General features: G+C 42.1%; 5 protein-coding genes and 1 long non-coding RNA gene across 6 annotated transcripts; 4 read left to right on the forward strand and 2 right to left on the reverse strand.

Moving 5' to 3' along the window:
* Positions 1-9,468: 9,468 nt before the first annotated feature.
* On the reverse strand, positions 9,469-15,386 carry LOC135251183 (non-histone chromosomal protein HMG-14A-like). The gene is made up of 6 exons (XM_064328345.1): positions 15,212-15,386; positions 13,680-13,709; positions 13,456-13,485; positions 12,835-12,882; positions 12,474-12,593; positions 9,469-10,353 (listed from the first exon to the last, which is right to left on the reverse strand). Exons 1-6 carry the CDS (start codon positions 15,224-15,226, stop codon positions 10,303-10,305), a joined length of 294 nt encoding a protein of 97 aa, XP_064184415.1. The 5' UTR covers positions 15,227-15,386; the 3' UTR covers positions 9,469-10,302.
* Positions 15,387-17,282: 1,896 nt separating this feature from the next.
* On the forward strand, positions 17,283-31,140 carry sh3bgrl (SH3 domain binding glutamate-rich protein like). Its single transcript, XM_064328343.1, has 4 exons — positions 17,283-17,535; positions 26,331-26,516; positions 28,212-28,292; positions 29,889-31,140. The coding sequence occupies exons 1-4, from the start codon at positions 17,491-17,493 to the stop codon at positions 29,922-29,924; spliced, it is 348 nt and encodes a 115-aa protein (XP_064184413.1). The 5' UTR covers positions 17,283-17,490; the 3' UTR covers positions 29,925-31,140.
* A 3,886-nt stretch (positions 31,141-35,026) lies between these two features.
* On the forward strand, positions 35,027-37,402 carry si:dkey-237j10.2 (uncharacterized protein LOC568721 homolog). The gene is made up of 3 exons (XM_064328342.1): positions 35,027-35,182; positions 35,635-35,796; positions 35,931-37,402. The coding sequence occupies exons 2-3, from the start codon at positions 35,649-35,651 to the stop codon at positions 36,623-36,625; spliced, it is 843 nt and encodes a 280-aa protein (XP_064184412.1). The 5' UTR covers positions 35,027-35,182; positions 35,635-35,648; the 3' UTR covers positions 36,626-37,402.
* A 1,879-nt stretch (positions 37,403-39,281) lies between these two features.
* Positions 39,282-47,816, forward strand: LOC135251180 (sodium/hydrogen exchanger 2-like). The gene is made up of 12 exons (XM_064328341.1): positions 39,282-39,579; positions 40,539-41,002; positions 41,207-41,457; positions 42,922-43,139; positions 43,559-43,755; positions 44,151-44,240; positions 44,421-44,491; positions 44,754-44,906; positions 46,160-46,256; positions 46,507-46,629; positions 46,987-47,047; positions 47,328-47,816. The coding sequence occupies exons 1-12, from the start codon at positions 39,297-39,299 to the stop codon at positions 47,528-47,530; spliced, it is 2,211 nt and encodes a 736-aa protein (XP_064184411.1). The 5' UTR covers positions 39,282-39,296; the 3' UTR covers positions 47,531-47,816.
* LOC135251184 (uncharacterized) lies at positions 43,163-121,569 on the reverse strand. Its single transcript, XR_010329096.1, has 4 exons — positions 121,296-121,569; positions 114,154-114,338; positions 44,779-44,844; positions 43,163-44,211 (listed from the first exon to the last, which is right to left on the reverse strand). It is a non-coding gene; the product is annotated as an uncharacterized LOC135251184 (long non-coding RNA).
* On the forward strand, positions 50,191-56,708 carry LOC135251178 (transmembrane protein 182-like). The gene is made up of 5 exons (XM_064328340.1): positions 50,191-50,430; positions 52,871-52,991; positions 53,339-53,437; positions 53,641-53,778; positions 55,364-56,708. Exons 1-5 carry the CDS (start codon positions 50,254-50,256, stop codon positions 55,585-55,587), a joined length of 759 nt encoding a protein of 252 aa, XP_064184410.1. The 5' UTR covers positions 50,191-50,253; the 3' UTR covers positions 55,588-56,708.
* Positions 121,570-124,765: the final 3,196 nt, after the last annotated feature.

Raw genomic sequence — 124,765 nt, forward strand, 5'->3', positions numbered from 1 at the left:
AGGGGGCAAGAGGGATAGGGCTACGATACATTCTTAAAGTTGATTTAATTAGTGAAGGAATGTTGATGTAGGAGGTGGTGGACTTCAAAAGTTAAGAGGAATGCCAGGTTAAAACTGAGCTGATACTTTCTGCAGCCCAGATTTCTTTTGTTGATTGGCTTCCATGTTGATCTCACATCATTTTGTTCTTAAATTCAAACTATCTGGTGTTGACATGGCAAGACAATGAGTTCATATCCATAAAAGAGTACTTGTTGGCAGCTAAAGAAGAGAGGCAAAGCTATAATGCTTGCCTATACTAGGAGGGCATTCACTCCCTCTTTCAGTCATACAGAATGGAGTTCTGAGATAGGAACTGATATTTGAAATGTGTCAAAGTGCTGAGAACGCAGCCCTGAAAGGCTAGAGCTTAGCCCAGATTAATTCCAAGGCAGGTTAGGACCTTCTGCATATCCATTCCAGCACTCTGATGAAACCACGGCAACAGTGGAACCTGGTTAGCTCCAAACAGAGGAGACTGAACTCTAACCTTTAAACGCAAAACAGGCCATTTTTGTGATCAACAAGCTTGCTTATAGGTTTCAATAAGTATTACCTATATCACAAGGCACTTATTTTCAATTAAATGTGCCCAATTTTCATCTTCTCGCATGCTTCATGTTACATTGCTCTATTAAGTAGCTTTGAATATTTTTTTATGAAAAAAAAAAACAAAACCTGGAGATACTAATTTTGGTTGTGACTATGATATTTTAATATAAACAGCAATTAGGCAATAAAATGGCTTTTGAGGCTATTGAGTAAAATGTACATTGATCGATAATGGGAAACGCTTATGGAAATTGGTGTACTTGTTGTTTGCAGAAATATATTTTGAAAACAGATTCAAGATAGTTATCAACAACTCAGCTGGCATACAAAAGAACAAAGGAAGTTTTTTCTCAATGTTGCCGGTACTTTGTCATTTTTTCAGGGCACCAAATGTTCTTTTACTGCATTAGATAATCTAAGGTGTAACACCACAACTTCTGAGGTTCTACAATTTCTAAACAATTTATGGCTAGTGCAGACCAAACATTTTCAAGCTGACAGGACAATTTTTAGGAGGAAGTTGGATTGGAGTAAATGACCATATCCTAGAATGTCTGCAATCTGTCTCACAACCTGTAGTCCATAGTCAAAGGGCAGACTGAGTCACACAAACAATCAAAAAGCAGAAAGATACAGCAGTGCAAACTCCCCCCCCCCCCCCCCCCCCACACCCACACATAATGAAAAGCTAAACGGAGTCATTTGCCTGTTTCCCCATTAGGCAATACCTAGCTACTTGGTGAGACACAGTTCGAGAAGCAAATAATTTGACTATTAAAGAATAATTACAATAAATCAAGAAATAATAAACATGAAAATGTTTTAAGGAAATAATTTAGCCACAAAATGAGTTCTATAATGAGTAATACATTATATAACTCGCTAAAACTTTATACTTTCCATACAAAAACCATTACAAATGCTGTTGCATGAGAGTATCACTTCATATAATTATACCAACCTCTGGCAAAACATGCTTGTGCAACAATTTTTATCCAAAGTCAAGATTATTTTAAAACTCAGAAAGCTCAGTATAGTATAAATAGCAGAAGTAATAACTCAGGAGCTTGCTGTGTATTGAAATACTTTTCTTAAATTTGCTGAGAACCACATAGTCTTCTAAACAACATACATGCTGGAGGCTTTTCTGAAATCTTGGCTTGGGTGGGTCCATGGCTAGGGGTCTCATTGTGAACTGACTTCTGGTCGGACAATTGCTCTCTGTTCCCCTCTTCCTGGACCTAATTCCCATCCTCTTCCTCCATTACACAAGAATGAAGAGAAAGTTCAGAATCTATTTTGAATTAATTTAACCCTGAGGCCTATTTTTACCAAGGTCTTACTGAGAAGCATTTATTTATTCAACTGCGTTTGTTAAACCTGTGGAAATGCGTGAGCTACAGCAATTAGTGTGGGTAGTGTACCAGCATTGCAAGAGGCAGGCGCACACAGGAACAGTGTGGTGGCTGCAGGGATGGTGATAGTGTGTTGACGGTAGGTGAGGACTAGGTGGGTCAGAATTACGTTTGAAATGAAAACTTGGATTTGATAAAGTTCAATGTTATTGTATGTAATATACCAGGTTAGCAACGTTGGTAATACCTGCCAACGAAAACGTGTTCTTCATATATAATAGCCTGTATTATAAGTATTTTGTAATGAACTGCCCGGAATCCTTACAGGCAAGAGGAATAGGGGCACTGAAGGCAGTTTCTGTTGCCTTCTAAAGTGAAGGATAAACCTCATTGGCTCGTTTGAACTCAGCGAGTATGTGTAGATGTAGAAGTCTGAGAGGTTTAGATTCCTGCCTATAGGGCTTGTTGCCAGGGAGGGAGCTAATGCGGGTACAAAGCTGTTAATAGTAACTGATCCTCTGCTGACTGCCACACCACTTCTGCCCTGCAGCTGAGTATCTGTAAACCTATAAACCTGTGTCTTTGAGAATGATCAGAGTCTCAGACTTAATGCTGAAGTTCTCGGCTCTCATAGAGACTAACTGTACAACAGCAGTCTTTTTTTGAGCCTGTGCAGGACCATGGCCCTCCAATCATGAATCCACATGTTTACAATGTTAATTAAGTGTAATATGTCTCCACATCACAGCCTCCCTTCAAGCTTAGGAAGAATTAGTTCACGGAGAGAGCAGTCAATGTGTGGAATGGCCTGCCATGTCATGGAGTAGAGGCAGAAACTACAGGGATTTTCAAGAGTAGGCTTGATATGTAGGTAATCAGAGCACTAATTTATCAGGAAAATGGCAAGCATTGTTGGGCTGAATGACCTGTTCTCGTCATTATGTTATGTTATGTCATATTATGTTATGTTAACTATTGTTTGCACTCAGTGGGCGACAAAATCAAACCCTAAAAGACAGTCAAATATAGGTTCTTAGATTTACAGTGAACCAGGACTACAAAAGTTCCACCATAATTGTTAAGGTACACATCCAGTTCAGTTCACCTTCAATTACTGAGATGGCCGACAGGGCTGAATTATTACCCCCTGCTCACTGAGTTTCAGTGAAGAGGCCCTGATAATCCACTTTGGCCTGATTAGGGGCGGGAGTCTGAGTCACAGAGATAGAGTTCTGCGTAAATTAGAGCAGAGACTGAGAGACTGAAGATACATGAGTATACATGAAAGTATGCTCTGGTTAATACCTCACCCATATTGCCCCTCTCTCTTTTATTAAACTTGGTGTAGAAATAAATATATTTTCATTTCAAGCATTTAACAGATGCTCTTACCCAGAGAAACATATAAAGCTTACATTTTACAGACAATTCAATTATACAGCTGAATGCTGAATCAGTTTTGGTTAAGTACCTTGTTGAAGGGTAACAAGTGGCAGTACCCTACTCAGGGATTAAACCAGTAGCCTCTAAATTACAACTCAAGTTCCCTAAACATACTGTGCAATACTGCCGTCTCTTTTACAAACTCTTAAAGGAGTCACCCATAGGGCCAAAAATATCCAGAAGTAGGCCTCTTCCACTAAAAGTTTTTTCAAAACATTTGTGACCCAAGCCTCAAATATGTGTCACATATCTTTCCCTCAGTCTCTAAATAATCTCAGGAAAATCTGAAAATTTGAGACTTACTGGACAGCGAAAGTTTTGCACAATCTTTCTTTGACTCTCCTTCTTATGTTCTGGAAACAGGCAGCTGGAGCTGTGTGTTCGATATGAGAACATTAAAATGAATAAGATACTGTAATGTTTGCTTATAAATGCTTTCATAATTAAAACAGTGTACTGGTTGTAAATGCAAAAGCACTCTCATGTGTATTCCATAAAAACAGAATAGAAAAAATCTATTCTAAATGGGCACTTTATCACCCTTGACAAGCATATGACACAACAAAACAGAACACAAGAAATTCATAACTAAAACAAAGTTAAAAAAAAAATAAAAAAATAAAAAAGGGGTTGCATAAGAGTACTCTTTATTGCTGACTAAAAGAGTTATTTTCTTAAGCATCAGAGCACACCAGAGCCTGTGTTCAAGTCAGTCTCTCCCAACAGGCCTCTGGAACAGTGTGTGTTTTCATGAACAGGTTGTGCCTTTATAACAGACCTGGAGGAGGTAATGAATAACACCTGGACTGATTGACCAGCAAACTCATCTGTGCAATTTCAATAGATAGGACTGTTTCTGCCATAGCTTGTGAAGTTCTCCCAGGATAACTAGAAGATCTACGAGACCTCTGTTCTCCTGACTCAAAACTCCTGATGTTCAATGCTTCATAGACTGCACCACTATTTCAATGATGCTGCCCATTGATAATAAAAATGTCTGTGGGACGAAGCACGAAATGTCTCGTGGCTGACCGGAAATGAGGCCGGAGAACTTCCACACACTCCTCGAACCATGTGATAAATATCATTTTAATTTGATTTGTGAAAAGTAACTGTTATTTAAATATTAAATATTTAATTTGTTTGCAATTTGTTTGAAAATATTTGCATAACGATCCCAGAAAGTAATATCACCAATGGAGATATTTAAACAATATATACAATATACTTTGAACTATAAACGGAATTTGTGCACTTATAATGTGGTGGCTCTGGCTTCCTGCAATGGACAAGAAGTGTAACGTACAACAAAAAATGACAAGAACAAGCCAAATAAAAGTAAATCACCAAAATTTATAAGGTGTCTTTGTCAGAATAGAAATAGAAATAAAAAAATGTCTCTACGCGGCAGCTGGGACCCTCCCCCAACAAAAAAGGTAATCAATAAAATGCAGAATGTGAAGTGAACAGTTGAGCCGCTCAAAGAAAATATTGTTCCATAAAAAGTTTACCTTGACATTAACTGATAACGTTAATCCTTCCACCCAACGGATTATTTTACATTTGTATCCGGAAATAGTTTATATTGTCCAGCCTTCGTTTTTCTTTCTGTCGAGCTATGTTTAGTTAGCGCCACCCTTCGACCATTAGGGTGAATTGCGATCGTCTTACCGGTTGCTGCAACAGCGAGGCTATTTAACAGTTGAATCTACCATTTCACGTTCAGGAAAATAAATAAAAAATCAGGATTTAATACAGCTTCAAATATCTAAATCGAATTTTATAACTATCAAAATGTACCTGCATCGAAAGATTACAGTCCATACTATGGTAATTTGAATGCTAATCAACAAAGTTTGTCAACTAGTAATTTAAATTGGAAATATGATATATCGATGTAATATTTATTTCAAACATAAACAGCATTTACTTCGTCCACATTACGTTTATTGTCCTTTTGGAATTTTTTCTAGGTTTGAACAATAATTTTATGCCGACTTGTTATTTTCATTGCCTTTGTTTTCCTACCCAACAACTCTCCATTGGTTTATTTTTTATCTAAGCATTAGTTCCCTTTATATCTAAGGTTTATGCATGGAAGTCACAGTGAAAAACCAATAACTTTAAAATGAGCCTATATGACATTTATGAATCTTGTAAAATAAATCTGTCTCAAAACTAACTTTAAAAGGACTGTTTGTGTACAAGAAGAGGCTATATAACCTAATTTAGGCCATTTTGTTTACTTCTTTTGTGATTAAGAGTAAAACAAGACTTTGGCTGCCACATCTGTCAAACACTTGCCTCTGTAATGCACACATACAGCAAACACACTATATATATTTTTCTCAGGCATGATCTCCCTTGCTAGGGCAGACCATGCAAAGGTTAAATGCTATGCCATCCTTCCAAGGATGAGTTGCTAAGGAAACACAAACCAACTAAGAGAGAGCGAAAGTGAGAAAAAGATTTGGGGTTGGAGTGATTATTTCATTGTTTTCAAAGTAAAGGCATGAGTCTGACTGCGATAGATTGGCGACAGGTCCAGGGTGTGTTCCTGCCTCTCGCCCAATGCACACTGGGATAGGCTCTAGCATCCCTCAAGACCCTGACCAGGAATAAGCGGGTCTAGATTATGGGTGGATGGATATGAGTCTGAGCCTTTGGTTTGATGATGCAATGCCATTCAGACTCACAAAAAGACAGGACACCTTACAGGTTCTGGCTTTGACACCAACATCCTTTGACAGCTACAGCCACTTTTACTGGTTTTCTTGGCTTGCTTGTCTGCATGGCCATTTAATGAGCCATTATAGTATAGAACAGTGGCAGTGAAGACTTGAGTCAGTAATGTCTTGCCCCCATTGGTCTCACTAACCAGACGAGAGGGAAGATTGAGTGGATGTGGGTCATTTGTTAAATAAATAAATAAAGGCATGATTCAAAGGGCTGTAGGGTGGCTCGTCCTGCTAATATACTGAGTGTGCATACAATTAAAAATTGCATGACCTGTTAGCTAATTCTAACTATGACAATGCTGCCTGTGGGTGGTAGTCGAGCAGGGCAGTGCATAATTAGCCATTACTTTTTTATGTGAACAGGAACTCCCTGAGGTTTTTCAAAAGACGCTATCAATATTTCTTTAAAAGTGCTTTGTGAGAGCAAAATTCTTTGACCTCAACTACATCACTGCCCTCTCCTCCATGTGAATATAAATAGGTAGATTCAAATAGGACTATTTTGGACTAGTGTGGACACAGTATATTTCAATGCATACAAAGCTATGATTAAGGACTCCCACAGACATCAGGACATTGGGGGGATCTAGAGGTACGCTTGCTTTCCCTTAAGTACTTTAAATGGTGCCAATGAATCTCTGCTTCTCTGCATTCTAGGTTGTATTTATATGTACCTTTTGGAACATAACTCACAACACCTACTAGGCTGAGTTATATTATAAATATTACAGAACTGCTCCAAGATTTTGTACATGAATACATCAGCCTTGAATGGAGACTTGAACCAAGTCCTCTACATGCCAGGGAAGATTAGATTAGATTAGACAGTAACTGGTTATTGAGACATCCATTCATTCAGTAAACAATATTGGATCGATTCGCAGATAAGCATTGATTTCACAAGAAGCACAAAGCAGCTGATAGAAATAAGGCAAACAAGGACATTCCCCTGAAAGAGACAGTGGAATTGTAGTTGAAGAACAAGGACGTGAAGGATCTATTCCAAAGGATAGGTGCTACTGTTGAATCCGGGAGACACTATAACCTCTAACAAATTTTCAGCCGTGTAATATGGAAAAAGTGAGCCATATCAGCCACCCAGACTCAGACTGGAAGTTAAAATAATGGCGTTAAAGTGAAAAGGGGGGACGAGCGTTGGCCAGGGTTTGTGCATTAGCGGTTGTGATGCCTCTGCCGGAGCAGTTTGGCAGGGGCCGGCTCGGCACAGCGCTGCATCTGTGAGGGTCGGGAGCGCGTCTGCCTGGCACCCTGGCCCCAGACCCTGCCACACAGTGCAGAAGTGGGTCACGTCCCTTCTGCTTCACTTCTCTAATGGAGCTTTGTGCTGCCAGGAGGCGACTCGAGCCAGCCCGGATCCTTAAGAGGCCTGGGCTAGTCTCGCATGGGCTCTGGCAGTGCTGTCCCTTCCGCAAGGCCAAGTCTGGTTGCCATTTGCACCCCCAGCCAGCACATAGACCCCCTCCCCCCATCCCTCCCACCACCTCCGCCTTGCCTTTATCTCCCTGCCGAACCCTTTCCTCAGCCCACAGGACCCACAGCCGCTGAAAGCGGGACACTGCAAGATGGCGGCGCAGCACTTTGTTGTCAGATGCGCAGCGCGGCTTTCTTTGGGTCTGCCACGTCAGCTGTTCACCCCTGCCGGTTTCCAGGGGGAGCGAAGAACGCATCCCGAGCACAAATTCTGAATCAAATGGAAATGGATCAATTCAAGTCTCTATTTCTTTCCCTCTGTGATAATTGATCCATCTTGGACAAAATAAATACATGAATAGTTTGAAATTGTATGTAAATTAACACAAGTGCCACCGGTATTACAAGAGCGATCACAGTGAAGTGAATGAGTGAATCCCATTCTCCACCATGGTAGCCACTACCTCTGACAGGATCCAGACTGCTTTCCTGCTGTGTAACAGTGGGGTCCCATGGCTGTGGCTTCACGCACTCGCAATCAATCGGCTCTCTGTCCACTCAGCTCAGACGGGATTACGTAATGCACATCACTATCTCACTACTGCACAGGGGCTGAGTACACTGGGCAGAGTTCCCGCCCCAACAGCCCTCATGCCAAAATCCTAGAGAGCATTCCAGATAGCATCCTTATTCGTGACTAGTTTTGAAAAAACACGCACATACACACATTGCATATGACAATCTATTGGCTGCATAAGTTGCCCATCAAGATCAATCTCTTGAACGACACCTGAACAGGCCAAACATTGTTCCTGCAAAAGTGGAGAGACCTCATATTCCATCATAATTTTTTTATGGTTTTAACTAACAACTTAAAGGGGAAAACAGATTTTAATTTAACACAGCAAGTTCTGAGTATAACATATCACAGTGGAATAGATAGGTCTTACATAAAGCATAAATGAGGGCAAATAAATCCTCATCAAACCCGAGTCCCTCGTTGATTGGTGCTTTAAAGCTCGTGCAGGGTGCAGCAGCAGTGAAACAGGACATTAGTGAGACAGACAGGGGTGAGGTCATGCCTTTTCACAGACAGGGCCAGTCTTTGGAGACAGAGACAGGCACGGCAAGCGGTGGGATTACTTTTCGCAGAACAAGAGGAGGGATTCAAGTCAAGAGTTTGGAGTGGGAAAATAAAACAGTCACAAACAGCTGCCAGGCTGCCAAATCTGAACCTCTCATTTAAAGGGCTTTATTTGAATGTAGTGACAAAGCAGATACAACGATTAGTCAAGGACTGGGCTCCACCCCCTCGCCTCCTCGTTACACAATTACTTTCTGTCTAGTACTCAGTGCTCCAACACAATCGTTGATCTCTCAAATGTGAAGAACACAACAGACCAGGATGAATCAGCTGCAATTTCTAATTTGATGTTTTCTCTTCTTTGACTAATCTTTCCCTTTAAAAGTTTAGGTTACATTCTGCTAATGCCTACTTTCACCAGACACGATATTATTAGCAAATTTTCCCTCCTCATGCTCGGTATCATCCATTGCAAAGTGGTCTCATCCACTCGCCTTTACAGGTCATCTGGCTCTTATCAGTGATCCTTCTTATTAAAGCATTTAAAATCTATATTTTGAAGTATTTCAACCCTTTCACACAATAAAGCACATGCACAGTGGTGATGCAATGGATAATAAACTGTGTAACACAAGACTGCAGGTTCAAATCCAGAGTGGGTTTTGGGCACAACATTTAACCTTTAGTTACTTCAGAAAATACCTATATAAAATTGAAGGGCATCTGACAAATAACCCAAAATGGACATGTCTAAGGATCAGACAGCATTTTATACAATTCCATGACATTTTTTAAAGAACAATAACCTGCACTACAACAGGATGAGGAAAGTTCCATGGATTACTTTTATTAAGAGACATCCAGAACGTAAGAGTGGGTACACATACACCTGCATATTTTTTGATAGATGTTTGAATTTTCATTGTTTAAAAACTAATTTACCTAATTACCTTGAAGGAAAAAAAAAATCCTGTATAACAGTGTGACCATTTTTTTTCCATATTTTGTTTTATCAAAATAATTTTCAACATGTGGTTGTTCAAAAATAAAATAAAATAAAATAAAATAAAAAAATTAGCCCACGTAGTAACCCTGCCTGGAATGTTTTCAAGATGCTCCTATTCCTTTCATATGGACAACACATTTTTTTAAAGTTAAAAATAAAAACCCCCAAAATAAGAATTCAAAAATTCAAAAAAAGAAAAAAAAGAAAAAAAAAATCACTGCACATATAGAAGGTAAAAAATTAGCCACCCACAGAAGTGACATGGTTTGGGAAAGAACGTCAGGACAAAATACGACAAAGACTCACAATTCAACTCTACCAGGCTGGAACGCTCTTTCTACACCGGACAAGCTATCAACAATCACAAAATGCCATTTAAAAAAAGAATATTTTTTATTGTGTTCATCTTGCTTGCAGACACTTGATATGACCGCTGCAGAACTGCAAGGCCCTCCATTGTTTAGCTTTATTTGTGCTAAAAACCTGTACCGATATTTATAAAATCGTTGATAAAAATATTCCTCTGTTTAACAATTATGCCATGGAGGTTTAGACCACATGAGACTTGGGGGTATTTTGGGGGGAGGAAGGGGCAGGGGAGAGGGTAAAGGGGGGTGGGGGGGGGGGGGGGGGGGGTGGAAGGTGGCAGTGCTGCTACTCAGACTTCGGCTCCTCCTTCTCTGGCTCCTCAGGAGCTTCCTCGACCTGGAGAAAGAAGGGATAATGTGTTTCAGTACGTTAAATTTCCTTTACTGACTAATGAAAAAATGTTTTGAATTTGAAATAGAGAATTAAATTTTTCTACAATACTACTTTTGGCAAGTTGTAGTTTTGTAGTTTCTACTTAAATTGTACTATTCACACTTATGTCAATAAAGCACATTGAATTCAATCACATGTATAAACAGTCAGCATAACACTTGCTGAAATGATCCTGACCAATTAAATCAAAGTGCCCACAGCTTTAAACATGAGGGTGGCAATATATTCATGAAAAATGTTGATACTTAATAAAGCTGCCTCTTGTCAACAGTGCCAGCATCGTTTTCAGGTTAGATTAAAACCATATCAAATCTAAACAAAACTATTTAGTTCATGATCTCCCAACTGTAAATTAAAAAATATCAAAGTACACTCAGCCTGTAGTGTCTGGGGGTATAAGTGATAAACCTTAAGACAACTCCCCATCCTCGAAGGTGTTATGATGCAGTTGGCTATTAGTGTCATGTCCTTTCATCATCCTCAGTGCTGAACTACCTCATTAGAAAATGTTTATTTTATCATTAAAAACTGTACGCTTCACCAACTGTGGCCTTTATCAATAAATGGTAATGACTGTTAATAGGTACGACTTGTTTCACTTTTTTGTGTTGCAAGTTACATGCGGTTGAACGACTGTGAGATGGCACCTTGAGCTTGCCTATGTCTTGAAGGACTTTTCACTTATTGGCAATACATAGCACTGTCATGATGCATCCCATATTACTTAGCAGCAGTATTATTGGCTGCGTATGAAAGTTAAAAAAAAATGTTGGTGTTTCTTTGTAACAGTTCCACAACATAGTATAGCCCTTTTCTTAGTGAGCCAACCACTTAGCCATCTACTTAGTCATGCTTAGGCAAGTACAGTTTGAAAGTTTGTTCCCCCCCCTCCTCAGACAAGCATGGATATAAATACTAATCAAGAGGTCTTAAGGAAAAATATGTATATATAGTAGGCTAAAGGATGAATATGTCGCATCAAATTGAACCAACTGAAATTGATGACAAATGATGCAAATAAACTCAAATGAAGCTAATCAGAGTAGTGTTAAATCCATTACTACAATTCTGGTGTTTCCAGAAAACACAGGTAGGATGAAATAAGGAATTTGGTTTACGTTACAGGATTAACTCCGATACCTAGAAGAGGAGACACAGGTCCCGGGGAAACAATCTGAGGTGTGTGCACAAAAGGCAGAAGCATTATATCACCAATTTCACTTTGCAAGCCCTTTTAAGGTCGATGATGGGTTTTGCAGACTTCTCTGCTGAACAAAATTTCACGTACTTAGGGCTAGTACTAAAGTGTAACCTAGTTTATGCTGGCTCAATCCACAACCCATACTCTGAGCCCAAGTGTTTTGGACACTACACAGAGGAGGAACGAGGAACTTTTAACCCAAGTTAAAAATCGTCCCCTCTTCAGTGTGTTCTCAATGTTTCAGACAGCCTTCTTGTCATGATCAGACCAACTTTTTTTCTAGCTAGCTATTCTGGATTTTCCTCTCTCTCTCATATAATACACACAGAGGAAACCCCAATGCTCTATTTCACTTGATTTCAGATCAGTGAAGGCCTTGTGGTGTACTCGAAGTGCTGGGATCACTGATTTGTGCTCAGGGTAGCCTGTAAAAATGGCAGTGTGCGGTGTGGAGTGGTGCTCATAGTAATTGTTTTATGAGAGTGATTTCTTTTAAAAGCATGTTAATATTTCTTTGCTCTACAAGTGGGCAAAGAAAATGCTCCATTTAGATTTCTAAAATTCGGTTTCTTGTTGGGTTTTCTATTTTAATAAAGGCTGTCTAATGATTCATTCCATAACTTCCACAGGCACCATGGACTTGTACAAATGTTAAGACAAAATTAGTGTATTTCTTTAGGCTCAGTTATAATCATAATTGGATTCTGTTTAACAGGTGTTTGTGGAATAAATGCAACAGCATTTTGAAATGTAATCACAGGGTGGGGTGGGTGCGGGGATTTTCTCCAGATAAACAGATTTAACTGCAGATAATGCCCTCCACTCTCTGGTCGAGGGTGGAGTCTGTTTCACGCTGGCACACCTCGTTTGTCTTGGCCTCTCCGTTTTCAGAGTGGTTCTCTTCATTGGCCTCTGCCTCCTCCTTCCCCTTTTTCACCTTGGGCTTCTTCTCCTCTTTCTTGTCATTCACTGCTTTCTCTTTCTGCGAAGACAGCAGGAAGGACGCAAGAGTCAGGCATGCACATGTGGCCACGCATGGCGCCTCTCCAGTTGGGGAGGACGTTCACCTCCGGTCGACAAAAAGACTGATCCTTACAACAGTAAGAGTCAAAGTAAACACCTGAAAACAATACCAATTAATATTATGACACTGGTACAGGCCTTTTCCTGTTGTGGAAAGGCAAGGTTTCCAAGGGCATAAGGGTCTTTAGGTAATGGCTTACCTTTGCTGGTTTTTTAGGTTTTGGTTCAGGCTTGGGAGGCGCGGGTTTCTGTATGAGGGGAATAAAATCACATCTTTATAAAAAACAGTCAGTGGTATTTTTTGACAACTGAGATCTGTGTTAAATTACAAGGGGTAAAAAAGTTTGTACAAGCTTTTGTGCGTTATCCAGTTGTATAAATGAATGCAATGTAAATGCTATGTAAAAGTTGTGCAAGTCGCTCTGGATAAGAGTGTCTGCTAAATGCCTGTAATGTAAAGAGTTTGTAAATGCTGCACACCAGCATGTACCTAATGTGATTATGTCACCTCAGGAGGTTACCAACCGCAAGCTACTTGAGCAAATGGCACTAATCAGGATAATAGGACATTAATATACAGTTTATCCCAGTGCAGCGTGACCACTTCCAAGCTCAGTGCTAACACTGTCCTAAAATGAGTACTGGTGGCTCATATGAAGCTATGCTCCATTATGCAATGCAGGTATTGTTCAAGAAACTGGATATCTTCACAATGTGTGTGCAGAGGTGTATATTATACTTTAAGCCTAGTGAAATTGGCATTTCACAAAGGGACTCCTATTAACATGGGAAGTGAACCTGGGAAAAAGTCTTAGACTCACCGCCGATAACCGAGCAGATCTCCTCTGAGGCTAAAAGGGAAAGAGAACAAAAAACATGTTTACAAACAATGAGCAATGGAATAACTCAATATGCATCCAAAGGAGTTGCATTTAAAACGCTCATTTTTTGGGGGAAAATATTTTATGTGTTTCAAAGGTCTGCACAGACTTTCTAGTTTATACTGTCTTTATTACAAGTGCTAAGGCATAAAGAGATACTTTACCTCCTCCTTGACATCTCCTTCAGCGCCTTGCTGTTTAAAAAAAGACACAACATCATTAGATTGCAGTTTATTCAAACATAGACCATCATTCATGCTTTGACACACGTTTTAAATAGCGCCGAATATAAATAACTCTTTAATAGCGGCTTTTCACGCAACCCGTTACGTTATTCATGTGATCGATGCACTCATTCATTCTGATTTGATATGAATGAGACCACGTGAACAAAAGCGCGTGGATTAAGAAGAAAATGGCTACTCGTTGCCTTGCCCAAAGTCATTTTACGCGCGGACAGGTGTTCGCGGGTTCTAAACAGAGGACGTCCGTTTGTTGGATACTTTGTATTGATACGGATTTATACCTTAAAAACCCTTACAAAACATACGTGATCAAAACGGGTGTGTAGTTAACACACACTTCATATAGATTGTAAATCATTATATAAAAGCCCGCGAAGAAACCATATCCCTTAAAATATAAACTGGTGATAGGATTTAACGTTTGCCAAAATATACATGCTAAGATTGTTAGCTAGCTATTCGCTAAAAAAATGTTCTTGGCAAACTTGTTCTTAAACAGATAACGTTAAATAAATAAACTGCATAGCCATCTAGTATGCAGCCTACGATACTTCCACCGTATAAAATTACCACAGCCACCTAGCTAGCTACCGTTAGTTGACCCTAACGTTACAGTAGGAGGCGACTGGGCAATGGAGTTAGACTAGCTTGCTCGTTTGCAAACAACTGGGGACATTTAAAATTATGTCAAAAATAAACATTTGCTGGCTACCAAGCATTATATTTTCGCTAGATAGCGAATACAGCCAAGAACAAAGGGACAGCTAGCTAGAATACTTCATGTTAATCCCGACGGAGTATTCGCCATTCTAAATCTCCCTTCCCCTTCTCCGACTTTCTGTCACAGCGCCGGGGAAGGGGGCAGATGAGAAGGGGGAGGGGTTGAAATTAACTTCTAGCTGCGCCACCTGGCGATAAAAAGGCGTCATCGCAACCATCTGGTACCACGAACAAAGAAAAAATATTATTTTTGTCTTCTTTAGACGGCAAAACTCATTTACAATACATGCGAATAAAACTAGTGTGTCATATGCATTTTTACGATGTATTTCTGGACCAAAATAAGGGCTCACAGCCATATAGGCGAGCATTTGTTCTTTGACATTTTCACGGTGGACAGAGTCGGAGCTGCAAAGCATGGCTGCTGTGTTTTAACAGCATGGAGACCAAGCTAGACTTCAGACTCCCCACAAGATATGAGTGCGCTGCTCAAGAAAGCAGCGTTTTAACATTTTCTTCCCAAACAAAAAATGTTTTTCTCATCAAAAAAATTACCCAATAATTCTTAAATATATATCTGCGGTTTTCATTATGTGTTTTTTCCTAAAACTGATTTCCTAATTAAAATGACCGTTGTCTCGGAGGCTTGACAATAAATAGCTAACGTGAGCCAGCAAGCTATGGCTCTCTGATTTCAGAAGTGTATCCGCATATTCTAGTTAGCTACGTACCTTTCTCTTGGGCATGTTGGAGTCCTGAAATGCGTCTTTATGATAAAAACTAAAAAAACCTCTGTTTTGTAACTGAGAGTTCACAGCATGTAAAAGGCAAACAGCCCCTTATACTAAATACTGTAGTAAACACACAGCAACATTAAACCCAGTGGTTGAATGGGGGGAGGGGTGCGGCTAAGCCGTGATTGATGTTGCTCTCGGCCAATGAGTGGGTGACAATGACAGCCGCAGAAAAACGGGAATTTCAGCGCCGGTAGTTTTTTAGGCGCCAAATGCTAAATGCAAGGGGAGGAGGGAACGTTATCTTTTTTTATTAAGGGGAAAATCATATCTCTGAAATAAGGCGGGGTTACAACAATACACAGAACGTCTCAGAATCGCAGAAATAATAAATTGGTTGCTATCAAAAGCATCCTCACGGGTAAGTGGTCCATATTCAAACAGTGCTTAGTATTACATCGAATGTCACTGGGAAAACAGAGACGTACAAACTACCAAAGGAAGATTGCTGTGTCTACTTCCAACATGGCGCCCAGCCTGCTTGACACATTCTTGTTTGGCAGCTTAACCAAATTCCTCCGTGGAAGAAAACCCTTGGAAGGGGTTTTGAGACGCAAATTCCTATTGGCGGCCGCAATCACTTACCTTCTGGAAGTGTATATAACCTTCACCACGACTGGACACTTCGAAAAACGGCTCCCCCCACGGCCATATTGAGACACTACAGTATTCTGATAAGTGCCTGATCCCCTTTGGTGTCTTTTGAGACACTTTTGTTTTGTAAGTAGTGTAACGTCTTTAATCTTTAATATTAAAAACGTGTGAATTTATTAGCACATTCCTAGAATAATTGTCATTATATGTATGCCATAATTTCCTAAAACGGTTTCCGTGCGTGTTTTCTTAATTTTTATATAGGCCACGAGTTTGGTCAACGCAATTTATTACTTGAATAAAATGTTTTATCTCATAGTTACTGTGGCTAAATTTGCCATTATAATTCGAAGAGTCTCGGCCAATGAATATGACATATATTCCGACCTTTCCAAAATTAGTTAAAAAATGTATAAGAGAATGCTACAGATTCAGCGAACCTATGTGGCTAGACTGCACTTCCAGAGGAAATATTCAACAACAGTAGCCTACAAATATTTATTTATTAATTGATTTATTTTCGTTTTGTTGTGAAACGTATAAATAAACCCAAATCACCTGACATACAAACGGATAATTAATTAACCCCAGGTTACTGCATTTTACTTGTTTTTATTAATTTATTTTTATAATGTGTTCAGAATGTGTACAAAGCTGTGCATAGTATATGATAGTGCCTACTGGTATCTATACTCGAATAGTAGCCTACATTTTGGACTATTGCGTGTTAAATTTTGTCGCTAGAGGGCGCCTCAATACAGCACCTGGTGATATAATATGCCGTAATATTTAGTCTTCCAGATTGGATCATGAACTAGACAACCTAAAGATTGACTATTCATTTAGAATTAACCACGATATAATATTACAGCAGTTGTTTTTTTAGTGGAGGCCGCTAAATTGTAAAAGTTCTATTAACTACCTGTACGAACTACCATTGCAAATACTACCTTAAATTAGGCAAACGTTAGGCTACTTTTCTTGCGTTTGCATAGTATTTGCCTTTAGGCGCATGCATGTCCCATCCGGAGCTAAAAGGTGGATAGCCTAGGCTACTTGTCATGCTTACGCACAAAATGCACGCCTATTAAGCCATAATCAAACGTTAAAATGTGTCCATAAAGTATGGGGAAATAATCTACAGGCTAAACCTCGCTTAGCCTACCCTATCCATATTTGAATCATAATTTGGAGTCTTACTTTCTTGAGTAGAGAAACTATTAAGTTATTTTGGGGCACTTTATACAATGTAAATGAGAGAACCGTTCTTAAATTTGACGGTAGGCTACCCGTACCGACAGACACAAATAAAAAACTATAGACACCTGCAAGAGGAAAACGTTTTCCGGGTTTCAGTGTGTATTGTAGCCCCCCTCCACCCCACCCGAAAAGGACAGAAAGGAGAGGGGAGAGAAAGGGGAGGAGAGACATAGAATTGAAACGCAACCAGTTAGCAAGTTTGCGAGCTAAACTGCTCTTCAACGGAAAAACAGCGCTGCGAGAAATAATTTTTGGCAGGGGGAAGTAGTTTTCATTTTAGTTTTAATTGCCATTATTGCAACTATAGCTACAGAGCTCAACTGAGAAAATAATTATTGCACAAGTATCTACGAGGGATAAAAATGGTTATTAAAGTTTACATAGCATCCTCCTCAGGATCTACGTCGGTAAGAAAACTTTGCTACATTTTTGAGTAGCCTAGCTGGAGTCGCCTTACTGTAGTGTGACTATTATGTTTGCTTTGAACTATTTTGCAAACAGACTTTAGTAATTGGATCGGCTATGATCTCTTAAAACGAAGGGCTCTGTGCTTGAATTGTGGGCTAGGTGATGCTGACAGATTCAACAGCAATATACTAATGTGTATTGTTAGCTATTATAATTAATCGTATAACGTTATTCACCGCCTGGATTGCCATCAAATGGCAAATATCTGAGGTAACAATACATTTTACACATTTCTCAAAATTTTGATTGTTGCGGTTGTTAGATACTTTGGCACATTTTATTTATCTTATTGGTGAAAAACTATATATTATATATATATATATATATATATATATATATTTTTTTTTTTTAATTTATTTTATTATTATTATTTTTTTTAAAGTAATATGGCTCGTTCTATTACAGTGAGTCATATTCTTACTCGTTCAACGAGCGTACACTTTGCACCTTGACTAGGCCTGTTCATAGTAGTCTTGCATTAAAAGGAACGCCTACGTACTGGAACTCAAGGGGCAACGTTCAATAAATAACACTAAATAAGGTGCTATTGCTGCAAGCCACCAGTCTCTCCGCTCAGCCTCGAGGTCAGAGAGCCTGCCTGTCGCTTGTCCACAAGCTTGTGCAGCCTAATGGGAACTGTCAAGTGCGAAATGACAAGTGCCGACGTAGCGCATCGAAACTTCTGTAATATGTTTCTGCGTTGTGGTGCGCCTTTTTTAGTGAGATAACAATTCAAGGAAAATTATGCACTTGTCAATGTGTTTTGTGTTCATGTGAGTCGTTTCTTGGATCTTGTGAATAAGAACAGGTCCATTTGTGATAATCCTCTTTAAAGTAACATGCTATTCTTTACTGTGTGTAATATGTGTACATTTAAGTTAAACATTTGCCAAAGAAGCCCAATTTTGACATGTCTGCAGCAGGTTAGCTTCAAACATCCAGCACTTCGGAGTAGGGCATCAATAGGTTTTCAGATGTAAAACATTGGTGGCAGTTGAATTTGTTGAATTGTCTTCTGTACCAGAATCCAGTGGTTACCACGGTGTGAGTGATGTCTTTGGTCTTAAGCTTCCAGACCTGCCATCTCGGTATCTTCAGAGAGCTGGTCTAACTGCCAGACTTTGAGCTGAGTCCCCGTTAGAGTTGTGGACCTGCATTTTAATCACAATGCAAACTCTACGATTGCCTGAGGTGTGTGATATCACCTGTAGATCAGCCCAAGAGCTGGATCAAGGATAATTTGTAACTCTTCTCTGTCTCTCACTCACTCACTCACTCACACACACTCTCTCTCTCTCTGTATCTCTCTCTTTCTCCATTACACACACACATGCACACACACACATAAACCTGAGTCTTTGAGCTGTTTTCACTCTGCATTCTACATGGTTATTATAGTTGTTCTTTTATGTGTTCACGCTGGAGGACAAAGGTAATTCAATCTGATGTCCTGACCAAGAAATCAGAACAGCGTTAGCACAGTTTAGGCATCGGATATCAAGAAATGCACCAAGAGTCTTGAGTGTTGTAGCATTTACTGTAGCTAGCCTACACACAGTGAGACATTTGAAATGTGCTCACTCATCCGTTACCTCGATAAATGCAGATTTAATGATTCATTCATCACATTTTTAGAATTCCATCACAAATATACTCCTTTCATAAGGAAATAAAGTCCTGGGAAAGCCAAGTTTTGTAGAAGTGGACATTTAGACAACGAGTCTGTGTTCGTCTGTCATTCTATCCGGATTCTTAAGATTGCTGCCTTTTGATACGGTTCGTGCGAGTGCACCTAATCAGCACTGACCGTATGCAGAGGGGTGGTTGCTGTGTGCTGCTGTTTCCCAGGCGTATGGGAGTGCAAACAGCATATTCCTCTGTGGCAGTTCCCTGTGTCTCTCCTGTATGTGCGCAGGTGAACAGGGTGAATGTGCCTATGCGTTCATCCCAGCCTCCAGTAAGGTCATGCTGGTGACCCCACCCGATAAGGGCGGCAGTCAAAACGGTTTGCCTCGACACCGATACCTAACAGTCCCAAAAGGGCTTAGCTATGTTGCCGTGGTAACAAGAAGTGTGTAAATTCCTGCCAGGTGACAGTTTAACCCTTTAAGGTACAAGATCACAAATGTAAAAGGGATGTTCTTAACTTAACAGTCCAATGCTGATGTTGCATCACTACCGGTAATTTCAAACAATGGAGTTCTAGAACACTGATTTAGAATTTTGAAGAAAAAATAACATTCTAAAAAACCTACACTTCAAAGGATTCGGGTCTGTGTCTTCCCATCTTTGGAGTTTTCTGAAACTCAATCTTGTCTCCAGCATACCTGCAGGGCAGCGAACTCATTGGTGCTCTTAGCAAAGGCTTTTACAGCACGCATGCAAACACCCGTACATGTGCACACAAGTAAACACACCATGCACAGTGCATGTACAATATGTGCACACATGCAGATGCACAACCATCTCAGGAGATTCTGTGTGCTCTGCCAATGAAGAATTTGATTACAGCACTGCCAGCTCAGGAGCGCTGTGGGTCTGAGCTGCAGAAAGTTAAGAGGATGCAGTGGTTTTGCAAACACTGACTGGGTAACACCTACTGTTCCTCCTCACTGCACCCCTCTTCTGCCACTGCAGATACCTCCTAATGCAAGCAGAGCAGAAGGGAATAGAATCAGATCTCTGACCCGTGTGGACCTGGCCCACAACCACTCAGTCCTCCACTTCCCAGTGCTCAGTGCTCACAATTAGGTCAGCTCTCAAATGGGGCAGCAGTGTGGAGATCCACTGCAGACAAGGCCTTGGGTCTCATTAGAGCCCCGTCTGCATAACTTGAACTGAGTTTGCGCTGAGTCACAGTCACAAAGACATAGGGCCCCCATTAACCAGAGTCCCCGCCAAGGGTGAGGCTGTGGCCATAGCAGTCTCCTGTGAGGTCCACTGATGAAACGATTGCTCCCCTATAGGGCGTAGAACAGTAGAGAGTCCTTGAAACAAACGGAAATGCACTATAAGCTCATACATCTATCCCCCACCCACCCACAACCCACAATATGCCTGATTCCGCTATTATAATGTGTACACGCTACAGTGCTGGGAATAATTGAGATCAATACAGGGTGCACCAGTCAGATTTGATTGGCTGTCTAACTCCACAAACACCAATAACCCCCCAGGGCTGCAGCCCAAAGGGGCTGGCTGTGGTGGGACTAGACCGGTAGCTTGTAGAGCCCTCTGCACCCGTGGTAGTTTGCATAGATTACTGTCATTTGGAGCTGGTTCATTTGCAGAGCACTGGGTCCACACCATTTGTTTTAAAGACTACTGTGTGCTGTCCTGCAATTGCATATTTGTGTTTGCTGTGTTGCACTGGGAATTTGTGCTGAATCCGTCCAATGAATATTAAAGAAAATAGCTCTAAAATAGGCATTCCTTATGTGGGCGTGACAGCACAGTAGACATATGGCTTCTCTTGCCTGGCACAGTCCAGCCAGGCTGGACACTAGGAAGGCAAGTGTTGGCCTTGCCCAGCTAACATTCTGCTCTGCTCCATGCTCAGCTGTGCTTGCAGTGTGTGGGAACTCTGCAGTGGGTCGTACATACCAAGGCACAGCTGGGCTCGTTCCATATGGAAGTGAGGTCAGCTTTTATGGACTCCGAGCAGAACTAGGCTCGAGGGCCAGAAACGTAGGCTGTGACTAGGCACATCTGGAGCCAGAGCGGATTTTTGGAAGCAGGCTCACACGTACAAGCCTGACAGCGGGAGGAGGGATCAGGGTGGATATAATGGCGATCACGTCACTGTGTAACTGTTTTCGTGGTCAATGTCCTTAGCCTGATAGCAAGAAATCAGGTGATTGAACTAAAACATCAAAAACAGATCAGGAGGCTAATCAGGAAGCATCACAGGTCAGCCAGTGAGAGCCATTAGTGAAAATGTCTGTGCTTTTTAAAGGCCTTGCTTTGCTCCACACAAGTTGTGCAAGTTGATGTTGTCTCATCAATAACAAATGCAGTAGCTTGGTGCATTCGTGGTCAAGCTTGTTCAGATGCAGAAGGTATTACAAACAGTTCTGAGGCTTGATTTTCCTGCATGGCACAGGTTGTAAATTAAGAAGTATACAAACTCTGTGTGCTCCCTATGGGAGTTATTAGAAAGGCTGTGCATGTGGAATAGTTAGCGTTAGCTTAATCACAATACAGTAAGCAGCACAAAATTTACCCTGTGTCCATATTTAATTTGTGTCCACACCCTGGTGTACCTCTGTGTATTTCAAAATGAATGGTGGTGTAACTGAGCATGTGTCTGTGTCTATGAATTTGTTTGTGTGAAAGTGTGTCCATGAGAAAAAGTGTACGTGTCTGGGTCTGTGTGTGTGTGTGTGTGTGTGTGTGTGCGCGCACACATTCGTGTGCCTGCCTATGCTGTCTTCAGCTGTGCTCTATCCCATACATCCTTCTGAATTAAATGTTCCTTCAGCTCGTCCCCACCTTCAGAGAGTCGGACAGATAAAGGAAGGCTAGTTCCCAGCTTCAGAGTGCCAGAGAGATAAAGTAGAGAGTACATCTGAAATGTCTTATTGTCACCACACCCATAAACATGTCCCGAAGAAAGAGTAATGGTGGAAAGGAAGAGCCTCGTTGCAGCTGCGTAGCAGACCTCTTCCCTGAACTCCATGCCACGGAATGCAAGGCTGAATCAGGATTGTTCTACTCAGAGGGCAGGGCAGAAGGTACAGTAAAGCTTGGACAGTGGAATGATGGGGTACTGGAGGACCTACTACACAGGCACGGGGAACTTCCCATGGCATAAAATCTCTGTTTTTACAGTAAGGGGTGAGACGGAGAACCCGGGCTTGGCTCCGCTCCTCTACAAATTAATTTAGCTTGGCTCTGGGACAATGAGGGCTCTGTGACTGGCGGCTCCAGAGAGAGGCAAGCTGCTCTCCCCTCACAGTCTCCGAGGGCAGGCTTGGCCTCTGTCCACAGATGCAGCGCTTTCCCAGCATGCTTTGGACACAGCGAGCAAGCCTTGGGCGCGGTGGCTTTTCAGTTTGGGTCTTAAAAAAAACCAAAAAGTTTCCTCAGCATCCAGTGAAACCAGCAGGTTTTTTTTCTTATTGGTTTAAGGGCCCTTGTTGGCTGAAGGTCCTCTGGCGGCGTCCTTGAATCAACAATTTTACAAAGACCCCGAGCCAGCCCTGCAGCTCAATGCCTGTTTCACTCCCGCATGGAAGACCCATTACATTTAAATACACACTAGAACTGCCATCTGTTAGAGCCATTCACCAGCTAGTTTTGAGCATGGCTCCAATTTGCATGCACCCACTGTTAAGTTTGTGGTTTTCTCTACTGAGCATGACACTGCATTAGTGCCAGCACACCTTCTGCTGCAATTATAATGCTCAGACTATTACACACACGCTTGCGGTTTGGATTGGATGCATTTGTAAATGTGTAAATATATTTGTGAATTGTTGTACTACATAGGGCGTGTAGTACTCTCATGCAGAGATGCATTTAGGCTGTATCTCAACACCTTCATTTGAAGTGATACAATCGGCTGTGTAATGTCATTGATGGTGCTTTTTGATTTTTTGAACTTCCACATCAGGTGTAAACTGTAATATTACTTTTATTTGTGACCACTTTGTCTCCTTGAGAGCATATCATGGTCATTTTTAGAGTTATGATACAGGCAATATGGTCCAATGATTCACTAGTTTTACAAATGGCAAATGACATAGCTGGAACTAAGGGATTATAATGGGGCATTATTTCCAAAGCCTAAAATACATGCTAAAATCAAGTCTCTGCAAATTAATCGTGATTTTCACTCACAAACACAGTCTTCAGGACTAAAGATAATATTTAATCTTAAGTCTCATCTTAAACGGCTGCAGAGGCAGGCTGTTGCTAACAGCGAGTGCAGCGTCCTGGCCTTCTGAACCTAAGTGTGGTTTGCACAGAGCCATGGGCTGAGGTGAGGGTGAGGGCCGTGCTTCTCGCTGTGCGGATGCGCGTGGTCATGTGGTCGAGGAGGCGTGAGGATTTGGAGCGGCAGGCGCAGACAGGCCTCCGCTTAGCTAGCCATATTTGGCGTGCATTTTACTGTCCTGCCTCCTTCCTCGACCGAGTCCCAGTTTCCGTGCTTCCTTCTAGGGCAGCTCTCCCTCCCCAGCCCCCCCCACCCCTCCTGGGAACAGCCTCTGCACAATCCTAAAGCAGTTTCAGCTGTTCCAAACCTCCCACTTCCCCCTTCTTTAAAACTGCACAGACATTTATCTATTCGCACAGTGCGTGTACGTGCGTCTTTGTTGCGGTATTGTGAACATCATGTGTGTTTCTATGCATGTGTATTTTCTTACATGCTTATAGTGTGTGTGTGTGTGTGTGTGTGTGTGAATTTGTGTGTTTGCATGTGTCCTTTCGGTGGCTTTCCTGGCCTGGTAATCGTGCCTTCCTCACGTCTCCCCGCCCCCCGTCTTTGGCCGAGCGGTCTGGAGGATCGGGAGCTTTCTGCATGGCTCTCCTGAGTGGGAACGGGGACTGAAGGCTTCAGTGTCTCGCCCCCCTCGCTTCCTCCCTCTGGGCCCTCCATGTCAGAAATAAAGAATGCCAAGTATTCGCTGACTGCGGATTCCTGTTTATTCCATTCCCTCTCAGTTTATGTGTCCCTCTACTCCAGTGTTATCTTTGGGGTCTGCTCCCTCTTATCTCTTCTGTGTCTGGAAGAAATGACTCTGTTGCAAGAGAGGAATGGATTAAGACCAAGTGTGCTGTACTGAGGACTGTTCTGTGTACTGAAGCTGCTGCCATGTGTTTCAGATGTGACATTGTGGTACTGATTGGCTAACTGTGCTGTTTTAATGAGTAATTAAGATTTTGAAATAAATAATTCCCACTTTTGCTATGAAGGAAAGTATTCAGTTCTGGTTCAGAAGTGTAGTATTCTTGTGGGGTTGTAAGTAGCTGCATTTACATTCCATTCCATTACAAATTCCATTCTTAAAGGTTTTCTTGAATTTGAACTAAAGCTCATCACTATCTATCTATTCAACACTGTATTTAGTGAATGGACTACAGGAAATTGCAGACATTTTTAAAATGCACCACAGTAACTGTGAGTATGACACTCACAGGAAGTTTAAGTTCTGCCGGAAACTGCGGTAACTGCCAAAACGGCATACAAAAGGAACTGTAGAGAACCGTTTTCAGACTTATCCATGGACATGTGTGTTGTCACCTTCATTGAATAAGCTGGCATTTTTGTAAAGCTCTTCTTTTGTCTGTCTTAAAAGAGGAAGCTTGATGCAGGTTGAGGAACTTGTGGCTGTTCACTATTAGCATGCACCAGTCTTGTACTTTGTCTGTATTTATATAAATTAGATGTTTTTCATTGCCTCTCCAAATTGTGAAAGTAATGTGTAATTTAACTTGCATTTAATAATTTTTTTCTTATTAGTCCTAGACTAAATTCAATTTTGAATGGAGATCATCCATACAAAACTAATCTTGTTTAGTATAGGACGAGATTAATCTGTGTCTGTCAAACTGGCCCTTATATAAATTATATAAATACAGATTCTCAATGTGTAGTTATTGTAATTAAGCAGCACTTTTCTTAAGATAAGTGGTGAAATATGTAAGCCTACTGTATTAGAAGGTCCTTTTGTTTGAAGGCTGAATGATGTTTAATGTTTTGTCTGATGGTGGCTCTGATCTGCAGTGCTCCAAGGGGATCTATTTGCCATCCTATGGCTTTAATGAGGATATAAAGAGGCGGCCCAGTGCTCTGGAGCACACAGCTGTGACTGCCTGGGGTCTCTGAGAGAGGATCGTTGGTCGGGCTGGCCGCTCCTGCCCTTGCTCCAGTTCAGATCTGGGCCTGTTTTCTCGCTGTAAAATCCGCTCCCCCCGCTGTTTTCCTCTCGGCTAACGAGGACCCGGGGCTTAATTGAACCTTGTTTGGTCCCGTTTACACTGCGTTTCCCGGCGGGCGAATTATGCGGGCGCCTGCCGACTTTCCGGGAGGTCACCGAGGAGTCAGTCGACAGCCGCCAGAACCCCCAAAGCCCCCATTTTCCACCCCATTACTGACCATCTCTTGGCACTCTCATTCCGGGGTGACATGCCTGCTCAGAACGCTCTATGTCAAGAGGAAGGGTGAAAACCAGCTCCAAGAAACTGGAAGCCGTGTGCACTTGGTAAAAGCAGAAATCAAATGATCTGTTTCAGCTGTTCCCCTCTAGGGAAGGAGTCACCCTGGGCGATGTTTGTTCTCCCATTTGCTCATCCATGGGGAGTTCAGAGGCATGAGTGAGCTTGAAAATGTCCACTGTGAAATGTGATGTCACTGCCGCGGAGCGTGAGTAAGCGGTCAGTTGGCTCCATTACGCTTGGGCCCCTATCCTTTCGTCAGAGTCTGAACCGTATCTCTCAGGCCATGCAAACAGTGAGAGCTGCAGCAGCCCCACCCCCTCTACACGGGCTGATGACGGTTATGATTCCACACTGAAGCCAGCCCTTAGTGTAGCCGTTTTAATCTTTGAAATTATTGATTTTTTTCTTTTCTTTTGTTAAGATTACCACATTTCAAGGCATGTGTTTTGAAATTTTAGAAGTGTGTGTCAAAGCTGTGAAAATCGCTGACTCACTGGGGTCTTATATTTGGTCGATAAGGGCAATTTTGCTGTTCTCTGACCCTCTTTGACCCTGTCACCCCCCTCTCCAGATTAAAAAGCAGCAGCAGGATGTCATGGGCTTCCTTGCGGCCAACAAGATTGAGTTTGAGGAGTGCGACATCGCGGCAAATGAGGAGAACAGGAAGTGGATGCGGGAGAACGTTCCGGAAAATTCCAGGCCTGCCACGGGGAACCCTCTCCCCCCACAGATCTTCAATGAGGCACGGTACTGCGGGGTGAGTGTGTGGTCGCCATGGGAGGGGGTGTGAGGTACAGGGTCCTCACCTCCAAAAATCTTGAAAAGCGCTTGTAGGTGGAGAATGGAAGGCTGTGAATGTGGCTGGTACTCTGCAGGAAAAGCTTCTAGGAGCTTGATTTTCAGTCGATTTTTGCATTTTTAGCAAACCGTTGTTAAAACGGTGACATTACTGATTTGGTTTGCAAGCCATGCAAATCTTCTTGCTAAACTGTGTGGTTTGAGGTGGGTATTTTCAGTTAAAAACCCAATAGGCCTAAAGTTTTACAAAAAATGTAAAATTTTATTCATTTACATTTAAGATCCTTTAAAATTTGCTAAATGTCCTTAAGGGGTGTACAGGAACCACAGGGTTCATGGGAGTAGGATTGGCTTCTCTCCTTTATTTACTGGACATCTATAATTCATTCTTCTGTGTCTGTACAGTGCCATAGGCCCTCACCCACAGTTCATATCCCCATTGCCATCTCTTACCACTGCCATCCAATATCACATCTGACTAATAAAGAATTGTTGGCTATGCGGGCCCTTCATGAGGTTTACAAGGTCAGTAAGAACAAAACAGGCTTGTCAGCCCTTTATATATCCTTCTGTTCTGACATGTCTTCAAGTAGTGTACATTATAGCAGTAGTCTGTATATCATTGCCTAAATGTTGTCATGCATGGTGGAAGCAGAACCCAAACTCAAGTGTGCCTGCATGCAAATGAGTGTGGAAAAACAAAGCAAACAGTGTTTTACAAAGTGCACGTCATGCTAGGTGATGATTGCACACCTCTGGGAAGACCTGTGTTTGTGCTTTTGCTGTGACCCTGTGCAATCTGTGGCTTTATAGTTGCAGCCCCCTTTGGGTGGGTTGCATGGCTTCATAGACGAGAGAGGTGTGTCTGGAGCTCTGAGTGGGCGGGGGGAAAGGAGAGGCGTGTCTTCAGAACTTCGAGTAGGCGGGACTCTCAGGCTAACGAACAAAGGAACTACAGTAGAACCTGCGTTGTGAAGCTCAGTGTTGCAGGCTGAGGGGATGCGTTCTGAATTTGCATAACCAGTGACGCATTTTCAAGTTCCTTATTAGACAATACATTGATTGTTTTTGTTATTATCACTGATGCAAAAAAGCAAGCATTAAACAGCAACACATTGATAAGAACTGGAAATACACTTCTCCCTCAGTAACTACCTGTTGTGTCCTGTTGTAACCTTATCATGTAAAATAGCATGCTTTAAATTAATTTCACAAGTTGATGAATGCATTTATGAATTTACCATGTGACAAGAAGCTGGTGTTAAGCAGGGTAGGCAGAAGCTGTCTGAAGATGACTGTTCCATTTTGAATGTTCCCTCTGCTGTGTCTTCTATGGCTTGACTCGCCCTTATCTAGCTTTGCACTCACACTCTGGTCTGTGTATCCTTCTACCCTGCAGTTTTCTCAGTCAGTAGTTTTCATTTTCTGGAATCAACACACATTGTGTGATTATAACTTAAATCTAGTATTATACTATAATAATTATAATTGTTTTATTTATTTTATGTGTATGTATTTATTTATTTATTTTTTGAGGCATGCATTTCTTTTTTTGGCAAACAGTTGTCATCTGCAGACAGATTATTTTTAATTGTTTTTCCTCAGAAAGTTGAAAACTTTAGAGGTAAATGATTTCTGTCTTTAATTCCCACAGAATTATGAGGCTTTCTTTGATGCCAGAGAAGACAATGCCGTGTATGCATTCTTAGGCCTGACTGCTCCTCCAGGATCAAAGGTAAGTGGTATGCATATGCCTTGCATGTGTCTCAGTCTCTTATTCAAAACTGAAGGACAACTAGTTGTGTTCACTTGGTTTCTTCTTATGTTAATACTAGTACCATTCAGCTTCCAAAGATGGAGGTAAGCTTCTGTTTGATTTTGATTTTGGTCAGATTCACATTTAAATCTGGGTAAAACCTTCACATATTGTTTTTTACAAAAAGTGTTAAACTTCAATTTAATTCTTGTCCATTACATGGCTTACACCTTCTTACTTATGAATTTAATTTCCTGTCCTTGATATACAATATACATGACATCTATACCTTGCCAAGAAAAATAACACCTTTTATTTTTTATTTATTGTTTTGTTGCTTCATAGTTACAGATGCAGACAGTGTAGTCCTTTCTACACACTGCAAAAACTGCAAAGCAGATTTCTAGTGATCGATTGAGAGCTATCGCACAAGATGACACATATAATAACAAGTAGATGCACCTGATATCTGAACAGCAATGGTAGATGGATGAAAGTGGTTGATTCTAGATCCTGCTCCAAAGAGATACCTTTTAGAAAAACCTTTTACTCTGATTCAGATGAAAAACGGACAAAAGCGAAATCAGACCCGTTTATACTCATACAAGGGCCAAGCGAAGACATGCATGCTAAGATGAATTGAATACCTTCAATAGAAGATGCATTGAATGCACTGTCATGTGGTTCTCATCTGAAATGATCTGTCTCTAAAATCCAGACATTTGTTGGCGTGACAATATTCATGTGTAGGTTTCAGGGTAGAGAATTGAAAATGATGTATCAAAACTGGTATATCAGTAAAATTATACTCACTTACACACAAACACACGCACACACAGACACACACACTCACACAGACCAACAATTGGGCATTGGGCCAGAGCTATGTCCTTCATCTAACTTCCAATGGCAGCAGTTCACACACATGTACACACACACACACACACACACACGCACAGCCTGGCACGATGTGTGTACAGGAAAGGGGACAGAAGAATGTGTGGCAGCGTTAATAAATATTGACAGGCCTATCTGAACCAGGCTGACAGCCCCCAACGCTGTGTGAGTCAATGCTGTGCTGGAGAGTTATGGCAGAGCCCATCCCGGAGACACAGGGTGTTAATTAAGCTGAAGGCCCTGTCGCTTTAGCCATGCCTCGCCGACTCCAGCATCCCCAACCGCTCCATTCAGTGTGTGCTCTGGTGCCCCCTAGTAGGCACATGGTGTACTACAGCATGGAAGCCCTGGGGAGCCAGTATTTGGCTTTGTGTCAGATCCCACTGCTTTTTGGGTCACGGTCACATATAGACATATAAGAATTCCCTTTGTAGACTCACGGTTAACACTTAATGTTTGCTCTCTCACTCCATTTTGCCAGCTGGAATTATGTGTTTAAGAGGAAATGCATGCTTGTCTGTAGCTCTTGTGTAGAAATGGCAACTTTCAGGACGGTTTATGAAAAGTTCAGCGTTGTTTAACCTCGCTCTCACGATTGTATGTTCACAAGTGATATGGAACCACAGGAGAAGCTAACAGTCTTGCTTAATTCTGAACACATTTTCTGTTTCTCAACAGGAAGCAGAGGCCCTAGCCAGAGCGGAGCAGCAGTAGCCAGGAAATGCCTTTCTCAGTCCTTAGCACCCTCTCCTGTCAGCCTTTAGTACTGCAGCTTGACGAACAAGGAGCTGTGCTGGCCGGAGCAGCATTCAGAATAAGGATCCAGGCACAGACGGAAACATCCGCACCCTTTATTTTAATCCGCAGCTTTCTCCGATAACTCCAATCCGCTTTTGTCAGATATTATTAAATCACTAATCCCAGTGCTTGATGAACCGTGTCAGAATTTGAAGACAACAGTAGCTCCTCGTTACAAAGAGGTGGCAACACTTTTGTTTAAAACGATTTGCTTGTTCTTCTGAGTCTTGCTTTTGTGCCACAAATTTAAGTTTAAGTATGAACAGGCTTCTCTGTCAATATAGAGAAAACCATGTGCTGTAAAAAGTTTAGAGGAATGTCATTAACCATTCCTGAACGTATTACAAATAATACTACTTCTGCCATATAGTTTTCACAGAGAGTATACTGTTCTGCACCGAAGCAATGAGTGAGCAGCATATGAAGGGTACCGATGCTAGAAGTCTGTATACAGTCTTAATATGTCTTAACATGCATTTTTCGAGAAAGGAATTACTGGTGCCTGAAGCAGCTACCAGTGGTCTAGCCACAAAGGGGAGTGGCCCATTTTGGATGCAGAGGGCAGAGTTTAGTGCAACCCTAAACCCTAATCTCTAACCCTAATCCTCAATTTTTGAAGCGAGGCCACGCCCTGTTGGAACTAGGCCCCTCCCATTTGGAGCAGCTTCAGGTGCCAGAAATACATAATTGCATTTTCCTGTTCTTTTTTTGTATTTGCACCTTTTTCTATTAACAGGCAGATTAAAGGAGATAACCTTGCCAAAAAATACTGTTATTAAAGGAAGCATGGTCATGAAATCATGTTATTTTGTTGCTGTACACATTCTTGGTTTTGTATCTTTTAGAAAAAAATTACTTTGGTACGACGCCTAACGGATTTGTAGTAATAAACGAGTAATGATTGGATCTACTTTAATATTCACATCAAAGAGAAATAATAAGTTGAATATTAGGCAATAAACCACATGTCCTTATCAAGCCAGTACCCCGTGTAATGTTTTTGGTTATTTTGGGGGTAAGTACATAAATGCTTGTGGCTATAAACTCATTTGACGCTTCCACTCCTCTGCTTGTTGTCGAAATATTTTATGAATGTTTATAAATAAATAAATATGAAAAACATTTCTAAAAAGTTCTCTTAATCATTTGTGTGTGCATTTAGTCCATATTATTTTCAGAAATGTGCTTTTCGATGACTTGAATGATTTGGTTTCATCTGACTACCAAGAGCTTTGTGATGCTTTCACTTGAATTGGTGGCGTAGATGATCTCGACCTAAGTTTATTGAAATTTGTCCCACAAATAATAGCTGCCCTTCTTACCCATATTTTTGATTTAACACTTACTAATACTATCCACAAAATATGGAAGTCAACTTATGTGCTTCCACTATTTGAAGGGGAAGACTAAATAGTTTTGGTAATTATTGCCCCCATTTTCTAATTGTACACTAGCTAAGGTATAGAAGAGCATTCCCACTAAAGCTGAGGTAGTGTCCATGTGTACTCATAAATTGGCTTCCCAGTGTCACGAGGGTTCCCAAGACCTGAGCCAGGGCTTCCCTGATTTCCTGCATTTGCTGGACATCGCTTGAGTCCACCACATAAACCACACCATGGGACTCATGAGAAATAATTATTATATCCTCTAAATAGGCCAAGTAAGAGTGACGTGGCTTTTATTAAATATTAAATGAGATCCAAAGGCTGAACGCACAAGCATGATGATGACTGAAATATAAATGCTCTTGATTAAATAGAAAGCTCACAAGCTGTTGCAAGGTCTTAGAAATGTCACTATGATGTCACAACATGAAATTCAGTCACACGTAAACTTGACCTACTGGTCAACAAAATTTGAAAGAACCTAGGCTTGCTAGCATTTCGTATTTGAACAGCCAAAATTTAATTAGAAATGTATTTAAGAAATACACATTACAAACCCTAGTCTGCAGGATTCCGGCATCGTTTCAGAAAGTTCAAGCAGCTCGCCATTGTGATAAAATCAAATACAATCCAAAGGTAAAATACCACTAGAAAATGTCACAAATTGTATCCAGTTAAAATAGTGGTGTATGCATTGATAGTGCTACACTTAAATAGAAAGATTTATGTGGTGTCACAAAAGCTATGATTGTCATTATGATGTCACAACATGAAGATTCCATGTGAATTAATGGCCAAAAGTTCATAAACAACCCAAAAGTCAGTTTTAAAGCAAAACAATAGATCACGTATTGTTGTTGTCCTTATTGTTTTTGTTATAATTTATTATTGATGTTGCTGTTGTCAGTAACATCAGCACAACAACAGCAACAATAATTATTATTGATTCCTGTTCAGTGTTATTCTGACCTCTGCACCTGTTTTCTGTTTCCGTTGTGATATGTTGGTCTGTGAGAAAATTTAGCCCAGCCTATTAGTCTTGTGAGTTGCTTTGAACATCTGATAGATACAGTAGATAGATTGACTGATTGATTGATTTATTGATGATAGCCTTGGATTTTAATAATGTAGGCTCTACGTTTTGCAGTCACTTTTCAAGCAAGCCTGTATCCATGTTTTTGGTGTAATAATGGTATTAATGACTGACATAAAATAAAACAGGAAATAACCAATTGTTTTGAAAAATGTTGCATATCCCCTTTCATTGTGACCAGACTCGGTGAGCCATTCAACATTTTGCTCACCTTAGGCATTGTGGAACAGCAGCATCCTGGTGAAAAGTGGCAGATAGTAATGACATCTAAGGACAAAATCAAAGACAGAACGATACTCTCCATATCCAGCGTTCATTTTCATTGACTCTTAAGTAATATTAGAACTATTTATACATTTGTCAGACTGTTATTAACAGCAACTGAAGCCATCTTGGCATGGTGTATCCTGTATAGTACATATCTAGTGGAACTCTGTCTGGCCAGGAATGTGTGTGTCCTTCAAAACATTATGGACCGCCAAAAAAAAAAAAAAAAAAAAAAAAACTAATTCCAACTATTCAATAATCAGAATTGAGTCTCTATTTTTGTCACAAGTTCCGTAGTTACAGTGTCATGTGAAAGTATTTGCCCCCTTCCTTATTTCTTCTGTTCATACATCTTTCTCACACTGAATGCTTTCAGCTCTTTAGACAAAATGTAATCTGAAAAAAAAAAAAAAAATCAAAGCACAAAAATGGCAAGTTACTCATACATACAAAGCACTGTCTGAAAGTCATTAATTCAAACTTGCAAAAATCTAGGCCTGCCATGAAAAGTATTGATATCAAAATTGGGCCAGGTTACCAAAAACAATGTCTTGGCTCACATACATTAAACAACCTGTGTTCCAAAGCAATGCTAACTAATGTTTCCTAAATTGTTTCAAGTAACTTTAAAACCATAACAAATGTTTATACTATTTTGTTTATAAAAGCCCCAATTCTGAATTTGAGCAAGCAAGTAGGACCGAGGAATGAGTGCATATGTTATCTGACCCCCATATTTTCACCCAAGCATCAAGCATGTCACGAAGGGTCAATGCACGCAGTGCATCTGAACATTCACACAACTGAAATAAAAACTACCCACCATCTTTGGAGAACATTGAAGTGACACAGCAATTTGGAAAACAATAGCTGAAAAGTTTTTGCTAAAAGTTTTCACGACTTCCTTAAGTATCACATGCAATATTCCACATCATATGCTGTGCAGGTTTTGCGGTTCCTCTTCAGTAAAAGTTGAAGGTAATTTCAAGAAGGTTTTGAATGTTTTGGCAGTCTGAATGCATTCATTTTAAAAGTTGAAAAGGTGCAGTTGAAAACGGAAGATGTGTTGTACTGCTGCTTTTATAAGATTAATGTTCCGCCATGTATTAGTTTAATGACAGCATAATGTACAACCCATATGAGAAACCTTTTGATTAATTATAAGCTTAAGTAGAGAATCTCAGATGTAGAACACCTTAATGTCAAAAACTCATGGTGTGCAACGTAACATTTTAAAAGCACAACAATATGCCCTAGATATGATAAACATTAGGTTTGAAAAACTTCACATTATATCCTTACATCCTTAATTTAGCTACTCACAAAAGGTCACCCATCCCTGATTCTCAAAGAATAATTGTGTTTCGGTAGTTTTGATAGATTTTGAGGTAGTTTTGAGACATTTCAGAATCTAAAAAAGCCTTATTTGAGGCAGTCTGTTCATGTTTACTTAATTGTTTCTAACACTACACAGAGACTGTAACAGTACGAAAGGTCTTATAGAATTCTATAAAGTTGCTGATGATGTAGGCAGATGCTCCTTAGAGGGGAAAAAAGACTGAGACAGGTTTGAAATTTTGAATCATATTCAGGTGGATATTACTGTTCTGGATTTTGGTATGGTGTTGTTTTATGCAGGGACATGAACTTGGTTGAAAGATTGTCTTTCAGATGGTACATCAAATTGAGTTCTTTGTTTGATGTGACCTAGTCCGCTTAACAGAGGAATAAGGGAGTTAACCTTGGTTTTATGATCCCATTTCCAAGCTGGCTTTCTCAGTCTGTCAATCCAAACATTCATAGCAGACAACAGAACCTGGTAAGATCCTGTACTTTTCTCTCAAATTTAGTCTATAGTGCATCACTGCACTCTGCATCTTCTGCACACTGCTCAGTTGTGTAAAACTCCATCTGCTTGATTCCTGTGTCTCTATGTACTATATATTCAATGCTTTGTGGATGCGTCAATTCAAATGAGAAAAAAAAACAGATTTTGTTAAGGAAGGTATTGTGAAAAGTACTGGAACAGCCCTTTCACAAGTGGGCAAAGATCATTGGCATCCTCACACTGACGATGGTCACCGCCACCATGGAAAAAACAGTGTTGCAACCAATATTTTCCTTTGCTTATTTCATTTCTTTCTTTTCAAATCGCAAAGTAATGGCAAAAAAGCGGGGAAGGTGGGTGGGGGGGGGATTTTAGAAATGTTGTAAAGAGTTGTTCTCTTGCCATCACTTCCTTTTTCTAAAAAAGAAAAAGGCATGAGAGGCTTGATATAGTACACAGTTCCTGTTCTCTGCGCAAAAGCACACAACGCTTCCGCTGTCCTCAGTCCACACGCAGGCGTCAGGTTATAAAAAGTAACAAGTGTTATACAGCATCTCCTCATTCTGTCATAGTGCTCGCCATTGGCCTGGTCTTGGCTCCGGTAAGACTTTTAATCAAATGGTTTCTTGATTTAAATGTATTTCAACTCCAACAGTCAATTGTGTTTTGGATAAATGTTCTTTCTTTTATCTCTCAATCCACTTGTTTTGAGGTACTCTTGTGAATTAACTTTCTATTCTGTTCAATGATTGCTTTAAAGTTGTGAGAACTGGATTTTGCAGACATGGGAAAATAGTATAAAGCAGAAAATAGTTTGGTATTTTCATTTATTTTTAACTGGTGTAGATTTGTGTTGTTTAGATCTTTCCAGATCCATCCAGTACAGATGAGTGGTTGATTTAGTTCAGTCTGATTCCAGTATATGATGCCCTTCAGACTCTTGAGTTTCCTTTAGTACAGTACATAGCACAGACGGATTATATTGTTTTATATTCTGCATGCTTTGTTGATTCAGTTCAAACTGACTTGTGTTTGATCTTTCTCTCCTTTAAGTTGCTGGTGCAGGCATGCTGGGTGAAGGCTTCATAACCATGCTCCCATACAGGGAGCAAAGCAAAGACTCAGCTCCTGCCAGTCCCCAAAGCAGGAGCCCACTGTGTAGGAATCCCAATCAGAAAACCAAGTTGGGCTCAATCAGCCTTAAAGTGATAAAAGGTAAAAGTGTGTGTGTGTGTGTGGGGGGGGGGGGGGGCGCAAACTGCAATAACATCTAATGCACTACACCTGTCTCATTCATGAGAATTAATTAGAATTAGTAACTAATTATATAAATAATCTCTGGCCAACAGAAATGGAGGAGGTGCCAGGCTTAGAGCAGGGCCTGGAACAGATCAGGCCACCTCAACCCAGTCCGTCCGTGCTGATGCCCAGTGACCCGGCTGACCGGCTCATGAGCTTGGAGCTGTACCAGTCCTGGCACTGCCACTGCACCAGCTTCTGCAAAGACTACCCTGACCTGCAGCTGAGGGGGGACCACATGGTGGACAGGGACTCGGAGAGACTCTCGCCGCAGTACGTGCTGTGTGGGGGCCCACTGCACTCCCAGGACCTGGGGGACCCGCAGCCCCCGCAGCCCCCGCAGCCCCCGCAGCCCCCGCAGCCCGGGCCTGCCCCTCTGGGGCTGCAGGCTGTCTCAGACGACGGCTACCTGGAGATGGACAGCAGCATCACCCTGGACAAGAGAGAGCCCCTGTCAAACTCCATGCTCAACTGCTACCTGGAGAGCAAACTTCTGGAGGTGTACCGCCAGCACCTGCAGGACAGCCTGGCTCGCTCTGGCTTCCCCGTCAACCCCGCCCTGCTGCCGAGCGTGGTGCTGCCCTCCGTGGACCAGCTCAGCCGGCAGCTGTCCATGGAGCAAGGACTGGAAGTCAGCGTCGCCCGCAACGTCGTAACCAACTACCTGAGCTCCATATGCACCTGCACGGGTGCCACCAGCTCACACTTCAGCTCCCCTGTCCTGCGCATCTCCAAGCCCCTGTAGGGCCTCTGTCTGGGTGCAGCGGGCGGCCATCACAACCTTCATCAACAGTGTCCATTTTGAACCTCTCTCTGACCATCCCATCATGAATTGTCTTCTGAACTGTAGGTTGGAAAACCACCCCCACAGAAGGATTCTGTTCCAGTCAGCCATGAAGGTTAATGTTGTGGCGGGTTATGCTCTGCTCTGAGGTGAAGACCCAAACCCTTGCAGGCACCAGCCAAAAGGGATTGCGCACTAGCCACAGCAGTGGTCATTCCAACAGGAGAGCACTGCCGCGTATGCAGTCAGTAAGAAAAGCCGGTTTCAGTTCCTTGTTGTTGCAACACACATGCGTGGGAAGGTTGATGTAAATCGAAAAGCTTAAAAGTGTGACTGTGTGACCTGCTTTGGTCTCAGCACCATCAGACATACTATATATAAATTCTGTATAAACATCGGGTGCCATCTCTTATTGTGCAGCTAAAAATCATAATACACACAGACACGCGCGCGTGAACACACACGCACACACACATGCACACCATCACACACGCATGCACACGCACACACACACACACACACATACAGACACACACACCCAGACACACACACACACACACAGTGAGAAGCGTGAAGGCAGAGGAAACTGAAACAAAATAAGCCAGAAGTGAAACAACACAAGTTCCTCTGTCTTTGTTTTTACTTGATTGCATTTCACAAACTTGAGTTACTTTGAATTCTTTCAAGACTTCTGATGACTACCTTGTTTGTTCTGTAAAATAAATATTCATGCTTTTACATATGCTTCCAGTTATGTTCCATTATGTTCCACACATTTATTCCACATATCACTGACATTTGCGATGTAGGTGAATGAAGAAGTTCTCAACTGCCATCCAGACCATGAAATTAAGAAAATGCACAAAAATGTCCTTGTTAAGCACATTACTGAGATGGCCTGCAATCCCTGCCAAGGGAACAGAGAATTGTATTTTACCAAATGTCTCCCACCTGTTGTTGTATTTTGTCTTAGTACCAGACCAAGGGCAAACGAGTATTTGCAAATTATCTTCTTAGACACCAGTAAAATTCTTGCAGGTTACTATTTTAAAAGAAAGACATATTTTTAACAAATTTATTTAAAATATAAATTCTTATTTTATATTAGCCCCCCAACACACACACACACACACACACACAAACTTTTCAGTGAATACTAAAATATGCATAAAGGAATAATCACCTGCATGATGCTGCAATCTGTCAGGGCACAGCTATTAAGCTTGTAACACTTTATTACAGCAACTCTATAAAGGAAATGAATGTACAACCCACAAGAGGTCTAGTAGTATGTAGTAGTATGTAGCTAGCTAACTCTGGAGTCTCTCTAGAAAGCGAGCAAGTGAGCTAATCCTGCAGCCTCTGAGAAGATACAAATCAATACATAACCTTTCATCTGGTCCTCTTCACAGATATTTTGGAATAACCTCTGAGTTTAAATATCAGTACACCACATATCGACCAGCTATTTTAAAACAACCAGTGAGTTTACATGCCAAGTGTCACCCTGTCTCTAATTCTGAAAATGATGGCTAGAAAGCTTGCTGTCTATGTCTACCTGCATTTAGTCAAATACCCAAAATGTTAAATGCAAATGCACCTGTGTGTTTCAAAGTCAATACTCTCATTTGGTATCAGTGATTGTTCATCTCAAAATCAGATGTATTCTGTGTCAGTGTTTAGCTAGTATAACTTAAGCTCAAAGCACAATCCTTTTAATTTAATTTGCAATGCAAAAGGAGCAAGTTTTGAGCTGAAGTAATAATGTTCACAGTATATTAAAACAGAATGCATTAAGCAGTAGGCTCATTCCTGTTGTCACAGACCAAAGGTTTGAATATAGTCAGGTCCCTTCTAATAGTCAATGTGACATGTTTTCAGTTGTGAATGAAAATCCCCAGAACCTCAACTGGAATTTAAGACACAGAAGCATTTTAGCAGTTCAACCTAAAACCCTTACTTTGTTTTCTGTACTGGATGCAAATGGTTTTTGCAAATGGTTAACATGGCACAATGGTGCTACATTTACAGTATGGTAGAATCAGGAAGCACAACAGCATCTACCACCTTCCAAAACTGCTTCCTGCTCTGCTAATTATAAGTAGGGTTCAGAGGTCAGGTATCCTCACTTGTGATTGGTTCAATCTAATCAGCATTTCAGGCTCTCCACTTTATCTCATATAGTGATGAACGGGCCATTCGCCCAATCGCTCCAGGATGTGTAAACTAGCACTATGACTCGCGCTATGCACTATGTTAGCATACTTACATTGTTGATTTATAGGAAACATATTGAGATCCGTAATCTTGATTGCAAGCTTTCACAGGGGCAGCAAAAAAAAACATGCGCATGTCTACCAGCAAGATTCCAAAAGTCATCATAACCAGCATGCTAACGGTTTAACAAAATATAATAGGTCTGACCGCAGGGTCGAGTCCAGGGTCATTGTGTTTGCGTCCTGCTTTTGTGAATGGAGCCGCTGGTCTATAAGAGCCCATTAGTGCTGGTCGGCTCCCCTGCTTGCTCAGCGATTCCTGTGCGCATTAGTGCATCAGTGCCCCATCAGCTCCAGGCCGTGTGGTCGGGCGTGACCGGCAGGGTGCGAGAAGCCCAGCAGAGCGAGGAGGACACATGCCAACCCCCTTATCTCCCCTCTTCTCCTGGCACTGGACAACCATGCGTCCGCTCCGGACTCCCCTCGCCCTGGTCTGCCTCTGCCTGGGGGTCCCCTCTGCCCTCTCCCTCTCACAGGACCCCTCCCTGCTGCCTGGAAACTGCAGTAACAGCCAGCTAACACCCCCTGAAGCCCACCCAGCTCCCACCAGCCTGAGGATCTTCAGTGTGGACTACCACCATGTGCAGGCCCCATTTGAGATTGGACTGTGGATCATGTTGGCTTCACTGGCTAAACTGGGTGAGACACTCTTTATTCATATGCCAAAAAAAAAAAATTTTTTAAATGTACAATTACATCATCAGTGACCCTGTCTCTCAGTTACAGCTGATATTGATTGCCATGGTATAAAGAAACATGTTTATATATATATGGATGACTTTTTAGTCATTGTGCTGACGCAGTACTGTAAGGGTTGATTATTGAGAGTGTTGAATAATGTGTTCAGCTTCTAAGACACTTGCAATACAGTAATGGTCATATAATTATATAAACCATTGCTTTTTTGTGGTCATAGTGTGTGTAGTATAGAATTTTATGCTGAGAGAAACAGGGGTTGTGTTCTGGTCAAAGTGGGTTGTCTGCTCGAATTCTTCTTGTGGTAGAGCTTCCTGGCCTCTGTAATTGGGACACCTCACTACAGTTAAAACCCAGCTGGTACCTGGTGCTGTTTTAAAAGAATGTCAAGCTGTGTACTGCATTAAATATGAAAACGGCTGAAAATAATTATCAACTGATTTTCTAATTAAGCAGCATTAAACTGGTTTCTGAGATACACACTGCTGAAGTAGTACATACCTTGCCTATTCTTAATTCTCGTATTTAACAATTCACTCAACCAGTGAAAAGTAATAAAAGGGCATGCAGGCACATAGTCTAGAATATAGAGATGAATGCCTTTGACCTCTAATACTAATAACTGATGATGAGGCTTAAGGTGCAACAAGCGGTAACAAGCTGTGAATAATTTTTTCAACCTAGGGTCAACCTATCCAAAGAGTCTGCCCTCCACAGCAGAAACGTATCACCATTCACCAAAACTAGGGCCCATGAAATGAGGCCTCCCTCACTGTTAAGTAAACGTATTATTGTTAATAATGTGTGTGGTTGTGGTTCTCCTGGAGATCCTGCTCTAAATATCTCACTGATGAGTCCCCTGTCTCTCCCCCCTGTCCGTACCTCTATCCTACATCTCCCAGGATTCCACTGGTCTGGGCGTATCCCTGCTGTGGTCCCGGAGAGCTGCCTGCTCATCATGGTGGGCCTGCTGGTGGGCGGGGTCATCTACGGCGTCCGCCACGCTGCGCCGCCGGTCCTGAGCGCGGACGCCTTCTTCCTGTACCTCCTGCCCCCCATTGTGCTGGACGCGGGCTACTTCCTGCCCGGGCGGCTCTTCTTCGAGAACCTGGGCACCATCCTGTGGTACGCGGTGCTGGGCACGCTGTGGAACGTGCTGGGCATCGGCGCGTCCCTGTACGGGGTGTGCCGGCTGGGGCCCTGGGGGCTGGGGGAGGTGTCCCTGCTGCACTGCCTGCTTTTCGGCAGCCTCATCGCGGCCGTGGACCCCGTCGCCGTCCTCTCCGTCTTCGAGAAGATCCACGTCAACGAGCAGCTGCACATCCTGGTGTTTGGGGAGTCGCTGCTCAACGATGCTGTTACCGTGGTGAGCGCAGATGGTAGAGAGGGTATGACAGTGTGGTGTTGTGCTGCACTGGTGTAGTCCTTTCATAGTGTTTTCCTTACTGTGAAGGTCTTTATTTCCCATTTGTCAGGTTCACCTTACTCAGCTCATTAAATCTTGCATATCTTGCATGGCTTTTGGCCATGTTAGGTACCTTTCTCAAAAAGGCTTCTCTTTCGCCTGTAGGTCCTGTACAAGCTGTTTGAGTCCTTCCTGCAGATGCCCTCAGTGTCAGGGCTGGATGTGCTGGCGGGGGGTTGCCAGTTTGTGGTGGTGGGGCTGGGGGGCCTCTGCGTGGGGCTGTTCTTCGGCATGGTGGCTGCCCTCACCACCCGTTTCACAGCCCGGGCCCAAGTGATCGCGCCCCTCTTTGTCTTCCTGTACAGCTACCTCTCATACCTCACCTCCGAGATGCTGCACCTGTCTGGGATCATGGCGTGAGTTTTTGCTGGGGTCGGGGCAGGGGAGGAAGTTTTCAGTTTTGGACACTACTCAAAGATATGGCCACTCACCACGCTGTGGTCAAATTCTTCGAAGACTAGGGTTAATAGACCTACGCTCATGATCCAATGGCAGCTTAGAATGGTGACTCAGACAGTACTGACGCACTTGCTTAGAGCTGAGGTTTGCTACGTCTGCATGTTTTATTGTATGTGTATACTACAGCAGGGGATTTCCTGCTCATTTAACCTGCTTTGTGTAACCTCAAGTCCCACTACAAAAAGTGCACACAAGCCTGTAGGACTACTTATATTTGGATGAACTACTACCATAACCACCACTTGTCAACTACTTGTAGCTTAAGAGTACATCATTATCCAAACATTTTTTTTTTTAATAAAAAAATAACACATCACAGAAGAAATGAAACAAAACATGTAGCAGAAATAACAATGGCAAATTCACAGCTTTCTCGCCAAGGACCGAAAACATCTTGTCTTCAGCAGCGTGTAAAACAAGACTCTAGCCAAAGGTATGGGCAGGGACCACTGGTGTGATTCTCAGTTATGAATTGTGAGCTGCTTCCAGGGCTCTGCTGTTGGCTCCACTAAATGTCATAATCGTTCAGTCTTTTCTCAGTCTAACAAGTTTTCTGAAGAGATGAAGGGGTTTTCCACTAAAATGGCACTTTTCCACTTTAAGAGTGATAGCATGTTGCTGTGATTGGATAGATACTTGTTAGCCCATTGAAAAATTGTGGCAGATAGAGAATATTGGCAGCTAATTGACTGTTGATTGTCGCAGATCATTTGATAATTTCCTTTTTTTTGTTGATAAATTTGGCACCCAACGTTGGGCGGGGGATGTGCAATTCCCAGCCAAATTTGGATTGGCCAACTATCTGGAACCACAGCTCTGATCATGCGCAAACACCACTGCCCATTTGGAAGAGTGTAGACATCCGCGGTTCTCCTCCATGATACTCTGTGTCGCCAGTATGCTTCTTTTCACATCGCGGACTACCTCCTCCGACTCCATTGTACTCTCATAGGATGGAGTCAAAGAGCTTTCACATACGGCTTTGACGTGCAGCCTTGAGCGCCTGATTAACCAGTGGGGGTCACTAGAGAGTGATGAAACTCAGACCCCTAACCGACTGAACCCTCCCATACCCTGGCCAACACAATCGCCAATTCTGCGTCACTGAAAATAAATAAATAAGTAAATAAATAAATAAATAAATGCCCAGCACTAAACCACACCTGCAATGCTTTGGTGGTCGAAGGTAACATGGCCAAAGCTTAAATACATAATTAATAATAGTACCTGCTATTTTATTTACATTTCTATAATAGAACAAGTACTGAATTTTTTTATTTATTTTAAAACAACTAAGAAAGTCTCAGATGAAAAGTTATCAGTAAAAATACAAACGCCTGAATGTCCTCCCCTGGTCTTAGGATTGTGACCTGTGCCGTTAGTATGAAGCAGTATGTGGAGGCCAACGTATCCCAGGAGTCCAACACCACCATAAAATACTTCCTGAAGATGTGGAGCAGTGTCAGCGAGACTCTGATCTTCATCTTCCTGGGCGTGTCCACCATCCAGGATGTACACATGTGGAGCTGGCCCTTTGTCTCTGCCACACTCTTCCTGTGCCTCTTCTGGAGGGCCCTGGGTGGGTAAACTGTATTACCACAGAGGCCATGGATGGGGGGTGGGGGGAGAATTCTGTTTATAGGAAATATAACATCTGTAAATATAGGAACACAGAAAATCACACAGGCACATGAGCACCCACACACAAACCCACTAATTTGTGTACATAACATGAATGGGTGGCAGTGTAGCATAGTGTTTAAGGAACTGGGCTTAACGGAAAGGTCATGGGATCGATTCCTGGGTAGGACACCGTCGTTGTACCCTTGAGCAAGGTAGTTAACCTGCATTGCTTCAGTATATATCAAGCTGTATAAAATGAGTGCAATGTACACACAATGTAAAAAGTGTGAGGTAATGTAATGTAACATAATGAGCACCTTGAAGAATTCACACTGGCATATATTCACAACAGCACCCTCTGCTGTCTGGTCTCAGGTGTGCTGCTCCTGACGGCCGTGATGAACAAACTGCGGCGAAACCCTGTCACCTTTCGGGACCAGTTCATCATTGCCTACGGTGGCCTGAGAGGGGCAATATGTTTTTCTCTGGTCTTCTTGATCGATGACTTCCCTAAGAAGAGACTCTTCATCACCACTACTATTGTGGTCATCCTCTTCACAGTCTTTGTGCAGGTAAAGCAGACAATAGTTCACTCACAGCCAAGTTCCTGGTACACCATTGTGCGCACACGCCCTAGACACCTGTCTCCTGTTCTTCTGCACAGCTGTTCTTACACATTGTAGTCTGAACACTTGTGAGACTGTAATGGGTTCAAAAGACCATCTACAGTTGCAAGATATTGAACTCTTAATATTTTCAACTTCACAAAATTGTACTTTGAACAATTGGTACCTTACAAAATGGTCGCAGAAATGTCTACCATCACTGAACCTAAAGCAAAGGTTCCTAGCCTGTGGTTCTGGGCTGCCTAGAACACCTTAGGCTAAACCAGGAGCAAGGTGTAGTACATAGTCTGACTTCTGATTAACAGTCTATGTGCACACTGTGCTATGTTTCTGGGATTTAGGGCATGACCATTAAACCACTGGTGGAGTTGCTGGAAGTGAAGCGCAGGAAGAGGGCGCCCCCTACAGTCAGTGAAGAGATACACAGTCGGGTGAGTTAAACAGGCAGGTGGCAGGGTATTACTGGAGCCTCCAGTTCACTGAGCTCTGGAGCTCTGAGTCACAGAACTCAGTGCTGTATACTGTAATTTGGGAATAAGAACTTGTCTTTTTGCCATGCCCATTGTAGAGGAAAAAAAAAAAAACTCTGTGGTTTGTGTGCTGTTTCATAGCTTTTGGATCATCTGCTGTCTGGTATTGAGGATATTGTTGGGTACTGGGGCCAGCACTACTGGAAAGACAAGTAAGACTCATGTTTAAAGCAAAGGTGTTGTTGTAAAACATATGATTTTTAACCCCACCATTGTATAGGACAGTATATAGATTTATAAGTCCTGTAAGACACATGTACAGTACAGTATATAGTATAATAACAGAGAAAATATAGAAAATATAGTATGCATGCAGTTATATGCTATGCAGTACATATACAGAAATTATTTTAAGATATGAAGTATACATGTGATGGTGTGTGCCATTTAACCATTTCCTGTTTGTGTGCGGAGGTTTGAACAGTTTAACAGAAAGTACCTGAGGAGGTTTCTGATCAGAGAGGACACTCAGCCCAAGTCCAGTATTGTGCTGCTGCACCAGGAGCTGGAACGCAGGGAGCAGACAAGAGAGGAGGATCATGGGAGGATAGAGAGGACTCAGACTGCGTGAGCTACTTATGATGGTGCAAGTGCACACACATTTACACACATAGATTGCTTTTACACATGCTAGTGTTTCAACATGCACGGTGCCTTCAGAGTTACACAAGGTAATCTGGGCTTTATGCTTTTGCAATTTGCAACAGTATTAAGAAAGCGTACAGCACATTTTGACATACCTTAACGTCCATTTCATAAAGTATAACAGGCATGCAAATATATATCACGTGAGTATGCTACTATTGGTTTCACTTGGTTTACACACACACACACCCATGCACGCACGCACGCACGCACGCACACACACATGCATGCACACACAGGCACACACAAACTGTCAAAACAAAATGTCATATCACTTTGTGTCAGAATGTAATTTTGTAAACCTCCACTAGGGGTAGCAATTCCACCATTTCACAGTAACATCAAAAGCAAAGCATTATATCAGTACAATCGGTTGTACTTAAGTGTGGGACCCAAGGATGCATTGGCCATTTCCAATTGGTTAAAAGTAGCTTAAAATGTAGGTGTGCAGTGCCTCAGCTCTTATTTCCTCTATCCTTACTGCAGCCTATAACAATTACATGAACATCACAGATAAATGTCATATTAGGAAGACATATAATGCATCAAAGGTTACATTAATATTAAATCATTACAGCTTGTTATGGGTGGAAAACAGACTTCAAAAAAATCTTTAAAGCTAAAATTTAATTCGAAATTCTGCACTTTAATATTACTGGCATGAACTTCAAAACCAGCTCTATTACAAATTGTGTGCATCGTTTGCAATAGCAACACTTCTTGTATCCACTGTGAGTGTTAAGCAAAAGGCAGTAATACAGGCCAAGGGGTATATTTATAGCTGTTGATCACTGGCAGTATGAGGGGACTTGGTTCTTTGCTGGGAGAAGCTAATTCAGCCAATGATATTTTGTTCCTGCACACACACACATAATTCCCCATACAACAGACAACACATAGAAAGTTTCTATAAAAGTCTAATCACTCTATTCAGTACTAATTACATTTAATTAGATGCTCTTCCAGAGAAACCTACGCAAATGGCATTTTACATACAATCCATTTATACAGCCAGATATTTGCTGAAGCAATTCAGTTTAAGTGCCGTGTTCAAAGGTACCGCATCCCTGATGGGAATCAGACCTAAATAGACTGGCTCTCTCAAAAATTATGTTCAGCTAAACATCCATTTCCCTAACCCATCTCACAGTCTATTTCTTTCCCCTTCTTCATAGTGAAGACAATAATGTCCAAAGCAGACCCTTACTTCCTGAGGAAATGGACAACATCAGACAAATACTTTCCAGAAATCTGCACAACTTCAATAGGAAGGTAAGCAGCGTAGATTTTCACTGTCTGTTTTTAATACTTGTCATCTCTCTCTGTTTCTCTCTCACTGTATGTGTGTGTGTGTGTTTGTGTTCTGTGCAAGTCATACACAGAGGACACACCATGGTGTTGACTGATGGAACGTAATTTTCACTGTCTGTGTTTATGTATGTTTGTCATATTTATGTGGGTGTGTGTGTGTGTGTCTGTGTCTGTGTCTGTGTCGGTGTGTGTGTGTGTGTGTGTGTGGCAGTTTCCTGCTTACAGCAGGCACACTCTGCATCAGGACTTTTCTGTGGAGCGGAGCAGAAATCCCCATTTACACCGACACCAGAGTCTGCGGGAGAGGAGCTCTGCATTAAGCAACCGCGGACAGGTACAATTCAACACACACATACATACACACACGTGCACACATGCACCCACGCACACACACACACACACACACACACACACTCATACATGTAAGACACACACATCCACCCATACACACAAAACCACACACATCAAGCATAAAATATACTTTCTTTAGACATGCACTGACAGATAAACTGGTGGACTGTGGGTAGGTATTCATACACATACACAGGACCATCAAACTGATACTAATTCACAGATTCATCATCAGGCACTCTTATGATGTAAAGGTACTGATTAACAGACAGACAGGCAGACACGCTCAGTTCCAGTAATTCAGTACTGTGTGTGTGTGTGTGCTTATTCCTGCTAACAGTGGGCTTGGGAGGAGCCCAGGGACAGTGAGAGGGAGTGTAGGCTCACCAGGTCTTTAACAGGTACCGTATCTCTCTCCTGACAAAGGAAATACAGCACATTTTACTGTTGTATGAGTTTACAGCATTCTTACACATACTAATGTAAGAGATATGTGTTTATCATAAAAAGCCTTTGCATTATGGTTATGGTTATATTTTATTTAATCATACATACAGTACTCTCCACAATTATACATTGTTAAAAAAAGAATGTTCTCTTTTGGCAATGTTGTCTACAGCACTGTGACACACAGATGTCTCAGAAACCCATTCCTTGACTGCCTGTGCTTTCTTTTTCCAGTGGGCCAAAATGCCAGACCCATTTGTCCAGACCAACCAAGCCCGGTGGACCTAAGTCCAAATGAGCCGTTGAGCATCCACCGAGATAGGGAGGGAATCACAGGACCAGGGGAGGAACCGGCCCCACACCCTCCTTCTGGAGCCACACGAGACAGGGCCCCAAAAAAACTGAGCTTTGTTTTGGAGGATGAGAGGGAGAAGTAGACACAGTGCCCTCTTCCCCTCCACCTTTCTCTGAAGCCATTTGGCGTGTCTGTCTTCCCACTTTAATTGCATTCCAGCTGTCTGGAGTGAAGCAGTAAGAAAATAATTTTTACCTTCAAAGATTTGCTTTGACTTTGGGGTCAAGAGCACTGATTAGCTGCTGTTTATTTTGAGGCACACATTTTTTTATAAGACATATTAAACAGTTTGATACCTCAATGCTTGGAAAGGAAATGGTTCAGTCCTGAAATTTTATGTAGATGGAGAAAATAAAAATAAAAAAGTATGCTTTCTACTTTTTACCCTTTTTCTTCCCAAATTGTAATCATCAATTGTACCTGCGGAGGCACTGCCATACTGCCCCCACCTGTACACCAGTAACCGTGTAGCTGAAGAGTGTGTATTCCTCTGATTCACCTTCCTGGGACCAAGGGGCTATATTGTGCCCCAACATTTCACTAACTTTTCAAAAGCCTAGAAATCTGTGCTGGCTCAAAAAGTCCCTAAAAGCCATTGAATGATGTCACATGTGAATTTGCATATTTATGATGTCATCATGTCATCATCCATTTCAAAACGTTTGTTACATGAAGAAGGGGGATTTTCCGAAAAGATGCCTAGAGTAGAATATTTTATTTAATATATTATGGGTGTATTATCTTAGACGCATCGCTAGATTTGTCGCTAGGTTCATTTTAAAAATAAAGTTGCTACATGAGTTGTGGGAATTGATCACCAATTCCGACGACTTCATTGTACTTCAAAGTTATTTTAGGTTTCATTTTCCACTGGAGTTGAGCACAAACTAACATTTTATTCAAATGAAAACCTAATAAATTGTTCGGTGTAGATATGAATTTCAAGTCCCATTTTTGCTGTTCTTGTTTCAGGCGATTTCATTTTTAAGAAATAATTATCCATTACAGTAGCCAAACTGCTCTGTGAACATTACAGAAAAAAAGGTCTCTGAACTACCTTTTGAGTTTTTAAAACACAAATATATTGTTTATCAATGGCTGCTTTCAACAATTTAAGACTGAAGTGTTGCTGTGCTGAAGAATACCCCTGACTGTCCCATACACTCGGTCACTAGAGGGCAGTATTGGGCAACCACAACACTCAGAAATTAGAACGTGATCTTTGAAAATTGTTCCGAGAACTGTTTGTCAGGACTAATCAGTTCATTGTTTCTGATTATGTTATGTATTTTTTGTTTTTAAATATGTAATAGTACAATGCAGTGGACTCGTACACAGTCCTCTGGCTTTACTGCTCTTTAAATCTGAAAATGTGAGGCAGGATACAGAAAATGGGAAATATAATTTTCATTTCAACTTCCTCGTTAATGCCATTTTACCATTTTTCATATCATCATTGTAGTTACATAACATTGCAAATCCATGTCATATTATTGTATGGTTATTTCATAAGCATGAACGTTATGGAAATCTTTCCAAAAGTATCTATTGTAGGTAAGAATGTGATAATTATATAACAATAATATTCAATATTTTTGTATTATTCAGATGTCTACATTAGACATTGCATCATCCACAACAGATCAATGGATCAAATAAACTTTCATTATTCAAAGATTTGTTTATTAATTTATTTATGTTTATTTGGTCATTTATTTATTTATTTATTTAAGGTTAACATGGCAAGACAAATCATGTGCATACCTCTGGAGTAAAATTAACTATCAGAGCTACCAGTAACATTGTTGTCAAAATGTGCAATTAAGCTGAATAAAGTTCTTTAGAAAAGCACAATAGTGTAATTATTTGTCATTATGGTCACAGCAATTGAATTATATTAAAGTGTACTCATAATTGCATAGAAGGCAAGACTATTTTAAATCATCGTACTTATAAGGTGTTTTACAATACAATCAATCTATTCAAAAGACGTTTCACAAAAACAGATTTCACTTCAGGGTAGTTCTGATCATGATGTTTTGAGTGATCAGATGTTTTTATTTTTTCTTTCCAACTAAAAGAACACTTTGGGCCAAATAAGGTCCATTTATGTACTGCAATAAAGAAGTGCAGGCTATCAATACTTGCAATTATGTCCACAAATCTCTTGTCCCACTACCACACCCCGCGGGTAACTATGCAGGGTAAGTACGCAGTTGGCATTCTCTGACTAATTTATTTTCTGCTCCCTTTGCAAGTGTAACACAGAGGGGCTAAATAGCTTCCACCAATAAACAGAGTCCTGAAACATAGCAGCTCCAGGGATTCCACGATAGACTGCATTCCTTCACCAGGCCAGCTGCAAACACGATAACACAGAGGCGGACATACACACAGACACAGACACAGACACAGACACACACACACACAAACACAGACATGGACACAGACACACACACACGCACTCTCAGATACACATGCACTCTTTCTCTCTTTCTCTTTCATACACACACACACACACACACACACACACACAGCCCTTGTTGTGGTAAAATTTCACAGTCCTGTCACACTCCTGACTGCACACTCACTTTTTCCCCCCTCTTCCTGACTCCCTCTCCCAATAGAATCCCTCCTACTGACCGCCTTGGGAAGCTTGCACCAAGCCCTGCTCATTTTGTGTCCCAAAATAGCCAATGCCCCCATGTGCCCCTGCCTTCTTCTTCCTCTCTGTGTCCCTCCCTCTGTCACAGGAGTACCCCTGCCCCCTGCCCCGCTGCAGTAGCTTTCTCAGACACGCTCAGGATGAAGGCAGGGGTGGTCGCCCTGGTGGCGGGCATTGTAGGGGGCATTGGGGTGCTGTGCTTCTTTGTGGCTTTCGCGACAGACTACTGGTTGCTAGCCAGTGATGACTGTGAGGGCTACGGACAGCTGCCGTCAGCAGTCAACTCCAGCATGGAGGGTCAGGCAAACAGCACAGAGGTAGGCTTGGCATGTGTACTTTGCTGTAGATAATGTACTGATTAATATGTCAATATAGCGTTCCTCCCGCTTAAGATGGTCTAAAGGGTGCCCCCCATGAACCCACCTGACGCCAAAAGATTGTCTTCACATGGTGCCTGTTCATTTTATAATGATTTGCCGTGTTCTGAAATGGCCTTGTGCTTAGAATGATTTTTAAGCCAGGAAAGGACAAAGTTAAGCTCTTAAAATGAGCACTCAAATCAAATTTGATGGAGGGGTCAAAGACAGCAGAAGTGTTTTTTTAAAGCAGAAAGTATCTCCTGTAGGGATTATCCTTAGGGGACTGTTGCCAATTGGTTTGTGTCCTCACAAAATAGCCCTGTTTGTTCATTTGGAACAACATAATGCTCTGAGATTTGGCTGCGAAGACTTTGGTGCACTTAAATTCCTCCTTGCTTAGTTATTTTTAAGTCCTGCCAATGACAGATATGTGGAGGGTATGAGCTTCATTCCGTCACGTCCCCCTGAGATGTTTCAACAATGCAGTGAAAATGGATGGTGTCTCAGCCATCTTAAACACAGGGTGTGGACACCCTTTGGGTCCCCAACCTCACCCCATCCAAAGTATGCATGGATGCATGCATAAATATATATAGCATTTATATATAGACAAGATGGAATTTCATTTTATGATGTAGGTACTCTGAATGAGCTGAGTTATAACATGTGCACAAATGCTTGAGTTGATCAATAAGGGCAAACAATTTCTATTTGCATTGAAAAACATATTCCAGGAAGTGGGAGAGAGGCGTTTGATATGCGTGCAGCTATTTGTCAGATACAAGGAGAATTAATTGGTGAAAAGATGCACACAAATACTTCAGTATTATCAAGAAGAGAGTTCCTGTTGCTTTCAGAGCTCAGGACACATGAGGAAAGGGGTGCAACTGTACGTTTTGAAAAATGGACTCAGGACAGACATCACGTGTGCTCGGCACGCCTCGATTACTCAGACTCCCCATGAAGGAATGAACAACACCCCACAAGGGGGGGCACACCCAGTTTAGCTCAGAAACCCCAACGTCAACACCCCAGAGTCCCACAGCAGAACGCATTGGGCGTTTCTAACACATACACATTTCAGAATAAGGAAGGATTTGAACGTTGCCCCCGAACCCTGTTACCATGACAGCTTGGTAAAAGGCCCGAGTTTACTCTGAAATGACAGTCTGTCAGGAAGCTGTTGGGGTGGGTGAGGTCATCAGCAACAGTTACAGCAGTTGTCAGGGTGCAACATGTGTTTTCAAAGTGTTTTGGCATCAGTGAAGGAACTATAGATTACGGCCTAATCACTACTTGTCCACTGCTACCCGTTATCATGTTACAATGTGACCTAATATGTGTATAATGTTAAGTGACAAGAAAAGTATCTTCTATAACTTCTGATGTGAGACAAGAACATGTCAGCATTACTATGAGCATTACTACTAAATAGTTTTGATTGATTGAGATACTTTATCTTTATTATAGATAGTCACATGTGTGATAACACATCATACTAACATGAAAAACAAGAAAATATCAATTCTGGATAAAATATTTGCTCTAAACATAGCACTAAACACAGTGAAATGCTCTAAGAGATGCATGCTTTAAGAGAAAATGACACTATTTCAATCCCTCCAGATATATAATAATAATTCATTTATACAGCGCTTTCCAGAACATGGTGCTCAAAAGGCTTTCCCTGCCAATAGAAAATACGGAGGGCAAAATAAACCAAGATAAAATTAGACCAACAAAACATAGACACCATTGAAAGGGATAAGAGTATATTGAAAAACACAATACAATAAAAATAAGAATAACATGAAATGGAAACATAATTCACCCGAAGGCCAATCTAAAAAATGCTCTTTCAAAAGTGACTTAAAACTGTCAACTCTCTCTCTGTCGTTCTAATGTTAACAGAGAGTGAATTCCAGAGCCAGGGTGCCCTCACATGGAAGAATCTGTCACCTTTAGTTTTTTGTCTGGAGCACGGGACAGTAAGGAGATCACTCTGTGAGGATCTGAGCGATCTCCCAGAACTATATGGCACTAAAAGCTCAGAAATATGGGTGGGTGCTAGGCCATGCAGAGCTTTAAAAGTAATTAATACATTTTTTAAATCAATTATAGAAAGTCAGTGGAATTTGGCAAGGATTGGGGTGATATTCAACTTCAGAATCTTTATTTGTCAAATCCAATATTGTTTCTTCTTTGTAGGACTTTCATGCATGTGGCTTATGTCTGGTTTAGGTTCATGTATTTTTGTTGAAAGCATTAGTCAATCTCAACTCATAAACAAGTTCTCTCTCTCTCCGTCTGTCTGTCTGTCTGTCTCTCTCACTCTTTCCCTTTCTCTATCTTTTCTCCCCTATCTTCCTCAATTCCACTCATATCTCTGTGTTTGCAGGCAGTGGGTGTGACAACAGGCCCTGTCCTCCTTTCTGTGATGTTGCATCATGAAGGCTTCTTCTGGAGGTGTTGGTTTAAAGGGGACCCCTCACTCCATGCTGTCTTGGCCGTTCTATTCAGTGAGTGCCTGGAAACGCAGGCAATCATTTACTGAGTTGATTCTGGTCATCAGTGTGCCATGTTCAAATATATACCTAGAGTGTTTCACTAAAGGACTGAAATCTATATCCCTTTGCATTTCCAAGCTACACTGCTGACACTGAGACAGGACAGAAACCAAAAATAAATGAATGTGCAGGGAATGGTAAAATGCATATTTATAACATAAAGGAAAATGGCCAAATGTGGGGGAAGAAAACACCAAGAATTGATCTCATAGGCATTTACGATAATATAGTTTGCACTAATGAAACCCATACAATCAAAGTAAGGCCAGTTCCTGATCTAGCTCTTGATGTATTTGCAGCGAATCAACCAGCACCCAAGTTTTGCATCCACGGATACCTCTTCCCTCTGCCTGTTGCCATGGGACCAGTCCCTCACCCCGCTTACGATGCTACAGCAGGTAAGAGCTCTGTCCCATTCTTCAGCCTAACTCTAAAACCTCACAAACACGCAGCATTCATATACAGTGATGCAGCATTACGGCATGTTAGCTTGGAAGCTTTACATCAATCTTTTTCACAGTGCGGTTTCTCAAGTTCTAACTTTGTGATGCCATAACAATTGGTGAAATGGTGATGATGTCATGCTACTCTGTCACCACAGTGTTCCGAGGGTTCTGGACCATGTTCATTATCTTGGCTATCGCTGCCAGCGTGATTGGGGGGTTCTTATTGGTCTGTGCTGTGCCGTTCACCAGCTACAAGCTCTACAAGGCGGGTGGAGCCTTCCTGATGACAGCAGGTGAGTACATTTGTATGTTTGTTTGTTTGTCTGTTGTTACAAGATCAGTTTCTTCGCCATTATACTACACTGCAACCTCAATAGTTTTTTTTTTTTTTGAATCAACAGTACAGCACAATCCACAACAATGTTCGTATTGCACTGTATAGGACGTTTTAGTTGCCCTGCCAATAAATCATAATTAACTGGGAAAACTGGGAAAAAATATGAATACTGACATACAGACAGATAGACACATAGATAGATGGAGAGACAGAGAGAGAGGGTGATGATAGTGGCAGACAAACAGCAGCCTGTATCCCAGCAGGCACTGACGGCAGCAGAGTGTATGTCATCAGGACTCTCCCAGACTCCATGGGCTCTGGGCTGGGCCCAGCGGATTGGGTTTCGCTGCATTCACAGCTCTGCGGGTGTGAGAAGCAGTCTGGATTTAGTGACGCAGTCTAAATGCCTATGTGTGTGTGTGTGGTTTCTGTGCGCATGCATGTGTGTTCGCTTGTACATGTTTGTACTTGTGTGAAGGTGTGTTTCTGTATGTGTGTACATTTCAGTTTGTGAGTGTTTTATGTATATTTATGAGAGGGTGTATTTCAGTGCCAGTCCCTAGCCAATGCAGGCCAGAAATAGTTCTCTCCATCAGCAGTATTCTAAGAATCCTGCAACCCCACTGACTCTGTAAGATGTGCAATCTGATCCAACATACTGCTTATGAGAGTTTAAGGTTTATTGACTCGAATTAGTGAGAAAAGGACAAGACAGAAAGAGAGAGAGAGAGGGAGAGGGAGAGAGAGAGAGCAAGAGAGAGAGAGAGGGGAGGAGGGAGAGAGAGAGACAGAGAGAAAGAGAGCGCATTCCAAAAGCATTCCCCACAGTGCTGTGTCTTTTTAAGACCATAATAGCTCTGATGGGATAAATCATTTTCCAAGCTCCTACCTTTAGACATGCATGACAGCATGCCATTGCAAAACAACAAATCAGTAGAAAGAGAAAGCCGGTAAACCTCAGCAAAGTCACATGCTTTTAAAGTGCAGACATAATTCAGCTTATGAAGCCAGTGCCAGCCGCACCAGCGGTATTGTTGTTGTAGTCACTAAGAGTGCACAGACAGACCACTGCATCAGTGTATCACTTTCACCGGGTTCGTGGCTAAGCATCAGTAGAAATCAGATGGGGAAACAAACCTCTGACATGTTAATCAACACATTCTGTTGGACAGACTGGGATTTGTCACTGGGTCTCAGGTTGTTGACAGAGCCGGGTTGGCTCAAGGAACCTCTACCACAACCAGATGGTCAGCTCCTGTGTTCCTTCTGTCCTCTGTTTCCGCAATCCAGCATGTTCTGGCGCATTTATTACAGTTGATGAATATTCCACCACTCGCCACTGTAACTGCCCTTGGTCAGGCCTCCTCATGAATATTAATGGTCACATGAAAGGGGGTGTTTCATCTTCAATGGCAGAGAGACGTAACACAAAGCCGATGGCGCGGTTCCTCCATAGAATCTGTGGTTGTGTGCAGTGTTTCTGTGAACGCAGTGGTTTCTGCTCTGACCTCAGCAATGCTCTGTCTCTTCCTGTCTTTCAGCCTGCCTGTTCTTGGCTCTGGTGTGCCTCTTTGTGCTCTGGAAGGAGCTGGTGGCGGATGTAGGGAGGTACATTCTGCAGGAACGGGGAGAAACATGCCCTGATGTGCACCTAGAGGCCCACTACGGCTGGTCCTTCATGGTTGCTGCTGCCGGAATCCCATTGGTCCTCCTCTCTGGCCTCCTCTTTTTCTTAATTGGCCGAGCCATCCAAAGGCATAAATGATCAAGGGATTAGGGACAGGGCACTGAGATGGGGTTCATGCATTTTAACAGGTGAAGATTGATATATACATGTACTGTACAAAGCGATATCAACCACCACTTTGGAACCAGGAACCACAGCTACATCAGCTCACCAAGTTATGGTCCAAAATGTTTATGCATAAACAAAACAAACTAACATACAGAAAACAGACAAATGTAAAACCAATCAGCTTCATGTAAACATGGTTGGAAGGGGGCATTTCCAGTATAGCCGAGAAACATCTCTGATTTGGTTAATTTTTCATCAACTTTAAATTTGTTTGCTTTCCATCACCTTTAAGTTTGATTCAAAAAAGAGATTTGTCAACATGCCCTGCTTCACTTATGTGTGAGTGGATATTCCTAACACTCCACAGAAAGACAGATATTTTGCTACATTCAGTTTTCAATACTGAATTATTATAAATATGAAACCCCATCAAACATCTAAACAAAGCACCAACAGAATAAAATATCTCTCTATCTGGCCCAAGATATAGACCATATGATAATCTTGAGTTTAAAGAGGATTGGATGGACACGTCACATGGGATGAAGAGTCTGAAAAGTGATGCACTTCCAGTACAGTATTTATCTAAGTTGGGACATTATACCATCTTTGATATTATTGTTTCCTTTATGTTAACATTTAAACTTGACTTGGATCTGAGGGGCAATGATTAAAACTCAAGACAATTAAACTTTTTTTTTCATTGTTGAACAAAAAAACTCAAGAGACCTATAACTCAAAATTCAACATATATGATGTGCTATATGAATGCATTAAATTAATAACTATATATTTATTGGTTTGGTTGTTCTCTGCTGGAATGTGATCCAAATAAATTAATTTAATATTTAATATTATTAGTATTGTATATTCTCGCACTGAATTTAACTATGTGCAAAATATATAATATTTTATATATAGTTATTTGTGAATTTTTGTAATGAGACAGGAATATATTTGTTGTGCAGGAGAGAAGCAGGATAACGTTATAATTTTTACAACTGAATATAATTAAAATAAATATACAAATAAATAACAGTTCTCTGAACAAAGTGTAAAATTTCTGAATGAGATTATATTATATTTCCTCACTGCGTGTGGCATGGCTCTGTTCTTCCTCGTATTAATAATATGTTCATGGCATCTAAGTAAATGCTGAACAAGGGATTTTTGCAAGTTCAGCAGTGGTCTGGTTCTTGTGCATTGATTTATGATTATTTCAAATATGTTGCACTTACAAACATGCAATACAATACAATTCAATTAGAGGTCTTCATGTATTCCTCCCAGAATGCTTTACAAGAACAGTGCAGAGCGTCATATATGCAGAGATGCATGCAAATGCATGCAAACATGCATACACACATACACATAACTGCATGCACACATAGGTGCACTTGCACATGCATGCACTCCCTCAGACATGTGTGTTTGTGTTTGTGAGCAAGAATGGGTGTGTATGCATGTGTGCACCCCTCCCCCCCACCCCCCTTCAAACACACACACACACACACACACACAGGGTCTTGAGCTCTTGTGTTAAACTAGGCAGAAAACACAATAGGAGAGGGAGAAAATGAGCTATATACATGAATAAATATGGAAATAAATAAATAACTGGGCCATCACCCTTGTACCAGTGATGCAGATGAGATCAAACACTGGCTGGCCTTTGATAAATGAACGGCCGCCTGTTCCGCGGGCCTGCCTGCGTACAGTACTGGAGCCACCTGTCTCTCTCAGTCAACCACCCCGCTCCCCCCACCCCCACCCCAGGCCTGGGGCACATGACTGGGGGAGAGCTTGGGGGTCTGTATCCGCAGGGTACGGTGGTGACATTCATCACAGTCATTTACATATCACAACCGCCGCCCCCACACCCCCACCCACGCACAACCGCCCCACCACCACCACCACCCTCTGTCTATTCAGCATTCAGCACATGGAGGGAGGCGGGGGGGATGAGGGATGGAGGGAGGGGCGGAACTGAAAGCGTTCATTAAAAAGTGCGGTGCCCCTTCTCCTTATCAACTTCCGGCACAGTTCCCCCTTTGTAAAAGGGTATCTTCCATTCTGAGTGCCAAGGAGAGGAGACAGGAGAAGACGGATAGATAAAAAAAAGGACACAGTGTGGTAATAAAGTAAAAAATATATTAAGACAAATATAATTTATAGCGTGTGTAAACTGTAAACCATCTAGAATATATCTAAATAAGAAAAGAGACCATTCCACAGCAATATCTGTGCATGTTCACTGCGGCAGTGCATTTAAGCTCCAGCTGGTTAATCCAGCGTTACGTCTGCTGGTGAGAATGATCATGTGCTGTGTTGAATTTCTGTGATCGGACCCACGTCACTGAGATTAAATTTCACTGCATGTCTCTCTCAGAGCTTTAAATCAGAATGAGCAACTCACTCACAGTATTGCAACAGGACAAACTGAACCAGAAACAAGCATTCATACCACAGGGCCTTATGAGGATGATCAAGCCATGCAAATAGACCCTGTTTCTCTTCCTGTTCTCTCTCTCATTCTTCTGTCTGTCTTCTATTTGTTTTTGTTGAACTTCTTCCTCTCTCCCACTTCATCACTTTCTTGTTGTTTCTCTTTGTATCTCTCTCTCCCTCTCTTTTTCTATCTCTCCCTCCCCCCCTCTCTCTCTCTCTCTCACTGTGACAGCTCACACACAGATGACCTTGAAGGGAAAGTGAACCCCCATGGCTCTCAAACAGCTGCAGGGGACGGAGACACACAAACAATAAAAGACACACACACTCACGCACACACGCATACCACATACTCACAACCATGTTCAAACACATACACAAATAAACACGTACATTCAGGTGCATACTGACTCTCTCTCCACAAACATTCAAACTCACACATACACAAACACACACATACATCCATACACACACTCTCTCTCTCTCTCTCTCTCAATGACATTCTTTGTGAGCGTGTGTCTTGTTATTGTTCATTTTGATTCGGTGTCTTCTGTATTTTTGCTGCTTTTTGCTGTTGCTGAAAGTGGCTGTATTGTATTAAAAAAGTTTATTAAAACTCAAACTCTCTTTCACACACACACATAAAAACACACACCTACTATTGTTTATTGCTGCCAAGATGAAGATATATTGCATAGACGATTTAAGCTGTTTTGTGTTAACATAGATTAGCCGATCAATGTTAAAGATCTTGCCACACACTGAGGTTTTAAAATCAATGCATAAATGAAAAATTTCTAATCAGCATGTTGAAAAACCTACAAGAGAGGCAAGTTTTACTTTTATCTGTTTGATCAATACACATTGGGAACCCTTCTTTGGGAGCACCAGACTTTGTGGGAAGAGCATGTAGAACACTGATGAGAAAGTACTGTGGGACAAAACTGTGAGAGTGAAATTCCTATCACTCAAGGACAGACCTGCCTCAGATATTACAACTACACCTGCTCAATTTATCTCTCTCCTTCTCTCTCTTTCCCTTTTTAACAAGTATGACAGGCACAACAGAAACACGGGCATTTGATAACATTATTACAGTAACAATATTGGATCACACTCCCCTTTTCTTCTTTTCCACAAAACCAGGCTTGGATTTACTTTCTAAAATCAGAGCCTATTATCTTTTATCTCCTTTCTGGGGGAAAAGGAAAGAACAAAATCCTGCCTTCTTCAAAGTAGCAAGTGATCAAACTGTTGTCAGAGATGGGATGAAAGGAATGCTAATAGCAAACTGAAGTGCTTGCTTTAATAGGCACTCAGAGTGGTCCTCAGTCCACACAGGCGTGCACACACACACACACACACACATGCACATACGCACACACGCACATGACAACACTCATGCATACACGTATACATGCAAGCATGCACACATGCACACACGCACATATGCACACACGCATACACACACATACTGTACACACACATAAACAAACATACACATTTTTCCACACAGGCACACGCACATGCAGTACACACAAGTTACACACAATACTTCGCACACAGATTAATGCATGCCTTCATGCGACCCTTTTGATAGTTCAGTATTTTTAATCAGCAAACAATACACATTGTAATGTTTACAGGAGTTTATATGATGCTGATGCTGACTTTGCTGACAATAACAGGAAAATAGGACCAAAACTGACTGGGATGTGATCCCTGGTAACAGTGGTCAGTGGAATACTGCCATAATGCTCTTGAATCTAAGGAAGTATTCACTGTAATGACTATAACATCTATAATGATACCTATAACGACCATAGTGTTTTGTGATGTAACCATTTAGAGAGAGAGAGAGAGAGAGAGAGAGAGTGGGAGGGAGGGAGAGAGAGACAGAGAGAGGGAGAGACAGAATTTACTGTATAAGAGATATTTCACAGGAATTATTTGTGGGGGCGTTTAAGCCTCTGTTGAGGGTTAATTTGATTTCCACACTTTTAAATCTCTTAACCTAAACACAGAAACTGATCCAGGAGTGCCCTGCCCCAACACATTTTCCAGACCGAGCGTTTGAAAATGACAGATCCATAATCCGGTCTGGAATAACATGCACAATTCCTGGGGAAAATAGCGAAAACGACAACAACAATGACCTCTGAAATGCTTCGCATTTCTTAGTTGTGTACTTATTCATGCAAATTTTATTTGATGAGAGGACAAACGCCTCTCTCTTAGCGGGGGAGCTAGTGCGGGGAAATTAATTTTGTGAGAGAAAAATAGTTTTTTTTTTAAAAAGAAAAAAGTGTGGCAGGGTGGGTGTGTGTAATTGGATCAGCGCGGCGGTGAGCTGGGGGCTACCTCAGCCTCATTTTTGCAGATGACAGCTTCGTTCTGCGGCCTCTCCGACCCCGCGCGAGCGGCCCGGCCGTCCTATCTCCGCGCGTCAGCCCCAGGCAGGACAGGTTTGATAACTCTCGTCAGCCGCGGTGACGGGCTCTCTAATCCCGGCGGTCACGGCGAGGCGACGGTCCGCTGAGCAGCTGAACCGCGAGAATAATGCCAACCTTCGCTTTGCATAAAGCAGAGCCCCCGCGCAGGTCCGACACGCCTGGAGCTTCGCGCGGGGGCTGCCCGTGCCGGGTTAAAGTTGATTTTACGCCCTCCCTTTCTTTTCTCTCTCTCTCTCTCTCGTTTGTAACAGTCAGCCCGCTTATCTCCTGAAAGGCAGCGATATTCACCGGGTGCGTCTATTTATTTGGGCTTATCCTCCCTCGAAGCCGTTGGGAGAAATAATGACAGTTTTGATTTTGTTCTTTAATTGAAAAAATAGAACATTCTCCTTTGAATGCAATCCTGCAAATGGGCTTGAAATAAAGTCGATTGCTTTGAAAAAACATATATCACCTAAAAGTGGAGTATACTATGCAATAATATTTTGTGTAAAATAAAAATATTTCAGTTCATGATTCATAATTGATTCTATCTGCAGTAAATTTGAGAAAGAAGTACATAATGCAAATGCATTATTCATTGCAGATACACAAATGAACAGCACAAATGGACCTGTTGGTGACCTGGAGTGTGCTGTCGAAGGAGGCCCCTTCTAGTGTTTGCATTGCAGCTCTCGTTTCACACACACACACAAAAAAAAAAAAAAAAAAAAACTGTCCCAAGTCCTGAGATCCTATTGCCTCTCACTCATTCACGAAATAAGCATTTTTCTCAGGTTGCTTCTCCTGACTTGGTCCCATCTCCTTTGCTTGCCACTAGAGGGCTCCCTTGCTCCTCACAGGGCAAAACCATTTGACAGGAAAATGACAGGAGGAACTGGCACGAGGCAACACCGTTCTGTTTTCTTAGAAGGGGCGGGTGCGATTATGACGTAAACAAAAACAACTCTCCTCATTCTACCTACATACTCCATTTTTCTGACTCCTACCTGCCTCCACACACCATTCCCATATACCTAAGATCAGAATCCCCAGTATGAGAGTGAAAGAGACACAGAAGGCTGTAGGTGAGCCTGTATCAACTCATTCCCACTCACTCACTCACTCACTCACTCACTCTGTCATTTACTGACTTACACTTGGATTTTATGGAAGTGGGAACATTCACTTTTATATTTTATATTTAAAAAATATATATAAATAAATCAATTTACAGGAATGGATATTTACAGTAATAATTCAAGTTAAGTACCTGGGATAACGATCCCATGGCAGTGCACCTGGAAATCAAACCTTCAGTCTCCTGGTTACAAGCCAATTTCCTTTTTTTCTTCCATATAATGATATACAGAATATTACAGAACACTACCAACAGCCCCACATGCACTGCATGTAAGCCATTGGCCCAAAATGCTTTAAATCCCCCATCAATTCCAGCAGTAAATTACATGGTCATCTTGCATAAGTAAACGAAACAAGAACAATTAAGGATTTGTGCATTTGTCCAAAAAAAAAATAAAAAAAATTTAAAAACAGCATGGGACCAGCCTACAGTTCAAAACCTGCCAATTTCTGAGAAAATGTGTTTTCATAACTTCCCTGGATTAAAGTATTTACGTGCTGGCATCTGTTTTATGTGGCCTGTAGCTGTTTCATCACAGCGTTAGTGCTGGCAAATCATATTTCACTAAATCAAATGCCAATCCAATCCTCTTACACTTCAATAGTTAATGCAAATCTTTGCATCATTTGGTAAAAGACAACAGTTGCACACAACACACACATTTTATAGAGAAGGTGATGCGCATATTCATATGTTTGAATGTATTGTAAGCTTACAGTAGGTACAGGGTATCCAAACAATGACTCAACAAATCTTATCAGAGACAAACCCCAATAGTTTAAGACAGTAAGACAGTTATTAAATAGCATTACTGGAGTTTTTGTAGCTTTTTCAATTCTCATAAGAAAATTTAAAAAAGATAACCATTAAGATGCCATAAAGTAGGCCACGAATCGCACTCCCATGAAAGAATCTGGAGTAAAGGTTGTTTGGAGCTGATGAAAAATTGATGTCAAAATGCACACCGTTTACAGCATATAAGCCATATATTTAAAAACAAATTGCTGGAGTATTAAAACAGGATAAAATGTAACAGGGGAAAAAACATAACATTGGCAAGATAGATTTAATGCATAGGCGCTCTTAATGACCGGAGTTATGATACGTACACGAACAGTTGATCAAAACGGGCTACGCTAGAGCATTCCTACAGTAGGCTACTTGCATTACAAAACGTATTCCAGGAAGTGGGAGAGAGGCGTCTGCTATGCGTGCAGCTAAGCGGCGAACGAGAGCGGGGGAGCTGCTCGGTTAACCTCCGATGCGCTTCCCTTGTCACCTGCAACAAAAGGAATATCACTTCATTTGTTATACAATTACGACGACCGCGAGGGTGTCATTGATTGCGCGAGCCAGAGGCCTTAAAAATGAGTTGCGAACGAAGAAATAATGCAACTTAATGATTCGCAAATTAACCCTGTCCGATCTCTTAACGGCACTTCAGGCCATTAGCAAATACTGTTGTGGCGCTAAGATAATAAGTCCGGCGCTAGCACCTATAAACAAAGAGACAGCATTATGCTCCCTGACAGCAATTATGCCAGGATTCCTATCGCCATGTCTCAAGGCCTGGAATTTGTTTGCGGAGGGTTTATAACCTGTCAAAGGGAGAAGAAATGTGTTGGAGGGACGATGGAAATTGCATTATTAAGCAAAAATTGCTTTATTAAAGATAGAATTGAGCAGGAATTGAAAGCGTAAACAAAATGAAATTGTAAAGACTGCACACTTCGGAACAGGGGCCCTCTGCTTTCTGAATCATTATCATATTTATTATTGGAAGTCTTTTTTTTTATTTTAAAGAGAGAGAGAGAGAGAGAGAGGTGACAGCTGCTTGTCTGGCCACAGTGGTCTCAGCTGATTGCACGTCCCCACCCCCACGGCACAAGCATATAAAGGCCCCCAATTGAAGGACAGCCTGTCATCAGCACCCAATCATACCCTGATGTTGGACTGAGAAATAATGGAGAATCATTGCAGAGCTGTTTAAAACATACTAGCTTCTGACTGATGCACTGACTGTCAACATACTCATGCATGTTTCCAGAAAGGGTCTGAAGAACTAATTGTTGTGACCACTAAATAATCTGACTTGAAACAGACCAAATCACTGACCATGTGTGTCCTAATGCCCTCACCAACACTATGTTACTGACCATAACAGGCAAATGCAATTGTCAACAAAGTACAGGCGGACAACACATAACACAGGCATCTGCGGGCATTGAACTACATCCACTAAAAGTTTGCAAACCACTGATTAAAATGTTCATGGCATTAATTTAGTACCCCGAGTATTTACTTATTTATCGAAAATGTAAGCAAAAGTGAAGTAAAGCGTGTTATTAACAAGGTCATAACTAACATCAACCCTGCTAGAATGAGCGATGACTCATTGCACCAAGGCTGATGCTAATGATGGCTTTGTTATCCATCAGTCCCTAGCAATGGAATGACTGAAGACACGCCTCCCTCCTCTAAATCCTACCATGTCAAAACAGAGGCAGAACTTAAAGAGGTAAAAAGAAGAAGGGAAAAAAAGCTAGAACAAAGAAAAAATTGCAAGAAAAAACAATATCTTTGATCAAAGAAGCATGATGATTGCTTGCAAACACCAACTGAATGAAATTGTTTGTTACTATAATGCAATTGAAGAGTTTCTTTGTTTGTTTGTTTGTTTTTTTATGGTTCAAAAATATAATTTCCAATTTTACTTTTTTATGTTGGCATACAATACTTTTGCTTTTGATTGAAAAGTATTGTATTTTTCTTTTCAAATTAATACTCATGGCACTACAATAGGGCATCAATGGGTGGTCCTGACATGCAGAAATGGCCAAAATTCTAAATGCATATATTCATTGAAAAAAAAGTAACTTGCAACATTCAAAAACATTCTCTTCAAGAAGGTTCATGCTGATATTAGGGTAATGGTTGGCGTTGACATTGACATCAGACCTTGTGATGTTCCCTCAACTTCGCTTTGGATGAGAGTGACTTCCTGGACGGATCTCACTATCTGAAGACAGACACATCAATGACACCAAACAATAAGTCATCAGCCTATTTATGCCTATATGCTGTCCATGCTTTGCTGAACAACAAGGTCAATGGCAGGGACTCATGAGACCCAACAAGTTAAATAGACCATGACATAGACGTCGGGTGCTTAGTGGCCTTGGTGATGAACAGTCTCTGTTGAAGTCTCACATCTTCCTTACCAAATCTCTCTCATTTCTTTGCTTCAATTCTACTGACACAAACTCCTTTCACAGGGAAAGCTCTCTGAGTTCTAAAACAGTATGCCTCTCCAGTAATTGCTGTCATCATTGGCAAGTTATTATTATAGGTGAATGGAGCAGTAGTCATTATGCGTCTTCTCGCATAATTGGCAATAGAAGGCTTTTCTGACAGTTGTCATTTAAAAATCCTGTTCGGGATAAATTAATTTGATTTTTTAATGTCTACTCTTTCCAATGCGCTTCCTCTAAGAGGTGCTTTCTTTCTGCTCGAGTATTTCAGCTTTCATATTTTCATTCACTCTTCTAAGAATGTGGGGAATCAGCTTTGCGTCAAACAGACCTGGGTCAAACAGGCATTTGAAGTGCTTCCACCCTTTAGAAGGCAGTAAAATTTTAAAATGTTCCAAGAGATCCGTGAGAATTTTCAACAAAACATGTCACAAGCCGAAAGTCAAAATTATATGAAAGAAAATTTTTGCCTTGGATCTCGGTGAAAATGGATGTTTCTTTGAAAATATTTAGTTTTACAGGTGTCTAAGAGGTGAAGGAGTTTCAAATACATTATTTGACCCTTATCTGATGTACATCTACTTGACACTGCATTTTCGGAACAAAGTATTTTTGAGCTTCATGTCTTGCATTTATATGTTTTCTAACTGCATGGGTTATACAGAAATACAAATGTTAATTGACAAATAATTTTGACATATAATTATCACCATAATACTGTCACTACTGCTGTAATCATTGCTCATGCAGTTTTTGTGTTGAGCATGACATATTAAAAAAAAACCTAAATGATAAAACAAAAAGCACTTGTATTTTTTAATATTTACAAGGCAGTTTAATAGTTATAGACATACTGTAATAAATGCCTTTCAATCTAGTGTCTGATTTGACACCAAACTAGAACAAGCCAAAGTTTCCAAGCATCTTCATTTGAAATTCATTCACTAGGCAATTTTGCTCAAATATTTGATCATTCGGTGCTTTTATGTATTAGGGGGGTAACAATACATCAATCTGGATCAATGTATTCATTCAAAGGGAACGATCTGATCCAATCCATACAACATGTAAAAATCAATTTGTATCATTATGAATCATATCAAAATATGTATATCCATTATCATATAACGGTTTGAACTTTAGCAAAAGTGCCAACAATATTGTTTACATTTCCAACTCAGCCTCCTCATCATTCCTTCTGTTAAATGTGACATCAATAGGTTTTTGTACTCTTAACCTTATGTTGGTTGTATGTAAAACAGCTGGATCATATTGATTGTTTTGTACTATATTCGATCATTTTGGATCATATTGAAAAAAATTTGTGATATTGTCAAATAGCAAACTGTTATGTCAAGAATTGAAATCGTACCCTATCGTGGTGAAGCCTGAGGTGCACACCCCTATGAAGTACCAGACACTTTCTGTTTTCCGGAATCAATGTCACACGGTGCATGGGCGCAGTCAATGGTGTGGCACTTAGCAGACTGGGCGTGGCTTAAGATAATTGGTATTTTTGGGACAAGAGGCAAGGGGTTGGGTTATACTGAATTTGTTATCTATGGGTGTGGTTCTCACAATTCTGCCGGTTCTCCCCTATATACGTATCTTCTTGACCACAAGTGGAAATGACATTCTGTGACCCTTTTTCTTCACACAAATGTTATTATTTTATGTAGAAAAATAGGCTGCTTGACAAAGCAATGCATGTTCATGGTGATCTTCAAATTTGTAAGATACGTTGGACTGGGTCCATAGGTATAGGAATTTCTAAAGCTCATTATTTTGTAGTTACATTAAATACTTTATGGAAACATTGAGTAGCATTGATTTGGAATAGGGCTTGTTTAATTTGTGTGAGCTAAGATAGCCAATCTTGTTTGCAGTAACTTGCCTTATTTTGATACGAATACTGTTTATGGCAGGTTTAGATTTAGCAAGCGTTAATGACTTATAGACAGTGATTTGTATGCATGAGTAACTTGGCATTTTTTGTACGCTGAAAACGTATTTCTGTTAAGATAACATATAGCCTAAGCTGAGATGTGTTCTGTTAAAAAAACATAAACAATAAAGTACTACATTAGTATCAATGAAAATATACTGAGCTGTGTTCGAGAAACATTTACTATGAGTGTGCATGCATGGAGCTGTGGTATATTATATCAAGCCAGGGAACTGGATATATTGAATTTGTATGTTTTTCTTTTTTTTTTCTTTTTTGCATGTGATATAGATGGATAGCTCCTTATGTTACTTTAGCACTAGGGAGTAATCACAGAGCCATGTGCGCTGCAAAAATACCCAGACCTGCTACATTTTCAGAGGCTTTGATTATCACGTCGAGCTGAATGTCATTTGCACTTTAATAATATAGATATCACTGGTCGCTTGGAACAAAAAGGCTCATGTTGTACACACAGCTAAATAAATTGAGTTATTTTGCAGTGGGTGGAAGGCCCCTTTTCTAATAACACCACCATTTACAAGTCAACACAAATCTGCGTTTTCAGAGGAAATGCCTACCCCCACCTCCACCTCCACAACTCCAACCAACACTCTCTCTTGATTAGAATTACACACCTTCCTCATAGTAATATTTATGTGACATATCTTGCCATTTATAAGTCCTTAGCATAACACACAGGCAGGTTTCCTCTCTTTGCACTGGTTTGAAAAAGGGAAATATTTCTTTCCTTTAACAAAATACTGCATTACTGTGAGTAAACCATTTTAAGTAGGTTACTATAGGAAAGAAAAAGACGGTTTGCAGACTGCCTGCAGATATCCATGTTTTAAATTTCACAACAGCCATATGACAGTTATCATTCCTCTTTCCCTCACCCAGCAGCTCAAAGTGACCCAATAGATATGGAACCTTCTCTTACAAACACTGAAAGCACGCCACCTTATGTATGTGTGTGTGTGTGTGTGTGTGTGTGTGAGAGAGAGAGAGAGAGAGGGGAGTATTACTGGAGCATGCCTTAAAGTGTTATTAATGTTAGTTCTCTTCCCACAGCATTTTTATTCCCACTGTATCATGTCCATAAACACCCTTTATAGGTTTCAGTAACAGTTTGCTACTCGAGAAAAAATTAGGCTTTCAAAGTTTAAAAGTATTCAAATAGCATTGAACAGATGCTGATGAGGGAAGTGAGAACAAGGTCAAATTGAGAAGTGACGCTCCCGCTTAACTCATAACAATGATTTTAAAGTGGTGTGATTCATTCTGGTTAGCTGCGGTACACTGTGGGTGTATGGCTTTCCATGTTCCCCTGGGTTTCAGAAGGCCGCTCCAGGACACCAGGACACCACACAAGGGTAAGACCCTGGGGTGCTGGGAGGTGGGACCCCCACATTCAACCCCCTTACTATTGTTGTTTTTTCAGTGTGTTTGGACTACCCGCTTCTGAAAGGATTCCAGCACCCTTGGCTCAACCCACTTTCGCAGAATGGCTAACCAGGCTGCTGTTTGTCCTCTCAGGTTAGGATCAGATTGTCCCATGGTCATGACCTCTAGAGACAAACCGATGAAAGCTGCAGTAAGCTTCTGCCTACTGCAAGCATGAGGGGGCGCTACCAATTAAAATACATTTGGTTCAAACTGCCTTGTCTCCCCCAGATCTCCGGATTGGTTTCTGATGGCTCACTGAACTTCCACCAGGATCCCCCTCGACCCCCACTTTGGAGGAACGAGACTATTGAAAAATGTATGGAAGATATACAGTGGGGGTAATTGTTTACAAACAGAGGAGAGTGAGTTATAGAAGATGAGAGAGAAAGAGAGGGAGAGAGACACACAGTGAGTTTGGGACGGAGCAAAAATAATAAAAAAACGTCTCAAAATGAGAGGAGTCGCAGAGAATTCTCCTAAATCTTTGCCCCTAGGAGCGTTTTCACTGCGCTCCGGTTAGGAGATTACCTGCAGCACGAGAGAGGGAGGCAAAAAAAATCCCATAAAGGAGCTATCGACGGCGCTACGGAGGCGCTCTGATTAAGGCTCGCCGCCTGTCTATACATCGCTCCCGATAAGAGGACATGAAAGAGAACTCTGAGAATTACCGCTCTCTCCCCCCCCTCCCTCTTTCTTACCCCCTAAATCCCATTTTCCTCCCCAAACACGTCAAGGGCCCTACCTATCCGCGGGCCTAATCTGGCCTCCGCCGGAGGGTGAGGAGAGGGGTGGAGGTGGGACGGTGGCGGAGGATGGGGGTGGGGGTAGCCCTTGTATGCATTTATATTTTTTAAAAAAATGACTTACAAGCTGTAATTAAAGCTGTACACCAGCCAGGGCAAGAGAAGATTATGCCTCAGACGGTCAAAACTCCTGCCTCTAATTAACCTAACAAAGACAGGATCGGTTACGCGCGCCCTCAAAATAAAGTTGGCATAAATTAGAAATGGAACGAGAGCCGAGGACAAGGAAATTTTAAAAAAGCAGAAAGAAAGAAACATAATTCACGGGAGGGATTTAAAAAGTGTATACGAGAGAGAAAAAAATCCAGGATATTCTGCAAAAAGGCTTAAGAGCAGGTAATTTATAGCTGCCTGTTAAGTCCTGGAGACAAGGCCCTCTTCACGTTCAGCAGGGTTTCCTTTTCTGTACCTCAGTGATGTGCTCTCCCCTAATCTTGTGAGAGCTCGCATTCTGAAATCCATTCTCCTCTGACACACACACACACACACACACACACACACACACAAGCACACACACGCACACACACTCACACATCCACACAGAGACACAAACGCACACACACACACATGCACACGCACACGCACGCACACTTATTGTTGTTGTTCTTCTACCTCTCTTCCAGTTAGTAAACACAAATTACAGACGAGCACTCGCCTGCACAACACAAGCTTTGTTTATTGCAGGGAGAGGGTGTAGGTGGGGTACCAACAGGGTGGGAAACCACTCGCACAAGCTTTATCCTTGCCAAACAAGAACAGAGAATAAACTTGGAGGCACTTGGAGCTCAGTGTCCAAAGTAACTCCCACTCTCTCTAACCCTGGAGCCTTGCAGTCCCTCCCACACGGGAAGCTGAGGATTGGCTCACTCTAACTTTATTCACTTTAAACTAGACTTAGGAAAATTCAACTTACACTCAGAGGAGAGAGTGAAGAGTACACAAATCACAATCCACTAAATGCAAACGAGGCACATCAGAGAGAGAAAGAAACGATGGAGAAGAGAGAGAAGAGAGCAAGCCTTTGTTTGTGCTCAGGTAAACACAAAGAAGGATGTCCAAGCATTATTCCAGCCTAGATATGGTGACGGAAGGCAAACCGGTTTATTGTGCACATTATGATGCTCTGTGGAACAGATGGATACAAATGAGAAGAACCTCATCACACACTGATGTTAACCAGCCTGATTCTGATTGGCTGAATCAAACTGCCATTACAAGAGCAAGGTTCTAAATGGAATGACTTTCTTCACATTCCTTAATGGAGCGTGGAAAAAGAATAGCAAGCCCAAAGTCCAAAGGGATTGTAGACGCACGTCGACATTCGCATGACTGAATTCATATGCATGCTGAGAATGGTAAAAAAACAGATCTTTTCAAATATCTAGAATGAAATGGATGCTTCCAGAAATTAGCTCACTGCCATTAAGAAAAACATATGGTTTCATATTGTTTTACCCCCCTTCCAACCAGAAAGAGGACTTCTGCCTTCTCATTGAAATTATAGGTGTTTGTGAGGGTGGGGGTGCTTTGGGGGGAGTTTGCATTTTGGCAACCCAGAATGTGATTGACAGGAGGGAGCACACAGAGCCAAGAAGATGCCTAGCCTCATTTAGATCTGAGGAAACAAATATTTGCCTGAAAGGGATAGAGGAGAAAAAAAAATTATATTAATTAGTTTGCCAACACACAAAGATGAAAGTCTGAGAGACGTATCCTTCGGAATCCTATGGAATAACCCGGAAAAATGGAAATCCTTCATAAAACTGACAGTATCCAAAGCTGGCAAACAGTGAGGGGGTGAGTGAGCAGGGCAGCAGGGAAGGATGAGGCAGCTGTGTGTGCGCGTGCCTCTCTGACAGGCTCGAACACTTACACATGCATCCCTCCTCGCTTGAGAAAGATTCCTTTAGCCTCCCTAATTATTTCTTAATTACCATCTTTATGTTGCTCTCCGCAAGCAGTAGACAGACGAATTAAAAACATATTAAGAGGGTACAATCAAATGGATAAGGCAACCCCCACTCTTCCCTTGCATCCTGGCACTCTGGAACATGAAACAGCGCTGCGTTGCTGTTAGCCCTCCCCGATGCTCCCCAGTCCCAGTACTTTTACCGAGCATCAATCCCCACCTTAACACCCCCCCCCCCCCCACAACACATCCGCCCCCATTGAAGCTGAGCATGTTTTTTTGTATAGCGTCTCAGCAGGGTATAGGGTATCTCCCTTAGCCGGTTTATTTGGGGTTTGGCAGGGGTGCGGGCTCTGACTCAGTGGCACCACATTGGGGTTTAGGCAAACAGAGGGGCTCCATCCCGGCCCCATTGAGAACGCGCACGCTCGGGCCCTCTCCCCACCCCCCTCCCCTGGGGATTCATCGCTCCACGCAGGCGTTCAATTAGAGCGTGCCTGCGACGCGCCCGCACTTTAATATTCCGGCGCGGAGCGGGGCGCGCCGTGGTCTCGCGCCGGTGACACCTTGATTTATGACGCTGATCGGCTGGCTCAGGCACTGCTCTGGATTTGGCTGACCTTTTTTTTTTTTTCCCAGGCAACTCACAAATTCATGAACCCATTTAAGCAGTCACTATTTTTTTCTACCTTTTTTTATTTTACGGGAAAAAGCACTTAGCTCAAGGTTACGCCATCAGTGTCCTCAGACAAAATTTCATCTCGGTCTTCTCTCCTCTTATCGGTGCTATTGACCACATTTCCACCCACCATTAAACATCAAGCAGCCATATACTGGTATCCCAAGCCAACATATTCATCAGAGAGACACACATAATTTTTGCATGTATGAATTACACCATTATTAGCATTATCAGATCTTACCATCAATTTCTCACTTCCCTTATCTGGAGGCTACACCACATTCCTTTGAATTACTTTCAAAAGGTTCTTGGTCTGTACAATTGCAGGGAATTAAGGCAAAATGCAACATGGTGATATTTGTGGAGAAACCAGGTATACGTTCATTCTGTAGCCAGCAGGTAATTTGTCATAACAGTGTTAATGAAATATTAATTACTTCACTATTTATGGCTGCACAACACTTAAATTGAATCTGTCCTTATGTAGCAGCAACAAATTCCTTAAGAATGAGAAAGTTATGTCACACTGCTTTTTAAGTGTACTGTGCAACAATACTTCACCGAGACCTACTGTCCATTCCTCAATTTACTTCTTAATTGTAACTGGTCCTGTGCTACAGTCCTTCACCAGTGGATCGCCAAAACCCAGTGGCATGAGTTAACAGTCTCTATTGGCAAAAGAAGTTAGCAGGAATTTGTTCCAAAGCGATTACTAAATGTTTGTAATGAGTACTACATCCACTCCATTGATTCCAGTTGCCTGTGACACACAGTAACTGGTTTACTGATGGATTTATTGGTTACCAATAAAACATGGGGAGCTGTTGTTTATCTTTAGTTATTCAGGAATAATTTCTTCACACCCACACAGCCAAACAGTGGTATTAAACCCAGCTGGTATTACACTGGATAAATATTAATGACATAACAGACAGGAAAAATAATTGAGGTTGGGTGTGGGAGGAGGGGAGTGGTTTGGGGAGAGGGCGGTGGGGGGGGGGGGTACTGTGGTCCACTTGAGGGTCCTGTTTCAGGTCACGATGCTGTTAGACCCAGAATGACAGGGGGAAAAGCCTGTTTTCCCCAGTGAACACCGTACAATTAAGTTCTCTGTTTACATGCATGGCTTTGTGCAGCATTCAAAATAGAAACAAGGAACCAAAAGCAATAAAGTACTAATTAAACGATGAAATAATGCTGAGATATGAGACACGTAAAAGAGACCTATATCAGATCGGGCTGTAAACATAAAGCCAGCTTAGGGAATCCTTTTCGTTTGTCCCTAACAATAAAATAAAGTCATTCGCTCTGCCAGACTGCCAGGGCGCTAATGATGTTCATTTGCAGCTCTCTTGTCATTTTGTCTGCATTTGTGGCATAAGTATCAGCCCTGAGAGAGAAAGAAAGAAAATAAAACGAAACCATCTCCCTCCATGAGAATGTATGCAGAAGCTATAAACCTTCTCTCTTCATGAGAACGGATGTAAAAAGCTTACCAACAATGGTAGATTTTTTTTTTTTTTTTTTTTTTTAGATTTCTCTGTCATGCATGGGTAAAGAAAAAAAAAGATATATTTCCACATGCATTAATCAAACAAAGCACCTATCGTACTTTGTTTTGCCTATTTTCAGGCCCTTGATTATCACCTTATTTCTGCAGAATTAGCGCTGGAGAGAAAAGACCTCCCCATTCTCATGCTAATGGAGCCAGCTGTTCGGCTGTGGCGGGGTTCGGGCGCTCGAGGCGAAAGTGGGGGGATCTGCATGAAAATGGAGTTGGGTGCTGATATGACTCAACTGACAATCCCAGCTCAGAGCGGAGAGAGAGAGAGAGAGAGAGAGAGAGAGAGAGAGAGAATGGGAAAGATTTGTATAGGAAGAGAGGCTCATCAAAAGGAACTAGCTGACAAAACAAAATAACCCAGTCGTGTGTGTGTGTGTGTGTGTGTGTGTGTGTGGGTGATGTGGCTGGGTTGGGGGGGTGCTTTCAGAAACAAAGATGGGTGCAGATGACTTGTCATTAAGAAGAATGTGATTCTTCCATTGTTGGAGGGGCATGGTGGATATCTTTATCACTGGTGTGTGTGTGTTTGTGTGTGTGTATGTGTGTTTGAAATCTCATCCCAGATAAATTATGCCCAGCCATTCATGCCTCAAACATTCAAGTACTTTCAGAGACATGCACAACCTTCAAAATTGTTACATATTCCATAAACATATACGGCCTTTTAAAACATGTGGAGACAGGCTATAAATGGATGTATTTTAAGCATTCCTAAACAAATTTTTTCGTTTGGATTCTTAGTATTACATAACTGCCTTCATTTTGCTGCTCTAGGTAAATAAATACTATAATAATAACCGAGTGTCTTCATGATGGACAGAGACATGCTGCCATTAAGTCAAACAGCGCCCCCTGGTGTTACTCCTCCACTCCAGAGCACCCACGCACTTCAAACAGTTTTCTTTCCAGCATCACAAGGCTCCCCAGTCATTACTGTGACTCGAGCTCCTCTCTTCTCCACAGACTTGGAGAGGCACACTGCCAGACAGCTCTCACACCTCACCGGATCCACGCTACAGAGGCAGAGTTTCAAATGTACTTCCATCCCTCCGAGGGTCTGAACATTTGAAACCTCTCTTCTCAGATCACCTAGTCTGCAGGCAGAAGTGAAGCAAGGAGCAGCATCAGTCCGCAGCATTGACTCTCGCAGCTTCTAGCAATTAGGACACTACAGAAGGCTTTAAAGCAGCAGTGACCCAGCAATTTTTGTGTTTTTGCATGGGGTTAGCTAGCGGTCCTCCAGCGGTAAACACCAAGGACCTATTATTCGATGGTAGAGCAGAGCAGTTGTGTAGGGTTTGATGTAGGAATTCCAGGGGCGAGACAGACAGCCCCCTCCTCACCCCCACCCGCTCCTTGGCGAACAGTGGGAAGTCTTTACCCTTGACTGGAGGGCACATCACGCGCTCCTGAGTCCACACTGACAGAGCTGACAGATGTGCACTTTACCGTTCATTTTCAACGCGCCCCCCAACCCCCCCCCCCAACACCCCACACCCCAACCCCCACACCCCACTGCTCTTTTCTGCCTTCAACCCAAATGGCGCGTGCACTCCACAGGGGGAAAGGAATCAAGGCTCTGACTGCTGCTGTCGGCCTACTTCGCATTGACTTATAAATCACATTCAGATAAGAGGAGAGGGCAAGTATCAATCTCTCTCTCTCTCTCTCTCTCTCCTGTCTCTCTCTGTCTCTCTCTTTCATAAACACACACACCAGCATTCTATGCCCACTGGTATTCACTTTTTTAAAAAAAAACATTCATAGCTCTCTTCATTCTTTCCTGTCATTCATTCTCTCCTTCCCTTTTCTGCCCACTCATTCTTCCTTCGCTTTTCTTTGCTGCCTTATATCCCAGAGTATCACTAATTTTTCCTCTCTTCCCGTCCTGCTGGATAACAGAGTGCTGTTTTTTAAAACCAACTTCACATATAGAAGCAAAGCCCTCTACATCTTTTCTCTGCTTCTCTCTTCTTTCTGGCAAGTTTTTTTTTTTTTTTTGGAATTGTGCTCATATTTAATTCAAAAAATTGAAATCCAGCCTACTCTCTCTCTTTCTCGCTCTCCCTCTCTTCACTCATGCGTACTGAAGCAGTAAAAATGCAAGCCTTTGTTTTATATATTTATGTGTTACGTTTCTGAAAGGGTTCATATCAGCAGCTTGAAAAACATCTTTGAGCACCAAGCGATCCCCAGAATTATGAAGCAACACTCCTATCAGTTTTAACTTCATCACAGCTATGAAATCCTTCCCCATTTATAGAGAAAACAATATCTACCCACAATCCTGTAAGTGGAGAAGCCACTGAATCTCAGAAACTGTCTTACTTGTTTTTTTATTTCTTTATTTATTTTTTCTTACGTTTTGCTCCAGAATGTTTCATTGTCTGTACAGTGCCACAGCACAACTTCAAGAGAGATAAGAGCCTCTGTCTGTGTGTGTGTGTGTGCACACGTGCGTGTGTGTATGCGTGTGTGTGTGTGCGTGTGTGTGTGTGTGTGTAAGTGAGACTTTTCAGATTTTTAATAAATGAGCCTGTGCCAATTTCTTTTCTGTGACTTGATTCAGGCATTTTAATGCTTTTAATCTCTTTTGTTGTTAAGATTCACACCTGTTACTTAAATTAAAGGGAGATCAGGAATTGAGGAAAAGGCTGTTTTTTCAACAGAGTCACAGTTTACAGTAGCTATTAGTTTAGAGAGATTCATACTTTATGTACTGCAGAGCTGTTGGATGATTAAGTAACTAATCATTAATAGGGATGCGTACAAGTAATGGATTGATCTATGCACATATAACTATGTATTTGAATTTGGCTCCATTTATTAATTCAGTACATAGCATGCAAAAAAAGAAACACGTTAAATATTCCTTCATATAATAAGAACAGAATAAAACAAATACATAATTTAAATGCATGCTTTGATTGCAATCATGCTTTTTGTTGGTAAGCTGTTATATAAGTGCGATAGTGTTAGAGGGGCTGAGCATTATGCAGTTTGAATGCCTCACGCTGAGGGAAATTAGCCCGAGGGCAAGGCAGATTTACTACTGTCCACAATTGTAATACAAACATGCATTACAAAACATGCTATCCCATGGCAATGGGGATGTTACTAAAGTATTCTAGCAAATATCCAATACCCTGTACCACCCAGAAACAAACATGTCTTTCTAGTAGCTACCTCAACTGGTTTACCTACTGTAATATTAAAATTCGGTTTGGTTTTAAGTCAAAATGGTCAGAAAAATGTTATCATGGATAGCTAGCTAGCCAACTGCTGAATCATATTCAGAACAGAGGCTAAACTATAAACGTAATCAAACTACAGTATAACTAGACTAGCTGCTCTCTCTATAGTTATTCATGGACATCAAGCTGACACTGTTGCAAGTATGATATTGTAACTGTTGGCTTGCTTGCTCTTACAGATGTCCAATTTATTTAGTCAGACCGATGCACATTAATTTAGAATGGTTATGGAAATTTTGAAGTCGCCACTTCATAGCCAGACATATGTAGAAAAAGAAAGCACATGTCCCAGCCAATCAGAGTATTCAGCCGAGCCATTGTATGTTTGTTCTGTTGCCACCTGGCCAAGATGCGTTCTAAAAATAGATCCTTCCCTATGCTAGGAATCGATTTGTAATCGAGCACAATATGAGGTCGCTGGATCTGTGAAATAATTGAAAATCACCACCCCTAATTATTATTTTTTATTCTTCTCATTGCAGTCGCCTATACTGCCTGAGACATCTAAAGCACTGCAACATAATCACAACACAAATGCAAATCCAAAAACACCTTAACAAATGACAAAACACAAATACAAATATGAAAACAAAACGACAGCAAATAAAAAAAAACACAAATACAAAAGTGTGAAACAAGAAAATAAATCTTTGAAGCACAACGACAAGAAAAAAACACAAATTTCAATGCAACTGCAAATTTTGAAGAAACACGCAAATCAAAAGCACAAAAACATTACAGTAACGTGCTGCATTTCAGAAAAATGACAATGGAAGTGTTCGCTTAAGACCAAAAAAACAGGTGTTTTTTTTTGTCATTGTGTTTCCATATTTGTATTTGTGTTTTGTTATTTGGTAACTTCCTGATTTGTATTTGTGCTATCATTGTGTTTCTTTGGATATCTTTGGACATCTCAGCTACCATATTTGCCCACTGTACAAGACACGCTCATGCAAAAAGGAACAGGCACATCAACATGACTTGATCAATGCAACTCACAAAGTTATCTCTCTCTGTTTGAGATGTCACTTCACAAGTCTAGAAGATGTTGAATAGTGTTCAGAATTCACATATTTTTCTTTGCATTCCTTCATAATGAATCTCTGTGGATTTATCCATATGTAAAGCAATATAATCCCCAGTGTCTCTATCGCCATTCTGTGAAAACCTGTAATGTAACCAATCTATAGGGGTTTTAGTACTATATGCCTCACACCACCCCCTCCTTACACACACACACACATGCGCGCGCACACACACAGGATTACAAGTGATTGACACAGAGGAGCAGGGTGGAATCTGCGGAGAAATGGAGGGAAAGAGGCGGTGTGTTGCGGATCGATGTCGGCGTTTGTATTTCTCAGTGCGTCAGTTAGACCTCTGTGGTGTTACAACGGCTTAGCGCCGGCTAACACCGCTGCAGATGCCGCGCTGATGTGAGTGGGGAGTCCCTTTCCTTTCACCACAAACAACATCACCCCAAATGCCAGACCACATTCACCCCATCTGCACAGATCTCCCTGACTTTCATTACCAGTCCCTGTGGAGCCAGTCAATGTTACATAAAAACCCCCCTTACCACATTGTTTAGCATGATTACATTAAAACAATGATGATGATAGGTGAGCAAGTTCCTCAAAAATATAAATATAAAAATGCTATTTTGGAGTATTTTACATTTTGAAATATTTTATAACCATTTTTGTCTGAGTTTAACCTAAGCAGCTTTTGTTTTGAGGGTGGCTTTTCCAGGGCTGCTGGGTGGCTCACCCTGTTAAGGCACTGTTCTTGCCACAGATGGGCCATACATCCCAGCGTTGAATCCAGACTGTACCAGTGCTGACCTTAGCCAGCAGCCCTGCCAGGTGACACATGCTTAGCCTGAATGTTGCTCAGGAACGGTGGGGTTACAGGCAGCAGAGAGGACTGCACCTCATCGCCCACCAATGAATCCCACTGGTCAATCTGGTACCCCCTCAAGTTTAGCTCTGGTTGCCGGAGCTCTCACAGATTGGCAACAGAGGTTGTGATGAGTGTTGCAGCACAAGTACGATTAGGTATTCCAAACTGGTGAGAAAAGAGGGGAAAGCATACAAAATTAATTTTTCCAATTGTAGAATATAATTAAGCCCCCCCGTGTATCAATCAGGTGGTGCTGATTATTGTAACCAATAGGTACACTGGATCAAGAATGATAGTTTATGGTGTAAAAGGTCATTTTTTTGTACTTTGGTTAAAAAAAAAAAAAAGAAGAGACAGACATGGTCACCGAAACTCCAACCTGCAGCAGTAATAGCATCGAGTCACGAGCGCTCATTCACCAGGGCCCTGGAATTAGCCCCACAGAGGGGCTACCCTTTCACTCCGGCTATCACCAAGGTGTGAGTGTTTGCTAAACACAGACAGCTGTGAGGTGACGAGGCCACGCCTTCGGGCTGTCGGAGCAGTCACAGATGGGGGGGGAAAGCTTTTTTTCCCCCTTTCATAGCATAGAAGGGAAAGGGGGAGGGGTCCTATCCATAAATTAGAGGCAGCGGTGGCCAGCAAAGAGGCCCAAAGGCAAAATAATTATTTATCCAGCCCCTCAGCGTCTAGGCGCAAAGAAGCCATCAATCAGCGGCCAATTATTCACCAGTTAATCAGTGGTGGCCTTGCTTTTATTGAGGGGTTACAGTGTAATTAAGTTGGCAGAATCCTTTTCATTCATCAAAAGCTCAACACATGGCCTCGTCCCTTCCCCAGTCTGGCTGCTCTGACCTCTCTCCTGGGGAATTCTGGGAAAAAAAAACAAGAGGGAAGAAGGACTCAGGTGCTCCTCCCTCCCCAACCTTCAGACTCCTTCTCTCTTGGGTGCGGTTCTTACAGGAGTGGGGTTCGAGGGAACGATCAGCTTTCGCAGATGAATTGAAAGGGGCTTATATTTATTTCTGCCTAAATGAAAAGGATCTTTATTAATAATGCAAGCCCCTGTGAGCAACACTTAAATTCATAAAATTTAAGTAAAGTCTTTTATCAAATAAAATGAGAGGCGAGCATTAAAAAAACAAAATAAAAATAAAAAGCTGCCTTAACCAGAATTAACTACAGGTCTACAGCGAAGGAAACGTGTTCAACTGGAAACATGGCCAGCCATGTATTAATCTGATTGGCTTTTTACCCTATGCGTGAGCTTGCATACTGTGCGCATATTACACGCAGGCATATCACACTGTGTTCTTCCTGTGATTGGACTCTAATGCTCATATAAGCCAAGTTATTCATGACATTCTAGCCTGGAAGGGAAGCCGCCCAAATTGAATAAAACCACTGCTTCAGTCTGACATGCTATGTGTGTTCATTTCACTGCAGAGAATCAGGGAACCAATGCTGAGGGCTCTTTGATAACACATACACACACATGCACACTACCGCACATGCACACACACACACACGCACATGCACACTACCGCACATGCACACGCACATACATAGTCAGTTTCTGTACACTCAGTCACACATGCACAGACACATATGTACATACACAAACAAACAGGCATATATACACAGACATATACACATGCCCAGGCCAACACATACATACATAAACATTCACACATACGTACATGCACACATACAGTACATATACTCACACACACATACAAGTACATGGAACATGATCATACTATCTCTCCCACACACACACAATTTATGCTATATAGATAGAATTTTTGAGGACTATAATTCATTTAAAAATAAATAAATAAATAAACGCAAAAACAAAAAAAATGAGTTATTTATATGTCTCAGTGGTGTGCTCTGTTCCAAATGCATGCAGTCTATTAGGGCTCGTTTGATATTATTGATGTTGACTTTGTAAAGCTGATGTAATGCACCATGTACCCAATTTATGAGGACAATATTATCATTAATTAGATATTTTCTAGCAGCTATGTGGAAACGATTTATTATGTATCGTTATGCGAAAGCACGGTACAGCCCAGACCATTGGTGTCTGTGGGATGGGGGGCTTAGAAAAGTGAGAAATGGTGAGAGGGATATGTGTGTGTGTTTGTGTGTGTGTGTGTGTGTGTGTGCATGTGTGTTGGGGGGGGGTTAGAAAAATGAATGAGTGAGGGATGTGGGTGTGTGGGGGGGGGCAAGGTTATTAAAAAAGATGGAGAGAGGGAGGGAGGGGCGTATGGGGAAGCTGTGTTGGGATTCAGGGCAAGGTAAGTCCCAAGAGACAGGCAGCAAGGGCTAGACACCCACAGTATAATCCTGCAGCCCCAGCAAGCCCACAGACAGAGAGAAAGAGGGCGGGACAGAGTGTCAGAAGGGGAGGGGGAGGCAGCCACATTGTTAGACATTTTTCACATAACAACAAATTAATGATAATAGCTTGTTATTGCCTAACAATAATAATTATTATCATTAGTTTTACCTTTTTTGTCTTACAATCGTCTATTTAATCGCCCTTGACTGTTGTCTATAAATTGTCAGGTTTGGGCAATATGTGCAGTAGAAACATAGCTTGCCAATGAAGCAATTTGAATTGAGAAATTGAGGGGGGGGTATAAATGAAAGAAAGAAAAAGAAAGAGAGATGAAAGTGGAAAAACCCTGCACACTGAACTATTTGGTTTGAGTAGATGGGAAACGGTGTGTGCATGTGCGTGTGCGTGCGTGGGGAAGGGAGAGATGGCACATGATGCGGGTGAAGATTGATTGGATCGGGGGTGGGGGTGCGGGTGGGGGGGGTGGATGTTGGGTTGTAATCATGGGCGAGGAAGATGAGGCACCAATGGGAGGTGGCAGAGAGGGATGGGGCGAGAGGGTGGTGTGGGGGGTGGGGGGATCAAAGCTGTCAGAAATCTGAATCTCAGCAGGGTAGTGAGGCTCCATTTAAACTGCATACACAATTACCCCCCCCCCCCCCACCCCGCCCCAAACCCCAGAAATGCAGCCGGCGAGTCCCAATTCAACTCTGCGATGAAGGCGGAGAGAGAGAGAGAGGAAGTGCGGCGATAATGTAAAAGCAGGAAACCGGCAGCCATTACACCAGGCAAGGCGAGTCACAGGCCCACTGCCTCCTCCATCTCCCCGGGGAAATCTTCACCGACCACACCCCCAGCAGCAGGCACGACTATGGGTGCATGCATAGTAATGTGGGGGCACTGTTAGTGGTGTGTGGTCCGGGTGAAGCGTAACACAGTTTTACTGCCACCTTCACCTAGGGACCTTCGACATCTCACATCCTATAGGCCATAAAAGCCATGCTTTTTTGGGGGGTGGGGGGTTAGGGGGGAAGTGGGTTCTGGGGTGGTTGAGCATCGAACTCTTCAGGGAGTGCAGAGATAATTGCATTTCTAATGCTTCTCCATCACTGTTACTGCTACGTGTATTAGGAATCCATCTCATTCGTGCCCCATGTGCCTAATGTCGAAACTGGTGGCTGCAGTTAGTCATTAGTGGTTTGTGATTGACAGAAATCCAGACCTGTACAGTATGCCTACTACAGTAAGTCAGTCAAACATTCAGTGTAGGATGGATAAAATAACTGCAGAGATACTTGTGCTCATTTTGGCTGTCATAAAGACAGTCGCGTGCATCTCAGCCAAAGCTAACGTGTGCCGAACAGAATCATTTCCTGGGTTCCACATCTGCTGTGAGGTTTGAATGATAAACCTCATGCTAACTATTAGGAGTGTGATGATGAATCCCTCTGGTTATTAAACGTCTCCAAAAGAGATCAATTCTGGAAACACCATGTGCCAGATTATTATGAAATTTCCTTGTGTCCTTATCAAATCATCTCAATGGAAAAACGCTTTTATATATTTTTCTTAAACAAAATCTTACGCCCAATTATTTATTTTCTTGAAAGCTCATTCAATTTTTACAGAATTAGAGATTCCGCAAATCATTCTTTCCCATACTTTAAGTACTGAAAATCTGTTTTGTGTTTCAGATCCCTTCCTTTTAAAACAAATGCTCCTGAAATAATCTTCTGACCAGTCTTTTAGCGTATTTGAGCTCATAACCACATTTCGCATTTACAACGAGTCAGCTGAGTCAACCTAGTAACAGTAGGCAAAGGACTGGCAAGGCAGCCTACTGTCATATGATTTATTATAGCAGATATAACTATAATATGGTTTATTACACCAAAAAAACAATGCCTGAGGAAACTATTGCTAGCAGGGTGTGTCTGAAGGTAACAGTCCTCAGTGCACCACAGGTATGTAAACAGTGGGAAATACAAGTTTTGCAGTGCAGTCAAACAGTGGGCATGCATTCCTTTAGTGATCCAATAAATAAAACACAGAGAAGGGAGAGCCCACTCGCAGTGCTGATCATTCTTCCTCCTTACAAATGCTCGTTGCAGTGCCCAGTCGCATTTGTAAGGCGTCGTATCAACGGAAGATGATCAGTTCTGATGAGCACAGAGAAGCATGCGGTCATCTCTAAAGCGCCTGCAGCTCACCACTTCTTTATACTCTGCAGTCATGCTGCTAAGCTGCAGTTTTTGCACCAGAGTTTGCCTCGCTCACGACTGGCAAAGACAGCCTGCGGGCGTCTGATCGACCACAGGAGGTGAGGTTACCACTCAGGGGGTCAACCTCGGGAGTGTGTTGAGGTTAGGCAGAGCAGGCAGGAGAAGCAATACCAGAGATACCCATTGTGTGTACATGTACCTGTGTGCACATGTGTGAGAGAGAGGAACAGAGTTTGAGGATTTGGAGGTAATTGTAACAAATGACCTGATTTACATTCCAGTTAGTGCTGCATTTCTAAGTGAAGTGAATGCTACTCTGAAATGTAGGAGAGAACTTGAATTACCTGAGAGAGAAATATTGATCGTTCAGGTCCAGAGAAGGCCTTTCTCCTCCACCATGTCTATCTATTACACAGTGTACTTCCACCTCTCATGCTGCTCCCAGCTCCCACGATTAGTAAGGGAATTTGTATTCTTTAACATTGACCTAAAATGTGGTTATTTGGAGAAGGGAGTTCCTGATATCCAGATTTAGAAACGATTAAGCCAATGCACCAAAAGATCATAGAACAGAAAGATTAAAGTCATATTTATCCTTTAACATAAGACATGCAAAGAGCAGGTCTAGCCAAGTGTTCTTCTTGCCATTTTCAAAGCAAAACAGTCTTATGTGACAGGATACAGGAAAAAGGGATCACATTGTAAATATGTTCTTAAATTTTAGAATGGCTAAAGTCCTTATTACAACAATCTTTCATTAAATGCATATCAAGGAAATGCATGACTTTTCTGGGTGCTTTAGCACCCTAATGACACAACATTGCCCTCAGGCAACAACATATTTGGGTGGGCTGGGAGGTGAAAGGAAAATACATCATCATTAGTACATTAACAGAGGTTCTAAATAATCTAAGATATAGGGTCAAATAATTTCTTATAACCTGGTAACAACCAAAATGTGTGCGGTAGAGGGGTAATGAGGTACTGGGGTGCAGTATCCATTACCGACAGGAGGATCTATTAAAATTAATTTAAAAAACAGTTGGGAATTCCCTGGAAAAGGAAAAACAAAAAACCTTCCAGAGGAGAAAGGGAAATACATACAATTAAAAACACAACACATAACGGCCTGAGATGCAGCAGTTGAAACTAAACAGATATCGATAAAAAAAAACTGACCAGTAGCATACAATATTTATTGTCTTTGCTTTCATCTTTTCTTGGTATTTGTTCAATAATTGGCATCTCTCCAGATACACATGCAATGATTTCAAACCAAAGTGCTTTTATTTTTAAAATCATTGTTTTTCATTTCAAAAGATGCTACTGACGGCTGTAGCGCTCTAGTTATGTATTAAAATACACCATGTTAATAAAGGCTTTTTGAAACGGAACTGAAAATGAGTGCAATAAAGAAAGAGTGAGACAAAAGTACATTTTCATGTGAAAGAGAAGTCTGCTTAACACATGGCCAGCACATTTCATGAGGAGTTACCAGAAGAAGAGGAAATGCTTCCCAAAGAGGATGTATTTAAGGGCAAAAGGTTGTTCACACAGAGACGGGGGCTATGGGAAAGGGTGGGCGGGGTGGGACGTTCTATATAGTGGCCCGCGTACAGTCAGTAGCAGTAGCGGTGTAGCATAATGGTCAGGCAGCCGTGCGTGGAACTCAAAGATCGTAGGATTGATTCCCATGTGAATCGCTGCTGCTGTGTCTTTGAGCAGCGTATTTAACCTGAAATGCCTCACCTCACGTATAACTGCAGATCTTGATTGTAAAAATATGAATGTAATCAATGTCACAAAGCAATGTTGACTACCTCCCACAAAATGGCTGCTTAAACATGCAGTAAAGTGTACTCTATTTGGAGACGGGAACTTTTTCGTGTATTTCTACATCATTGCTTTTTACCCCCAGCAGGTTTAAAATTCAGGGTTGTGTAGCTCTTAAACCCAGACATGAGAAAATCTTTTCTTACATGTTGCCGTTTTTTCCAAAAGAGTGGAAAACCGCACTGATTATGCAAGGTTACGGACAGAGTTTGTTGGGAATAAATGGTCATGTAGAATGAGAAAAGCCACTTCAGAATTCTTCCTTAGCAGCAATGACTGCATGAGAGGTGTTAAAGCCAGATACAGCACTGACACGCTATTCACTTTTCCCATGGTGCATTGCTGGGAACTTTGTGAATCTGACTCTCTTGCTTCTTATGCCAATAAAAATAAATGATGAAATGAGAAGAGGAAGCTGGAGGAAAGGACAGAATAAGACCATGTTTCTTCAGTCTCCTTTAATAAAGCAGCCTCCAAAGTCAGTGCATTCCAGCAAAAACCCAACTCCATAATGTCTGGGATACAGACCAAATTTTTCTTTATTTGGTTCTGTATTCCAAAATTTTATATTTGTAATCAGACAATTCACGTGTGGTTAAATTGCAGATTCTCAGCTTTTATTAACTTTTATTTTATTTATACATTTTGGTTTCACCACGTAGAAATTACAGCACTTTTAATGCATAGCCCACCATTTCAGAGCACCATAATGTTTGGGACCAATGACTTTATAGATGTTTCTGATTAGTCAGTTGTGTTCAATTGCTTCCTTGATGCAGGTATAAGGGAGCTTTCAGTGCCCGGCCTCGATTCTTTGCTTTTGATTGCCTTTGAAGACAGTCATTGCTGGTCTTCAGCCATTATGAGGCCAAGAAATAAGAAAAAACAGTCAGAGACAGAGGCCAAACGTTAGGCTGACCAAAATCAACATAGGCCCCGGTGGGCCAAGAAAGGCCTCTACAGTTTATGACTGCAGAATTCTCACCAGAATGAAGAAAAACACTAAACGTCTGTTTGACAGATCAGAAAGACTTCAAGAACAGAACTACAGGTGTTACACTGTAAGATGCAAACCACGAGTTTGCCACAAAACAGGATGGCCAGGTTACAGTTTGCTGAGTACCTGCAGAGTTCTAGAAAAAGGTCTTGTGGACAGATGTGACCAAGATTGGGAGTGATGGCAATAGCAAAGTGTGGAGGCCAAAACAAACTGCCAAAGTACTAACGTTAACTAACTTCACTCTTGCATTGGGTATATTAGTCTGGATGTTGTCCTTTAGCTACATAAGTGGAAAACGTGCAAAGCAGTGGAATATTTTGGCACAAATGAAACACCTTTTAGAAGTAGCCTACGTTTTTTATTTTTAAATTTTTTTATCATCCATGAACAGCTGTATTACTTAGTTTTCTTATTAAAATTCATTTTAAAACTGTCCCATTTTATTGTCCTGGTTTGTTGCACCATATTTTTTTATTGCTGGTTTAAATATAGACTCACACACACGTACACACACACACACACACACGCACACACACACAAACTCACACCTACAGTTTGGGAACATTATCTTTACCTAAACAGAGAATGCAGGTCAGCTTTCTCTAACAGAGGTTAATGCAATCAAGATTACCATTTCCTGCTGTTTCGCTCTTTAGAGAAAAGGGGGTGAGCACAGAGGAGGAGGGGGTGAGGGGACGGAGGGGTGGGTGGGGGTTGTGGAGGGGGGGGGGGGTCTTCCTTAACATGACATTGACAAATTGCCCTGTATTTATTTAAATAATGTAATCCAATCTACCGGTAGTCTTGTAATATATGTGTTTAAAGCATTTGACCCCTCCTAACTAACAAAAACAAATTAGCCCTCTGGGCAGGGCACCATCACATCATGTAATTACGAGATGGTGATACGTCGGCTCCACCTGAGGATTGCAGATCTAGGCAAAGAGGCAGGCGCAGTGTTGTTTATAATTAATATTCATTATTTCCCATCAGTCCCACAGTACCACTCATTTGCACAGTTTGCTCAAGGCCCACCGTTCTTATTGTTTTTATTCGTTCGGCTAACAGCTAACAGCCTCGTGTCCCACGACGCGCCACGTGTGTGTGCGTGTTTGCGCGTGTGCGGGCGCATGTATGTGACAAATATGGCGGCTCTTTAGCAGGTGGTGTTTCTGCACCTCAGTGACCACCATCGCCCTCTGACCCCTCTCTGCAGAACAAGCCCATGACAGCGGGGTAAGGCCTGGAAGCCCTTTTTCTTGGCCTCCAGTCGTTCTGTTGTGGCACTGCAGTGCATACCAGGATGTTTATCATTCGCAAAGCTGTCAGTTTCTCAATGGTTGTTTTACGGTTCAATCTCCAGTAAACTAGTACAATATAATGTCTAACTTATAGGAATAGTTTCAGTCTGAGTGGGCCTTAAAAGCTATATATTGTGCATCGTTTTACCCATATCTTCATGTTTTCATTTTTTCTTTTTTTTAATTGCTAAATTTCTTATAAACAAATGGAAGCCTACCTGCAAGGCCTGATGATGAGTTTATGTTCTCCTACCTGCTATGCTGTGGAGAATGAGGGGTGTGAACTGAATGGGTCAGTAAGTAACAGCACCAGGCATCTGCAGTCTAGCCACAGGCCCGAGTGGTAATTGGCAGAATTATTCTCCGGCGCCAGCAGGAGTTCCCCTGTAATGCTGGCCATTACTGTGTCCTTGTTTCAACATCCCCTCACACATCCTCGCCACCCCCCTCCCCTCCTCTTCCTACCAAGCGCTCGATGATGGCCGGACACTGAATTGATGGCCTCGTTCTTCTTCACAGGTCACAGGTGCTCATGGTAAATAGAAGCTGAGCCCATTACAGGTGACCCCGAAGGGCCTCACAGACAGCCGCGGCACGCGAGGCCAAGCTAGCACACGCTAGCGGTGATGTCATGCGGGAGGCATGGCTTACGTTCCCGGCTCACATGATAGGCTAGTGCTTCCCACTACATTGTGAATAACATTAAGATAAGCAGGCTAGCAGACAAGAACTTAGCCCCCACCCTCTTCCTCAGATCCTTCTCCTCTGCTTCAAACTGCGTGTGTATAGTGAAGATTCTAGAATACCACAGAAGCATACTGTGCTCTACAGATAGCCTTCTTGAGGAACATACTGTGATCTGAACTGTATTGTGGTGAGATTGTATTAAAATGATGCAAACTGATAATTGTGCTTGCATGAGGATATTCTGTCTCAGCATATTAAATCATCAAAGATTTTGGGAGGGAGGGAGTTCCCAAGAATGAAAGACAGGCCTTCAGCAAATGAAGTGATAACGTCTAATGGGCAAAAAATATTATGTCATTTACTGTCTAGACACCTACGCCCTGTTCTGACTTGAACACTTCCTGTTCTGTGAGAGGTCATTCAGATTGGTAGCATGCCCATAGTTAGTCATTACCTGGGCATTTGGGTGAGGAAGCCAAGCAGGGCAGTGAAGTGGGTGGACATCACAGGTGGCAAGGAGAGGGTCCCCTCTCACCCCAGTTTGTCTCTCCAGTGGTTATATTCAGGATTGGGTGGGGCCATCCTCTTCTTCACTACCTCATGCAAAATGCCCCTGCGCCAACTGTTGCTATATCTGTGCCCCTTGGCCGGTGATGGAGAGCAGGTCAGCCGCCTGATTGGTTCCAAATGGGCTCTTGGCAGAGGACCCGAGGCACATCAAACAGCGCATCCCTGACCTTGGCCCCCGGTCCCTGCTGTCCGCTCCAAAGCAGGGCGTGATCCAAGGCACAAGCACAGACACCCTAACAGGCCCTGTTATTCCATTACACGATCTCTCCCAGGTAATTAAAGACTCACAGTTAGCATGGAACAAGGGATTCATTCATGCTTATCTCTTCGTATGGGTGGTCATGAAAAGAATAAGCGTTGCATTACTTTATAATCAGTTAGTAGATGCTCTTATCTAGAGCTACATATGTGATAGTCTTCAGTGATAGTCTCAGGAACACATTTTCTGAAAGCTTCTGCATTTCTTGAAAGCTTCAGGTTGTACTTGAGTTCAAAAATTAATTAATGTCATCTGTACCATGTGTATCATATACACCGCTACTCAGTACCACCTTTGAACCATATAACTGCCCGACATGACTAATTCTCTCACCAATCAGAGCTGGAGTCATCATGAAAAAACTCAGTCAGGTGGGCCAGAGATTTTTTTTCTTTTTTTACTTCTCTTTTTTTTCTGTTGAGCAAATTGAAAGAGAAACAGGCCCCAGAAGGTTTGGAACAGTGATCAAAAAATCTTTTTCTTCTCCATTTAACAGGATTATTAATTTTCTTGCGAGGTTAATTAAAGGTGCCCATTAGACAGTGCTGATTATTTCAAAGGTTGCTATATCAGCCTGGCTCGCCTTCCTCTGTCTGTCTCTTCCCTCCTCTGGCATTGGAATTCGCGCACAGGGCTACACTGATAGCAGGGGGGCAAAATATGCTCTCTGTATATCTCCTTGAAAGCTGCTCACCATCTCCCCAGATTCTGCAGGGAGCGACCAACGGTGCTAGAGAGGACACAGCCACATAGGACAGGAGATATCGCCTATTCTGCATCAAAGAAAGTGCGAAACACACAAAACACAAAGGCAAAAAGAAAGGATGAAAAGCAGAATGGAAAGACGCAAGAAGATGAAAAGAAAGATCATTATAAGACAGAGAGAGGGAGCAAAAACAGGAGGTGAATTGTTTTTTATTTATACATACGCATTTTATATTCCCACTCCTGGCGCACAGCACTGAATAAGAATCAGTGGTAAACACACCCAATGTGGTCTCAGCTGGGACTCTCCAGCTGAGGAGAAAAGATAGATTGAAGAGAGGGATGACTGTCTGTTATCCCTCCTTGTAATTAAGAAGATGTAAACCAGGTGCATAGCCTTTTCTTCAATGTGCCCTTGGTTTGACCCAGACATCAGTTAAGTGATTCCTGGGATGGTCAAGGGATTAAGGTTTATTAACACCAGCACTGATTGCACTGGGAGCTGGCAACAGTTTCCCCCAACCAAAGTCTCCATCAAGCAGCTCTGAGCATCTGTGCTCTGGATCTGCACTCAGCTTGCCCTTCAGCCACTTATAAGATTCAAATTAAACTTGCTGTTTCATCGCTACAAATCTTTGATAGGCTTCCTGCTCTTCGGCTCTCAAAATGAACCAAAACAATTACATTCTTGAGACAAAGTTAACTCAAACTTTTGTTGATCACAATGGCTGTGTTTCCATTAGAATGTCAGAACAAATGTATTTTGGATGACTAAAATAATTACTTGTTTTTTTTTACTCAGAAACCCCCGAGATCAGTGTTTTTATTGAAACTGCTTTGTTGGGAATAACAATGTGATTTGAGAGAGATCTCCATCTTGTATAATGGAGATGGTGTAAAATAATAATTCTCGCATGAGACTTGTATTTTTAATGCAACCAAATAATAGGGTAAGAGGCATTTGTGCAGCTGTTTAAGTCATCCTTATTGGTTATTTAGAATTTTCCAAAGGGGGAAAAAAATAATAAAAACAGTAAGAGCTGTGACTTTAGAAAGTGAATGGGCAATAACTTTTCCATTTACAACGCCAAAGTGCAAGGAATACTTTACTGGGTTTAGCCAATGATGTTAGCCAGAGCATTTAGAGCATCGGTCGAGGTTGGCTAGAGCATGCTCATCCTCTTTGCCTTAAGTGAATCAAATGCTCTGGACATCTCTGGACATGCCTTTAGGTTTTCTTGGGAGAATGTTCCATGCTCACGTCCTTCCTACAGGTGTCCCCCACGGCTCAGCACTTGACCCTCTGTACCTTTTTTCTCTTTACATACAATCTTTTGGGTCCATTATCTTTCTTGGTTAATGATATCGCACGTTTCTATGCTGATGATACTCAGCTTTTCCTCTCCTCACCTGTACCACACACTCAGGTCTCTCTTTGCATCTCAGCCTGTCTGAAGGACATCCCAAGCTAATTAGCAGACCATCCTCTTAAGCTCAACCAAGGTAAGATTCCCTACATTCCTTCCAAGTCCTCTCCTCTGCAATATCTCTTCCTTAATATGCAACAGCAGAGCTCTCTCAGAACTCTTCTCCTCCAAGAAGCCTAGGTGTAATCCTACATTACCTATCATCCTTCTATTTCCATGTAGCTTCAGTCAAGTGTGCAGATTCTTTCTATATGGATAGTCCACCCTTTCCCCACCATCTGCTCTACACAATTACTAGTTCAAGTTCGGGTGGCATAACACCTGGACTACTGAAAATCCCATCGCACATATCTCCATGCTTATGCCACCAATCTCCGGCAGCTGACACAAAACAGAGTCAAACAACTGCAGTTTTACAGTTTTTCCAAGCAAGATCATTTCACACCCCTCCACATCTCTCTTCACTGACTGCCTGTTACAGTTTTAAGCCTTAGTAATAGTCTATGGAATAGTGAATGGAACAGTTCCACCATACCTAGCAATCAATGTTCAACTCTTTGGTTCAGCAACCATGTGGCAACTGGCTCTTCTTGCCCTCTGTATTTACTTCTCTCAGTCACAATGCCTGTCTGTACCGGACCCCAAGAGGTTGAATGAACTCCCCACAGTTGTTAGACTTGCAGAATCATTGGCCATCTTCTGACATAGACTCACCTCCTTGGTTCTTGGCAAGGATATTTTACCTGCTCTTGTAGCTAAAGTAATGTTAAATCTATAGTCGCTGATCTGTTATTAAGCCAGGTCTGACACATTTGCTCATACTAATCAGACAAATTCACTTACGCTCTCCTTATATTTATATTTACATATTTTTATAAATAGCTTATACATATACATATATAGTTTTTTAATGATACATTTAACTTGTAGCCAGTAACATAGTTATAATACACAGTAATAGCTTAAATAATAATTCAGTTATAAATGTTATGGTAAATTAATTTGTGACCATTATGTTCCCCCCGGAAGATATATTTCAAGGACCCTGGGATATTGTCTGTAAATGTCCCCTAAGGATATTTTTTGGAAACCTTGCTTTAAAACTGGATTTAAAGATGTCCACCAATCGTCGTGTCCTCCATGCCCCTTGACCATTCACTACCAAAACCCGTTTGTTCCTTAAACTTTTCCCATTTCTGATGAGAGACAGTAAAGTCTTAGCCTAAATTGCCTTCAGTCAGCTAAATTAATGTCATAAATTTAGATTTGTCAGCTAATAATGCCCTTTCTGGAGAAGATTATGTGCTCATTCCCGGCTTCTCAAGCATTATTGTAAAAGTGCCAAACAGACGAGTAATGTTTCTTATTTTACAATGTTATGTCTTAAGTGTAATGGATCATTGACCATGAGGAAGTGCGTTAATAAATCTCCCGGGCTTTCTTAATTGCGCCCAATGAAGTGTCGCTGTTAAAACAGAAAAGATGTAATATGGAGAGCCCTGACATAATGTCTTCCAGTTTTACAATTAACAGTTCACTAAGCAAATCGACCAAACAGCTTATCATTTGTTGAAGGCTTATTAACTTGTTTCTTTCAAAGTCAAGGTCATATTGTGAAATGCAAATGAGGGCTACTGTGTACTTTCCCTCCCCCTCACTACCGACGTCAATGAGCTATTATGTCATACAGTTTCATACAAGATAACCATGTAAAGTGGCATTGTGTAGCCTTCAGAATAAACAGACAGGACTTGCTTTATTTTCTGTATCATTTTAATGACCATATCTTCCATGAATCAAGCAGAGTCAATGCATTTTACATACAAATGCTAATGGCATTCGGGTGCACGCATAGATAATTTTAAAATTAGAGGGTAAATTGTTGATTTCACAAATAGAGAGCAACAGTGAAGTCATTACCATGAAAGTAATCAAAAGGTCTTGGTGCTGAAAACAGATAAATAAATTGTGCTATTACAAAAACCTTTTACAGCTGATATGATTTAGTTAAATCTTAAACTAATGGCACTCAGAGATTTACAAGGAAGATCACATGCAGCTACTGTAATATAAATGCTTTTGTTATGGAAAATGTGTATCTGAGAACATAATTTGTAGTGCTGCTATGTCGTATATAAAAGGAATGTGTTATTATTGGCGTGTGTGTGTGTGTACGTGCGTGTGCGCACATGCTCATATGTGCCTGCATGTGAGAAATCATGTGTTTGACAGCATATTTATGATATTGTGTTGATGAGAGGATGTGAGCTTAAGTGCAACTTTGCGTGTGTGTGTGTGTGTGTGTGTGTGTATGTGTGCGCCCATTGTTTATAAGCATGTGTGTGAGAGATAGAGTGTGTGTGTGTGTGTGTGTGTATGTGTGCGCTCCATTGCTTATAAGCATGTGTGTGAGAGATAGAGTGTGTGTGTGTGTGTGTGTGCGTGTCTGCATGTGTGTAAGATGATGAATCACACGCTTTATGGGAATGAGACCCCCAGCTCCCAGGGTCCCTCTCTCCTTCTGCCACCCTGCAAATTTGTGGTCCAATCAGCCATGAGCAAAATTAGCTCCAAATTAGCAAATAAATAAATAAACGAACAAACACTGTGGCACATCATTCTTCCAGGGCTGGCATCCACAGATAAAACACAGGCACTCCCACAATAAATTAGGGCGAAATGAAGCATGCGTGTATCTATGGCGAGGATCTCCCAGGGGGGAGGCTCGTACCCGTGTCTGGCAAAGGCAGCTCCGCTGACAGGCGTGAAGGGGGAGAAGAAGAGGAGTGGATGTGCAACACATTAAAGGAAGAAGGAAGAAGCAGGGACTGCGGAGCGACCACAGCGCTCACAGACTCCGCCGTCAGGAGACGAGGTTTGGGGAAGCCGAACGCGCCGCGGATGGCGGCTGCTCTCGCGGTGCAGGGACGGTTCCTGGGTGCTGTGACGGCAGCGGTTAGCAGAGAGGAGGGGAGGGAGGGAGAGAGAGAGAGAGAGAAAGAGAGAGGGGTCATGGCCCATGGCCTGCTGGGACCCCATTAGCTCCACAGCTGCTAGGGGCATGTCAGAGAGACAGTAGTAATGTACAGAGTGTGCGTGTGTTTTATGGGAATAAGTGTGTATCTGCGTGTTGGTGCGTGCATGTGTGCATATGTCCAAGTGTGTGTGTGTGTGTGTGTGTGTGGATGTACAGGTGTCTGTGTGTGTTTGTTTGCAGGTATGTGTGCATGTTTGGGTATAAATGCATACACACTGTACAGGTTTCTGTACTGTATGTGTGTGAGTTCTAGGGCACCATAATGTTTGGTACAAATGGTTTCACAGGTGTTTCTAATTAGTCAGGTTTATACAATTGCTTCCTTAATGTGGGTATAGTAGAGCTTTCAGGGTCTAGTCTTGATTCTAGACTATTGATTGCATTTGTGTGTTATTGGCCTCTGTCAACATGAGGACCAGAATTGTACCAACGAGAGTCAAGGAAGCCATTACGAAACTGAGAAATAATACAATAAAATAAAAACGGTCAGAGACATAGGCCAAGCCATAGGTTTAACAAAACCTTGTTTCGTTTGGTACATCATTAAGAAAAAAGTTAGCACTGGTGAGCTCAGTAAACCCTAAGGGACTGGTAGGCCAAGGAAGACTTCCACAGTTGATGACTAAAGAATTCTCACCATAATGAAGAAAAACCTCCAAACAGCTGTCAGACAGATCAGAAACACTCTTCAGGTGACAGGCATGGATATGTCAGTGACTACTGTCGACAGACGACTTCACAAACAGAAATACCGAAGCTATACTGCAAGATGCAAATCACTAGTCAGCCGCACAAACAGGATGGCCGGGTTACAGTTTGCTAAGTACCTACAAGAACCTACAGAGTTCTGGAAAAAGGTCTGGTGGACAGATGAGACCAAGATTCACTTGTATCAAAGTGATGGCAAGAGATGTCCAAGATGAATTCTGAATTCTGAAGTACACAGAAGCATCTTATCTACTCAAGTTCAGGTAAATGCCTCAAACTCATTGGTTAGCACTTCATGTATAAAATGTACAAAAATACCCTTAAATGCAAAACTGAGAATGTGCATTTTAACGAATGTGAATTGTCTGATTACAAATCTAGTATCATGGAGTACAGAGCCAAATAAATAAATATATATTTTTGTCCCAAGTATTATGGAGCTCACTGTATATGTGTCATACAGCGTGTAAAGGTACATGTGTGTTTATACCAAAAGTGTCTACGCAATGGACTGTGTGTGTTTGTGTGCATGTATGGATATAGGTCTGTACATATAGGTGTGTGTATGTGTGTGTCCGTATACATGCATATGGATATCTGCACACATAGTGCATGTGTGTATGTACAGACTGTGTGTACAGGTGTATGTGCATGTTTGCACTGTTAGCTGGTTAGCTCAGGCCCTCCTGATGGGCAATGACAGGGCCTGCCTGGCAGACAGTGTTTTCACAAGTAAACAACCTCAGAGAGAACAGCCTCACTTTGATCTGGGCTTTTTCAGCCGACATCAAACCCCCCCCCACACACACACACACACACACACATACACATGCATGCACACACACAGAGACACCCACACACTCAGTACCGCCACCATAGGGCCTCCGCAGGACATCGTTACCTTTCTCTCGCACATGAAACGCAGCGCTTGCACCGACAGCACGCAGACACGCACAATAACGATCAACTCGCGCCCTCCCAGCGTGGACCAGAACATCACACGAGCTGCCCGCTGAGTTCGTCCGAGTCTCCAAGGCAACGGCAGCTCTCCTCTCTCTCGCTCTCTCACCTCCACCTCGATTCAGAGCGAGGTCTCGCGTTCGCATTCGGCTCCGGCGCAGAATACGAACGACCTCGCTCCAGCAGGACGGCCTCCTGTCGGCAGACGGCTAAAGAACCGCCGAACCCGAGGGAGGGAGTCAAACGGGGAGAGACGTGACAGCAGGTGGCACTCCAAGGATGCCGGAGTTTGGATCAACCGAAAAAATTAAGTACTGCTTGTCAGTATTTATACACCAGTGGCTATAATTAAATTTCATTTGAACTTACAGGTGAGTGACAGACGTAAGACAGGACATATCAAAAAATCGGTGCTGGCGTTCTCTAAAACACATTTCCTCTTGCTCGCTCAATTAAAAGAAATGGGGTGGGGGGGACTGGTGCCCGTCATTCTAAATTGTTAAGCGACAGATCTGGAAAGGCCCAGAGCAGTTCCTTCCTGTCACACACGCTGTACTCATTCACCAGGTTTTCTGCAGGGAGATAATGGTGTGAGAATTAAAGCCACAGCCCGACGGAGCACAAACAGTATGAGAAGTTGGTCAGACGGGTGGGGAGGGGGGTTGGGGTCAAAATCATAGCTAAAAAAGTTTCTTTTTTATTTTGCCCATTTCTTTTTTTGACATATCCATGGAGTCAAGTTGGGCTCACTGTCCTGGGTCTTTGATATGCAAATGGGAGAAAGGAAAAAGGAATTTTGTTTTCATAATTGAAAGGACTGTAGCCACATGATATGCAAGACTAAGCAGACCCTAAGCACGTTACATCAAGTCAGGCCTGAGAATTGAGAAAGGATCATTGTTATTCATTTCCTTGCTATTTAATTTTTAAAAGAAGATCTGCCACTGTTATGAGACTCTCTCTCTGTCTCTCTCTCTCTCTCTCTCAGACTCATTCTTTCACAATTTCTCTCTCTCTCTCTCTCGCATGTGTTGCTTTTTGTGGCCTACCTCAACCACCCACCTACACACAAACACACACACACACACACACAAACATTGTTTCACTCACAAAACACAACCCAGACTCCCAGGCCTTGGCGCGTGGTAGAGGTAGAGGGGAAATGGGAAACCCAGGTAGGATACTTAAAGAAAAAAATATTACCAATTAGCACTCGCCACAACAATGGACTGCCTTTGCCATACCGTGTGATTAATGTGAAAACGTTGCAGTTGGCTACCTTGTAACTTGGCCTATTTTGGCATCCAATTAGTATGCTAATAGCAGTAATTATACTGCATGTCTCATCACCTAGAGGGTTTTTAAAATGATAAAATAATGAGAATAAACAAGCCGAGGCTGACATTCATGAGGCCAGCCTAATTACTCACCGCGAGCCCGTCGGGGATTCAGCGCTTCTGCACAGGAGCAGAGCACGTCTCCCGCGCGTCCCGCTCCCTCTGCCTTCCACTGCCCCCTCATGCCAAGAATCGCCCCGGCGACGAGGTACAGCCGAGCCGCGCGCTCCTGGGTGGGAGCAGGACGGTGCGCACCGCACGCTTACCCTGAGTCACCGTCACCCGCCTCGGGCGGAAACCGTCACCAAACTTGGTGAGTGCGAGGACGGAAGAGAGTGTCATCAGTGTGATGCACTTGAGAGTCAAATCAGTGAGACTTTGGTTCCCATGGCGAAATGTCCTACCGTGAGGGGGGGGGCGTGTTTGACGTTGTTGCAATCAGATGTTTGCCCCTGTCAGAAGCGTTACCCAGCACTCATTCTCCATTACGGTAACGATCAGTGGCAAAAGCTCCATCGGAGATTCAAACCTGGCAACGTACAGCTTACTGTACTAAAACCTTCTCAGATATAAAAACAGACATGGTAGCTGTGTTTTATTTTAGTTATGCAATGTAAGCATGTTTTATTTCTAACAACCTTCTGTTAAAGCAAAAAAGCATGCTGTTTCCTTCCATGATGGTGAAAATTAAGCAAGTAAATGCAACAGCATATTAATGTATTTAATTTGTATGCAGTTTCTAGTAGAAATTGTAGAAGTTGATTTCTTTGAAACTTCAAGCATTTGTTAGCGTTGCTATAGTGGCACATGTTATTTCAATTATTCCCCACTGCTGCACGAGCTCTGATTAATTCCATAAATTAACATTAAAAATCTCTAATTTCTTTTACTTTTTTCCAGTTTTTCATGATTTTCAACAACTTAGCCCTGACTGTTCCGCAACTTCACCCAATAATTTCCATGACAAACACCCAGCCTAACTGATCAGTAATCTGAAGTATTTTCCCTTCAGAATTCACCAAAACTGATAATTTTTGGTGAATTCCTAAGGGGGGCATGCCACCGAACCTCCCTATAGGGTAGCAGTTCTCGGGGTTTATGCATCCTCCATATTATTCAAATAAAAGTTACGCCCTTGGTGAGCAGGTGATTTTGGCTGGTGAAAATGCTGAGTGGCTAATGACTTTGGAAAAGCTGGTGAGCCAAAAAGTTAATATCAAGCCCTGGGAACAGATAAGAGTTGACTTGAGTACACTGATAAATTAACGCCAGACTTTGCACTTATTTTGTGGTCTTCACTGAAAGTGATTAGGGAGTGATTAGGGAGGTTGAGAGCAAAAGTTGGAAAAACAAATCCCATGGTCTGTGGTCAAGTTTATTTGAACTGCCTTGTCAGATTTCAAATTAGTTCCCATTTCATTTCAATATTTCTATTACCATATTCTGTTTTTACTCATATTTTTATTTATTTAATTTTTTTATTCATTATTATTATTGTTGTTGTTTTTGTTGTTGTTGTTGTTGTTGCTATTATTATTATATTAAGGCATAACTTGAGCAGCTCCTTGTTTTGGGTTTTCTAGGAGGTATCAGCTGTTTAGAAAAGACTGTGTCAGTTGTCACTTTGTGCTTCTTAATTTCTGCATAGTGTTTCTGGCAGGTGGAAGCAAGTTCAATATTTATAACCTTCAACTTGACCTCACCTATTGACCTGTGACCTGTAGTCCTCCATGTTTCTTCCTCTCTGTCCTGCTCACCTGATGGTGTATGGACAAAATCTCCTCTTCACTAGCATCAATGGTCCTGGGCAAGTGAGGTATGGGATGGGGGTGGGCGTCATTGGGGTCTCATGCCTTCTTGTCCCTGGGCTAATGACACGAGGGATTGCGCCACGCGAGCCAATACCCAGCAGTCTAATTGCAGAGCTGCTTTTGTCACAGCGTTCGCCTCCTCCCTCTGAGGGCCCAGGGAGAAAACCAACATCATTAAGACAAGCCGGGAAAACCAGGCACGTTCCTGCCAAACTGTTTACAGAGGGTCCCGTTCCCCCCTACATTCTTAAAGTGGCAGCAGGTTAAAAAACCTCCCTGTCCTGAGACCCCTGAGCCAGTATTCACGATTACCACTCGATTACTTGCTCCTCCCTTCCATCCACAAGCTTGAGCTCTGCTGCAATGCATTCTTTTTTGTAATTAACTTTCTTTTTTTACAAAATAATTTCACATTTTTGACTACAAGAGATTCAACGTACCAAATCCCAGATTTTGCAACCACAACCCCCACCTGCAGGACCAATGGTTTTTATATCCTTTTCTTATGTCCTTTCCTGGCTTCCTTAGCTCCACCCAATGGATAGCACAAGCAAAGGATGCAAGGAAAGGACCCAATGATGGAGGAATCGAAGAAGTATTTATGAGGCAAATGGAACATCCTTGTTATGTCGAGTGTCAGTCTGCAGCCATGTCAGTTACAGGCGTGGCAGATGGGGAGAGGTGGATCCACAAGTTGACCATTTATACGTTGTGCATTCCAAAATTGCAAAGGATGCACTCTTGTTTCCTGACTCAAGCATCCTTCGGCAACCTCCTAGCTCCTCGCTCCTTCAAGGATCATTTAACGGGTTGGCATGTTGGACATTACAGCCAAATAAAGAAAATTCTTGATTCCACATGTCTTAGCTTGAAAGCTAGGCTATTTAATTGCTTTTAGCTAATGGTTGGCCAAGGGGGAAAGCAAACCAATTTTGGCAATTTGTTTTTGGAAGAATCATTTTTAAAATATTTCTTGGTATATGTGGTCTTGGTTTGTGTATAAAAGTATTGAAACAACACATCAGTACACATCAGTTTGGGTTTGTCCGATGAAAACACTGAGTAGCTAGTGACTGTGAAAAACCACTAGTCACAGTGACTGGTGAGCCAAAAAACAAATATGTCTAGACTTGAATACAATCTATTCATTCATTAGCAATATTAAGACACCTCTCTACCAACAATGACTACCACATTAAGCACTAACCGGTGACACTGTACGTTTTGGGGTGCCTTCATGATGGATCGGGTAGCTTTGGGGTAAAATGAGGGCAGAAATGATTTATGGTTGCTAGGACACCATACATTGGGAGTACTTTTCAGCAATCTTCTCATTCTGTGTCTTTTTTCTCTCTAAACTCAGATAGTAGTTCATTGATATATATTACCATCTGTTGTTCTGGAGTGTAACATTGTGCAGTCATCTTGAATGCACAGTAAACATAATGCTGGTAGGTTGGTAGAGCGTGAGTCAGTAAATCATAATACAGCCATTGCTGCCTCGTTGTCTAGCTCAGGTATCCCACACCTAGCGCTCAACATTTGTTCCACAGATACTCCTCTGTGAGTAAAAACAAAACTGCTACTGCTCGGGTCACCGCTGAGCAGCTTCTCACTATCTAATGTTGATAAGGATATATTGATATTGCTTTAGAGGAAACTCTGAATCACTTAAATGATTGATTAAATGTTTGATGAACATCTAGTACTGTGTCAAACCTGGTCTTGAACACTTAAATAGTTCTTTGCTTCGACGACGTGACCCGGACAGCTTTTCCGAGCATTGACAACCTTCTGTGTAATTATTTTGGTGATTACAGTTTCTACACCTACTTTGGTTGCAGTCTCTTGCATTAAACATGCATTTTGACTAAAGTCGGTCTTGGAAATTAAGTTGGTAGGCAGAACTATGGGTACTCTTGAAAGTGACAGGGCTACTGTCCCCTACAGGTTGGCTACTTGCATGACAATGATTTGGAAGGCATTGCCAATATGAAAAAAAATGCTAAAACAAAAGATAGTAAAAGAAGGTAATATTCTCTAGCTAATATCCATAAACTTCCATCAGCTCTCTCTCATGCACTGATGCCCATGCACACACATTCACACACAGATCTCTCACTCTCTCTCTCTCTCTCGTTCACTCCCTCACAAACACAAATACATACATATACACACACTCACACAAACTCATCTGTGCCAGTACCTCAGTCTCCACCATTTTCCTCCAGTGACTCATCTTTCAAAGCTCCAGCTTCCTCGTCCATGGCACTGATTTACATGCACGGTCTGGTCATTACACTGACTGGTTGATGTTGCTGTGTTTCAGCGTACATCACTTTCCCTTAAATGCTTCCACCACCCCACCCTGTGTGAAGAGAATCTGGCAGTTCTACACACACGTGTGTAATGTATCTCCCTCACTATTATTTGATGCAAATTTCACCACAGAAGGAATCAGCCCCATACATTAGAGCACTTGCAAATGCGTTGTTTTGGCGTTTAGTAGACGATAAAGACAGGAACATCTCCTCTTTGTGTCAGCATTTTATCATCATTGTTATTAGCCAAAGTATTAGTGTCGCTGTTCTAATTATTATTGTTGTTACTGTTATTGCTACTTAAAGAATGCAAGGCACTTTAAAGCTGTAATTACAAATGCCATTGTAGACAGAGAGGGTGTTTTCTACATGTATAATTATTCCATCAGGGGACAAACAGTGAAATATAAACTGAAAGAACAATCTATCTATCTATCCATCTATCCATCTATCTATCTATCTATCTATCTATCTATCTATCTATCTATCTATCTGTCTATCTATCTATCTATCTATCTATCTATCTATCTATCTATCTATCTATCTATCTATCTATATATCTGTCTATCTATGTGTCTATCTATGTCTCTATGTGTCTGCGTCTGTTGCATATATACTATTCCTGTTATTTCCAGCATCTTTTCATTTAATCACATTTTCTTTGCTTGGAGTAGCTGTTTAATTTACTGATCATCTGAACATTTTGATTAGGTGCGGGAAGTATGACTACTGTAGATGTGGGTTGACCTGGGTCAGATTTATTTCTGGATGTATACATTTCACCTGAGTTGTTACGCATTGACTGCACTCATAACGGTATTGTAACGGGGCCAATATTTTCCCCTACCTGGCAGTAGATATGTAATGGTGTAATTATGCCTGAATATCACAAGGGGGAAATGAGTAGTGCTTGTTAAATGGCATAGAAACAGTTGATAAACTATGCGAAAAGGATCTTTTTTCATATTTCTGAACACCATTATTATAATAAAATCATTATTCGGTGCAGAAATATTTATCCAGAATGTACGCACCAAACGGCTTTCATAGACGCAAACTGAGCTGTTAATTCCCCTTGCTCACATTGCCACCCCCTCATTTCAACCTACACTCATATCCAAGTGCCTTAAAACCTTGTATTTTGCATTTTATGAAAAAAAATGATGTTTTTGCATTCAAACTCAATTAGACAACTCTTCAAACTGCACAATGACCTCTTTTGACTTCATTTTCTGAACTGGGTTAAAATTTCCTGCCCGCAACTCTGTTAGGACTGTTGTTTGAAAACTCTGTTTCCATAAAGTGTTCCTGTTTCTTACTCAGGAACTAGAACACAGAAGATGAAAGAGGAAACAGTGAGAAAGGGAACCAGGGAACGCACAAGCGAAGGTAACCTTATTGCCACTGCCAAGGCAGACGATAATAGAGCAATGGAATTTGGGTTCAAAAATACCAACATGCTAATTAAATTAATGTAATATGCAGCTTTAGATAAAGAGTTTTTTCCCCATATTACTTCAGCTTGTGTGTTATGCCTCATTGTTTTTGCAGAGGGCGTCTTCTGGGGCCATGGAGCTTTCACACAGGCTGGCCGCTAGGGGGGGATTATCAGTGCTGAGATGAATAGGTCTTTGTGAGGGACACAGCTGAGAGAAACAGGGGGGGAGGCAGTGTGGGAAGGAGGGGGGGGGGGTGCTACTGTAGTGATAGTCATAGAGAGAAAGAAGGAAAAGAAAACAGAGAGAGGCAGCAGGATGAAGGAAGGCGGCGTGAGGGAGAGAGGGAAGGAGGGAGAGAGGGGGGGGGGATGCGCAGTGGAAGCCCCGTCTTTGTTCGGCTCGGTGCGGTTAGGCGGGCGGGGGGAACGGCTTCCGTGAGATCACTCCGCTGCCACACCGCTGTCACTCTCCTGCTGAGGCCTGTGGCAACATCAGCACCGTCATTTCACTCTAATGCCCCGGCTCCTCACGGAACTCACACTTACCCTCACCTGCACTTTCACTGGGAAGCCACATCCTACACCCTAACGCTGCATTCGCAGGATTTCTGATTAAATACTGTAGATAAAGATTAAATAACAAAGCACAGCCTGTAAGCCATATTATCTATATCAATGTCATAATGCAGTGTATTGGTTTTCTTATTTGCTGGGGGAGGGGCCCAAACATTTGTTCATGTCATCGGGGGAGATATTTGTGTTTCCCTGTAATTCCTCTACCCTAATGTAATTTCCCTACAGTCTTAATCTTAGTGAGGATTTGAGGATATTTTTTTCATAAGACTGGGTAAGCTAGCATCAAGACAGTGAGTTTCAAAGGATGCTAAAATGTTCCTGCCCACTCTTACAGTGGGATGATGATGCATAATGCAGGTAGGAGGAGGTGAGGAGATCTTGGTTTTAACTCAAGGTTATGATGACCTTGATCACCCATGGCTGCATCCTGAAATTAGCATCTTGTGGCACCCTTTCCCAGCCAAACAAAGCACAGGAAGAGGAAAAGAAGGAAGGGAGCTGGGAGTCAAAATGGCTGCTGGAGCCAAAATGGCTATTTTTTTGCCTGTTGACATGTGTCTGTGGTCTCTCAATGAGCAGGATAATGGAGCTGGCATGAACTGTAGCAGTATTATTTATACCCTATTTATACTGACTACAAAATATGTCATACTGTCTATTCAATATATTGGAAAACAATGGGAAGTTTCACTTTCAAAGCTACCATGGTAAGAGAAGCACAGTGTTCCAGCTGCTATGACACACGAACACCACACGATCTACTGCTGATGCCTCAGCTCTCTGTTTGCCACCGTTCTGCTGCTCGTCAGGCTGCTCAGTCTACGCAAAGAAAACGCTCCTGCAGCTTTGAGACCTAGGGTTGCCAGACGTCCAGGTTCGACCGGATTGTCCAGATTTCAAATTATTTGTACAGGACTGGTTTGTGATCCCGATCCAGACAATGTAATTTGTGGTCTGTGTAATTGATGGAAGAAATTTAGTGGTAGTTTGTAATGAATTCACATGTTAATGACTCCCCGGTCTTGATAGAACGGCCCACCAATCCAACGGCGGTTTCGAGGGGACCAACCCCCTCCTGTCCGACAGCTCCCAAGCCTCATTCACGATTATGCTTCCAGAAGTTGTGCATGCTGTCTGGTTTTGACAAAGTCAACATCTGGCAACTCTGTGTCTTTACCCTGTCTGAAGAAATGAACAAAAATACGAAAGGATGGCAGACTGTCCCGCTAGGTGGAGGACACTGAGAGATGGACAAAGAGGGGCTGCCCTTTAGACAAAAGGGAGGCTGGGGCCAGAGTTAAGGCAGTTGCTATGGAATCTAAACTGCTGCAGTATCGCCACAGGAAAACACAATAGTGGCCTCAGCCACAACATCACCAAAACAATTATTTACTGCAGAGGTACACTGCAGAGTGTCCACAACTATGTGAAGAGGCCAGCATCGGACAAACAAAAAAGCCCTGCCAATGAGGATTTGATACATTTTTAATGATTAAATGAAAAACTGGAAAAGCAGCACTGGTCTGGCTTTTATCCAGTGAGAGCTTGTGGGTCAGTGTTGATGATGTGCTGCAGTGTACTGCATCAACACCTAGCCGTGGGAGTGTTAAAATCACCTCCATAAACAACACTCTCCACATAACTGTGTACTCAGGAACCCTAAAATGTCATATTATCAGATTATTGGATGTATTTTCCTGAATTTATGACTCAGGCTTTGGAATCAGGCTTCCTGATACCTACCGAGATGTGTGTTTCCTCATGTTTTGGCAGTGAAGAGGTTAAAGGCTCATTCTCCTTAAAAGACCTCCAGCTCATTTAACAATCCGCCCCTCCTCAAACCCCTGGCCTCCCTGGCCCCTGTGGCCCCTCGGACCCCCCCTCCTGACAGTAATCCCTGCTCTGCGGAGCCCTCTCTGCGCCCCGACGGTGAATGAAACAGTTTCTGAATCTTTGTGGCAGGGTAATGATGCAGAAAGCCGTGCTGAATGGAGCCGTGCCATTGAGTATGGCAGGGAGAAGCCGTGAGAGAGTGGAAAATGCCTGGATTACTTTGAAAAGTTTCCTCGGTCCCCCACATGCCACTCATCCTCCAATCGACACCCAGCCCCCCCCCCCCGGCACCCACACACACCCACACACGCACGTATGCACACACACACACACACACACACACACACACGCATATGCTCTTCACAGGTATGCTTGCGCCAAATCTGCACCACACTCACAAACAGCCCTTGCTCACACAGCTCCCACACTGACCTCTCACATAGATCAGTACACATAGATCAACCCCATGCAAATAGCTCACACAAGCACCCACGCGCACAGCTCACATGTACACGCACCCCACAGGGATGCCTAACCCCCCTTCCCCCACCCCACATGCACACAAACATATTTCACAAATATCCCACAGACGTGACTGAACACGTTGCCTCCAGAGACACAGGACATTTCTTCTGATTGGTGAACGAGAGGCTGAACTGAGGTCCCACAGGTCAATCTCCCAGCCGAGGCGGGCGGCACCCAGACCCTGTCCCTCCTAATTACAGTCAGGAGGAGTTTAACCCTACCACCGCACCAATGGACCGAACCAGGACAGGTAACATTACTAGCTTTCCTTCGACTGCAGGAAAGCATCCAGCGCACCAGGTTGATCTCTCTGGCAAGAATTGGTCTGCTTCATTAACGCTGCATACAGAATAGTAGGATACAGTCTGTACTGAGTTTAATCAAAGCTGGTCTAAATTATAGCGGTTTTGTTATATAAACTAAGGGAAAATGTATCAAGGCTTATTACGGGAACATTGAGAAAAGTGCTCAAATGTACATGACAAAAGCGGTTAAAGAAACACAAAGTGCAATATTTTTTTTAAAGTCATTTCTTCGGTAATTCAACACATTTCTCCCTCCCTTCTCCTGGGAGTGCGCTTTTACATAGCCTACGCACCATCACTCTCTTATCAATTCCACAGAGAACGCATAGCCTTGGTGGTTTGTTGAGACTGCACGCACAGAAGTTGGTTATATTTCAAGCAGTTGTCACGTAGCTATTCTATTCAGTTCGTTCAAAGTCTCAGTTTCAACGAAAACCCAAAAATATGTTGGTAGGGTGGCATTATCGTGACGTTCCAAGCCTATCATTTCTATAATTACAGCGTCCGCAATTATTCATCTCCACCCTAAAGGCTTTATCTACTTCATCACAATTGCAGTGCATGAATTTTGTGTGATTATATGTGCAAAATTAGTTACGATAACACTTTATTGGGAAATTTGTATCAAAGCACTGGTCATTCAATTGCTGAACAGTGAGCTGGAGTAGACAGTGACACGTTTGCACCTGGGTAAAAGCGTCTGTTGTTGTACAGTATATTGTCTGGCAGGGGGTTTCGGGAGAAAATGACACAAAGTGCCTGCATCTCTTTACTGAGTCTTTTTTTTTTTTAATTAAAAAATATATATATTATAAAAGAGTTATTTTAAGCCCAAATATTTATCAGTTGTGGGAGGAGGAGGATATAGCACGTATGTCATTGGAGTAGTTTTCATTTTAAAGTCTCCAAAGCCCCGACGATGTCGCTCTGACCTATCTAGTGTTAACAGAAACTCTCACTCGCTGTCTCTCTGCAGATGTGTGTGTGTGTGTGTGTGTGTGTAATTGAGAAACTTGGTGCTGACTCCTTAACAAATCACATCAGAGAGGTGGGAAGAAAATATTTGAATTCAAATAATACTGGCCAAATTCAGGAGGAGAAAACATTTGGAGAGAATGCTTGTGATATATGAAAGCATGGCACATCCCTACTATGTACCCATATGTACTCATTACAATGGCCTAGTGGACGAATTAAACCGAACATGAGCTATATTTTGGAGCATCCCTGAATTCATAATTTTAATATCTGCTCATGCAGTTAATTCACTGACTAATTCATGTTGAATTTAATGTTAGTTTATCAGATTTCTCTGTGTACATAGAATATAGACAGAACGTTTATCAAAAAATATGTAACAACAAAAGCAGTAATAATGATTTACATTTAGTCTTTACATTTATAGTACCTTGTATTTATCTTAAAGTACTTCAAACTGGTGATACTTAGGAGCCATTTTGTTCCAAAAGCTCATCACATATCAGATTAAGTGGAAGCAAGGTATTTAATTCAGTCAAATTAAGCTGAGAAAAGATTAGATCAGCAAATTGATTATAGCCAGATTTGGAGGACACCAGGGATCCCCTTCCTCTTTGATGACTTCCATGGGAACTTTAGTTATTACAGTGAATCAGGTCTTATGCTTATGCCCATGCATTTCATTCAAATGATGGCTTTTGCTCACAGCACAGTGTCCCCATCGCTGCACTATGGTATAGATTTCCTGCTTGGGCCAGACTACCCCCTACTGGCCCAACAACATCCCTTCCAGCAGTAATTTTGTTTGAAGATGTAGTCCATCTAAGTAATAACCAGGCCGAGTCCCTCAGTGACAATACATCCAATACAATATAAAGACAAATTAACACTGAAATGATATTCAAAGTGTATTAAATGGGAAAAGGTTTTTCTCTATCAATGTAACACAGGGAGTGCTGAATTCTCAGTATTTAAATATGAGTGTTCATCTCTTAGTGTAAAACAGAATTGTTATCTCGGTGAATAAAATAGTGTTGTCCTCTAGTGTAAAGCAGAAAGTGTTATTCTATTGGCATACAAGAGAGGGTGCTGTCTTCTTGGTGTTAAAATGGGTGTTATTATCTCAGTGTAATAAACACAATCGACTGTTGTTCGTTCAGGGTGAACAAGAGTGAGGGAGCGCGAGAGAAGGAAAAAGAAAATGGGAGAGAGAAGCAGCAGAATGAAGGTAGACAATGCTCTCCCTTTGCTGAGAGCGGTGTAATCTCTGCCAACTTCTCTCCTGTGAGTTGGGTAGTTAATTAGGGGCTACCCTGCTTGAGAAAAAGATGTGAGGATCACTGGGAGGTCCTGAGAGAAAGGGGTTAATGAGGGCCTGCTTTACTTACACTGCGGCGTGCACAAAAAAACCAACAGCCACAACCCATCCCGCATGGGATCGCCCGTGGATGTTATCAGCTAAAACCCCGCCATCACACTTCCCCGCAGTGGGTTAACGGCACACGTCGCTTCCACCTCCTTTAGCATTCTTTATTAGCCTCGCGCGCCGTGTCAGCAGAGTTGCAGTTTAAATGAGCATCCCCAGGTTGTCGTACCTTTCTGCTACACGACCCAGGATTTAAAAAAACATACCGAACCAGCTTTCTTCGGTGCATTACATTCACACCACTTAATTAGTGATGGATGAAAGAATTATCACGCTGCATTCCAAGAACAACCATGTGACAGGAACAGCATGCAGATATTGATGAATCCATAATACATGATAAATAATATTGTGTAGTTAGAGGGGTTTTTTTTGTGTGCAGCTGCATCATTAAATCTAAAAAATGGCCAATCCAATAATAGACTACCATTTGACCCAGATCGTACACCACCATGTGTTAAATAGGACAAGACAAAACATAACATACAAAGTGTGTGGCAGCAAACATTGAGAATCCTCGGCAATGGAAAGTGGCATCAGAATATAGGTCAAGTCAGACTATGGCTTGTCTTATTTGAATTCCCTTGCTTTTTTTCCAGCTTTGTCTCATGTATACAGTGATAGACTGATCTTCTGCCTACAAATGCCTGGCATGGACACTGATCTGTGCCAACAGGGATGATGCCATGGTTATGGGAGATGCATGGAATAGTGGACACTGCTGTGAGATGAGTTAGACAGACTGCTGTACTCAGTTCTCTGTGCTAAATCAATTAGATCAATCCAGTGGTCTTTGATGATGTAACTCACCCACCTGATGCTGTTATCCTAGAACACCATGTGACCTGAACATGTGAGCCTGCTTGTCACATGGTATCCCTTTATACAGCTTCATGTTTCGCAAAGAAATTCAGGTGAGCACAGCTCCTGCGTCCAACAGCTAAATATCCAAATCTGTGATTATGATTTCCATTTTCCTTGCTGGAATGCTGTAGGCTATTTTAGCATCCAACTTTTTATGTCCTCACACGACCAAACCAAAGTCTATGAAAGTGTTTTCAATAAAGCATGATTTGTATGATATGACTGCACCAAAACCTGATTTTCATTCACCTCTAATGTTCAATGTGTAATATTTGCTCTTTCAGAAATAAAGCAGAATAAAAAGGCATCAGAATTTATGAGCAACATCAAATGGGCCATAATATCACTAGAATACGATGACACAATTTGAATGAATATACTTAGTGTGATTAATCTATGACATCATAAAGGCTATAGCATGAAACAGAATTATTATAAAATCTTCTCTGCCTGGTAAAGCCAGTAAAACACTGCCAGGGGTCAAACTACTGATGTATTTAATTAATCACAACGTTCTAGCAAAGTCTAACATTACATTATTACATGTAGGTTAAACAAAACTATATTAACCATCACTAAGAAAAATCTAATCTAAATCTAAACCAAAATATGTCACATGAGCACATGGTCACACTCAGAGAGGATTATGGGAATCTTCTTCCATTTTAGTTATTCCAATAGGAATTAAAATCAAATACAAAAAAGCATGTAAAGTATTCCAGAGGAGCCCTCTGTTATCAGTTCCAGCTGAAGTTTGAAGTGTGCGGACTAAAACAGGCAACCTGTTGGAGTTCCTTCAGCCACACAATCATCTGTATGGGTTAATTAGTTCCTGGAAATGCGCAGTTGTGGGTTTCCGTGTGCTGCATTCAGCTGAGGTGCTTTCTGCAGGGATGTGCACTATACGGTTGTTATAAAATTCGTAAATGAAAAACAGTCATAGCAGTGGAGGGAGGGTTTCCTTCCGCAGGGCGTCCCCAGGCTCTTCACAAATGTAGGCCCCGCTGGTTGGACGGGTGCCCTGTGATGTGCCTGCGCTAGCTGCATTGGCTGTGCTGCCCACTGGCCCTGCAAACACTCCATTTGAAAAATTGTTTAGTGAAGGTGCTGCTGTGCAGTTATTTGATTACTTTGCAGATTAATCTCTGTCTGAAATGCAGCATCCCAACAGTGTTGTTCGCGGTCATTTTCTCTCTGGTGGTCATATACCAAGCGACACATTTGCACTTCAAAAATTAATTAATTAATTAATTAATTGAGGTCTATATGAATAATTTACACTGTTGACTCACAAATGAAGTGTATAATGTCCCAGAACAGGGAGTGCTTGGAAGAAGAATATATGAACGATGATTTGGGCTATGCTAGGATTCTAAACCGAAGTAAACCTGCACAACGTGTTTGTCAAAAATAATCTCTTGTGATTTTTCAAACATAATCACTTTATTACATAATAATAGGAAGATGAGTTTTCTAGTCTTGTTTTTGCATTCTTTAAATGCATGTGATGTGCACAAAGGCAGAACTGCCACATTGGATAAAACAAAGTCAAAAGTAATTTGCGGAACGATGCTATCACTGTAATCATTAAAATGTGGGTGTGCTTGCTAATCTTAAGTTACGAGCTTCATGATATTTAAAAGAAATGAAATGTATCTTTTTCTGAACGCACCCCGACCACCCCCATCCTTGTGCGATTTTGGATGAAAGCCTTCGTTCAATGCACGTCATAACAGCGGCCATTGCACATGTGCAGAGCTTCCGCTGTGGCAAGCAGTGCATGCATAACAAAGAGGGTCGCCCTTGGACACTTCACCTACGGAACCAGGCAGAGGAAGGCAGAGGTTTCTCAAAGCACCACTGCAACCGCTGCCATCATTGACTCTCCAGCATGATCACGTGACTCGCCAGCAGGATCACATGGTCTGTGCATGTGAGCTCGCCCACACCGGGACAACAACACCACGCCAGACCCGCCCACACGCAAACACACCCCCCCCCCCCCACCCCCCTCCCCCCTCTCTTCACTGCCTCCCACGGTCCTATATCCCCATCACACCCCCAGCTTTGCTGAAGAGCAGAACAAGGTGTTATTAATCACAGCGCTCTGCATGCTGGGAGAGAGGCGGCTGTGCGTTTAATAACAGGGGGCTAAGACGGTACAGATGTACTCCAGTTCTGGGCGGCAGCAACAGATTGACAATTTTCCCTGTCCATCATCAGTTCTGCTTGGCCACTGTGTGCTGTGTGAGTCAAGGCTTTGGTTTTATGCCACAGACACATTCGCTGAAACAACAGCAGGATCTCTCTCCATCTCTCTCTCTGTCACTCTCTCTTCTCTCTCTCTCTCTCTCTGTTGCTCTTTCTCTCTGTCTCTCTCTCTCCCACTCTCCCTCCCACACATCCCCCTCTTTTCCTCCCTCCTTCCCTCTCTCTCCCTCGCCCTCGCTCTCTTTTTTCAAAACCACTCTGTACCACTTCCTCTCTGCAGCTGTCTCCTGCATCTGGTGAGGGCCGCTTTGCAGCGACTCAGCAGTAACTCACTTTAACAACTGTCTCCTCTGACACGTTTAGTGTCACACTCTCCGCTGACACGCTCGCTAGCAGCTCCGCGCGCTCCTCTCCTCTTTCTCTCTCTTTTTTTACTGAGCGTGTGCGCAATGATCCTGCTCAAATCCTCCTTTTTATTCCCTCCATTCAGCTCTCTGATGTAATCAAGGTGGTACTTGATCATTTCCCAGCATGTGGACCCCGCCACCGCCCCCCCTTCCCCACAGAAAAAAGACAGAATGCTCACGCCATGGTGATGTGGGTGATTCGCTCCATCTCTGTCCATGAATCACACAGGTAGTTTGGCAGCAGAGGACAGTGGAGCAGCTGCATGGAGAGCACTGCAAAGGCTCTGTTTAAGGAGCTGGACCTTCATCCACACCATTTAGCTAATACCCATAAACTTCTGCCAGCTCTCTCTCTCTCTCTTTCTCTCTCTCTCTCAGCCTTACTTAACCTCATCACCGCTCCCTCTTTTCCCATTGCTACACTTCCTGTCCCCTCCATTTGAGCAAGTGATGTCTTAATCCACACAACTCATTGGTCCCATATTTATTTTCCCAAATGAGTACAAGTATCGAAGAAACAGTTTGCATGCAGCTACAATTTTTTTTCTACTGATTTGCATCCGAATGCCCATTTATTCATTGCTATAAACTTGCATCTGATTGGTCAGAGGAGTTGCAATCATACACTAAGGCGGGGAACACCCTAATGATGTAAATCCTCTCTCGGCGATGCTATGGCTAAGCATGATTCACCCCCACAGAACACTGGGCTGCACGCAGTTGTATGGGATGCAGCAAAAGAACAATAACTGGTGCATCTGTAACGTGACTGCAAAATCTTCTTAAATCAATCCAGGTTTTTTTAAAACTATTACACTGAAAAACAAATGAAAGTTCTCCTTCTGCACCCAAGATGATGTCACTTTCCAGGATTTCACGGTGTTCACCAACTCACTGCACCGCTGAACCCACCGTCTGTCAGTCAGGGAGGATCATGGGATTAAACCCCATGCTGAGGTACTGCTGATGTACCCCTGGGCCAATTTCTTAATTATGTTTAATCATTCCAGTAGAAATGCTGCGGCATTCGTAAGGTGTGCTAAATTTGAGATTTAAATTTATGAAATTGCAAGTGCTGTATGGTTGACACCAGAACTCAGCTTTGCCTAACTTTTGACAAACCAATCAAAAAAAAAAATTTTTTTTCTGTGGCTACATTTCAACCGATGTGTTCCTTCATCTTTAGCCCTAGATTCCATAAGTACAGGGAGGCATGAATATTATTCCACAACATTTTTGGAAAAATTAAACGCAAACTGCATAGCACAAGTCTTGCAGTACCTGTACAAATGTACAGTAATGTTACAGTAATTCATCTTAGCAAGCAGAGTTAAAGTGTCTCTGTCATCTCTATCAGGAAAAACAAGAGCAAGATATGAGTCCTCTAATAACCAGCAGTACTGGACGATTTCTCATCCAGTGACAGTTTTGAGAGCCATCTCATTAGATTGAGGTAATCACATTAGGCTAACTGGTTAATAGATTGATTATGTGGTCAGTAAAAAGTGTAATTAAACTTGTTATGAACGGATCTCTCTCATATCGCTCGTCCTCTATGCGTGTCAGGGGCCTGGTGTTCCGAACTGGGAGCAACAGCATCCCGTAGTCTCATCACAAAGTGGCAAAATAATAAGGTGTGATATTAGATCCAGACTGTGCCAGCGTTGTCTGCATCTGGAAGTCCCACAAGGATGTTTTCAGTTAGCATGTCACACAAGAGCACCCCCTCTGGTCAATCAGATGTATGCAGTGTCTGCTGTGACTTGCTCTATGCAGTGAATTCCTCTCGTGATTAATTGTACTGTGTCAATATGCTTTTGGAAGGATGCACATGCTAGTCTGTGTGCACTGAAATTGACAGAGGAGGAAGAAATGGGACAGGGATATACGAGTACAATTGGGTATTTCAAATGTTAATAAACAGAGCAAAGAAAGGGAATACAAGATATGAAATGAATAAGAGCTGAAACTAGTTATGGTCATTGAGTGCTGCTTTCTCCAGTCACCAATTTAAATAAATTACACACTTGCATAACAGTGGGTGGAAAAAGTAAGTTCCGTATAAACAATCTTAAGAGGCTTATGAATGGAACATATGACAGAAGGAGACTCTCAAATGAGGCATAGGGAATTGTGCAATTTAATCACAGTTAAGAGTGGTCCTATGGCCATAAACACGATGTGGAACAACAGGATTCGTTTTTGTGTGTGTGTGTGAGTGTGTGTGCATGTGTAGGTGCGTGTGTGTGTGTGTGTGTGTGTGTGTGTGTATGTCTGTGCGTCACCCAGCCTGTTTATCTCTTATCTATTAGTATGGTAACTAGCTGTATTATTTTACAAACATAAATATTATCAGAATTTACATAAACTTTCAAAGATATCAGCAGAGCACATGAAAAGATGATAACTATATTCTTTTTTTTTTAAAGCAAAAAAAAAACAAGTTAGGCCTTCTGCAGCTTGTGCCCATACTTAGACGCGGCCGTGAAATTAGCATTCTTTCTCTCTGCTTTTGTTCCGCGGCACAGACTCGCTAATATGTTTATGTCTGCTTTTGTTTATATTGTGCGTAAAATTAATCTGCGGGCCGTGAGCCAGCAGACAATGGCAAAGCACCCCAAATCCTCCCTGATCGCTCCCTCGGCTTGCTCCCTCCGCTTACCGTGATTAGCCATCGCAGCCGAGGGGGAACGCCAGGGGTATCCATTCCGTTCGCTGGCATTCTCCTTTAATTCGAGGCAGGTATTGTACGGGCAGCTTTCTGATCACCAATTCGGAGCAGGGATTAAAGGAGTGGAAGCTGCTTTGGAGTAAGTCCCACGGTCCCGCGCTCCTCATGCGCCTGCACTGTAGGGAAAAAACGAGAACAAAAATAAAAGAAATGCCACCGGCTCGGGACGATGCATCACACGAAACAAAAAAGAAGTAAGAAACGAGTATGTGTGGTGTTTTTTATTTTTATTTTTTAAAAGCACATCATTCATTTATCCTGTTTCATTTTTTCTTCATTTATTTGTTTCTTTTATTTATCTATTTTATTTTCTTTTATTTTTTTTTGAGTGGCGATAGCGAGAAGGTCAGGCTTCCTGAATTGGAACACATTTTAATATTCCAGCCTCTCGTTCATATTCATAACGATCTCATCTGTTCTGTTTCTTTTCTCTTTCCCCTAATACCAAAGACTTTGTTCTTTTTTTCCACACATATAAATGATACATGTGATTTCGGGGAATGGAGCAAAAGGTGGGAGATAAAGTGTTCGGCTATGCCCTTAAGGATTCCATTACCAGATAACCAGCGCACACGGGACAAAGGGAAAACTGATAGAAACAACATCCAAAATTACACAGCACACGTAATCATACTACACAATGGCGTATCAATGTTTGCCAAAAGCTTATTGAGTAATAGCGTGGTACAGAATTCATGGAACAGAAGGTTGCAGGTTTGACTTATTTTTGGGCCACCATCATTGTACCCCAAAGCAAGGCATTAATTTCTTTATTACAATTTCCATAATTACATATTGATAGCATGAAAACATGTAAGGAATGTACCATGCGCTGATAAGAAAAAAATTAGAAAAATATTCTTCTCGAGTGCTACATAAATTCCTCTATGTGCTATGAGACTGTGGCCTGCAAAGTTTAATATCAGCTATTCCTATTGGCTGCGTATTTGAGTGAATGCGAGAGCACACCCCTGTGACCAGTGCCTCCTCCTGCCTAAAGCTGGTAGTGTGCACTACTTAATCCCATTGACTGCCTGTAATCTATTTGCTTTCAAATTATTCTGACGTTAAGTCCTGTCCCCAGCCCCCACAACCCTCTCCCCCACTGACAGCATCATCAATCATTTTATTTTCTGTTTTGAATATCCCCCCCACCCCCCCACTTTAATTGCTACAGCATGTGGCAGGGCAGGGGAAATGCATTCAAGAGAGGAGTGGAGGGTAGCTGCAGGCTTCATCACCGTAGACTACACCCCTGGGCTGCACCCCTGAACCACAGCCCTGAATCGTATCCCTGAATGGCACCACTGAACCACACCCCTGAACAATACCAATGACCCCCCCTCCCCAACTGGATGGAAGGATGGGACTGCATCTCTGGTGGCATATGTCCTCGTCCGCCCACCAGTAAGCTCACCTGGCATGTGGCCATCATGCACCGCTAACCCCTTCTCACACAGCCTGCCTGGCAGAGACCCACAGCCAATCACAGCGCTGAAAAAACTGCACGCAAAGCTGACTTCCTCCTCTTCACAACAAACTGAGGACTTCAACTCACTGAAAAGACATGCTGAAGTAAAGTTGCTCACATCGTCACCAAGGACCGAGGGTAGTATTTTTAGAAGAGATGAACAAGAGTTTATTTTATTTATCTGTTTGTTTGTTTCTGTGAGCTATCTTGGCTAAAAGGCTAAAACACAAGCTGCAGGTTTTTCAGGGTAAATGTGCCATGACCTCGGATGTAGGATGCTTGATTTTTACCATATCTGTTCCACTAAAGCATGTCTCATTGCTTTAGCAGAACGATAGTGAACACTGGATTCCGTCTCTGGTGTGACACTGACTCCATGTGAACGTGCTGTAATGTGCTGACCTGAGCAGTCAGTGGACTGTCTCGTTGGGGCCTCCTGGTTTCAATAGGCTGTAATAAATTGCAGTGTTCATTTGGCTTATATTGCCAATGTAATTTGTGATTGAATCTATAATATAGATCTGGAATTGAAATTTTACTGGGAATATAGATACATATTTGAAATGTAACTCTAAAGAAAAGCTCCGTGGTTCAGTGGGTTAGGCCATGCACAGACACAGAAGTCAATGACCCAAACCATACTCATACTTATAAAGGAGCAGTTTTCTGTGCTTTTCGATAGGCTGAAACAGAAGCCTGAGTACTGTGCATAGGTCCCCCTGTATCTGTGGACAGAAAAAGCAGCATTCCAAAACATGTTTAAGTAATGCAGTGTATGCATTACAACATTATTTCACTACCTTTAAAATGCTGTTTAGCCAGATGACATCATCACAATAACGCATTACAAAAACACGCTTCACCAAAGTATTCTCAACCAAGGGGGTGAAATCAATACTGCATGTGCTGAAAAAGCTTCATACATTCAATCAAATGCCCCTTGGGTACTGTTTTCTCACAGACACACCTCAGGTGATGTTTCAAGTGTTAAGGCGTTGAAGGGACGGCGATCTGGAGATCCTGTACCTTGTAAAGATGTGTGCTGCATATTTTATATGGGTGCTGACCCACAACACAAAAAAGAAATGTGTGATTCTAAACAGAGGTCCACTTGTTGACATGTTTCAGTGCACAGTGAAACCAGAACTTAAACACCACGTTAGAATATGCTGATGTGACTATTCTAAAGTCTAACGCCCTCACGCCATCACATTATATCTGCACCGACAGATGGCGAGTGAAGGCACTGTTTTCATTGGGGTCGCCACCTGAATATGTAATGCGGTGGATTGATCTCATTAGCATTTTTGAGCAAATTCATTCGAAACAGAGTTTAGGGAAAAAGAACGCGGAGAGGGAAGATTCGAAACAGGTGCCCATCGGTCGGCCCGTTTGACGTTCGGAGTTGAGACATCACGCTCTGGTTTTGCGGCCACTTCGCGTGTCTCCTCCTTCGCCGGCGAATTCTGAGGCACACGTGTTGAGCGTTTGGCTCGGGGTCGGGATGTGAAGCCGACTGTAACCCAAAGTGACAGCGGTCTGAAGGGACACCCCCGCTCCGTGTGATAGAGCCCTGGGACCAATCAGAATGCGGTTCCCTGGGAAGATTGGACCGGACACCTCAGACGGGTTGCGGACCAGAAGACGTGACTACCCGAGTATTTCGATCCCTGATCAAACTCCCTTTTTTGCATTTTGCGGCAGGCTATGGCGGGAGGGGGGAGTGGGGGTGTGCTGAAATGTGATGGTTCATCGGCACCCTCTCAACTCCCTGCCCACACATTTACCCCCACATAAACAGGACTAGGGAAACCAGGTCATTCTAGGAAGAAGGTGGGAAGTACAGGGTGAAGAAGTCACTGGCCATGTGAGATCAATGGGATAGCCCATGAAATTATAGTCCGCACTCTAATTTCATTTGAAGGTCAATGTCTTCATCGCAGGCAAATGATGAAGTAACTTCAGAAATTGAAATTGTTCACGGTGCAGATTGTCCCTGTGGTAACTTGGGGAAGAGGGGTTCCACTGTGCTATACACAAGGACTGGTCATGGTAGCCCTGAACCTGCTTCTCCCTCCAGCGCCTCCTATTTCTTTCCAAAGATCCTGCGGGCACTCCTGCAGGAACCCCTGCTGCCCTGCCAAGCATCTTCCAGCTGCCTCTCAAGCTTTATGGCTTTGCCCTCCGGAGATCTCTGATTGGAGATGATTGATTAAGGCCCGCCTTTTGATTGATTCGCTGTTGCTCACTGACCTGTGCTATCCTCCGAAAACCCAGAGGACTCTCTTTTTTTACAGCTCTCTTTCTCTTTCTCTCTCTCTCCCTCCCTCTTTCTCTCGCTCTCCCTAACTCCCTCCCTTTCTCTGTCTCTCTCTTTCTCTCTGTCTCTTTGTCTCTCTCTTTCTCAGTCCACTGTAGTTGATCTATCTTGTCTAATGAGAATCATCAACATTTCAAGGGTCTCCCGTTTCCCTAAAATCTACCTGCATCAATCAAAAGGTGGAAGTTGGGGGTTAACTTACCTTTTAAAAAGTTACAAGCTTTTTTTAAACCTAATGGCACTTGTGTATTTTTCTTTTAAAGTTGTCCTGATTAAACCAGATGGTTTTCCCAAATCCTTGAATACACCATACCTGGGTACACCCCCTGCCCTTGGGCATGGCAAAACCATACAATGCATTGTCATATTGCCATGCATTATAATCAAAATGCTGTTGTTTTGTTGTTGGAAATAATAATAATAATAATAATAATAATAATAATAATAATAATAATTTAGAAGTAGAGGAAGAAGAACTGTTGGTGATGTTGTTGATTATTCATTTTGCATGAATATTTATTCCAAACGACTTGCAATGTAAAACATTAAAGTGAAACAAAGCCAATTATACAGTTATACATTTAATTAAAATTCAGATGTCAATACAGAATAATAAGCAAAAAATTTAGAGCTACTCTATATGGCCAAAAGTATATGGGCATCCAGCATCTCACCCAAAATTATGGGCATTAATATAGAGTTGGTCCACCCTTTGCTGCTATAACAACCTCCACTCTTCTGGGAAGGCTTAATACTAGATGTTGGAGCATTGATGCAGGGATTTGTTTCCATTCAGCCAGAAGAGCATTACTGAGGTTGAGCACTGATTGGGCAATTAGGCCTGGCTCTCAGTTGGCTTTCCAATTGATCCCAAAGGTGTTGGATGGGGTTCAGGTCAGGGCTCTGTGCAGATCTGTCAAGTTCTTCCACACCGTTCTCGTCAAAACCATTCCTATATGTATGGACCTCACTATGTGCCCAGGGGCATCGTCCTGCTGAAACAGGAAAGGGCCTTCCTCAAACTGTTGGCCAAGCACAGAATCGTCCAGAATGTGATTGTATTCTGTAGCATTAAGATTTGCCTTCACTGAAACTAAAGAACCTAGCCCAAACCATGAAACACAGCCTCAGACCAAGGGTGTCCAGATACTTTTGGTTATGTGGCAAAAGAACATATGTAAAAACAAATGCACACATAAACACATACAAATATACACACTCAGTGGGTCTCTCAGGTATTGCCTTCTCTCTCTCTCTCTCCCATGAACTTCCACCAGCTCTCTCTCTCTCTCTCTCAATCTCTCCCATGCTATTCATGTATGCAGCTCCTGTAGCAGGATCTCAGTAATAAATCTAAATTAGCTGTGTCGATTCTGTTTTGTATTGTCACACTTAGTCCAGCCCTGACATATGGAAGATAAACATGCAGTGGATAATGTTGTTTTTAGCTGTTGTTATGTTGTTATGTTATGTAAATTAGGTAAAGGAAAATATTGTATTGATACTAAGAAATGTATTGATGCAAGGAATAGCTTTCTAGACCTTGTAGTAGTCGTGTCCATGGACAGGATAAACACTACATGCATTATATATATATATATATATATATATATATATATATATATATATATATGGCAAAATGATGAGTCTAGATGTGTTGAATGACATGCACCTATAATGAGACTTAAATGTGCAGATGCTAATTTAAAAAGAAATAAATTAATAAATAAATAAAAATTTTACATTTTAATTTAAACATTTAAATGTGAAATAATAATAATAATAATAATAATGTGTCTGGTCTAAATCACAGACTTGCAGAGGAGTATGATGGCACCAAAGTTCCCTGCTTTGATATTCAGACATTGATGAATACCAAAGTCAAGAGACATGCCTGCCTCCTCACTATCATCCAGACAAGGACGAACAATCAATATGTCAAGCGCCTGCGGGGTGGAGGTGACTGATGACAGTGCATTCTGGGATAGCCTCTCTGTTTGAGTGAACCTTGGAGATCAGAGTGATTCTCCAAAGTTCCCAAGAAGAGAAACTTGCTGGACGGCTGGATGGAGGCACCAAGCTCAGTGCCGCTCCAGAAAGCCTACAGAAAGGACAGCGTACTTGCATAGGAATTTACTAGAAATTATTCTATGGTTCCTTGGTTCCCCATTAAGCAATACACTGTACTGTCCAACAGAATTGTCGGGGCCATAGAGGTTTATAGATAAACATGCCACCTGACCGAACACATGGTGGTTCACAGGGAAAGAAAACAAAACTGAAGCAAATTCATTAATGATGAAGGTTTCTATTAATGTATACGTATAGTATACGTAATTAGACTCAGACTAGGGCTAGACAATATGGACTACAATTATCGCAATATGTTGTTTGTTTGTTTTGTTTTTTTTTGTTTTTTTTTTGGTCAGTAAGTACCAGGACATAATGATCTCACAGTATAGTAATTATCAAATAATGCTCTGTATAAAGTTTGAAGGGCATTTTCAACTGAAAATAAGACATGATGGATGAAGCCTGATGGCTTAAAGATAAAACTATTATCTCACCAACAAGCTGATATTCAAACTGCATTCTACACACTCTTAAATGTTGGTAACTCAGAAAATGAAGGCAAAATACACAAACATTTACTTGACGAATTGTCTTGGAAAGGTTACTTGCATTATATTTGTATATTTTTAAAAACAGGTTATCATGTTGTAGCTATAAATATTTTTTATAAAACAGATAGTTCCGGTCCTGGATGCTGATTGGTCAATAAAGCGTTTCAGCAGTGCTATGATACACAATATATTAGCAGCTATGACACAACATCCTGTTCACCTTATTGTGTATAATTATAATTTGATAAATAATGATCAAACAAGCTCTTATTAGAATCTCAGTAGAATGTTGCCCTTCCAAAAGATTCAGCACAATAAGACACATTATTAATAATGCAACAGCAATATCAAATCAATGCAACATACATATACAGTTGACCACTGCTAGCAAAGAAATGCTACTTGATTGCTTTCAAAAACAAAAACATTATAAACTGTAAGTCATTGTCATAAAAAATTACAACCGCTATTGACCAATAAACACACCAGCATTGCATTGATTTAAAACATCAAAAAAAAAAATTGATCTGAAGGAAGCTGATGATTAGCAATCAAATTGGAAGAAATGAAAACTCTCAGACTTGAAGTAAACAAGTGTTTTTCTTTTCAAATTTAATTCTGAACTACAGTGCCTACCATGTTTATAAAATGATCTTACCTTCATGTTTGAATAAAGATGAAGAAAAGCAAAAGCTTTCATCAAAGCTGGGTGAGATAAAATTCCCAAGTTCACTCGCTGTGAACTTCATTCGAAATTGAGGGGACATCATGTGAGATATTTCATTAATGGACAGGAAATCGTTAGCCGTTAAACTACAAATCGGGCCACGATCTAAATCTTTCACGTGAAAGTTCATTAATTGGAAATGGCACGTGAAGCAGTCTATTCTCTCTGGGATTCTGTGTTACAGGAAAATGGCTGCTGGGGTTGAATTTAGCCAGATTGACCTTTGACCTTCAGACAGAGCACTCCCCTTTTGGCAATTTTTTTGCAAAGTGAGGCCTATTCCCACATGAAAAGCAGGAATGGGCCTGCTTCACATTGTCGCTATGGTAATTCAATGGTGTTTCATACATACCGTGTGTGTGCTTATATATGGTGCTTATATATGCGTGTGTGTGTTTGTGTGTGTGTGTGCGTGTGTGTAAATAGTTATATCATAAATATTATTTTTTTCTGTTGACCATAATTGTTCAAAAATTATCTGTTACAAATTTAAGTCTGTAGCCATGCTTTGTAAAACTGTTCTCACCTACTTTTATGATTGCAGTCCCTCTTCTTCCAGGAGTGTATTTACATTCTTGGATGTAATCCGTGATATTCCTTTCATTTCTGAACTGGGTAAACTCCCTTCACATCCCCACCAAACATAACCCCATCCCCCCTGCCTTTTGCCCAGTAACCTGTCTGCCACAACGGCCCCACTGTTTTACTCTCTCTCTCAAGAGACCCTTTCTCTGATAACGCCTCAACATAAATTTTATCCCCTGATTAGTATTCAGCTCAGACCCTTGGACAGAAACCAATGCAACAGCCGAGAGGTGCTTTAAATCATATAACTCATATATCAATGACAGCCCCTCTAAGCACTGGGCAGATTACAAAAAGTTAGCTTTATTTAAAAACAGATTAAGCGTTTTTCCCTTCGCAAGGCAGAAATGGTGAGGGAGCTCGAATTTATGCGCGCGCGAGTTTCTGCTTTCGCTTCATTTTACCCTTTATCCACCTGCCTGTGTGTGTGTTTGTGTGTATGTGTGTGTGTGTGTGTGCGTATGAGGGCTGTGTGTGCGTGTGTGTGTGTGTGTTTGTGTGTATGTGTGTGTGTGTGTGTGTGTGTGCGTATGAGGGCTGTGTGTGCGTGTGTGTGTGTGTGTGTGTGTGTGTGTGTGTGTGTGTGCGTGTGTGTGTGTGTGTGTGTGTGTGTGTGTGTGTGTGTGTCTATGTAAGCCACAACTTGGATCATTTAGTTAGTGTATCCTACTGCAATGAAGCGATGAAATATGTTATATAATTTATAATATTCATTTAATAAAAGTATTTTTTGTTTTATAAAAGAGTAGCTGTTTTGCAAAAAAAGAGAAAAGTCATTTCAGCACACACACCCACACACACTCAGAAACACACACCCACGCACACAAGCAATCTCTCTCTGTCTCTCTCTTTTCTGCCCTCAGTCTGCTGGTCCTTGAACATCATTAAGCAAATGCAGCCGCCTCTGGATTGCCGTCCAATCGGGGCCTATTAAATCTGCCCCCCGCTCGTCCGCCGTCTAGCCTGACCAGAAATAGTCCGCGCAGCGGGAGGAGGCGGCGACTGCCACCGCGACCGGCGGCCGATCCGAATAAAATCTCCCCTTCATCACGCGCGCGACCGCCACGCGGAGTACCCCCGCAAGGTCACCCCATCCCCCGCCCCCCACCGCCCCCACCCCTGCACTTTACCGCCCGCGCCCGTCTGCAGCCGCGGCTCTGATAGGCCGGAGACGGAGACGAACGGCGGTAAAACGCGCAGGTTTCCCCGCGCGCTGGCGCGAAAGGCTCACCTGCCGTCGGAGTGGATCACGTGACGGGGGAGCGGCGTGGAGCAGACCCGCTGAGCGCTCCCCAACACGCCCAACGCTGCGCTACAGCAGTGCGGTGCGGAACCGTCACCGTGACACCCACAGCTCGAGGGGGAACTATCCATCAAAATATGATCAACTGCAGAGCACTGCGGTGATTTATAATTCTTTTTTTTTTAAACCGCAGTAATAACATCCTGACTGAGAAGTAAAAATGTAATTATAAAATATTCCACTATATGAACTGAAACTGTGATTGTGATATGAATCAAAATCAATGAAAAAGCAGGAGGCGTCTTTAATAAAAGAAATACATTTTGAATAATGCTTTCAGGTCCTTCATTGAACACAATCACATATACATCATAAGGTTGCAAACGTTTTTATAAATATTTGCTGTTTTTCATCACTAGTGGACAACAAAAAGCAAAATGCTAAATAGTGGAAAAAAATGGCTAAATCAGACAAACTCAGTGGCTGTGGCTAAATACACATGATATTAAACACAATATTTCTTGGATAAATAATTACTCTATAAATTGGTACCAGTAAATTGAAACAAAATAAATGCTCTTTGCTTCCCGGCCCTCTGCTTCTTGAAAGCGGCTTTGCCACAGCGATACTGTGGGGATACAAATCTCCTGATGGATGAATGTTATATTCACACCCATCTCGAACGCACAGGAGCCACACAAACACGCAAGTATGCAGAGAGGGGAGGAGGGAGGGAGGAGGGGGAGAGGCGGGCTGGGTGTGCTCAGGTAGAGAGGGGCAGAGAGAGAAAGAGAGAGCGGGGTTGGGGGGGGGGGAGGTGGAAGGGTGAAGGGGGAGGTCTCGGAAAGGGAGATGTGTGCATGCATTACCCGGGCGGATTTTCGCCTAAATCAGGCGGGAGAGGGGGATTATGTTACGCATTGCCTGTGTGGGAGAAGAGCCGGGATTTGAGTACGTTTGTCTGGGAGAAAAGAGATGACACTGCAATTAATGAAATAATGATATAAACGACTGAATCAATCATCATTGACAAAAGGCAAATGGGTAAACAGTGAGAATAAAACACAAAACAACAAGGGGGGGGGGAGGGGGGTTGAGGGGGGTGGGATATATTACCTGAGCCGAAACATAGCCTTCCACCTCTGTACACACAAACACACACACACACATGCACACACACACACACACACACATGAATCGACACACATGCTTGCATACACATGCACGCATGCACACGCGCATGCACGCACACACATACACACACGCACACACACACACACACACACACACACAGACACACATGGACGCAGGCACACACACAAACACACACAACACACACGCACACGCACACACACACACGCTTTCTTACACACATATACACAAAGACACACGTACACCCTGCAGCGCACTCTGGAGGGGGGAAGCGATTTTAAAATAACCCTTGTTTCAGCTCCCACCCCCGCCGGGCTGCCTGCTGTGTTGTTTTAATAGGGAAAATTAGCCAACCAGAAAGGTGGATCCTGTTTGCTATGCTTGACCGTCCCTCCCCGACGGAGCCAGGCAGGCGAGCACG

Source organism: Anguilla rostrata, chromosome 3, assembly GCF_018555375.3.
Source record: "Anguilla rostrata isolate EN2019 chromosome 3, ASM1855537v3, whole genome shotgun sequence".
NCBI lineage: Eukaryota > Metazoa > Chordata > Actinopteri > Anguilliformes > Anguillidae > Anguilla > Anguilla rostrata.

What these genes read in the sequence shown, in the direction of transcription:
- LOC135251183 (XM_064328345.1), bottom strand. An exon ending in GATCTGCTCGGTTATCGGCG is followed by an intron (nt 12,883 to 13,455) that starts GTGAGTCTAAGA and finishes CCCCTCATACAG; the next exon opens with AAACCCGCGCCTCCCAAGCC. An exon ending in AACCTAAAAAACCAGCAAAG is followed by an intron (nt 12,594 to 12,834) that starts GTAAGCCATTAC and finishes CTGTCTTCGCAG; the next exon opens with AAAGAGAAAGCAGTGAATGA.
- sh3bgrl (XM_064328343.1), top strand. Translation starts at nt 17,491, where the DNA reads ATGGTTATTAAAGTTTACATAGCATCCTCCTCAGGATCTACGTCG. An exon ending in CCTCCTCAGGATCTACGTCG is followed by an intron (nt 17,536 to 26,330) that starts GTAAGAAAACTT and finishes CCCCCTCTCCAG; the next exon opens with ATTAAAAAGCAGCAGCAGGA. An exon ending in CTGCTCCTCCAGGATCAAAG is followed by an intron (nt 28,293 to 29,888) that starts GTAAGTGGTATG and finishes GTTTCTCAACAG; the next exon opens with GAAGCAGAGGCCCTAGCCAG.
- si:dkey-237j10.2 (XM_064328342.1), top strand. Translation starts at nt 35,649, where the DNA reads ATGCTGGGTGAAGGCTTCATAACCATGCTCCCATACAGGGAGCAAAGC. An exon ending in CAGCCTTAAAGTGATAAAAG is followed by an intron (nt 35,797 to 35,930) that starts GTAAAAGTGTGT and finishes TCTGGCCAACAG; the next exon opens with AAATGGAGGAGGTGCCAGGC.
- LOC135251180 (XM_064328341.1), top strand. Translation starts at nt 39,297, where the DNA reads ATGCCAACCCCCTTATCTCCCCTCTTCTCCTGGCACTGGACAACCATG. An exon ending in ATAGAGAGGACTCAGACTGC is followed by an intron (nt 44,907 to 46,159) that starts GTGAGCTACTTA and finishes CCTTCTTCATAG; the next exon opens with TGAAGACAATAATGTCCAAA. An exon ending in GCTCACCAGGTCTTTAACAG is followed by an intron (nt 47,048 to 47,327) that starts GTACCGTATCTC and finishes TTCTTTTTCCAG; the next exon opens with TGGGCCAAAATGCCAGACCC.
- LOC135251178 (XM_064328340.1), top strand. Translation starts at nt 50,254, where the DNA reads ATGAAGGCAGGGGTGGTCGCCCTGGTGGCGGGCATTGTAGGGGGCATT. An exon ending in CGCTTACGATGCTACAGCAG is followed by an intron (nt 53,438 to 53,640) that starts GTAAGAGCTCTG and finishes CTGTCACCACAG; the next exon opens with TGTTCCGAGGGTTCTGGACC. An exon ending in AGCCTTCCTGATGACAGCAG is followed by an intron (nt 53,779 to 55,363) that starts GTGAGTACATTT and finishes CCTGTCTTTCAG; the next exon opens with CCTGCCTGTTCTTGGCTCTG.